At 36.3% G+C, this 120,773-nt stretch overlaps 7 protein-coding genes across 15 annotated transcripts; 2 read left to right on the top strand and 5 right to left on the bottom strand.

The window, feature by feature from the left end:
• Positions 1-2,629: 2,629 nt before the first annotated feature.
• Positions 2,630-6,495, bottom strand: LOC127790266 (cytochrome P450 CYP72A219-like). The gene is made up of 5 exons (XM_052319650.1): positions 6,219-6,495; positions 5,818-6,035; positions 5,473-5,726; positions 4,977-5,367; positions 2,630-3,111 (listed from the first exon to the last, which is right to left on the bottom strand). The coding sequence occupies exons 1-5, from the start codon at positions 6,490-6,492 to the stop codon at positions 2,686-2,688; spliced, it is 1,563 nt and encodes a 520-aa protein (XP_052175610.1). The 5' UTR covers positions 6,493-6,495; the 3' UTR covers positions 2,630-2,685.
• A 3,933-nt stretch (positions 6,496-10,428) lies between these two features.
• Positions 10,429-19,195, top strand: LOC127790292 (uncharacterized). Its single transcript, XM_052319723.1, has 2 exons — positions 10,429-10,652; positions 18,872-19,195. The coding sequence occupies exons 1-2, from the start codon at positions 10,494-10,496 to the stop codon at positions 18,938-18,940; spliced, it is 228 nt and encodes a 75-aa protein (XP_052175683.1). The 5' UTR covers positions 10,429-10,493; the 3' UTR covers positions 18,941-19,195.
• A 10,113-nt stretch (positions 19,196-29,308) lies between these two features.
• Positions 29,309-66,129, bottom strand: LOC127790271 (zinc finger CCCH domain-containing protein ZFN-like). Of its 6 annotated transcripts, none has more exons than XM_052319682.1 (8): positions 65,729-66,129; positions 65,057-65,227; positions 64,755-64,912; positions 63,058-63,120; positions 41,565-41,684; positions 39,422-39,718; positions 32,224-32,552; positions 29,309-29,829 (listed from the first exon to the last, which is right to left on the bottom strand). In XM_052319682.1, the coding sequence occupies exons 2-8, from the start codon at positions 65,082-65,084 to the stop codon at positions 29,517-29,519; spliced, it is 1,308 nt and encodes a 435-aa protein (XP_052175642.1). In that variant the 5' UTR covers positions 65,085-65,227; positions 65,729-66,129; the 3' UTR covers positions 29,309-29,516. The 6 variants fall into 6 exon arrangements, with proteins under 6 accessions (XP_052175642.1, XP_052175658.1, XP_052175635.1 ...); XM_052319698.1 differs by having other exon boundaries at positions 65,133-65,227; XM_052319675.1 differs by having other exon boundaries at positions 65,057-65,213.
• A 2,349-nt stretch (positions 66,130-68,478) lies between these two features.
• LOC127805825 (GDT1-like protein 3) lies at positions 68,479-86,098 on the bottom strand. 2 transcript variants are annotated; one of them, XM_052342621.1, is made up of 10 exons: positions 85,886-86,098; positions 85,681-85,801; positions 85,505-85,573; positions 85,171-85,305; positions 84,864-84,962; positions 84,546-84,618; positions 83,904-83,989; positions 70,794-70,877; positions 70,550-70,609; positions 68,479-68,835 (listed from the first exon to the last, which is right to left on the bottom strand). In XM_052342621.1, the coding sequence occupies exons 2-10, from the start codon at positions 85,780-85,782 to the stop codon at positions 68,647-68,649; spliced, it is 897 nt and encodes a 298-aa protein (XP_052198581.1). In that variant the 5' UTR covers positions 85,783-85,801; positions 85,886-86,098; the 3' UTR covers positions 68,479-68,646. The 2 variants fall into 2 exon arrangements, with proteins under 2 accessions (XP_052198581.1, XP_052198573.1); XM_052342613.1 differs by having other exon boundaries at positions 85,681-86,097.
• Positions 86,099-103,758: 17,660 nt separating this feature from the next.
• On the top strand, positions 103,759-108,872 carry LOC127802754 (probable UDP-arabinopyranose mutase 5). Of its 2 annotated transcripts, XM_052338771.1 has the most exons (4): positions 103,759-104,037; positions 106,979-107,108; positions 107,303-108,360; positions 108,486-108,872. In XM_052338771.1, exons 1-3 carry the CDS (start codon positions 103,921-103,923, stop codon positions 108,355-108,357), a joined length of 1,302 nt encoding a protein of 433 aa, XP_052194731.1. In that variant the 5' UTR covers positions 103,759-103,920; the 3' UTR covers positions 108,358-108,360; positions 108,486-108,872. The 2 variants fall into 2 exon arrangements, with proteins under 2 accessions (XP_052194731.1, XP_052194723.1); XM_052338763.1 differs by lacking the exon at positions 103,759-104,037 and having other exon boundaries at positions 107,180-108,360.
• A 687-nt stretch (positions 108,873-109,559) lies between these two features.
• LOC127802767 (protein TRIGALACTOSYLDIACYLGLYCEROL 3, chloroplastic) lies at positions 109,560-117,705 on the bottom strand. 2 transcript variants are annotated; one of them, XM_052338782.1, is made up of 10 exons: positions 117,274-117,704; positions 115,480-115,608; positions 113,388-113,483; positions 113,188-113,265; positions 113,016-113,077; positions 112,800-112,875; positions 112,123-112,230; positions 110,612-110,787; positions 110,447-110,531; positions 109,560-110,033 (listed from the first exon to the last, which is right to left on the bottom strand). In XM_052338782.1, the coding sequence occupies exons 1-10, from the start codon at positions 117,451-117,453 to the stop codon at positions 109,995-109,997; spliced, it is 1,029 nt and encodes a 342-aa protein (XP_052194742.1). In that variant the 5' UTR covers positions 117,454-117,704; the 3' UTR covers positions 109,560-109,994. The 2 variants fall into 2 exon arrangements, with proteins under 2 accessions (XP_052194742.1, XP_052194752.1); XM_052338792.1 differs by lacking the exon at positions 113,388-113,483 and having other exon boundaries at positions 117,274-117,705.
• A 755-nt stretch (positions 117,706-118,460) lies between these two features.
• Positions 118,461-120,307, bottom strand: LOC127802779 (F-box protein PP2-B10-like). The gene is made up of 3 exons (XM_052338803.1): positions 119,905-120,307; positions 119,217-119,338; positions 118,461-119,097 (listed from the first exon to the last, which is right to left on the bottom strand). The coding sequence occupies exons 1-3, from the start codon at positions 120,199-120,201 to the stop codon at positions 118,683-118,685; spliced, it is 834 nt and encodes a 277-aa protein (XP_052194763.1). The 5' UTR covers positions 120,202-120,307; the 3' UTR covers positions 118,461-118,682.
• Between the last annotated feature and the right edge of the window lie 466 nt (positions 120,308-120,773).

Here is a 120,773-nt window from a genome sequence, read left to right as displayed (position 1 = left end):
ACACATTTATTCTTCCATCCCTATCAATATATGTATATCCATTAAATATTCATATTAAATAAATAATATATTTATTCATTTTTTTTATCTCAAATCTCAATCAAATCTTGGGGTTATTGAGAATTTGAAAAACAATATTTTAAATAAAAAAATACATCATATTGTGGTTAAATATTGATATTTTATTTGATTTAATTAAATTCAATTTTAAACTATTTAAATTCAACAAGAGTGGATAGCCTTAATTAGTACCTTAAATTAGATAAGTTATTTGAAGTTCAGCAACCATACAAGGATGATTTACAAATTATGAATATATTATGTTATCTATATAATCCCATTTTCCTTTTTTACTTGCAAGCAAACTCGACTCAAATAATATAATAAATTTATTATAAATTATTACTCGTACACCCAATTTCGCATACATACAAATTATTTGTGCTTGAGGTTCAAATGAAGAATTATTTTTTTTAAATCATAAAAAAGAATAATAAGATTGTTTAAGATTAATTAGAAACAATTCGTGTAAAAAAAATCAAAAATAGGTACATTGGTTGTTCTTTAGGCATTGTGACACTAAATGAGTAATACAACAATATGTGATTTATTTCTCTAAGATGAGTTTTTTTAACAATTGATTGTTTGTGATTGGTGGTGTGTTCAAAATTCAAAATTTGGTCAATTTAAAGCAAATAAATAAATAAAAAAAATGCAAATATCAAAAGCTTTTTCAAGTTGGACATTGTATAAGAATTTAGCCGGTTGTATTATTATATTATATAGTATACATCGTATCGCATGACTTTCGTGGGCTGCGAACTGCGATTCCGATCCCAGTCCTTAATCTGAACCTAATCGCAGATTATTTGGAACCATGGCGGCGATGTTGACACGTCATGATTCCCATGTTTTCCATTCAACGGTCAAAAAGATTGAATCCATCACCCCAACCTTGAATCTGTGCAGCGGGAAGCTTCCGTACCAAGTTCTTGATGATGATGATGATGAGCAAAGCAAAGCAAAGCAAGACTCGACTGGCCCCATTCCTCTAAAATAGAAATTATTTGTCGCCCGCTGACGTGGCTACAGATCATTGGCGGTGTGGCTTTTCAATTATGATTCATTTGGGTACTATGCCTCTAACTATTTATTGTCACGTCACCATTAAATAACATAATTATTATTATTTAACGTAACGACAGGTCATTTCACTTAATTAATTAGAATATCGCCTTGTATCTAAGTATTTTTTTAAAAATTATATTATGTAAAAATATTAATATTTTATATAATATGAAATGCATCTTGAATATGCTGGATCGCATCATTTTATTTTAAAAAAATATATTTATAAAAAAATAAATCTTATAAGTCACACATATTGACATAATAAAAATTTGAAAAACGTTCAAAATGTTGAGATAAATACATGAATATATACAAAAGGATGAAATTAAAATTAATATCATTTATAACAAAATCAAAGTGATTACGTACTACTAGGATTTGAGTCCTTATAAGTTATTTTAATTTTTTGTAATTCAAATTTAATATCAAAGACAACTTGAGCTATTATTGTTTAATGGTATTGGGGTTTTGAAAAAAAAAAAATAATAAGCCAAATAACCTTTTAAGTAATAAAAATTTCAATTCAAATGATCCATGATACGAAAAGATATGGATAAAAATTATCCTAGAATTTAAATAGCCACCCCATCTAATTATTGTTATCTTCAATAATTAATTTACATTTGACCACGTTTTATAGAGAATATAAATCAACAGTTATTGTGTATATATATATATTACCTCATGTGTGTAGATTCCCCCTTTTGAAATAATATCTAGGGTAGGTGGGAGAGTCAATTCAGCGTTATCCAAACTAAATACAAGTGTCATGATTGAGTAATTAGGTAATTTTATGGCATATGAAAAGAATAATAAATATATTATTTTTAATATTATAAAAAGAAGACAGTAACAATTCTTTTAGACATAATTATAAAAGTTTTTTCTCACTAATAAATTTTAATGTGCTTATCACCTTAATCTCATTATTATAAGACATATAAAATTGTTATATTATACACATCAAATAATATAATAATTATTTGATATAAGTAATTTAAGAGAACAGAGGTGGATCTCGTAGGAGTGGTGGGGCTCACACATCACCTATGTTAGTTCGTGTCGAATAATATAAAATATAACTATCAAATAAATATTATCAATTGTGGTAGTACATAATATCAAGGATTATATTGATTGTCTTTTTTATTTAAGAGGTTTGGGTCATTCTACTATATGCTTTAGTTAAAAAAATAAAAATTATAAAATACAACGACCAATATTATCCCTTTTAATGTGAATATATATAGCAATTTAAAAGTCTTTTATTTTTAAAAAATTATTTAGTAAACAGAACTATATTCCAAAATGATAGCAATATCAAAACAGCTTAGAAATGGTAATTAAGTTTAATGTCCACAAATGAGTATTATGATCAAAATATTTCTCGTTTTTATGCGTATCACGTGCTTTTATGTATCTCATGAGAAATATTTTTGTCATTGATATACTTTTGTATAGTTCAAAGTGTATATAAAGATATATCAATAACATTATTCTATATAGAAAATCCGAACCACCCCGCGCGCGGGGCCGGGGGGAAATCAGCAACGCTTATAGCTTGTGTAGAACCAATTGCGCGCCGTATTGTGGCTGGAGGGTTATAACGGTGGCCGGAGCATGAACGTAAGACGGAGAAAGCTCAAACCAGAAGCGCCGCAAGATCATTGCCATTGCCATTTTCGCTTCCAACAACGCGAAGTTCTGTCCAATGCAAATCCGAGGTCCCCATCCGAAGGGAAAATACGCAACTTGACCATTTGTAGCCTGTGAAGCTCCGTTTTCGAACCTTTCTGGTTTGAACTCGTTTGCATCGTCTCCCCAGATTTCGTTGTCGCGATGAATGAGGATCGCCGGCAGGAAGAGCTTCACGCCGGCTGGTAGTAGTAGTCCTCCGACACTCACATCTTCTGGGACAGATCGAACAAGCGCCACTATCGGAGGGTACAACCTTAAAACCTCCAACAAAATCATATGTACCTGAAATGGTTACCAAATGGCAGATCTTTCTTTAGTAAACTCCATCCTGCAAAATTAACTACTTGTAGAAGAGAGGCACTGAATTTTGAATAACATATCAAATCCAATCTGAATATTGTGAAAACAGGATATATATATATATATATATAATTAAGGTAAGATATAAGTGCTAGCCTCCATTTGATTAGCCACATTTTTCGTAGCCATACCATTTTTTATCCAAATTTTAACTTTTGAGTCGTTTGATTAGTCAAAATTTTCAAACAAATTATTTTTTCATTTTTAATCACGTGATGCAATTTTCTCATCTTTACTGGAAAAGATTTTCTTATGGGAGATAGATTAAATTTTTCAAGAAATTAGAAAATAGTCTCATTCTTCTTAAATTTACAAATCATATTCTAAAATTTTGATAAATAATTATGTATAATGTATTAATATTTAATGATAAAATAATTATGTATAATTTATCAATATAATAATGATAAAATTTTATTAGTTGGACCTCAATATATATATATATATATTGTATTAATATAAAATTTTAATAAATAATTGTATATAATTTATCAAGATGTAATGATAAAATAATTGTGTATAATTTATTAATATAAAATTTAATAAATAAAAAAAGACAAATTTTAAGAGCAAAAAGGTACACTTTTCCATAGAAAAATGGACAATTTTTATGAAAAATAATGATAATCAAACATTAAAAGCTTAAAAAAAATAACTATTTTCATAGAAAATAATGATAATCAAACACCAAAAACTAAAAAAGTATAATAATTTTTAGGTAAAAAATTAAATCAATCAAACACATTCAATTAACAATTTCCATGCAAATAATTTTTAGACAATTCAATTGCCTAAAACTTATTTTCTTTCCATGCAAATTCTATACTTGCAATCAAACGCACTTTTAGAGACTTAATTTTATTAACTAATTAGGATTGTCATATACAAATGGGTTAATCACACAAATAATCGCTTAACTTTGTATTCTGTTACTGTTTGGTCACTGAACTTTGAAATGTTACTTGTTAGTCACTAATATTTCAAAACTGTTACTGCTTAGTCATTAAACTTTACAATGTTACCTACTAATCACTAATATTTTAAAACTATTTCTCATTCGTCACTTGTGAACTTAAAGTTTAATGACTAACGAGTGATGGGTAAGAAACGATTTTGAAATATTAATAACTAACAGATAACATTTTAAAGTTTAATGACTAAGTAGTAATAGTTTTGAAATATTACTGACTAACAAGTAACATTTCAAATTTCAATAATCAAATAGTAACAAAATACAAAATTGAGTGATTATTAGTGTAATTAACCCTATACAAATAGATCATCTATATATAGTTTAGTTCTAAATCGACTACACTATTATTTATGAGATCATGTAGATAGATTATTTTTGTAATTGTATGTTTTAATTGTGCATATCACAATTTGATAACTAAAATGTAGAACATGTATAATTAATTATCTAAATAAGTGAATTATCTCCTTGCCATAGGATTAGGAATATGGATACTAGCCCCACAAACATAGCACGAATGGTTTATAGGGTAAAAGATTGCACCCAAGGATGCACGTTCGAGTCATAACAGTCGCAGTGTGAGAGTTTCATTCTCTTGTGGGATGGTTTCTTGTGAGCACTATGCAATGTACCTTCTACCTTGGGGACTATCGTGTACCATGATTAACCCCTCTCACGTGCGTGGAGCAGTATATGGGGGCGCTTAACGTGAGGGACTACACCTTTTGCACCCAAGGAATATGGATACTAACTTTTCCATGTAACGTGTATGCAATCGGATTGTAACAAATTAAATAGAATAAGAGGGACTTACAACTCTCAAGTGGGTGAGGGCATCGAAGCTTGGCATCACGTCACTGCCAAGTAGTTGGAAAAGCTCTTCCCTGGCTCGCTGTTGCCAATCCTGGTGCCTGCTTAGCAACACCAGTGTCCATCCCAGCAAAGCTGAAGTTGTCTCCTGCCCAGCGAAGTAGAAGAGCTTGCACTCTTCAATGACCTCTTCGATACTCATCCCCAGTTTCCTGTCATTACCTTGCTCTTGAATCTCTTTCAAGTTGGATTCCAATAGAATGCCCAACAAATCATTTCCACAAGAATCTCCTGCATCCATTGCCTTCACTCTCCTGTTGATGATATCCAGCAACAGAGCTTCCACTTCTCTGCAAATCGCCTTCATTCTCTTGTTATTCTTCGTTGGCAACAACCTATAGATAATTAATTATTAATGTTGTTTTCAGGGATGAAAGATAAAGTACTTAATAAGAGGGTTTATGATGAAATCCAACTAGTTTAATTGATTGATTAACCACCTCCAGCCTGGGATGTAGATAGAGCGCATGGACTCGGCTGCAAGAACAGCTTGCTCTTTTTGAAGCTGAAACACTCTTCTTCCTTCTTCGTAGTTGCTGCCGAAAGCTGTTCGAGATATCGCATCGGCCGTCAAAGCCTCCAGATCAGGCCACACATCTATCTCGCACCACCCCATTGAAGAAGGAGACGACACCATCTTCTCCCATTTGCTAATCGTCTCGCCACAACACAAATCGAATGCCTGCAACATGTGCTGCGGGTAGATATGACCATAGAATTAAGGTCATATGGAATGGATACAGTCAACCCCATGTAATAAGATTTGGAAATTACACATTAAGAACCTTGAGCTTGTCGAGACTGAAAGCTGGTCTGATAATTTTCCTATGTTTGACCCATTTTTGACCTTCCAAACTGACTAACCCTGAGATGAGCAGCCTGGCCAGAGGGTTTTGCTTTTGCTTGGGGAATATGACATGCTTTAGCAGTATTTCCTTTATGAGTTGGGGCTCCATAATATTCACCATCGGCGTTGGTCCGGTCCATGTGAAACTTCTCTTACCTGCAAGTTCGTCCAGTAAATATTAGTTCGTCCATTTATCAAGATATTTAATTTTAATTAATTAGGCCCCAATGAAATTGAGTGTTTGAAAAAAAGAGAAAAAAAAAAAATTGGCTGTATAGTTAGTTAATATATATCGTACAAAACTAGTTAATGGTGTCAAAGTTCTCAAATCATAATTACCCCAGTTCTTAACGTAGTGATTAATGAAGGGCGTGACACGTGGCGTAATATCATCCGACAGATTGATCGGCCGGGACCTGGCTTCCTTCATCATGGCGGCGTTCTCCTTGATGTCTCCGAACAGCAGCCTGTACGAGTTTCCACTGAAGCCTTGCGTTCGGAGATGCCTTTCAAGCCGCTTCGGCCTCAGCCATAGCCAATTGAATACAGTCCACGCCAGTACCAGAAAGACGGCAGCTAAAGAGAGTGCAACGCAGCCTTCTAAATTATCCATCTTCTTGAAGAAGAGCACTTTCTCGCTCCCTTTTTCTCAGGAAAGCGGGGATGATGATGATGAGAAGAGAGAATGTTGAAGTATATATGAAGAGGAGATGTGGGCCGCAAATGTTGCATTTATATGTATGTTTTTTTTCTCGTGAAGTATATGCTTCGTGTGAATAAACAATTTGATCAAATGGCGTTTTGTATTGGAACTATCTAATGAGAATTTGGAAGTACTGATGATGTATTCAATTACATCGGAGAGAGAAAATTAAAGGGACAGGCAAATGAACATATATTCAATGCGAATATAGACAATGGTTAGAATTATTTATTTATAAATAAATAAACATATATTTATGAATATTTAATCTTATTAACTAGCGTTTCTTAATTAAGATATGAATTGAAAAAAAATAAAATATAAAAAAATTTCAAACAAAAGTATTTTTTATTATATTTATTAAATTTATTTAAAAAGAAGTCATATGACTTCTTATATTAAATTTATCAAATAAATTTATCTTTTTATTTTTTTCAAATAAATTATCTTGAATCTTATAAATAAATTATTTTGATATTATCTTATTTTATTTATTTTAATAAATGCTACTGCAGGGACATATAATAATTTTTAAAGAAGAGAGAAAAATGATTAAATTATTAGTATTTGAAACCACCAAAACAGAGACATTTATAAAACAAGCATAATTAGTTTGTCTATAGACATGGAGGCAAGCAATTAAGCCACACATTAGTTCCAAAAGAATGTGTATTTGTATTGGATAGCAACTAGCAAGAGCTGGAGAGACGGAGATTTCTGAATCTAGGGGAAAATGATTATCGTGAAAAAAAATGATGAGAAAGGGTTTATTTAATACATGTTGTGTCATAGTCAAAAGAATAAAAATTCCAAAAGTTTAAAATAAATTTTTTTTGGGACTAAAAATGTGTAATTTTTCTTAATTGGGGTCCTGCACACGCAAACTTAATAATTTAGATATCTAAAAATTCTATCGAGAGTTATATAAAGATAATAAATAATATTCATAAAGAATTTTAATTTTAATAAGATATTAAAAAATCAGGATAAATGTTATTTATAAGAATTCTAATTCTAGTGAATTTTAGAATGTCAAAATAGATATTATTTGTAAGAATATTAATTTTAAGGAGTTTATGAAAGTTTCATGTTTCTTTATAAATAAATAAGTACTCATTTTAAAAATATATATTTTTTTATAATTATTAAATGTATTTCTCACACCACTTTTCATGAGCTAGACTCAATTCAGTAGACTGGCCCAACCACTTAAAGCCCAAAAAGCCCAAGTAAGCTCGCTAGGATGAGCTCATACATCACTGAAATTCGAGCTCTGATTGCGGAATCAAACGAGCTCCCAACAAGGTTTCTAGCGAGCTCCCAACGATATATCCAATGAGCTTCCAGCAATGCTCCTAGTTCGTTAGCTTAGTCATTCAGTTCACTGGTCTAAAATCTTTCAGTTCGCATAGACAACAAAACTGCTGGACTGTCGGAGGCATGGGACCCAATCACTTTATCTGAGGTGAGCCATATCCCTCGTATTGAGGATTTCACTCCCGATTTATGCAAATGATAAGGACTATTTGTCCTCTATTATATCATCTTTATATTTTTATATCTTATACAAATTGTAAAGGCCCCTCGTTATAAATAGAGGGCAGAAATATCATCAAAGAGAGACCAACAGGAATAATAAGATACTGTCACTCTGAAAGATACCATGGTAGGTATGGTTTCTTTGTTGTTGTCTGTCGCCAGTCCTTCCCTTTCGTCTTCGTCATCGTCTTTATTGAATCTGAGTTCCGATTTGTCTTCGTCCACGGCAAGATTTCTGACGACCTTCTTTCTAGCTTTCCGTCGATTCCGACTTCCTCTTCTATTCTGGAGGCCTTTGATTCCCTTTCGATTTATACTCACATGACTTTGCCCCTACTAGAGTCACCATTTCCGACTTCTCCCTCATCACCATCAACATCAAACCACCATTTGACACTGCTACAGCTATATATATATATATGTATATATTATAGTCAGTGCCGGCCCTAGGACTAGAAAACCAAAGTGGTCGCCTAGGCCCCTCACCCAGGGCCTATACGATCTGGGCTCATCTCATATTCAACTAATTTTAAGTTGAAAACTTCAAAATAATGGAAAGAAGGTAGGGAGATGGCTTTCATAGGAGAAGAAGTCGCAATTAATGGGCAGTAGAATAGATTTAATGTAACAAGGCAATGCGCTGCCATTTATATATATAATATTATATAACAAAATATATAATAAATGAAAGAAACAGTCGAGGAAACTCCCATATAAAATTTTAGGACCCCACTTATACATATAATATTATAAAATAAAATATATAATATACTCAGATTTTAGGGGCTCCATATAAAATTTTGCTTAAGGCCCCTAAAATCTTAGGGTCTGTCGTGATTGTAGTAATGCAATTGTAATGAGAGAGAAAGTGAGAGAGAGAGAGGGGAATATGTTGGAAAATATACAATTTTCATAGAAAAATGATAATTTTCAAGGAAAATAATAACTATCAAACAATAAGAATCGAAAAAATTGACTATTTTTATGAAAAATAATGACAATCAAATACCAAAAGATGAAAAAGTACAATAATTTATAGGTTAAAAATTAAGTCAATCAAACACCTTTAATTGACATTTTTCTTAAAATTTAATTTTAGGCAATTTAATTATTTAAAAAATATTTTCTTTCCCTACTTGCAATCAGATGCATCCTAAATGACTTGACAATGATATTTTTAATTAATAAATCTATTATTGTATTTGACCAACAACAATATATATATCTTTGAAAAAAAAAAGCTCTAAGAGTATGATTATTCAACCAAATTTAGTCTTAAGTAATAGATTAATTATCTATTAATTTTGCATAAAATCCTTTATTAAGGTTTTTTTTAGTAAAATTAAAGGCCCTCACTCTTGTATTTATGGATCTTATAATTAAGACACCGTAAACTATAAAAAAACAATGAAAGTAGATTTGACCACAATTTTGAAATCGACGATTTCGATTACTTTTTGGTGAAAACAAAACTGAACTATCTATAGATGAAGTTACCTATGTATTCTTTTGAGATTTAAAGGAATCAAATCTCATGTAATTCACTTACCATTTGAGTTTGTAACCCTTTAACTTAATCAAAATTATTTTCAAAAATATTAGTTATTGTGTATTATATTATATATTATATATTTATTTAATTTATTTTTTTTTAAATTTTAAACATGTTTTGGTTCTGACTCTTTATTTTTAGGTTCCAAACCCAAATCGAATCATAAGTTTTCAATTTTAGTTTCAGTTTTTAAATCAAAATCAAAAGAATAATTTTAATTTAATTTTTAAAAGAACAATTTCGATTTAGTTCATGATTCAAATCTAACCGTAGTCTAGCTAAATGAAAGTGATGCTCTCAAGATTCAAACCCTCAGCCTTAAAAGTTTTACCACCCATTATTAAACTTTTACTTTGATAGTGAAAAGATTTATCATATAAAGTATTTACTCATCCTATTTAAAGTGCGTGAGAGGATTTTTCCAATATATATATATATATGACATACAAGCTTAACCTCTTAGATAATTTTTATTTTTATTTTATATACATATAATTTTTCTAGATTTTTGTTTAAAGATACTTTTTAATGTTTAAATATTTTCCTTCCTTCTTACGACCTTTTCAATTGTTCCTCGGATAATGAACATATAAATAAAAACGACTATGGGCCTACAGGTGGTCCAGACCTGACCTGAGCCCAGCTACTCAGCCTCAACCAGGATGGACCGCATACTTCAAAAGGCTCGGCCCATATTTATTGGGCCCAATCCAGCCGAGGAGGATTGAACTGAATTGTTTTGTTCTCACCTTCTTAATTATTTGGTCGCCGAGAAAGTTCTCTGCAATTTGTTTGTAATCTGAGCTGAAACGAAAACGAGATGCCGAGGCGAGTTTCCGGCGGCGGTGGGGGAGGAAAACGGAACGAGTCATTGTTGACTCTGGCCGTCAACTCAGTTTTCTCCTTTGTTCGGATCGCCGAGTTCGAGATCCTCTTCGTCCTCTTCTTCATCATCGCTTTTCTCATCTTCAAAGATCTGGTCTGTCACTCTTATTCTTCATTCGATTTTCCTTTCTCTTATTTTATGTTTGTCAATTCTCTCTGAACAACGAAACGGACAGTTAAACGTTGCGCGAAAATGTCGATTTTTCTCCACGTTGAATCTCCTGGAGTCCTTATGTTGATTATTTTCAGATTTATAGACGAAAACCCTATATATTATACCCTCTGCGCCACAAGGTTCTTAGCTCTTATCTTATGCAATTAAACTGTCAGCCAGCATCAAACTGTTAAACATGGCCGTGTGTGTGTGTGTGTGTAAATCCTATTCGTGGACAACCTACATGACACGGTCGCGCAGGCCTTTTATTATCTGCTTTCAGTTGATCACCAATGCTTTCTTTGAGAAATTTCCTAAGAACAGCAAGCCGATATTTGACGTTTGAGGACTCTAACACGCTGAGGACAATGGTAATTATCAATTTTTAGGACGTTTCTAGGATGCTCTGTTAAGCTCAAGTGAGTGCTTTTGTCATGGCATCTTGAAATATTTCACTCAACTTTTTTTTTTTTTTTTGGGATAAGAAAAGGAGTATAGAAGAAAGTGCCTTATCCCTGCGCTTCCTAAAGTAATATGGTTATTCACTGAGGTTCATGGCTCTTGCAAGAGCACCATTTTAAGACTCGGAATTGTGGTGAACACAGTGGCTTTTTTGTATGTTCTTAATGATGCTTTTCTCTTTTGTGTAACATAAATGAAATTTTGTTAAAAGAGAAAAGTAAAAGCAGAAATAGCAAAATATTTACTTGAAAGGAGGGGAAATGAGCAAGAAAAGGAATGGAATAAGTTAAACGCTCCATGTTGTCAAAGTTAAATTGATAACTAGTTATTACCAAAATAGAAAATAAATTGATAACTGGTTAGTTTGTCTCATATGATTTACAAATTTTAAGGCATTAGGATCGAGCCTATGTATTTGTTGTCTTGATCTTTAAAGAAGCAAGTTTGGCAACTAAAATTACCCTCATCCATTCTTTTATTGCCTACATTTCTATTTATCTCATTTCCTTGTTCAGACTTCCATACGTTTGGCTTACATATTAGATTGCAGTTGGTGTTCCAGTGGTTTGATACATGGATTAGAGGCCAGTTGAATGGAAAAACCATGCTATTTATCTCACTTCGTCATTTAAACTTCTGTGCCTTTGCATTACATATGAGATTGTTGTAGGTGTTCTAGTGGTTTGAGACATGGACTAGAGACTTGTTGAATGGAAACATCATGTCCCCAAAAAGAATGTGGAGTAATTTGGTGCCACTATGATCCAAAGTGAAAATCTTTGCCAAGGTCTCCTAGAAAGCCAAATTTTATTAGCAAATATGTGCCTCTTGACATGAAATGTTGTCACAAGCTGGCTATTGTGATGAGTTGTGTTGTCACGGTAAAGATAGAGTTGTGGAGTCAATTGTATACTTGAGAGTTATCATTAGAAGATGTGTTTCTACCATTGATATTTATCAATCACTATGCTTCGTTTTGCACTTGGTTGTTGAAATTCATGCTATAACTTCAGCTTAAAAAATTTTAGAATTTTCCTTGTGTCTTAGCCCATGTGCAAAGACACCATGGAGTAAATTTTGATTAGAGAATTGGGTGAGTGAATCACTATTGCCAATTGGTTGACAATTATATCATGAGATAGTGAATTATGTCAAGACTCAGTTAAGGTGTGCCAAGTTAAGTGCACTGTTGGTTGGAGATGAACCCAGTAGGGACATGTTTGGGTGGCATGTTGCGATGAAATAAAAAAATTTGCATGGATGAAGGCTGGAGTGGAGGGTCAAGGACTCAGGAGTAGCTTGAATTATATTTTAGAATCTCAAGGAGAAGGGCAAAGGGTTGAGGTTTTGGAATAGCATGTGTTATGCTTTGCCTACTTTGGGTGAAGCTTAGTGAACCAACATATTGGAGTAGCCTGTATTGGCACAAGGGCGTGGATTTGTGTTGTTAGAAGCCATATATGTTTCACAATTTGCCAAAGGAACAATTGAGTTGTAGTCAGTGGGCATTGGCAATGGGTTACAAACTTTGAAAACAGAGTGAAATTATCTATAACAATGGACAGTGTTCATCCAAGATTGTGTTATGTACCGGCAATACTTAGAAGGGTGATTGCGTAAATGTAGAATGCAAGTGGAGAAGTGTTAGGAAGGGAATAAAACAGAAATTAGTTAGGCATGTACTCTGTTGAGCAGGAATTGTTGTAAGTGGGATTGAGGGTATAAATTTACGCCCCGCCCACATTTGAAAGCATCTGAAATATTGAATTGAAATTTCTTCTTACAACTCCCTCTCAATTCTCTCTCTCTCTCAATCACTTTTGCGTTCCCTATTCTTCCCTTTCCTTCTCTGTGTTTCTCTCATTCTCTAGAATTCTTCCCAAGCGATTAGATCTCTTAAGATCTGACAAATTGGTATCAGAGCATCTCTTGGGATGCAGTGGTAATGGCGGATGGTACCAGAATGAAGAGTCTAGAAATGCAAGTACAACAGTTTGGATCCACGGTGAACGATCTTCAGGGCCGAGTGGATCAATTGGAATTGGGATCTAACCGGAATCATGAGGCCATTCTGGCAGTTGATTGGAAATTAGAGGCAGCAGTCACGCAGATCCGTGATGACTTGGGAGTCCAGCTAAGGGAACAAATGCAAACGTTTGTGGTGATGTTTGCTAGGCAGAACTAGATGAATCTCTCACCTGAGTTCCCCCCAAGGGAGAGAATGGAGCCCATATTGCTCGGGTGAGTAGAGCCGATGGCGCAAGGACGGGGTACGAATCATAGGCCACCAGAAACCTCTAAAGGAGACGAGGATAGTACGGAATTGGGGTGGATAAGGCGACCTAAGAATCAGGCTGGTCATAACCAAATAGGTATGCCCCTGCCTCGGTTGGAAATTCCATTGTTTGATGGGCTTAGTCTGCGCTAGTGGGTCGGAAGATGTGAATGAGCGTTTGAGTGGTATGGGGTGGTCGAGAGGCAGAAGGTAACGGTGGCGACAACATATCTTAATGACGCTGGAGACGCATGGTACCAAGGATGGTCTAAAGTCAGAGAAGAGTGCTGATGGGAGGAATTCGCTGAGGAGTTGTGTGAGAGATTTGGGGATCGAGGCCTATCTGATGTGGTAGAGGAGTTCAACAAACTCAAACCACTAGGGACGATGCTGGACTACCAGCTACGTTTTGAGGAACTCAAGGCCTTAATGCTCAACCACAACCCCTACCTGACATAAGCTTACTTCGTTTCAAGCTTCTTAAGCAGTTTGAACGAGGAGCTAAGGCCAATGCTGAAGGTGCTTCGCCCCAGAACTCTGAAACATGTGGCTAATAGCGCTAGGCTCCAGGAGCAGACGGTGGAGGCACTAATGAGGAAACAACGGAATGAACGGATTATGGCGAGAGGAGTGGCTCAGGGAAACCAACCTTCCGGAAGGAACTATGGCAGAGAGGTTGGAAGAGGATCACTAGGGGGAAAGAATGTGGCTCTACCTACTCCTACTAACCAATATGAAAAGACTATGGAGCATAGGAGACAGACCAACCTCTGTTTCAAGTGTGGAGAGAAATATTTCTTGGGTCACCAATGTCGAAAGCAGCTCTTGCAACTGGAAGGGGAAGAAGGGGAAATGGCGGAAGCAGAGGAGGAAGAATCTCAACCGCAAGGAGAAGAGGAGGAAGGGAGCAGAGAGATCTCCCTGCATGCCTTGAAGGGGCTGACAAATAGCAAAATTATAAAGGTGGAGGGAAGACTAGAAGACAGTAGGTTGATGATCCTCATCGACAGTTTCTTGGACGAAGGAACAGCCAAAAAGCTGAAGTGCCCCTTGATCCAGACTCAACCATTATCAGTGACTGTAGCAAATGGCAATAAGGTCATCAGCAAATCAGCATGTGCTGGATTCTGTTAGGAGATGCAAGGAGAAGTGTTTGAAGCTAATTTGAGGCTTCTTAAACTGGGGGGTTGCGATGTAGTATTAGGGGTGGATTGGATGAAGCAGGTTAGCCCGATTTGCTTCGATTTCAACAGGATGGAGGTGAAGTTTGAGAGGGAAGGGAAACTAATGACACTCACGGGAAACAAAGAATGGGGAGTTTGCAAAATGATAATAGGGAGGAGACTACATAAGATGTTAAAACAAAAGATGAATCAGGTAGCCCAACTATTTTCAATCCAAGCTACTGACAGGACAACTGAAGCACTGGAGGCAGAGGGAGAGTTCATGCTGACGGTTAGTACCCTTCCTCAAACTAAGCTAGAGGTACACCAAATTGACCTTCTTAATATACTACTCACTGAGTTTGAGAATCTATTTGTAGAACCGAAATGCCTACCTCCAACTCGACCTGTAGACCACACCATCCACCTAAAACCCCACACCGAACCAATTAATATATGTGCCTACCGATATCCTCCTAACCAAAAAACAATAATAGAAGATCTGGTTAGAGAAATGCTTCAAAAATCCTTCATAAGACCGAGCCATAGCTCCTTTGCTTCACCCGTATTACTTGTAAAAAAAAAGGATGGTACTAGGCAGTTTTGCATTGATTGCCGCCAATTAAATGAAGCTACCATCGAAGGCAAGTTTCCAATTCCCCTCATTGAAGACTTGCTAGATGAATTGAAGCATGCCACCATCTTCACTAAGCTTGACCTAAGATCCGACTACTATCAAATCCGGAATCCCCTTGATATACATAAGACTGCCTTTCGAACCCACCAGGGCCACTACGAATTTTTTGTAATGCTATTCAGACTAACAAACGCCCCAACCACTTTCCAATCACTTATGAACCAGATTTTTGAACCGCACCTACGGAATTTTATTCTCGTTTTCTTTGACAACATTTTGGTGTATAGCCCCATCTTTGACCTTCACCTAAAACACCTAAGGATTACCCTTGAGATTCTCAAATTCAATGGGTTGTATATTAAGAGGTCAAAATGTGCTTTTGCCCAAAATCAAGTGGAATATCTTGTTATATCATATCCGGGCAGGAGGTGAGTACCGACCCCAACAAAGTGGCAGCAATGAATAATTGGCTTAGACCTACTTCCCTCAAGGCCTTGAGGGGATTTCTAGGTCTAACGGGCTACTATCGAAGATTGTAAAAGGGTATGGAGGAATCAGCAAACCTTTGACAGATTTACTTAAAAAAGACAATTTTGTATGGAGTCAGGAGGCTGAGGAGGCGTTTGAGTTGCTGAAGAAGTCAATGAGTGAAGCACCGGTGCTAAGTCTCCCTGATTTTGACAAAATCTTCGTGGTGGAAACTAACGCAAGTGGAGTGGGAATAGGGGTTGTCCTTATGCAGGAAGGGAGGCCTATTGCTTTTATAAGTCAGTCCTCGGCCCCTGGTATGTAGGCCTCAGCATTTACGAAAAGGAGTTGCTGGCAGTGCTATTTATAGTGGATAAGTGGAGGCATTACCTAGAAGGGAAGAGGTTCATCATTAAAACAGACCACGAAAACTTGAAATTTCTATTGCAGCAAAAACTCCACACCCATCTACAAAAGAAAGGGATGACCAAGCTTATGGGGCTAGACTATGTCATTCAATATCGAAAGGGCAAGGAAAATATTGCAACAGATGCGCTATCCCGATGCATGGAGGGTTGGGCAACCTCTATTACTACGGTAATACCTAATTGGTGCGAGGAAATCACGAGGAGTTATGAAGGGGATGCTCGGCTTAGGGGCCTCCTAGAGCAACTGATCGTGACACCAGGGAGTAAATCGGGATATACCTACGAGAATGGGGTGATCAGGTATAAAGGCCGACTTATAATAGGGGATAGTGAGGCGTTGAAGAAGAGGATATTCCAGGCTTTGCATGAATCCCCCATGGGGGGACACTCGGGAGTATAGAATACCTATCACAAGGTAAAACAATTATTTTATTGGCCCAAACTCAAAGAGGAAGTAATGAAGTTTGTTTTGGCATGTGATGTGTGTAAGAAATGCAAACATGAGACGGTAGCCTATCCAGGATTATTACAACCACTTCCCATACCCAACCAAGCTTGGGAGAGTATATCGATGGATTTTATAGAACGGTTGTCCAAGTCGAAAGGTAGAGACTGCATCCTTGTGGTGATGGACAAGTTCACAAAATTTGGCCACTTCCTCAGCCTCACTCATCCCTACACTGCCCAAGAAGTGGCTCGAATCTTATTAGACTAGGTGGTGAAATTGCATGGAGTTCCAAAGACTATAATATCTGACCGGGATAAGATATTTACTAGCCTTCTATGGTAGACCTTGTGGAAATCCTTAGGGGCCAAGTTGAACATCTCCATTGCCTATCATCCTCAAACAGATGGGCAAACGGAAAGGGTCAACCAATGTTTGGAGACCTATCTTAGATGTTTGTGTTTTGTGAATCCAAGAAGCTGGCACAAATGGCTTTCGGTGGCGCAATGGTGGTATAATTCCATCCACCACACTACAACACCATCAAAATGTCCCCTTTTGAGGCTCTTTTTGGATATTGACCATCCTTGTTACCAGCACTACCGGAATCTACTAGCATAGCAGTAGTGGATGAACATATACAACAGAGACAACAGGTCCTACAGCAGCTAAGAAAAGACCTCGCCATGGCCCAAAACCGCATGAAGTAGTTGGCCGACCGAGTAAGGAGTGACAGGGAATTTGAAGTCGAAGAAGAAGTCTACTTGAAATTGAAAGGCCCCCATTTAAAATCCCTAGCTAAAGGACCCATCTCCAAACTGAGCCCAAGGTATTTCGGCCCCTTTCCTATTCTCAGCAAGATTGGCAGAGTGGCCTACAAACTCTAGCTACCTGAGGATACATTGATACACCTGTTTTTCCATGTTTCACTCCTGAAGAAAGCTATAAAGGGGCAGCAGGTGAACCCTCAACTACCTCTGGACGCAGGAGAGCCCAATGCAGCACCTGAACCAGCTGCCATTTTAGAAAAACGAGTGATCTACCGGCATGGAGCACCTATCCCACAAGTTTTGGTGCAGTAGTCCAACAAACATAAGGATGATAGCACTTGAGAGTATCTTCCGGACCTTCTAACGCAGTTTCCAAGAGCAGCCAGCCTCTTAACCATTTCTTGAGGACAAGAAATATCTCAAGGGGAGGGTATTGTTATATACCGGCAATACTTAGAAGGGTGATTGTGTAAATGTGGAAGGAGAAGTGTTAGGAAGGGAATAAAACAGAAATTAGTTAGGCATGTACTCTGTTAAGCGGGAACTGCTGTAAGCGGGATTGAGGGTATAAATTTACACCCCGCCCACATTTGAAAGCATCTGGAATATTGAATTGAAATTTCTTCTTACAACTCCTTCTCAATTCTCTCTCTCTCTCGGAATCACTTCCGCGTTCCCTATTCTTCCCTTTCTTTCTCTGTGTTTCTCTCATTCTCTAGAATTCTTCCTAGAATTCTAGGGATAAACCGATCAGATCTCTTGAGATCTGACAGATTGTTGAAGATAGTTTTTCCTATTGAACAGGGGAACTTGGAGTATTGGACGAGCCGATTGACTTGAGAGCTGCACAAAAAGGGGTACACTCACAATTGTTACTGGGATGCTTGAAACATCAAGCTGCCTTGCTAGCATGATTCAATAATTTCCACAAGAGTTAGTTTCGGTGCCTTTTAAGGGAATGTTAATTGCAAGCTACATTTTGTAAGATGTTGCTATTAGTGAGGTTTGATAATAATTCATATTGATTGCTTGAGTTATGGGAATAGGTGATTTGGACAAAAAGGAGGGCAACTCTAGGTAGGGTGGTTGCCTCTGGTGAAGATTGTCTTTTCTCTTTCTATTGCCTGTAAAAAAGGAGCTAGGTCCATTATCTTTAAGGGCTGTAATTATTACATAGATCATTCTCAAATGTAAAATAAGAAATGGTTACTGGTGCAACAATAGCAGGGATAAGTAGAAACCACTACTAAGGTTGAAAACCATGGCCTTGGAATAGAATACAATAAGAGAAGTGTATGCTTGCTTTTCATAATTGTCCAATCCTTCTTAGAGTTACCTTTACTCTCTTTCTTGGCTTTGGTTTACTTAACTGACAGGCACTGATGAATTTAACTACCATTTGGGTGGCGTAGGATAAAATTGGACTCATTTAACTGGTCTATTGAATGTTCTATTATTTTTTTAAATTTGTCTCAGTTCTAGTTATTTATGAACTCGGAATGAATTTGCAGACAGCAAGGCCGGAATACAATCAGATCCTTGTGAAGAAGCCCGGTGGACCTGATTGGTGGCCCTACTAGAACAAAAAATGCTTGATTTTTCAAAGATGTTTCGCCATTGGTGTTCCGCAAAAATTAAATCCATTACGCACCTGTCTATATAAAAGTTCCAAATGTTCCATAGGAAACATTATCGGGCAAAATGTACAATTTTGCTGTCTGGTGCTGAATCACTGGGTAAGTTCATTGTGTGGCTATGCTGCATACATGTTTTATTACAGTATTCAAACACTTTCAGAAATGATTGATGAGTTATAAATTTTACAGTTGAACTGATATAGAGTGAGATAAAGGCCTAATGTGTTGTTTTTGTGTTTTCAAACATTTATCATGACGCAAGGATAAAGAATAAACAATTTTAATATATTTTTAAGGTGGAGTAGTTGAATTGTGGACGTTATCCATTCCATTAATAGAGAAAAATATATGAATTTCAGAAAATAAAAATCTAACCTAATGTCAAAAACAAGTTACATCATATTGAGGTCCTTTTTATAGAATGATATGGAATATGCATGGATGGAAATGAGACGAATTTTGTTGTAAACTCAAAACAAGTGTTTATACACTTCTACTTTCTATTAGGCCTTCTTTCCTTTTGAAATGTTAGGCAAATGTCAATTTTGACCTCTTTTGAAGCACAGGTCATAAAGTGAGTTCACAAACAATTACTAGATTTGCATCAAAATGCACCCCTTTTTGTAGCTACAACAATACATACAATTTTTTTTTTTTTTATGTTTGACTTTAACTGCAAACACCCAAACAAACTGTTAAACCACCAATGTAGCTTATATATACAAGAAGGTTAAACTAATTACCTACCTATATTAATTAATTCGACAAACAAAAATAAAAGATAAACCCAAGTGATAAAACATCAAAATCCTTAACTGCAGCCAAACATAGAAGCTTGCCCCATTGAATCAACTAGGTGAACAATAACCCCAATGGGATATATTATTTTTGGTGGCACATACATGGCCGACAACCGACTGGGTACCACTAGACAAAAATTGCCAAGATCCTCTATGTGACGGAACAATATCATCAAAGTTCATCACACCTGCACCTGTAAGAACTTTACTGGCCTGGCTCAGCGACATGGTTTACGTCTCAATGTCTAGTGCTCTGTTGAAACCTACAACCACAATATTAAGGAAAAATTTAACCATTTAATTATCAAAATACTTGGTACCAACAATATTAGACATTAAACAATTAAGTACATACAACGAAGGCTAATTTAAGCCTATGTAGTTGATCAAATCGATAAGTTGGCAACTGCAACAAAAGCTACTGCCTATCAAGGCGAGCAAATTCTCATGTCACAATCTAGTACTAAGAATCAATTGCCAGAGTACTGTCACCTCCCTGAAGAACTTTTCCTATGAAAAAATGAATAGACAACAAGATCAATAAATTTCTGAAAATAAAATCAGATGACATTCCTTTTTGTAAGTAACTGGATATAATCTGCATCAAAGGCTACATAAGTATTAAGTAATAACTCATCAAAAACTTTAAGACAGGATTGATCATCCACGGGGATGCAATAAAAGGTAGAAAGGCCTTACCTCATCAGCAATAAGATAGAAAGGTACTGTACTAGGTATTATAATCACGCTCCAGCAGCTGGCAACCATATGAACGAGCACAGAAATATGCATACAATAACAAACATATAGTGGGGCTGGATTCTTATGACATATAATGCTAGTTTACCAATACTATTGATTGTCCATACACAAATATAGGAAAGTCGGAAGGAGGGAGTGTTTACAATAACAAATACTTTCACAACTCCTAAAAAATGCATTGATTTAATGTGTTATCAAACTATGTCAAGTAGGCTTAAGGTTTACTTGAATACGCTACAGTTATAGCCAAAGCATAAGCAATTCATTACAGTGGTCCTTTATGTCACAACCCTAGGGTTAGTTAGGGTTGTGATAAGAATTGATGGAAGAAATCAGAATTGTAGGAAGGGGGAAATCAGTAGAAAGAGGGAGAGATATTAAGAGAAAATGGGAGAAACTTGAGGAAGATTGGAGAGAAATGTTAGAGAGAGAATTAGAGTTTCTTTCATTCAATTCAAGCATGCCCACTCTCTTACAGCAATGGCTTATTTATAGTCTCCAGCCATCATCTGCCCATGTGCAATACAACTATAAGCCTAACAAGTACTATATCCTTATTACAATATTGCCCTTATTCTACTATTAGAGACATGACAATTCCCCCCACCTTGAAACATTTCTTGTCCCCAAGAAATGCTAAACCTCCACAGCTTCTCATATCCTTTTTCCTTCTCTTCCACAGTTTGGATGGAGAAGTTTTGAAAAAATTCTGTATGCATAACAGATTTCCAATGGTTCTCATGTACTTTAATTCTTCATCACTTTTCGCAACAATATCCGCAAACGCCTTAAAATGCAGCAATGTAGAAATGTTGAGTCTAGGAGTTGCTGCAACATTAATTTCCATCATCACCCCATCCGTCATTGCAGTATGCAAAAATGCCAATTGGCCATCTATAGCAATAATGCACAAAGCCGCAACTGCTTTGTTCTCCATGGTTAAGCTTTTGACTGTTGCATCTATCTTCCTTAGCTTTCCTCCTGTTACAGCCATTTGCCAAGACTCCTCATAACTTTGAATCTGCTGCTGATGAGGGAAATGCCTAATAGGGTCATAACTCATAGGAGATTTCCCTTGGCTGGAAGAAAAATCATCTGAAACACCTGTCTTGTTTACCTCTATTCCCTCCAACATAAAAAACTGGTATGCACCTTTTGAATTCTGGTTTACATCTTTGAAAATGACAGCAACATGGTGACACCATTTAAGATCTGCAAAACTTCCTCCTGCTAGTGCTGTCTTCACCCTCTCATTAGCTAAGGAATCCTCAGCATTATCTGAAACCATAGGCAATGGCATAGTATCCTTAGGAGCTCCACCATCAATTCCATTTCTGATAGAATTCTAATTTGGAACACCATCCGATCCTTTCGTCCCTACTCTAATCACCTGAGGTAACATATTGGCTTTAGCTTCCTCAGTCAGTTCCTCAAATGCTGCCCCCGTTTCCTCTCTTAGCCTTTTGGTAGTAGTTTTACTTTTAACTTCTCAACCAATGCAGGAGAATTCCCTTCAACGTTGCGGGTTGTCGATGTTGATTGAGCCTGTGTCTTATTTAGAACAACTGGACCAATTTTAGATTCTGAAGATTTAGAGATGTTTATCTCCAATTCCAAAAATCCCTTGTTGCCTCCTCCTCCTATTGCTTTCTGATTGACTGCATCAATCATTTCTTGTTTTGGGCTTCGTGATTGTCATCTAGTCTTTCTTCACCAAGAATTTCTTTCCCAAAGGAATCAGTACCTGTTGTCCCAACCACCAGATTGTTACAGCTTCCCTCTATGTAATGCTGTTCATCGCCAAAACTACTCCCGACTTTGCAGTCATCCTTCTTGTCATTGCTGCCTAAATTCGAATATTTCTTCTTCTACCCAGAATCTAAAGTAGGCAGTGACTTGGCCTTCCACAAGCTTGACTTCTCCTTAGGCAACTTCATTTTCAGAAACTCATGAGAGAATAAGGATTACTCATAGGATATGACAGCTTCTCTATAATAATTGGATCAGAGTATTCCCTGGAAAGTAGGCAAGTAGGTAATCTAACCTGGTTTTGTCTCGCCCACATTATCATGTATTGGTCCATCATCTATCTTCTGAAGTCATCCCAAATTTCACGGGTGCGACTGAATTCCTCATGCAACATATCGACAATAGTGTCTAGCTTCTTATCCACCACCGATTCTATAGATCCCATACGGTTCAACCTCTTCGTCATCATTGCCGACACTTGCTTCCATTGAGATTCCGTTTGCTTCATCTGAGTTCCATCCGCCATATTTCACTCTAGAGTCTCCTCCTACCGCCCAGGACTTGCTTTGATCAGATCTCCTGTAATTCCACAATTCACTATTCTCTACTTACCTGATCACCTAGATCTAAATTGCCTCCCCAATCCAATCTACTTCGCTGCACTCTATTTTTGACAATCCGATCAATTCTATTGTGGCTTCTTGAAGGTTACCTATTCGCCACTTCCAACGTCAGTAGAATTCCGGCACTGACCGCTCCTGAAATCGCCTATCATAGTCGCAATCAACCGGCTCTGCTTCTCCTTATTCGACTGCAACAATGCTTCTTGTTTTGATTGCCAATTTAAATGCGAATTGCGGAAGTTAGCCTAGCTCGCCTAGATCTACTTTGCCTAACAATCAGCGTATACTCACTTGGAACACAGGGATTGGATTTGCTGGACCTACTCCTGAAGTCGCCCCACTGGATCGCCAATTGCTCTAAGGTCGCCTTCTTGAACCACAACTGCAGCAGTCGAAGTCCGTTGTTCCTATCGTGGCGGAATCGCTTGGGTTGCTTGCCTTCCTTGATCGGTTAAGCCCCTCACCTCCTTCGATCGGCTCTGTTACTCAGTTGGCACCACTCTACATGGTAATTGACTCTAGCGCAACCATCGCTTGCTGAATTTCGCCTTCTCACAGCCTTTTGATTAGGATCAGTTCTTGATTTCAATAGCTGAGACCCATCGAACTTGCTGGAATGCTTGAATTCATCGACTCCGTTGAATTCAATGACTCATCGGAATTTGCTACTCAACCAATTTCACCGAGAGTGTCGAACTTCCAATCAGAGTCGCCTGGCCTGCTCGTTTGCTAATTCTGATAAGTTGAAATTGCTCCAGGAGTTGTTGGAAGCACCGTCGGAACGGCCTGGCTAGGTCATTTTCACACACCTTCACAATCTGGACCTTAATCCAGATCCTCAGCCAAGAATTCCTCCAACAGAATCACTGAAGCTAATTTAACCGACAAAAACTTGAACACATACTACTAGAATTCACAACTTGAATGGACGGCTCTCTTCAAATCGAATCAAATCACAACCAAGGATTGGTTGCTCTGATACCAATTGTCACAACCTTAGGGTTAGTTAGGGTTGTGATAGGAATTAAGGGAAAAAATCAGAATTGTAGGAAAGGGAAAATCAGTAGAAAGAGGGAGAGATATTGAGAGAAAGGGGGAGAAACTTGAGGGAGATTGAAGAGAAATGTTAGAGAGAGAATTAGAGTTTCTTTCATTCAATTCAAGCATGCCCACTCTCTTATAACAATGGCTTATTTATAGTCTCCAGCCATCATCCGCCCATGTGCAATACAACTACAAGCTTAACAAGTACTATATCCTTATTACAATATTGCCCTTATACTACTATTAGGGACATGACACTTTAATGTACATTTCTTAAAAGGCTAAATAGCTTTTGATTGTGCACTTGAAAGTAATTTACCATACATTTAATGTTATCTCTTTGCTCTTGTGATGGATTAAGACACAAAATTGGTACCTTGGTGTATGTTATTTTTAGATTATTGTTGGTGCATAGAAAAATAAGTGTTAAAAATTGAAGGCTGAATTCAAAGGCTTCAAGTTGAATGGGTCAAAAATCAAACATGTGAAATGTAACTTTAGTAAAATTATAGGCGTAGATGATGTTATGGTGAGATTTAGAAGTCCAGTTATTATTAGAAAATATTAGTTTAGATATCTTAGATCAATTGTTGAAAAGAATTAAAGGTTATTAACAATATTACTCACAAAATCAACATATGGTAGTTAAAGAGAACTGTGTCTAAAATTAGCATCCCAACCACAAATATTGAGTTTAATGAATTAGGATCCCAACCACAAAGAAGACATAGAGTTCTTCAATTTTTGAGAACTTCTGACTTGAACAGCCAACCAAAACTACATTATTCCTTGGTGTTGTGTCAAAAAGAGACGACATTTTTTTTCTTTAAGATTATGTAACTTCAAGCATGATGTTATGGAACTTAAAGCATCAGGACAAATTAACTTCACTATAAGCATAGTTTTGAAAGGCGATAGGCCCATCGAGACGCAGAGAGTCTCGGAGCTTGAGGCATGAGGTGCATGAGGCGAGGTACGCCTTTGCAAAGCGAGGCGCACATTTTAGAAAAAAAAACTCAAAATCTTGTAAAATCATAAACAACTATCAAATCATCAATAATAACACATGCATATCATTCATAATTCATCATCTTCAAATTCTAAACTAACAACATCAAAGTTGATTCATTCATCATGCAAATTCTAAACTAGAAATATCATCAAAATTCAAACTCAAAGTCTCAAACTCAAACAAGTATCAATCATCATGCAAAGTTCTAAACAAATACATAAACATTACAAGTCCACAATCAATAAAGAAGTTTTAATCAATCATCATCAAGAAGATCATCAACATCGAGGTTAATATCTTTATCATCCCCTTCAATACCCCTTCATCTTCTTCTTCCTCTCCCAATTCTTCTCCCTCTTCCAAGTCTTTATCATCTTCAGTCTTTATCTCACTTTCATTTTCCTCTTCAATCTCCTGAGTTACTTGTCGCTTTGAAGTCGAAGCCGAAGTTGAACCCGATTGTGATCGAGTTTGTTTAATTCTAAATCGATAACTAGGCTCTCCAACTCCTGCAACCGCAACAACATTACTCCATGTTAACCCATCCCCAACGTCATCTGAGAAAACAGTTTCATCATCTTTATCATTCTCCTCATCAAGCTTTCCAATCAACCATTCATTGCTTTCATCAATGTGGGTCAATATGTTAGGGTCAATAGTATCACGCATTTGATACCGACGTCTCAATGCTCTATTGTATTTCACAAACACCAAATCGTTTAAACGAAATTGATCAAGCATGTTTCTCCATTTAGTATGAAGCTGCAACAATTTATGCAAAAACATACTAAGAATAAGCTACATGAAACAAACTAACTACTAATAAAAATTGTAAGTGTTATACGTATAATGCACTTACATTTTCAAACACACTCCAATTACATTCACACTCAAATGAACTACAAGTCAAGTTAAGAATTTTAATTGCAAAATTTTGCAATGTGGGTGTTGACATTTCATATAAAGCCCACCGTTCAGCTATCCAATAAAATTCATGGCTTAATTATTATCTATTATCTAGAACGATTATATATGTGTGTGTGTGTGTGTGTGTATACCTGGTGATTTCTCAACTCTCTTTCTAATAGCCATATATAGTTTCCAAAGAACCCATCTTCCTTGTTATACATTGAAAGCTCAACATCAATTTGGTTTTGAACTTTTACATCTAGATTTGACTTTCTAATGCATTCATATAAGCTAGTCATGATCTCTGGATCTATACGTCAGTTTTGGAATCTGTCGACGACATTAACTGGACTGCTACAATATAGTTTCAACTTCCACAAAATTCTTCAATCAATAAGAAAACAACAACTGTATAAAGAGAGGCGAGCGTGGCTTGACAGCAACGAGGAGAGGAAGATCAGGCCGATCGACGGCTGGTGCTAGAGAAGATGGCAGTTTCCAGTAGCTGGACAACTTGAGGGAGGGTGTTTTCAGTGGCTAGCTTGAAGGTCAAAAGGAGAGGGAGAAGATGGAAGTGACGAGCCGATCTGCTGACTTGGGTTGTCCAGGTTTTAAATAAAACCTAGGTTTCATGAGAGGCGCCTCACGCCTCGGTGCCTCGCTGTGCAAGGCCAGGGCCTCTCGAAAAACGCGTTGCCTTGGCCCAGTCGAGGCGCCGAATTGGCGCCTTAAGGTGCCTTGTGCCTAGGCACACCTTTAACATCTATGACTATAAGATATTTTATTTAGTAATGAAATTTATGGAGTGTCTTAATATCTGCTTGCAACTCATGTCTACAGACCCATAGAAAATCAAATTAAGGTAGTTAGGTCATAAAAACATTAGCAATTTAGAGTTTTGTAAGAATCTAGCAAAGATAGCTTATCTTAACTGATGTCCTTGAAAGACTTGGACAAGAATTAAAAAATAAAAAAAAAATCCATCGAGAGGGAGGGAGGGAGGGAGAGAGCAAGATAGAATTGATGCACAACATACAGCCACCGAGGGAGTGACAACATGCAAAGTGACTGAAGGAAGGCTTTCAGGCAATCGATTTGTATGAATCAGCACTCCTACAAAACAATGCACAACAGATTAGATTGAGAAAGAAACATCATTTATCATTTAGCTATTTTTTCCCTAACTGTAGAACTGATACCACAATAACAAAATACTGGCACATGACATTGACCAGTTTATTTAATCTATTTTTGGAACATTATAATATTGTGTACTGTGTAGAAATCAAGGGATTCATTATGTGTAAAAGGCGTAAATGCCAGCAACTGAAAAGTTTCCAATAATCACTCAATAAAGTTTGTATTCTTCTTGTTGCTTTACATATCCACCCATTAATTAGTAGATAGATTGTAGAAAGATCTTAATGAATGAGAGATCTCAAATCTACAATTTGCATAGAACAGGAAGACCATCATCTAGAATGGCATATGTATACACATCATATATTGGGTGTGTGTGTGTGTACATTATGATGATAAAAGTTTCAAAAATACTGAAGAATAAAAGGGATTTGTCTTCAAATTGGAGAAGGAATGGGATACTGGCTTCACTTCGTTATTGGCAGCCTTTTAATTATACATCATGGGCTCATAGATCTATAGGCAATGCTTCATTGACAGTTAAGACACTGGGCCCGGCAAATAAAAATATCTAAATAACTATTACACATCATCCAAACCAGAGAAAACCTGGAAAAACCTGCTTGCAATAAAATCCATAGTTTCTTTTTTCATATAATCCAAATAAAGCTTAAGTTTCATGAAAATGTCAAAATGGTGTAGTTCAGATTCAACTTTAACACAATAAAAGGGCTTATGTCTTGTAATTAACTCATAAAATAGACACATAACCCCTTATACTTTGGATTAAAGTGAAACATGAGTGACTCTGTTACAGCTAAGGGCACATGCATTTTATACACCAATTTGACTAGAAAAGTATTTAGACCAACGGGCGTTATCTGTGTCTTACGAAAACTAATAGAGGGGTTATCCTTCAAATCTTTTTCATCTTTTCACCAAATCTGTCTAAGAAATGTTAATGACTGTTGATTTTACCCTTCAGTCTAAAGTATAAGCAGGTTTTGAAGTACATGGGGGGGACTAATTATTTTTGGTCCAAAGTTTAGGGAGTGAGATTAACAAAATAACTGAGTTTTCATGTTCACTTGTACCTGCAACAATTTCTTAATAAAAGTGTGGCAGAAAACTAATGCCGCTAGCCTGCTGCTGTCAAAATTAGCTGCGTATCCACCAACTTCTTCCTACTTTCAAAGCAATCACTTACCACTGCACACCACACAAATTCCCAAATCGCCCAAATAGCTAACTAGCAAGAAATAAAGCTGATATTTTTGTTTTCTTTCTAGAGTCAACAATTATATAACAGATGGCTAATTTTCAGAGAGGTGGTAACAGAATGAGCATTTACAAAGATGTGGAACTAGATCACCATGATGACATACTTATGAGTGGAGTTTCAAAAAGGCAAAAAAAAAAAAAAAAGGGGGGGGGGGGGGGGGATTTGTTTTTTTCACCAAAGAAATAGGAAGGTAGGCCTAATATAGTACAATCATTAACCCAATGATTATTATAGTCCAAGCTAGAAGTTCTGTGGTCAATTATACATTGAACTTTAAGACCCTGCACATAAAATCTATGCAGCAAAGTTTACAACAACTTATTGTATGCTAAAAGAACCTACTTCTCATGTTTCCATGTACCTGCCACATTTCTTCACCTATATATGTTGTAAAAGAGTAATCTGCTGCCAAACTGAGCTGCACATTCCACTTGCAGCCTGATATTTCACAATGCCTCCTGTAAATACAAGTACGTTAATCTTTAGACTTTTGAACATTGCTTCCAAACCAATCACCAGGAACAGCATACTTTCCCAGATTTTGCATCAGCTACTCAGAAATTCCTGTGAAAACCAGCTGACTACAATAAATAAGGATCAGCATTCTGATGTTTAAGAAACCTGGTGAGAACTAGTATGGTTTGACTTCATTCTGCTGTGTCAGATATCTATATTTCTCTGGGTTGACACGGACACTTTGCAGCAAAAATTCCCTTCTTTTCTGCATTCCAGAGGAAGGGGGCAGAAATTACAGTTGAAAATGCATAATGAACTGCTTCCACAAGCATCAGGTCAGAAAAGATGCAGGTTAAGCAGCAACCAGGACATGACAATGACATCAATGACAAGAAGAATATCAAACTTTGAGAGTGCCTGTACATACATGCCGAGCAGAACAAGTTCAAGATAATAAATAAAAGCTGGGAAATCTATACAAGGACAATAGCAACCCTGACCATGAAAAAAGGTTCACAAATGATAAGACAAAAAGATCCAAAAAGATGGGCTTTTTTAAAGGTAAAATGTTGACATTAAGTTACCAAATGCAACAACAATTGCAGATTTATACAACGTAGCAACGAGAAGTTAAGAGGAGTCAAGCCTGTCAACTGAATGCATTTTCAGGATAGCAGCTTTGACTTTAACATAACTCTGTACATCTCCGGCAATGGGAAATGAATTTACAGATAATTGTTGATTATCCTCCCAAAGCTTGTGAGAAGGGAGAAACTGACTCATTTTTGACAAAGCATTCATCCCTCTGGGTCAATGTCATCATCATCAGGAGCAACCTGTCGTGATTCTGATAGTGAAAGCCGCCTAGGCATTGCTGACCCTGTATCAGCAAGCCCTCCTGAGGATGATGCCAACAAACGACGGACAACTGGGGCATCGGCTGAAGATGTTGCAGCAACGTTGTATGAGAAAACTCCCATAGGATGATCAAATTTGCAACTTGGACCAAATTTGCAGATACCATAACGAGAATAAAAAATACATAAGGGCTCTCCCTGTAGGAAATACAACTTTATCAAATCAAAGAAAAACAAAAAGAGAAAAAAAATGAGAGAAAATTTTCTTACATAACAAATTGGTCATTCTTTGATGCACTAATATTATAGTCTACAAAATTAGAAAGGGTGGGGGAAGGGGGGAGAAAAAGAAAGAAAGAAAGAAATAAGTCTTTTTTTGCCAATCAAACAAAGACCAGAAAATGGGTTTAGACTTCTGACAAGATGAACATAACGAGAGCATCTTTTGAATAACCTACATGCCTTCAGAATGCTAGTGCACCGAGTTAAAGCATATGGTGATTGTCAAATGGGGAAAAGCAATGGTTGACATCTATTAAGACCAAAACCAAATTCAAACCATGCTCTCAAGATAAACTAGTGATGATTTCCATGAATGATTCCCTCAGATGTATAAGAATTGGTGTTACACGTGCAAGGAGAATTAAGAGATTATTGATCACTACATTCCTTCATTGTCTACTGACTAGGACGCATGGAGTCTCTTATGGTTTATATTTATGAGGTCTATTGGTTCATGATGCCACTGATGGTGAATCTTATGATTTCCTAGGACCAAAGTTTTTCGAGTCAAATAGACATGAGTGCCCAAAGGATAACTTCTGGCATGATACAGTCTACTTGATGGGTAGGGCTTTAAGGGTGTAAAATTGTTGATTTGGTCAATTAAAATGGAGCAATTTGATTTCCCATTTCGTGTGGCAGAGGAGATTTTTCATTTTTTAATTTTTATTACAGTTTATCATAGATTTTGGATAAATTGTATGTGCCCAGATTCTTTGTATTGGGTTCACCCCTTTAAGATGTTTCTTTTATGACATATTACATTTTTTTTTGCTAGCTGACATATTGCCTTCAAATATTATATGCACACACGCATCATGAAAATCATATTGGAAAAAAATTATAATTTTAACAGAATGTGAGAAAAAGTGTAATCTATTAAAGTCAACTCAAAGTTTGTCAGAATTTTCAATGTTAGCCTCAAACCTTTAATTCTTCTATTAATCCCTCCAACTTTCATATTTTAGTGAATTACAAAGAGCTCTACTATCTCATGATAATTTGCAGCTTGGAGCAGGGGAGTTCATTGGATGCTTCTACTATGACCAAGTTACAACAAAATATGTCTAGAATGACTACAGTAGTGTTCTATTTATTTTAATGATAAATAACAATGATGACATACAAAAAGAAAAGCCTTTTAAGGGGGCAAAACGCATACAAAAGAAGGTAGATAACTGGGGGTTCTCATTATCCATAATCAAGAAACCAGAAGCTCATCTATAAATTGCAAAAAGAAAAGACATACAAAAAGAAGAGTCCACCTTCAACCACAGGACAAGTAATGGAAAATTGTAACCCTTCAAACAAAAGGCAGAACTCACTGTGCCCTTAAAAGCTCTTCTATTTCTGTCAAGCCATATACACCAAAAATAGCCTTAGCAAACAAATGCCCAAAATGTACATTGACTGACCTCTAGGTATGCCCACCTCCTTACTCTCAAGAAATCTGAAACCAAATGTTGCATCATCCACTATGCACCCAAAACTACATCTATAAGACTCCACAACTCTGGCACCAAACAATAAACAAGAAGATGATCCATGTAGATTCACCACTCTCTGTACACATGAAGCACCAATCAACTACTAGATGCATATACTGCCTTAAGTTATCAGAGGTAAGAACGGAATTGGACAATAGTCCAAACAAGAACACAACCTTGGGAGGAACAATTGTGCTTCAGAAGGCTTTCCAGGGAAAAATAACATCCCTTTGTCACAGAGAGAGTAGAAGGAACAAACAGTGAAGATCCTCTCTTTAGTGGGCACTAAACCCATCTGTCCTCCAATTATTTGTTATTTCTAAATCTTCCATTCATCAACACACCTCCCCCCCCCCCCCCCCCCCCCCCCAACGGGGGAACCCCCCAGGCAGCAGCATCACTTCATTGCCTTGAGATTTTAATCTCTAGAATTGGGTAGTTTTTCTAACAGAAGGTTGACTACAATCTAAGGCATTCTCTTATGGAGATATTAAACTGCAAGGCCAGCCAAATCAAAGACCATGTGAAAAGGAAAAGAAAAAAGAAAATGATAAGTGGAAAAAAAGTATAGAAGAATATTACATTATTTCAAGAAAAAAGTCAAATAAAAGGGGAAAAAGTGTGAGACAGGAAAATGTCTTAAACATGTTGTCAAAAAGGAAAAAGTATGTCATATTGAGATATAAATAACTTCTTCATTAAATCATAAAAGAAAATTATCCAGGTTATGAACTAAGACAATTATGTGATATTGAGACTACTTGTGCAGCATGGGTGTTGATCATAAAGTAAGAAATCTAATTGAAAATCATAGACAACTTACTGGACGTAAGGAAGGCCAAGTGGACTCAAGACACAGTCTGGAACCGGAATTAGTCTTTCCCTGGGATGATGAAACTTACAAACCGCACCATACTTGCAATCTCCAGTCTTCATATAAAACTGACATTCAGGTTGGCCAGGTCTCTCAGGAAATACATTCTCCCTCTGTAATGCCAAATATCCTACTGGCACAGAACCCGAGTGATACTGAGAAAGCATCCCTTGAGACCCTACATTTGCTGATTCTTTCTGGTGTGAAGTTCCATAAATCTGGCTGCTTCCTGCTGTTTGCTGCTGGCTCTCAGGAGATGAAACTGAACTCAGCTGACCCTGGAAATGGAGTCTCCAGTAAGAAGATTGCAGTTGGCTCACAAGTTTTACATAATATACTCACCCTTAACTCACATTCAAAGATATTACAGAACATATATTGTTATCAGATTATAAATAAAAAAAAAAAAAAAGGAAGGAGAAGATGTAACAAGATTTAAGATATTTAATAAAAGATCTTAACAATGATTTCAGGTGATGTTTTGATGAAGCCATGATCAGATGATAGAAGACAACCTTCACTCCGTGAGCGATGCAGGACAGTTCTGGTATTGCTAGAATACCAAGTAATTGGAGGTGTATTTAAGGTTAAAAAGCAAGGGGAAATTGTTGGCAAGGCTAGGGTTTAGGTATGTAACAAGTTGATAGGCAGTTTAGAGGTAAAATGTGTCAAAAAAGATAAAATTTGAGGGGCTGAAATTAGGAGTGGAAATAGGGTTGAGAAATTAAGAATCTGAAACTGAAATATTAGAGAGGGGGGGGGGGGGGGGGGGGGGTTCTTCTAGGTATCACATCAAGGGTTAGGATTGCATCACACAATTCAAAGAAAGCATAACATGCTTACAGAAAATTGTAGGTAATTGTTCTATTCACCAAGGAAAAAGGAGAGGTTACAATGATATTTATAGAGTTATAGTAATCCTATTCCTACCAGGATTAGGAAATCCTTTTCCAATTAGAAAGCAAAAACACAACGTATCCACTAGTGGGATTGGCTAAGCAAAAACTAAAACTATTACTAGTGAGACTAGAAAAGACCATAAATAAAACCCCAACACATAACCAGACATACCAAAACACCCTAGGAAACATTCATAGAATAACAAATATAGCATCAAAATTAAGCATAGCAAAGCTCCCAGGAGAGACTTTCATCCAAAACTTCCCAAATTAATGCTTGGGCCTTAGAAACATATTTCTAGAGGTCGTTGCCAACATCCTCCATCAATGAGCTCTACTAATTTATCAGTAATGCAACAAGTACAACAAGGATTTTACACGTCCACACAAAGGTGAATGTCCAAATGTGCAGAAACATCACCATAATGATATTTATAGCAATACTTACTGGAAAAAAATGATGTTATAGCAATATAAATTGTTCAGTATATAGAAGAATATATTATGGGGTAAAATTAATAAATAGTCACTAAACTTTAAAGTTGTAATTATTTGCTCACTCAACTTTACTTATCGTTAACCATCTATCACTCGTTATAACTCCGTTAAATATTATAAACGGAAAATACTAACGGAATCTGACGTGGCTAACGGAATCTAACGTGACAAAAGTAAATTTAACAAACACTCACTGAACTTTAAAAATATAACTAATTACTCACTGAATTTTGCTCAGCGTTAATCACCTATCACCCCGTTACATCACCGTTTGATCTTGAAACATATTAAAAACTTTTTATATGCTTTTAAGATCACTTACTTTTCAAACCAAAAGTTAAAATTAAATTAATAATTTAAATTAAAAAAATTACTGATGCAAATCAAAAGTAAACAAAAAATCAATTTAATTTTTTTTATCTTCATTACGAACAACGAAATTCACAAAAAAAAGTATTCAATAATGAGACCAAGAGCCAAAAACTAATTACAAAAATCGTATTTGTAAGAAAATGATATCATATGCATTTTTTTATATAGAAGAAATACGATTTTTATAATTAATTTTTGGCTCTTGGTCTCATTATTGAATACTTTTTTTTGTGAATTTCGTTATTCGTAATGGAGGTAAGAAAATTTAAATAGATTTTTTTTTTTTACTTTTGATTTGCTTCAATAATTTTTTAAATTTAAATTATTAGTTTAGTTTTTGACTTTTGGTTTGAAAAGTAAGTGATCTTAAATGCATATAAAAAGTTTTTAATATGTTTCAAGATCAAACGATCATGTAACCGGTGTTTTTCAAGATCAAACGGTGATGTAACGGAGTGATAGATGGTTAACGTTGAGCAAAATTCAGTGAGTAATTAGTTACATTTTTAAAGTTCAGTGAGTGTTTGTTAAATTTACTTTTGCCACGTCAGATTCCGTTAGTATTTTCCGTTTATAATATTTAACGGAGTTATAACGAGTGATGGATGGTTAATGATAAGTAAAGTTAAGTGAGTAAATGGTTACAATTTAAAGTTAAGTGAGCAAATAATTACAACTTTAAAGTTCAGTGACTATTTATTAATTTTATCCATATATTATGTGTAGCAGGTCAAACTTTGGAGAATCTATTGATTATTTCAGGTTTTGTTCATTCATTCTTATGTATGGGGTCTGAGTCATGTCAATTCCGTTTTGGTTATTCATTGATCATTATTCTCATTGTACTTGGTTATTCTAAACGAAACATCATCATAAAAAGTTAGGTTAAGTGTCTTCAGTTCAATCATTCTGGAAAAAGTGCACTTGAGTTCTTCATGTCATGTGCATATCATCTCCAAGCCTACTTCTGAATGTTAATTTCTTCATATTTGGCTAAGGAGGAGTTGAATGTGATTGTCAAAATTTTAGGTTGTAAGTTGGGTTCCTTGCTGTCTAATTATCTACAGATACTTTTAGGCCTAGATTCATATCTAAGGCAGAGTGTGATAGCGTTATTGAGAAGTACAGGAAAAACTTGCCTCTTTGAAGTATCTCTCAGGAGGTTGGTTAACCCTAATAAGTATTCTTTTTCCCTTTTTTTGCTAGGTCTAATAAAGAATATTCTATTTGGTATTGCAACTAGTTTAATGTCCATTTTTGTTGGATCTGGTTTTGGTTACTGGGAGGGTAGAGAGGTCCTAGAGGAACTTTCTTTTGCGTGTTTTTTGTGCATGTGAGGTGGGGGAGGGGGAGAATAGGAGATGCATTTAAGTCAGTGTCATGACCCAAGGAGCATTAAAGGGATAATATGGTAATAGGCTTATGATAATTGTTAGGAGATATTTAGCAATTGGTTAGGAGCACATGGGTGAGTTGGGATGCTGTTATGAGTCTGATATGCCTATATAAGGCTATTGTAAATAGATGGGATGGCTCATGCTTGAATGAAAAATGAATATTCTCATTTCTCTCTAGAATTCTCTCAAAATCTCCCTCACGTTTCTCTCTTGTTTCTTCCCCCTTTCTCTCAATATCTCTCCCTCAATTCTATGTGTTATCTTCCCAATTTCTGTCCAAATTCCCCTATAAACATTATGTTCTTAATCCTGAGCCTCTCGGATCCTTCCGAATTCCAATCTAATCCTAGTTAAACCCTAGGTACATGACAAACTGGTATCAGAGCGGTCAATCCTTGCCTGTGGTTCCAATTCATTTGAAGACTAGTGAAATCAATTTCAATAATTAAAGCCCAGGCTCCGGTGATTCAACGGACTTGGCGAGTTCAAGCATTCTAGCGAGTTTGGGTGGGTCTCTCGGCTGGGGATTAATTTTCGGCCATTGATGCTCGAAATTAGATTCCGATGCATGGAGGTGATTGATGGCCGCTGTACTTGATTCTCGAAATTTGAAGACGATTACGGTTGGTATTAGTAGGTGAGTTTAGGCGACAATCAATGTTGAGCATCGGGAACTATTTGTGTAGAGGCGATCTACAATTAAGCGATCGAGCAATGAGTTGTCCACGTTCCAAATCTGAGTCGGAAGGGAACAAGGAGTGAGCGAAACCGAGAGGGCGCAAGCAGATCTTGGTTTGAACTTGTAGGTGGAGTCCATTGTGAGAGGCGGATTCCTCCGATTCCTTTGCTCGTTGATTTTCGAACCTTAGGCGGTAGAAATCGATCAATTGTTAGGCAATCCTTAGTGATTAGGATTGAGAATCCTTAGGTTGTGGTTTCAATACAGTTTCTTGGCCTATTGCTTTTCTAGCCAATGAGATTTTGTCCAGAAGGAGTAGTGTACGAAAGAGACCAATGGAGTCTGAATTGCAGCAGAGGGATGCTGCATTTTTAGTAGGGTGTCCTGCTGGTGAAGCCAGGGGAGGCAGTGCACCCATGAGGCAATTAGAGCCTCAATGGCAGCAAGAGAACGCTGAATATTCAGTTGGCAGCAACAGGAATCATGAACATTTTAGCCAAAAGAATCAAACAAGGGAAATGGTGAATAATGAGTCTAGTCGAATTCACAAGAAACCCAACAACAAGATACATGAGTGCAAGCAATTCGGACGTATGTTACATGACCAGTTGCAAGAGTTTGCAATGATACTTACTAAGAAGTATCATTACAGCTTTCTCGCTGAATTCTTCGAAGATTATCGCGAAAGTTTTAACAAAGAGGAATTTCTGAAAATGGACCAGCCAAAGGAGAAGTCAAGATGGCGGGAAGGGGATTCATTGCTTACCTCCAATGTGGAGTGGAAGAAGGATACTGGTTTCGGCGAAATTGACAAGGAAGGTGGCTGTTAGGACAGTGCTGGCAGCAACAACAGAAATTCCGAGGGTTTGGTCCAGGGTGTTTGGACAAAAAGAGAATTAAAGGAATACTCTAATTCCTTTGGAAAGGAGGTTGTTGATGAGGATGATCAAGATGATAATCTTGGAAGTCCAAAACAAAAGATGCTTGAGGCATTCAATCAGTTGATAGGAATGACAAGAGACACCAAGGAATTTCTGGAATTGAAGAGGGATTCAACTGCAGTGATTGAGAAGTTAAAAGAAGAAATAATACCCCAAGATGCACCTACTGAAAGGCTGCAAGGAAATAATAGGGAAGCAATTGATGAAGTGATAGAGGAAGCCAAGGCTAACTCATTAGTGCATGGGCAGAAGGATTTGGTGGTGTTCCAGATCAAAAGTTTGTGGGAAATAGAATATCATTGGATCAGGAAAATCCGATTGAAGGACCATCAATCTATATAGATATTGGTGCTAAAATCCTTCCTCTGATTCTGGACCTATCGAAAGCTAAGAATGGGAATACCTGCAACATTTATCCTAGGCTGGGTCAAGATTGTGATGGACCACATGCAGTTAAAGAAGGCCCTAAGTATATTGCTCCTTTGTCTTTGGATCTGAAGAAGGCTAAGTCATCCTTGGTTGGGGTTAAAATAGGTATCACACAACCCTTTGGCAAGAAGGCTAAGGGAGATAGCTGAGGAAGTCGAAGGTTTTGCCGAAGGAAACAAAACTCCTGCTACTGTGTTGTTTTTTACTCTTACTAGAAAATCCGAGTTGCTATCTACTGCATGGTGGGATGAACCAATGGCTAATTGTGTTCTTAAAATGGAGACCAATCTGATTTGAACAAGGAAGAAGAAGAGGCCTAGAAGGAGAAAGAAAGATAAATTAGATAGAGAAGGCATGAATTGGATGAAACAATGGCTACTTGCTGCAAGTTCTTGGGGACAAGAACTCTCAATAATGGGGGAATTGTCATGACCCAAGGAGCATTAAAGGGGTAATATAGTAATAGGCTTATGATAATTGTTAGGAGATATTTTAGCAATTGGTTAAGAGCACATGGGTGAGTTGGGATGCTGTTAGTTGTCCGATATGCCTATATAAGGCTATTGTAAACAGATGGGATGGCTCATGCTTGAATGAAAAATGAATATTCTCATCTCTCTAGAATTCTCTCCCAATCTCCCTCACGTTTCTCTTTTGTTTCTCCCCCCTTTCTCTCAATATCTCTCCCTCAATTCTATATGTTATCTTCCTTATTTCTATCCAAATTGCCCTCTAAACATTCTGTTCTTAATCCTAAGACTCTCGGATCCTTCTGAATTCCAATCTAATCCTAACTAAACCCTAGGTACATGATAGTCAGTTAGTAAGGAAAAAATTGCAAGCCTCTTTTGGAAAGTGATCTAGGCATTAGGAAACTTGGGCTTTGTACAAACCATTACAATGAAAATGGTTTGGGAGATTTGTTCTTGAACTCAATAGTTTTTGTATGAGAGGAAAAATATGGGTTTGCATGGGGAAATTGGCAAATGGGCTGCCTTCTTTGAATGCAATCTCCAAGAATGAAAAATGGACTCAACTAATGCCTTACTGGATGACAAATAAATAAATTTTCATTGACATATTGGGTTTAGGATTGAGGATTATATGTAAATGCAAATACAACAGGATAAAGTGAACCAGACTTGTTTGGACATCCTTGTTGGTTGTATGTCTAACTAGATATGTTGAACAAATAACCAACACACCAACGCAAATGTCTAGTATTCTGAAATGGGCACTTCACAGATTTGCAAATGACTACGTAATATGGATATTGATACGTCATCTTCAAAATGCTTGTAACAGCAAAGGAAATATCAGCCAAAGAATTTTCAGAGGCACAATTCACGCTGAAAGGACATCTCCTTTGAATAGATGCATAAAAAATTTATTGAATGGATATAGTAGCAAACAAACAGACAGAAGATGCATGCTTCATTGAAAAAACCAACAACATATCCAGCCTTTATCCCACTATCATTGAAAAAACCAACATTTAAATAAAATTCAAATCATTACTTAGAAAGAAAAAAACATGTGACTGCCACAATGTTACTTAGACAAAAGGAAAAATCTGATATGCCTCAGGCATAGTTGGGGCATTACTATTTCAGTAAGTTTTATTTGTGTGTGTGTTGGGGAGGGGGGGCAGGGGCGGGGAGCAAACTTTGTAAATATCTAAGAGAATTATGGTATGGCATTACTACCAACCAGGGCAAAAATCTTTTCATTCTTTTTTATTTTCTCTTTGTCATGTTTTTCCCTGAAGCCTCCGTACATTACAAGTAAGCAGATCAACAGTCTAGCCATTCTTAATTAAACTTCCTCCCATGGACACCCAAGTATTTTATAGGAGGAAGTCTATTCTGTCCATGTAGAAAGCAGTGTAGTAAAATTCATAGAATTTACGAAGTCAAAGGATCAAAAGCTTACACCATAGGCATTCCAGCCTGGGACTGATACCACACCCTGAGGCAGTATCAAAGGAGCATAACTTGAAGGGCCTTGCCAGCGTGGATTGGGAATAAAAGAAGCTCTTGACAAGGGCCAGTTTGTCATTCCTCCTGGATATGATTGCTGAGTAGGAGTTGTTGGAGAATGGACTGGAGGATAGACAGAAGAACCATGTAAAGAGACCATCATATTAGATGGCTGAGGATGGTGGAACTTACAAGTGTTCCCAAACTTGCATTGCCCAGTTCTTAAATAATATGCACACTCAGTTTCATTCTGCAAGCAAATACAAAGAGCAAATTAAAAAAGGAATGACATTTCAACCAATCCAAAAGCACAAAATATTTACCTCAAGTAAAAAGCTTATGAAAATTTAAACCGATTTGATATAAGAGATGGGGAAAGGTGTATGTGTGTATAAATTGACCAAAGCAAGAGAATGAAAAAAACAAGGGATTTGAGCCATGTAAAATGCATAGAACGCGAAAGCCAAAAAGCACTAGTAAACGAGGAGTGATCAAGGAGAGATGAAAGAAGTATTTCTCAAAGTTAATTAATGTAGGTTGATAAACAAGTATTATTCTAAGGCATCTTAGTAACTCTTAAAAAGATAGAAATTATATGTTTTATAGGTATATATGTCCAAATGAAAAAAGAAAAAAGAAAAAGTGAGCATTGAAAAAGAAGAAGAACAGTAAAGTAGTGGGAACAAATAATATACCAATAGAAGAATAGAAATACACAAGAGAAGAGAGCATTTTTTGTTGGTGAAATCGTATAATGCGATTCTTAAATTAGAAAAGATGCTAGACAAATGGTAGAAGAGCACTTTAGTGCCTATTTACAAGAATAAAGGAAATGTTCAAAATTGTGGAAATTACAGAGGCATCAAGCTCATGAGCCACACTATGAAACTTTGGGAGAGAGTTATTGAGCAAAGATTAAGAAAAGAAACCAAGGTGTCCAAAAACAAATTTGGTTTCATGCGTAAGTCAACAACGGAAGTTGTATACTTGCTAAGGTGCCTAATGAAAAGGTATAGAGGAACAAAAAGATTTATATATAATATTTATAGATTTAGAAAAAATTATGACAAAGTTCTTAAAACAGGTTATTAAAAATCATGTATCGTGGAGCAGAAACATGGGCCAAAACATATGGAGGAGATATTGAAGTTTTCCCAATTAAAATAAGAATACATCAAGCATCTACTTTAAGCCTTAACTTGTTAACCTTAGTAATGGATAAACTCACTAAACATATCCAAACAAATGTGCCTTGGTATATGTTGTTTGTACACAACATGGTGATAGTGGATGAGACAAAAGAAAGTGTGAATACATAAAAATATGGAGGAACACTTTAGAATCTAAAGATTTTAAATTAGCATATTGAAAATTGAATATATGAATTGTAAGTATAGTAAAAATATACGCATAGATGATGTTATGGCAAAACTAGAAAATCAAGTCATGCCAAGAAATGAGGATGTTAACTGAGGAGTTAAGGCTAGACTGAAAAAAAATGTATCCATTGCTTTATATGATAGTAAGATTCAGTTTAAGTTAAAATAAAAGTTTTATTAGACCACCTTTGTTGTATGACACAGAACATTGGGCAATAAAGCACCAACATCTGCAAAATATGAGCATCATGGAGATGAGGATGTTAAGATAGATGTGCGACAATATGAGCATCGTGGAGATGAAGATGGATGAGCAAAATATGAGCATCTCCATTTGCGTATTATAGTTAGACTTTTCAGAACATAATACTACAAGATATAAAAAGTTTGAGCTTCAATTTTGGTTAAAAATGCTTCTCCCCTCTAATAATATGACCATATTGGCAAAATTGCAGACTAATTAATTGCCATTTCATACAAAGTCCTTGCTCTATCAAAATTCATAAATTTGGCAAGTACAAATTGGATATGTCTTGTATCTGTGTTCATGCAATGAAGTATCCCACCAATATACTACATATTAGCTATAAATGAGAAAGGAATGAATAAAGAAATCAGAATTTTAATTGTCTGTGCCACAGGTTGATGAACAGCTATTACCAGAAAATAGGACATAAATTTAGTGAAACAAGAGAGAGGAAACTAGTTAATGCAAACCGGTCGAAGTGGAAAGCCTAAAACATTTAAGGTAACTCTTCCAGCAATTCCAGCCTTGTCTCTAGGATGATGGAATTTGCATGTGGCTCCAAACTTACAAGTTCCTGTCTTCAAGTAGTACTGGGGAAAAAATTGAAAAAAAAAAAAGAATAAAAATTGAACTTAGAATTAAAAAAAAAAAATTTAAATGATAAACTGAGCTCTATTATTATATAAGGGAGAAAAGAAGATTCATAACCTTAACATGATACTTCACAACTACATTCAAGGAATGGAATCTGAATTAAGCTCTAATAGAGACAAAGTTAACAATCAACTGGGGCATGCATATATTTAAGTGTATGACAAAAATTAACAAATAACATGTGTGATACTTTGAGTAATTGGCAATGTTAACTGGCATAATGGAGACAAAGTTATTGACATAACACAGTTAAATACTGGAAATATGGGTTCTAAATTAAGGAAGAAACATGTACAGTTTCACTTTGCAGTAAAATCACTACCTCTTTTTGTCAAGTCTCAGGTGGACAAGAGACAAACAAAAGAAACTAGACCATATTCATCTTTGGATACAGTCAAATTCTAAATGAATCCTCTTCCCCTTCTGCAATCTCTTCATTGCATGGATTGGGATGACAAATAGTTGCAGGATGCTACAGGAGTGTTAGGACCCTAGTCCTAACTAAGGTTTTCTTTGAAGATAGAATTGAAAGAAAGGGAAAAACATACATAAATGAGGGGAGAAACAGACAGAATAATAAAGGGAAGCCGAGAAATGAGGGAAAAATTAGGGGATTGTTCTCTTCATGTTTCAGTTTTAAGTTTTGAATTTTGAATTCATTTTCAATTTTGTGTTTTGAGTGTATGTTTTGAGATTGTTGAAAACGTGTTCTTTTTGTCTGTAGCATTTTTCGCATTTTAAAAATTTTGAGCGTGTTTCTGATGAAAACAACTCCGCTTAGGGATATTATTCACTGTTAGTCCCAACCTCGAATAAAAGAGGAGGGTTGTGTTAGGTAGCTGACAGCTAACGTAAAACCTAGTCAGATCTAAAACATGAACTCTAGACAAACTATGAAAAATCGTTGGGGCGTAACCCTTTATAGCAACACGCTACACTGCTCATGTGTAGTGTCAGGTGAGTTAGGGCCACTGTATCGGTGCTCGGATGTAGTGACAAATGAGCAAAGGTCCTCGCATTTGCTTAGACGGATGCGGGTAAAGAAGCTAGTCCAAAATCAAATTCAAAGTCAAAGCCAAAATCAAAATCATGGATTAAGGATTGGGTCATAGAAAATAGGAACATTAATAGGCAAAACTATGAAGTGGTAGATGTGATGATTATGAGAAAGATTAATATTATGCGCCTTCAAGAGACGAAATGGATAGGAAAAAAAGCAAAAATTTTATCAGAAACTGAATATAAAATATGGTACACAAAAAATGATCGAGCGAAAAATGGAGTAAGGATTATTATGGATAAAAGCTTAGTAGATGAGGTAGTGGATGTATAGAGAATAGGGGATAGGATTATTGTGGTGAAGATTGGTCTAGAAAGAATGACTATGAATATCTTTAGTACATATGCATCACAAGCGGAGTTAGATGAAGAGATAAAAGTAAAATTCTGGGAGGACCTAGAGGGACTCATACAAATGATACCAAAAGGAGAGAGAGTGATTATAGGAGGTGACTTAAATGGTCACGTGGGTAGAGACAAAAATGGCTATAGAGGGGCACATAGAGAGTATGGATTCAGGAAAATTAATAATGAGGGTAAGTATATTCTAGATTTTGCTATGGCATATGGGCTCATCATAACCAATACTAGGTTCAAAAAACGGGACGAACACTTAATCACATATAAAAATGTCACATCAAACACCCAAATAGATTACTTCATCGTGAGATAAGAGGATCGGTTATGTTGTAGGGATTGTAAGGTGATACCGAGGGAGTGTTTGACTACTCAACATAGACTTTTGGTACTTGATGTCCAAGTAACAAATTGGAAGAGAAAAAATCACATAAAACAAAATCCAAGAATTAGGTGGTGGGATTTAAAAGGAGAGAAACAATTAATCTTCAAAGAAAAATTAAGGGGTAGAAGGGAATGGAATGGAGAAGGACAGGCAAACCAAATGTGGAGGGAAATGGTTACTGTCCTAAGAAGCACAACAAAGGTAGTCCTTGGAGAGACAAATGGTAGAGCCCCAAACCTTAAGGAGTTTTGGTGGTGGAATGAAGAGGTACAATTGAAAATTAGAAATAAGAAAACTTGCTATAAGGCTGTATATCAATGCAGTAATGAAGAAAACCTAAAAAATTATAAAGAAGCGAAAAATGACACAAAAAGAGTTGTTAGTGAAGCAAGGTCAAAAGCATATGAGAATCTATATAAACGACTTGATACAAAAGATAGAGAAAGGGATATATATAAATTAGCTAAAGCAAGAGAAAGAAAAACAAGGGATCTAAACCAAGTGAAATGTATAAAAGATGAAAACCAAAATGTATTAGTGAATGAGGGAGCGATTAAGGAGAGATGGAAGAAGTATTTCACAAATTATTCAATGATGGTGGGGACACAAGAGTTAAGTTGGGACATCTTAGTAACTCCGAAGGGAATGTGAGCTATACATTTTATCGAAGCATAAATTCAAAAGAAATAAGGCAAGCATTAAAAAAGATGAAAAATCATAAGACGGTGGAACCGGATAATATACCAATAGAAACATGAAAATGCATGGGAGAAGAGGGCATCTCCTAGCTAACAAAATTATTTAACGCGATCCTTAAATCAAAAAAGATGCCAGATGAGTGGGGGAAGAGTACTTTGGTTCCTATATACAAGAACAAATGAGATGTTCAAAACTGTGAAAATTACAAAGGAATTAAGTTAATAAGCCATACCATGAAACACTGGGAGAGAGTAATAGAGCAGAGGCTCAGAAAAGAAGCAGACTTCTCGGAAAATCAGTTTGGTTTCATGCCTAGTAGGTCAACAATGGAAGCTATATACCTACTGAAGTGCCTAATGGAAAGGTATCGGGATCATCAGAAAGACCTGCATATGGTGTTTATAGATCTAGAAAAGGAACGGACGTCTCGAAAATCAATTTGGTTTCATGCCTGGTAGGTCAACAATGGAATCTATATACCTACTGAAGTGCCTAATGGAAAGGTATCGGGATCATCAGAAAGACCTACATATGGTGCTTATAGATCTAGAAAAGGCCTATGATAGGGTCCCTAGAGAAATATTTGGAGAGTTTTAGAGAAGAAATGAGTCCGAATAGCTTATATACAAGCCCTTAAGGACCATGGTGCAGAGACAAGGGTCAGAACATGCGGAGGGGATACTGAAACGTTTAAAATTAAAATGGGATTGCATCAAGGTTCTGCACTAAGTCCATACTTATTTACTTTAGTAATGGATGAACTCACTAAATACATTCAGACAGAGGTGCCATGGTGTATGCTATTTGCAGATGACATAGTGTTGGTGGATGAAACAAAAGAGGGAGTAAACACTAAGCTTGAGTTGTGGAGAAACAATTTAGAATCCAAGAGATTTAAATTAAGTAGAAGGAAAACAAATATATGGAATGTAAATTTAGTAAGAATGCTAGAGTGGATGATGTTATAATAAAATTGGGAGACCAAATCATACAAAGAAAAGACTAATTTCGATATTTGGGATCAGTGATTCAAGAAGATGGAGAAAGTCACGAGGATATCATGCATAGAATTAAGGCAGGTTGGCTAAAATGCAGAAATGCATCGGGGGTGTTATGTGATGGTAAAATCCTATTAAAACTGAAAGGAAAATTCTATAGAACAGCTATAAGACCAGTTTTGTTGTATGGCTCAGAATGTTGGGTAGTCAAATACCAACATGAGCAAAAGACGAGCGTAGTGGAGATGAGGATGCTAAGATAGATGTGCAGCCATACAATATAAGATAAAATTAGAAATGACATTATTCGTAATAAGGTAGGAGTAGTGCCAACCGAGGAGAAGATGAGAGAGACTAGACTAAGATAGTTTGGTCATGTGAGAAGAAGACCAAGAGACACTCCTGTGATGAGAGTTGATGAAATGAAACAATTAGTTAAAAAAAGAGCTAGAGGCAAACCTAATAAGACTTTGGGAGAGACAATAAAGTTTGATATGAAGTGTATGGGCTTAAATGAAGATATGACAAAAGACAAAAATACATGGAAGTCTAGAATTTATGTAGCCGACCCCACATAGTGGGATAAAGGCTAGATATGTTGTTGTTTCTGATGAAAACAACCAAAATAACTTTTTGTTATTTTGAGTTTTCTTTACAAAATTTTTCCTTATTTTTTAAAATATGAAAGTAAACACGTTTTCACTATTTTGGAACAGCCTAAAAATAGCAAAGAGAACAAGGTCTAGAATTCTGATATATATTCTTCAATTCTGATGATTCCTGAAACTGTGCATAATCTTATATATCAAGTTATCTAGCAGTTACTTAGTAGCAATTACCACTACAGCACTACTTTCCCATTACTCTATAACTGTAAATTAATTGTAAATAAGACCCAAATACTCCTAAAACATAATTGTAAAAAGCAACTAAATAAATATATAGTAACATAACTACCTAATTCACTTGGGCTCGTGACATTCCCTCTTCCTTAAAGGATTTCTTGTCCCCAAGAAATCATAGCAATGGCCATTGTTCTTCATCCAATCATAGCTTTCACTATCTGCTTTATCCTTCTTAGACCGTTCTTTCTAGTGATTTTGCTGGAAATGCCTAAAAGATCAACAAAGTCTGTTACTAGTCGAGGGTGAATTTTAACTCTTTTTCCCTCCTCTTTGCTGGCTCTATCTAGTAAATCCCCAATTACTAGCTTTGCATTGACATCAGGTATTGGAGTGGTACCTATTCTTTCCAAAATAGCAGGTGTTATCCTAGGATTACTTAAATATGAATCTTTAGCCGAAAACACACCTATCACATACACAATCATTCACGGTTTGAATGATATTCAATCAGAACAGAAAACACAAATAAATTAAAAGCCAACAATATATACAAAATGAATAGAAACAGAAACAGAATTGAAAGAAGAAGAACACGCAAACCAAACATCCACAAGAACACCGAGATTATCCTAGTTCAGATTGTCCTTTAGAACAACCCCACATCCAGCCTAAGAACCCTCCAACAGCAGCCTTTTTTGATTCAAAAAACAATAACCAGTACAACTAGTTGCACCCCACGATTACAAGCCTTCTCTCAAGATTACAAAAAGCTATTCTAAAATCACAAACTTTCCTCTCTTAAAGCTTTCTCGTGAAACAATAATATCATGCATTAATGATGCCTAGCCCCCCTTGCCCTATTTATAGAATATTAGGACGATAACTCCTAGGCTATTACAAAACTGGGTATTGATATTACCAGATTACCCCAACTTAACAACTAATTACAAGTAAGGCCACTGCCTATCTCTACCTTCTAAAACCACATAATAAACCTGTGCAAAGACACTGCTATCATTGCCCTCAATACTGTAGACAACTCTAATAAATCTCCACCATCATCTTAGAGTATGATCCATTCCATTCTTCATCCATCAAAACCTTAGCCTGCTCTTCCTTTGGTTCCAACATGATATACCTGATCATCAACACAAACAAACATTAAGAATTTCCAAACGATGCTGTAAATTTTGACAATGGAACAACCTTGGATAACATATCAATTGCATTATCTATACCTGCAACTTTTATTAGAATTAATTCCTCCTTCTCAAGGATTTCCCTAATGAAATTATTCCTAACATTAATATGACTTGTTTTCTTCATGGTGGGATTGATTCTTAACCAAGAGATTGTACACATCTCAACTCAACCTTAACATTCTTTCTAAGAGTTTTGCTGCATAATCAGCAGCCAATCCAAGGTTCTTCTTCTAGACTTGCTCCACCATAAACCAAATCCATATCTAATGTTAATTTTACATACCCAAGAGTCCAATTTCACAACATCCTAGTGAACCCTACCCGGATTGGCCTTAAATCCGCTAGACTTACTCATAGCATGCCAGCTCCGACCTTTAGGCTTTACCACTGCATTTGAGTAGGAAACTTACTCATTTCTCTTATGCTTGCTTCCTTATTAGAGGATTGCTCATCTCTCTTAACTTCTTTACCATCTTACAAAAGTATGTCTATTTTTGGATAAACTGGCTGCCTAAGCTGTCCTTTCTCTTACTTCTATGCCTAATATTTTCCCAGCTTCTCCTAGATCCTATACTTCAACTGCTGACCTAAATCTCAGCTTTTAACGTGAGGATCTCTATGGCTGATTACCAGAGATGATGCATTTACATCTCTGTAGGCATATCTTTGAAATAATTCACAGCTACCAAATGCACTCATTTTAAACCCTTGGACTATCATAAGAGAATCACATTTCTTATACCAATGCCTTGGGGATTGACTTAATTCATAGAGAGACCTTCTAAGCAAATATACTTGCTCACCTTTCCCTCTATCCTGAAATCCCTTGGGCTACTCTATAAGAATACTTCCTCTCAAACCTTCATGGAGAAAGGCTGTTAGTGACACTATTTAAACAAGAATTAAGTCTTAAAGTGTTGTCCTAGCTTAATAGCCACTAGCCTAGTCTTTACCTAGCCTTTTCTCATTTCCAGCACCTACCTTAATCTCAAATAGTCACTCACAGCTCACCACCCCTTTATCCTAAGGGTTCATCCACTAAAGTCCAAAGCAACTCCATGTCACGAACCTAGAGTTCGTGATAGGTTAAAGAGGAATTGGCGAAGAAAATCAGATTGTAGGAGGGAGAAATCAGTAGTTAGAGGGAGAGATATTAAGGGAAAGAGAGGGAGAAATAGAGAACAGAAAAGAGAGGAAGAAGAACGAGAGAGGAAGAATGGTAGAGGAAATAAAATGGAATTTCAATTCAATAATTTTCAGCATACCATCCCCTCCATTTACATCAGTTAGTGACACTGTTTATATAGGCATATTTGTCCCCTAACAGCCTTGCACATGCAGCCATGTGCACCTAACTAATTACTAAAATATCCCTAACAAACTATTCTACTCTATTACAATAATACCCTTTTATTACTCATAGGGTCATGACAATTCCCCCCTCCTTAAGAGAGTTCTTGTCCCCAAGAACTTGCCTCAAGTAGCCATTGCTCTCTATCCAATTCCAACCTTCTCTATGCGGATAATCCTCCTTTCTTTCTTTCTACTTCTAGGTCTCTTCTTCTTCATTCTTAGGTTTTCAAGATCAATTCCAAGTATGAATTGGCCCAGAATTTCAATAGAGAAAACTTCATTACCATCCAAAACAAGTAAGAAGGGCAGATCTTCAGCCATTGTTGCTGTTACTCTATCCCCATTCAACCCACAGCCATGTTTTGCTCCAGAAATATCAATAGCAGCCTCAAAATGCAGCAATGGAGGTTTGTATTCTTTCCTTGAATACTCATACCAAGGCTGTTTGTGAGCATTAACATTAGGAGATGCTGCAACTTCACTTCCAGCCAACAATTGCTCAATAATTGACACCTGGCCAAGTGTTTCAGCACTAGTAAGAGTGCTTGAGAGGCTGTCAATTGATTGAGTGTCATCCTCCAATCCCTTTTCCTCACTTTTTTCTTCCTCCTCCTCTTCCCCTTCTTCCTTAAAGTTGGACTGCTCTTGTTGCAGAATCCCAAAAACATCACCATCGAGAACTTCTTTTCCAAAGGAATCGGTGTGTTCCTTTAATTCTCCTTTTGCCCACACACCTTGTACCGAACCCCTGCAAAGTCTGCTATTGCTGCCAGCATTGTCATTATCGTCACCTTTCTTGTCCATTCCACCTAGGCCGATATACTTCTTCCACTCCGTATTGGAGGTAGGCAGTGAATCTGCTTCTTACCTCCTAAATTTCTCCTTCAACTGCTCCATTTTAAGAAACTCTTCCTTATTAAAACTTCCATGATAGTCATCAAAGTATTCAGCGGGAAAACTGTAATGATACTCCTTAGATAGTATCATTGCAAATTCTTGTAACTTCTGGCGAAACATTCGACCGACTTCCTTGCACTCTTCATCAAAACCCCTGCTGGTTCCTTTGTCCAATTGGCTGATCCCCTTCTTATGTTCCTTGTTGCTGCCAACTAAAGATGCAACCTTCTTTGGCTGCCATTGAAGCTCCATTCCAGCTGAAAATGAAGTATTCATCTGCGGCAATTGAGGCTCCAATGGTCTCATATATGCACTGCTACCCATGGCCGAATTTTCACCAACAACATACTTCAACGGCCAAGGAATGGGAGTTCTATACATGCTTCTAGTTTGCCTTTTCACTTTGACCCAAGTTAGCCAAAAATTTACAGCCAAAATCTACCTCTTGTTTCCTCTGCTCACAGCCTCAACGCAATTTAATAGCCAAGGCAATTCGAAAGAGGTTAACAGTAATTCACAGCCGAAATTTGCCTCTTGTCTCCCCTTACTTACAGCTTAGATTTTTTTATTGGAATTTCCGCTTGCAGAATACCTCTTCATTGATTCGCTGATCAATCCCTTCGCCAGAGCCATGGACAAGTCGCCTTAAGCCTTACTCGCAGCTTCCAAAGTCACCAGCGCTTCAACACTGACTTCCGTTTCTATAAACGCCTACCACAAAGCGTTCAGCTTCTACTTTTCCTCCACAATCTGAACCGAGACTCCTCTGACTTGATCTGTCTCCTCTTCTCTTAAATTGAATTGACCCACAACCGAGGCTCAAGGATCTGCTAATGGAACTGGAATTCGTGACCGAGAGTCATGGCGGACTCGTCTTCAATATTCCAACTCAAATCTACTGCAATCACGAAGGCCAAGAATTAATCCTCCATCGAGAGCCCACCTAGACTCACTGGAATGCTAGAACTCGCTGATTCCGTTGAAATTGCTGCTCGATCAATCCAAGTCTAATTCCTCCTTGCACTGGTCACCACCCAATCACCGACCAAAAGCTCCAATCGTGAATCCTCCTGGCTTGCTCGCCTTCAATTCTGGACAAGATTGGAGTCTTAGCCGTGAGCCATCAGCCTCTTGCAGTGATCGCTCTCCACACAAGATTACAGCGGATTCAAGATTGCCCAAGCTCTGTGTGCGTTTGTTGAGATTCAATTACTATCCCCACTCGCTTCCACTTCGCGCCTTCCTTTCTCGCCAGAATCAGCTCCTTTGTCTCACCCAACCGTCTTTGACGGACTCCCACACCAATCGTAATGACTGGTCGAGGATGGTAAGGCTCTGCTCACGATTGCTATGGATTCACAATTGCCTCCCGCTGACTCCTTCTTCTCACCCAATCACCGACCACAGGCTGGAGGACCACCGCCCTCCTTGAGTTCACCTTGATCGACAAGTCCTCGAGATCCAATTACAATCGCGGTAGGCTCCGATCGCACTACTGAAATGGTTCGACTCCGTCGCGGCTCTCCTTCAAATCTGAGTTGACACTCACCTGCTGCGCCTTCCAATTTTGAACTGAGGGGGCTTGCTGGCTTAGAGATTAACACCTTCCAACACCTAATCACCTTCCAGATCTCCAGAGTCGCTGGAACACCGCCCAGCCAAGTCGCCTCCAAATCACCAACGAAAATCACTTGCTCGTTGCTTCAGTCGCTGGTTATGGGCTCGATTCTCTCTGGGTTAATTCTTCTATAATGGTCAGAATCCCCTTCCAAACAAGGTGGGCAGCTTGCCTCACCCGAACGGTCAGAATTGCTTCTCGATCCAAAAATTGCAGCACCACCGTGCCTTTCGATCTAGCGGCCACACCCACAGAATTCCGAACGGAGTTCCTGATCAAAATTGCCACAGCCACACCTATAGGAAGCTTACCGATCTGGGTCGTAATGGTCTGGGCTGTCGATATCCGTCTAGCCTTAATCAGTAACGAAATTTGCTGAGGAACGATGCTCTGATACCATTTGTCACGAACCTAGGGTTCGTGATAGGTTAAAGAGGAATTGGCGAAGAAAATCAAATTGTAGGAGGGAGAAATCAGTAGTTAGAGGGAGAGATATTAAGGGAAATAGAGGGAGAAATAGAGAACAAAAAAGAGAGGAAGAAGAACGAGAGAGGAAGAATGGTAGAGGAAAGAAAATGGAATTTCAATTCAATAATTTTCAGCATACCATCCCCTCCATTTACATCAGCCTTATATAGGCATATTTGTCCCCTAACAGCCTTGCACATGCAGCCATGTGCACCTAACTAATTGCTAAAATATCTCTAATAAACTATTCTATCCTATTACAATAATACCCTTTTATTACTCATAGGGTCATGACACTCCACTTCTCATTTCATGGCACCCTACCATTTGATGGAGTTTTTTAGTGCATCTCCTCTTCATAGAAAAAGAGGTTCCTTACCAGCCTCTTCTATAGCACTTAACAGTGCATAGGAGTCTAAAACCGAAAAATTCCATACCTCACTGGTGGTCTTATGTTCCTTCTTTTACCTATCCTAGGTAACATAACATTATACCTTTCATTTCCTTGCTTACTGCCTATTCTAGATGATCCTCCTTCCCTTTCCCTTTTCTAACCTAGATTTTGATCAATGGAGCTGTCTACATCATTTTCCAGATTATCTACTTCTAAGTCCTGGTTCATGGGGCTATTTAAGACATTTTCAAGAAGTTCTACTTGCTGTTTATATTACACAGCCTTCTAGATTACCTTCCTTGACATTAGTTTTATCTAATTTTATGTCTTTCATGGTGGAATTTCTATCATAGGTAAGTTCCTTAGCTATAAAAGACATAGGCACACCTAACTCCAAACTCCACTGCTCATAACCCTTCACACCAGAGGCAACCTTCCAGCAAGCTCATGTTTGCTTGTGATTTCTTAGGGAAACTTCATCTAATAGACACAAATAACCTAGCTCCACCATGAGACAAGGTTTGGATAGGGCCCCATAGATCTTAATGGATGACCTCTAATGGGGCTATAGACGAATTCAAGGCCTTTTTGGAGAATTTAACTTTGGTAGCTTTACCAAATCCACATGATTCACTCTTTTCCACATCTGCAACTTTTCCCTCTCCTAATATCCCTTTCTTAGATACCTCCTTTTGTCCTTACTCACTATTGTGAGCCATCCTCAAATGCCATGGCCTATACTTATCATAGGCTTTTTCTTTAGTGGCAGCAACTTCTCCACACAAAGTGCAAGCTTGCATCACATAAATACCATTGTTGAGGACTGCTTTCATCACTATTAGTGATCCTTTAGCAACTTTTAGGACTCCATTATCTCCTTTATAGGAGAAACCAATTCTATCTAACTCACCTACAGAAATTAGATTTCTTTTCAAACTTGGGACATATCTTACAGATTTTAAGATTTTAGCCGATCCATCATGCAACTTTAATCTTACATCTCCAATATCCTTCATCCTATACTCTTGGTTGTTGCCTAATAACACCTTACCACCTACCAATTCTCTATAGTTCACAAAACATTTCCTATGTGGGGACATATGGAAAGAACACCCCAAATCTAGTATCCATGCTTCTCCATCAGTATTTTCAGATACTACTTGAACATTGGCATTGTCATAGTTGTACTCACATAGAGATGAGGTGATTTCAGAATTATTTTTCTCTAGGTACTCTTTCTTTCTCTTAGGGCAATTCTTCTTGATATGCCCTTCCTCATAGGAGTAATAGCATTTTATTATTCTCCTTCCATTCTTAGATTTTGAACTAGAACTACCTCTTTGCCCAGGATCATTCCTATCTGGTCTAGATCCAACCAAGAGAGCATCACTAACCGAGTTCTTATCTTCTACCTTTTGCTGCAATTCTTTTGAATTTAAAGCCCCTTCTACATCATCCAAAGACAATTTATCCCTACCATGTTTCAAGATATCTACAAAGGTCTCATATGATTTAGGTAGTGAGTGCAATAAGGCTAAGGCCTTATTCTCATCATCATTTTTAATGTCAATACAACTTATTGAAGCTGTCAATGTGATCTCATAGCTTTTGACCCTCACCCATCTTGAAAGAAAAGAACTTGGTTTTTAAGTATAACCTGGTAGAAAGAGTCTTGGTCATATAAAGGGTTTCTAACATTTTCCAAAGACCTTCTGCGGTGGTTATTTTAGACACCTCCCATAATACTTTGTCCCCTAGGCTTAATATCAGTGTATTGAATGCTTTTTTATCGATTTCTTTCTTTTGTTTATTTATTTCATTTTTTTGTTCAGTATTATAGGTTTCGGGTATTTCCTTCTTGGCCTCCAAGGCTTCTTTTAATCCTAGATTCCCTAGCAATGCCTTCATTTTCATTTTCCAAAAGCTGAAATCATTCTGGCCATCAAACTTGTCTCTGTCATACCTAGTTGCAACCATTCTTGACACAATTCTATGACAGAGAATTGAAACCAATGAAATCTTGACAAATTTTGATCCTAGGGATAAGCTCCGACACCAATTTGTTATCCTAGGGTTACTTAAATATGAATCTTTAGCCAAAAACACCCCTCTCACATACACAATCATTCACGGTTTGAATGATATCAATCAAAATAGAAAACACAAATAAATTAAAATCCAACAGTAAATACAAAATGAATAAAAACAGAAACGGAATTGAAAGAATAAGAATGCGTAAACCAAACATCCACAAGAACACCGAGATTATCCTAATTCGGATTGTCCTTTAGGACAACCCTACATCCAGCCTAAGAACCCTCCAACAGTCTTCTTTGATTCAAAGAACAATGACTAGTAGAGCTGGTTGCACCCCACGATTACAAGCCTTCTCTCAAGATTACAAAAGCTATTCTAAAATCACAGCCTTTTGTAAGGCCCAATTTTTGGCCTTATATTGAGAGGGCCCAAGGAGGGCCAGCCAGGCCCATGTAGCCATATAAAAGCCTTAGGGCTCCAGCTTCTTTCTCCCCCATCTTCTTCTCGTTCTGCCATTACAATCTCTCTCTCTCTCTCTCTCTCTCATTTTCTCTTCCAACCGATTTTGCGCAATCTAACCGTCCTATCTTAGATCCAATCACATTTTCACTGTGAAAGAAACCCCGATCTACAAGAAGATCAATTCTTTAGCTTCATCAGCCTTATATTTAGCATAAAATCGTGATATATATATATATATGAATATACTCGCAAGTTAGGTTGGCCGAGACTTTGAACTTAGATCTACAAAGATCTAGCTGTCGGATCTTGTTGGTTTTTGGGTATGTTAGTCAATAGGGTTAAGGGTGTTGAATGGTCACCTCGGATCGCCTGGAAAGCGTCGGCCGCAATGGCCAGCAGTGACTGACAGTGAGCTTTTAAAATTTGGCCAAAAATTAAAAATTAGATCTACAAAAATCTAGCCATTAGATTTAGCCCATTTTTAGATATATTAACCCCCTTGGTTAGGCGTTTCAAATGGTGGGTTCTGATCGTCCAAATCTTGGGCCAGCGATGGTCGGCGGCGGCAGTGTGGCTGGTTAGGCTATTTTATTTTTGGGGTTTTGGGCCCGTTGTGGCAGCCCATGGATCGGTCCAAATGTTGAGTGACTTGATGTTTATATTTATTTAATTTTTATGTAATTTAATGATTTTGTTATGTGACATTGGCGTGCCCCAGTCGAGAGACGTTTGAGGGAATCCTGCATCTTCCATAACACAATGAGTGGGTAAATCGTATTATGGTGGTATTTGTTGCATTCATATCTCTTGTTATTCTAGTATTCTATATATACGATTCATGATTTCATTCGTAAATTGCATACGGGGAAATTGGATCCATATTGATTGTTTTGCACATATTGACACCTGTGATTGATTACATTCCTATTAATGTGGATTGTGATTGGTGATACTTGTATGTGATATATTACATGTGGCATTGATAATACTAAATGTTAGTATGAAATGTGCGTTAAATTGAGTAACAGTTAGAACCCTGTATTGCTAACCACAGTAAGAGTTAGCCGTTGGTGCACCACATATACGTTAGGGTGTGAAATAATCCACCCTAGATGGGCGTGAGATAGTCCACCATCCATGTTTATATCCGGCATGAGATAGTCCGCCGAAGCAGATCTTGGTGGCGTAGAGATAGTCCGCACCAAGGGAAAGAAAAGTGTGAATTTTAGTTCTAAATGATTTACTCCCAATGTGCATATTTATTCATCATATCTTAATCGATATTTTACATTACTTGATTGTCATGGCATGATGATCTATATTGTTGCAATAATTCTATATTTCCCCCCATTATAATGCTTTTCACGCCTCGCTAAACCAGTGTCAGGCTTACCCCTTAATGTTTCAAATTTTGTAGGTTGGCATACATTTTGACGGTAAGAGTCATGGTATATGATTCCATTGTATATACCCTAGCCACGCTTCGATACAGCATATACACGTCATTTCACAGGGTTGTGCACGGGAAGGTCTATGTTCTTCTTATTGCGAAATGGTAACTTGTGATTCTTTTGTAAGTAAATGCTTAATTTTGGGTCGATGGCACCTTAATTTCTATATATAAATGACGATAGTATTTCTGTAAATGAATTGAATATTTATATGTGGAATATGTGTATTGCAAGCTTGCTATCCCCTATTGGAGTCTTCGACTTCTTAAGGGGTAGTGCCGGTCATGGCTGTCGGATTTTGGGTCGTGACACCTTTCCTCTCTTAAAGCTTTCTCGTGAAACAATAATATAATGTGTTAATGTTGCCTAGCCCCCCTTGCCCTATTTATAGAATATTAGGGTGATAACTCCTAGGCTATTACAAAATTGGGTATTGATATTACTAGATTACCGCCAACTTAACAGCTAATTACAAGTGAGGCCACCGCCTATCTCTACCCTCTAAAACCGCATAATAACTTGTGCAAAGACACTGCTATCACTGTCATTAATACTCTAGACAAACTCTAACAGCAGGCTTGAAATCTTCAAAATTCAAAGTTGGTGTAATAGTAACCTTCTCCAACTTCACAACGTCTTTTGCTTCCTAATCCAGTGTAGGTAGTTCGTCAGCTTCTTACAGACTAGACGTCTTAGGTAGGATTTAAGCTCTTGCTAGAATCAGTTCCGCAATAGATTTTAAATAAAGATCCACTGGTATACTAACTTGAAACTTGTTTGGAATCAAATCCAGTAAGTCATCCAGTTTTTTATTGAATTCTTCCTTAAATATTTTCTCCAGCAATTGCATTCTCTCAAGAGTTCCTTCGGCCATCATTTCCTCAGTTAAATTCTTCTGACTTCACTCTAAACACCAATTGGAACTGCTTCCAATAATTGGTAATTGCCTCTGTTACTGCTTCCAAAAATCGTCTTGTACTACTCACCTTCAAAATTTGATCGGAAACACCTAGATCTAGCCAAGAATCAGACTACTCTGATACCAAATGTCAGGGCCCTAGTCTTAATTAAGGTTCTCTTTGAAGATAGAGTTGGAAGAGAGGGAAAAATAGACAGAAATGAGGGGAGAAACAGACAAAATAATAGAAGAAAGCAGAGAAATGAGGGAAAAACTATAATTCTGATATATATTCTTTAATTCTGATGATTCCAAGTGTCAAGAAGACTAAAAAAATAGATCTTATTAATCTCAATGAAATGCCAAGACATATATACACATACGCCTATTCTGAATAGGCAAGATCCTAAGGCTAATTAGGAAGGATTCTTAATTAATAATTGCATAATCTAGCTTAGGAAATATTTACAGAAAGAAAACAAATCATACAGCTACTAATACAATCAAATCAGTTTAGAATACAAAGAATATATGATACAAACACTTTTGGGAAACCAATCATAATTCGGAAATCTCCATATTAGGAAAGCATAGAACTTCTGGCCTTCTAACACTCCCCCTCAAGATGGAGTGTGTATATCATGCATGCCCATCTTGCTCAAGAACCTGTGATATACATTACCCAGGAGACCCTTAGTCAAGATATCTGCCAACTATTCTCCTGTAGGAACAAAGGGTGTGCAGATCAACCCACTCTCTAGTTTTTCTTTAATAAAGTGTCTATCAACCTCAACATGCTTAGTCCTATCATGTTGGACTGGGTTGTGAGCAATGTTGATGGATGATTTATTGTCATAATAAAGCCTCATTGGAGCTGACCAACTCACCTTTAAGTCCTCCAACAGAATTTTCATCCACAATAACTCATAAATACCTAGAGCCATGGATCTAAATTCAACTTCAGCACTTGACCTATCCACTACATTCTGTTTTTTACTTCTCCAAGTGACAAGATTTCTACCAAGAAAAATGCAATAACCCGAAGTAGATCTCTTGTCAACAATAGAGCCAGCATAATTTGCATCTGTATATGCTTCCAAAGTCAATTCTCCTCCCTTTTTAAACAAAATGCCCTTATCATGAGTCCCTTTAAGATAGTAAATAATCCTATGCACTGCTTTTAGATGACTCTTATTAGGACAATGCATTAATTGGCTACCACACTTACCGCATACGCAATGTTTGGTTGAGAGTGAAATAAATAAATAAGTCTTCCTACCAACCTTTGATAGGATTCCTTATCTATTGTACCTTTTTTCGAATCAGCACCAAGTCTATGATTTGGCTCAATAGGTGTATCAACAGTCCTGCCACCAAGCATACCAACATCTGTCAAAAGATCTAGCACATATTTATGTTGAGAAATAAATATTCCTTCCTTAGATCGAGCAACTTCGATACCTAGAAAATATTTTAATTTCCCCAACTTTTTTATCTCAAATTCTTTAATCAAACACACTTTCAAGAGCTCCATTCCTTCTTTATCATCCCCGGTAACAATAATATCGTCAACATAGACTAGCAAGGCAGTAAGTTTCTACTTTTTTGAATAATGTATAAAGAGAGTGTGATCGGCTTGGCTCTGCTTGTACCCTAAACCAATCATAACCCGTGCAAACCACCCAAACCAAGCTCTTGGTGACTGTTTCAGTCCATAGAGAGCATTTTTTAAACGGCACACTACATTTTCTCCTTGAGTTTGAACTCCAAAACCAGGAGGCACTTCCATATAAATCTCTTCTTCTAAGTCCCCATGCAAAAAGGCATTTTTTTACATCAAATTGTAGAAGAGGCCCGTCAAAGTTAGTTGCTAATGATAGTAAAACTCTCAATGTGTTCATCTTTGCTACCGAGACAAAAGTTTCAAGATAATCCACCCCATATGTTTGAGTATACCCTTTAGCTACTAGCCGAGCTTTATACCTTGTTAGAGATCCATCAGATTTATATTTCACTGTAAAAACCCATCCACACCCCACTGGCTTCTTCCCTTTTGGTAACTTAGTTAACTCCCAAGTCTAATTTTTTTCAAGAGCTACCATCTCAACTTTCATGGCATCCTTCCAATTTTTATTGCTTAATGCTTCAGATAAGGTTTTTAGAATGGGGATAGAATGTAGGTTTGTCAGAAAAGCTTTATGAGCTGGAGATAAGTGGGAGTAAGTCAAGAATAGGTGCAAGAGATGCCTAGTACAGGTTCGAGTTCCCTTCCTTAGGGAAATTGGAATGTCAAGATCATCAAAATTAGGTTTAGATTCTTAATGGGTAGAGGAATTTGGTTCTGATGTGTTAGAATCAGGGTAACACATAGGCTAGGGTTTTGAATCAGGGCTCGGATGAGAATCTAAACTTAGTGCGAGTAATTCAGCATGCTTAGGTTCAGGATTTGAGACTTTTCTCCTTGAATAGACCTTTAGTGGACTAGTATAAACTTGTTCCCCATGCATCATATTTACAGAATCCTGTGGGATATTCTTGAGATGACAAGAAGAAGAAGGAGCAAATGAAGAAGGTAGAGTAGGAAAGAACAATTCCCTATCACTATCTTCCAAGAATGCAGTCTCCCCCTGAGGATAGGACTTGTTGAAATATGAACTTTCCTCCACAAAAGTCACATCGGCTGAGACAAAGAACCGTTTTGATGGAGGATGGAAACACTTGTACCCCCTTTTGAGTGGAAGAATACCCAACAAAAACACATTTCAAAGCTCTCGGATCCAATTTACCTCTATTAGGTAAATGGTTATGAACAAAGGCCAGACATCCAAACACTTTAGGATAAAGACCATGCGAGGGACTAAAGTCAGGAAAAAACTCAGAAAGCAACTGAATGGGGCTATGTGAGTCAAGACTTTTAGATGGCAACCGATTAATGAGAAAGGTTGATGTTAAGGCAGCTTCTCCCCAATAGTTTTTAGGAACATTATTATGAAACAGCAAGGCTCTTGTAACAGTAAGCAAATGGCAATTTTTTCTCTCAACTACCCCATTTTGCTGAGGAGTGTAGACACAAGAAGACTCATGGATTATCCCCTTTAATTTGAAAAAATTGGACAACGTTAGATTGAAGAAGTCTTTGGCATTATCTGTCTAAACTCTTTTAATCTCAACCCCAAACTGATTTTTAATCATAGTGCGGAAGTTTTGAAAGATAGTGCATACTTCTGATTTAGCTTTTAGTAGATATAACCACACCACTCGTGTGCAATCATCTATAAAAAGCACAAACCATTGTGCACCTGTGAGATTAGAAACGAGAGAAGGACCTCATATATCACTATGAATGAGAGCAAAAGGAGAAGAACTTCTATTATTATTGAAGGGAAAAGAAGCTCTCTTATGTTTAGCAAATTGACAAACATCACACTGAAATTCTCTAATATCTAATCCCTCGAACAAAGAGGGAAACATAAATTGAAGAACACTAAAGGATGGATGGCTGAGGCGAAAATGATGAAGCCAAAGCACATCCTTATTGGATTTCACTAAGAATGATGCAGGAGAAACCCTTTTAGTAATCTGTTCACTAAGACTTTCAAGATGATAAAGCCCCTCCTTCACTTTAGTATGCCCAATCACCTTCCTCAAGTCCTTTTCCTGAAACTCACAGAAGGTAAGGTAGAAGATAACACGACAATTAGCATCATGGGTCAATTTTTTAATGGAAACAAGGTTGGTGAACAATTTAGGCACATGGAGAACATCTTTCAGGGTTAGGTTTTCATTTATCAGGACATCTCCTTGTCCAGCCACTGTTGCTAAAGACCCATCTACTAGAATGATTTTCTTTGTACTAGGACAGAGTTTATAGGACAAGAATTCATGAGAAAAAGGAGTCATATGGTCTGTGGCACCGGAGTCAAGGATCCAAGTAGTTTTAAGGCTTAAATCTGAAGCATGAAAAGCAATAGAAGTGGAAGTTATACCTGTGAAGGCTAGATTAGAGTTCCTACTGCACTTGTTGTCCCTGATTCTTTTTCAAGCAGTCCTAGCAGATTCCTCAGCCTCTCAATTTCCTCCTGCTCTAGCTCCATCAACCCAGTCTGTTCGAAACTTTTTGTCTCAATAATCTATTGATTATTGGCAATGTAAGCCTGCCCCTTTGATGGACCTCCTTTAGTTGGTTTCCCATGTAATTTCCAGCACTTCTCAATCGTATGCCAAGGCTTTTGACAATAGGTACACCACAAATCATCCTTGTTTGTGGTCTTGAATGGCTCCATAGCCTTCCTATCTCCTCTTGGCAGCCTCTGTTGACCACACCCTTTCAAACTAAGCAGGGCTGAATTTTCCATATGACCAGTCTCCAACATCACCCCTCTTCTGCTCATACTATCGATATTGCCTCATTTAATGAAGGCAGTTCCATTTTGCCAAGAATTTACACTCAGACTGCATCATATTCTGCATTTAATCCTGCTAGAAAGTCGTAGGTTCTCTCTTTCTCTACTGAATTCTTGAAAACAACAGCATCCTCACTACATATCATTTGGATGCACTGATAGTGATCCAGCTCCTGCCACAAGGTCTGCAGCAAATTAGCATACTCGATTATAGACTGAGTTCCCTGCTTAGTAGCTGCAACCTTGGTCTGAATCTCATAAATCTATGCAGCATCATTCACCTTTGAATATGTGGTCTTCATGACTTCCCAGATTTCTCTAGCAGTTTTGTAGAACATCACAGTGTCACTAATTTCTGGAACCATAGAGTTCCAAAGCCAGGACATCACGAGTGAATCTTCTTCATCCCATGCAGCGTGTGTAGGATCCGTCTCCTTGGGATCGATTCACTCTAAGTGGCTCAACTTTCCCTTACCTTTCAGGAAAGTCCTAATCAATTGAGACCACTTAAGATAATTTTTTCCATTCAGCCTGTAGGCTGCTTGGATATTTTGTAACTCCCCACCTGAAGTTAGGCCACTGCCAGAACTGCCCGTGAAAGGAACCTCAGTCGTGCTGCCGGATTCCACGGAGTCGGTCATGGTTCCTAGGTTGGGGAAGAAAAAGAAAGGTGAATGGAAATATGGCAATAATAGCTAGAAGCAGTCAAAGTGAAAGGGTGAAGAATGACACTGAAGGCCAGAGAGTGGGCTGAAATTGGAACACGGAAAAAGAAAAACACTCGAGGCCAGAAATCAGAGGGCAATCTGAAATGGCTCTGATACCATGTCAAAAAGACTGAAAAAACAGATCTTATTAATCTCAATGAAATGCCAAGACATATATACACATATGCCTATCCTGAATAGGCAAGATCCTAAGGCTAATTAAGAAGGATTCTTAATTAATAGTTGCATAATCTATATGATACAAACACTTTTAGGAAACCAATCATAATTCAGAAATCTCTATATTAGGAAAGCATAGAACTTCTGGCCTTCTAACACCAGGAACTGTGCATAGCCTTATATATAAAGCTATCTGGCAATTACTTAGTAGCAGTTACCACTACTTCCCCATTACTCCATAATTGTAAATTAATTGTAAATAATACCAAAATACTCCTAAAACATACTTGTAAATAACAACAAAATAAATATATAACAGCATAACTGCCTAATTCACTTGGGGTCGTGACGAGGAGTAGGAAAGATTATCATTTGGTACTTGAGTTGTGGTAATATGTTGTTGTGCTTCCAAATTGATTCTTGCAACTGGATGGATTTTAGATAGTTCCCAGGTTTTATCTACCCACCTCTTATGCCAAAAAGTTTAGTCCATATAACAGGTTCAGTGAAGCCATGATGGGGCATGAACATATTAAAGATGTGTGTGCCAGACGTGACTAAAGTGCTAGGAAACCAATTACAGTAACTTCCAACATTCAACAGTTAACAATTAAGTACACACAAAAATGGCATTTTGGTACACACGAAGAAGAAGATGAAGAAAAGTAGTGGCTAACTTCCACCATTCATAAGTACACCCCAGAAATGATATTTTGGTATTATGAGTTCATGTATCTTCCACTTTAAGGCAAACAGATAGGTGAGCCAGTTCATGTTAAAATTTAAAATGGATAGGCTGCAGCAAATAATAACTCTGAGAACAATTCTTAAAATAAGTTCAGCACAAAAACAAATAAAAAAAATGAGAAAGGAGAAGAGTGAAGATGAATGCATACCTGACATTCAGGTTGTCCTATTCTTTCTGGATATTCACCCTTCATCCTTGCAGTGGCAATAGCCTGGAATTCAGAGAAAAAAAAAATGGTTGAACCACTAATTAAGAAAAGTTGTATGAACTTACCAAATGGATCTTGAAGGCAGATGAGACTTAAAGAAATGAAAAGTACTGAAGGGGGGGAAAAATGAACCATCTCCAAGTAATTAGGATAAGCTTTTGGTGAGTTGCTTTCATCAAAGGAGAGATCCCTATTCCCTTCCCCCAAGGCCCTGCAGGTTCTCTCAAAATACTCTTAACCTCTATTCCTTGTCTGATTTCATTGGTCTAAGTACTATGAAACATACTAAATTAGATGTTTAAACTTATTTTCAAAATAAGTTTAATTTTAATGAAAAAATTAAAATATTATAATCAAAAAGTCAACAATGTATAATTGATATCCTCCTCTTCCTACTACAAACCCATTACCAACTGTCATGCAATTGAAATCCCCCCTCACAGCCACTTCCATTATCACCTACCACCTCTAACACACACCGTCATGAACAGCCCAACTCCTATCTTATCTGTCTCTTCGTGCATTTTGATTTTGAAACCCTGCCCACACAACCCCCCACCCCCCAGGAAAGAAACGAACCTCAATGCCTCTACAACTTATTAATTATTGAGCCCAACACTACCACTGAGGCCTAGTCAATGATCCAATTATTTCGTGCATTTATATGTAGATTATATACATATATACGGTGTTTTTTATTACAGATTGCAGCGTGATGTGGTATGAGAAATGCAGTAAAAGAAAGAAAAGAAAATCATACACCAGTAGTACGAGAGAACATAGCAGCAATAGAATGTAACAATCACAAGAGGACGTACACAAAAGTCGAAAGATAACAGACCCATTTGGTAGAGCTTTTCAATTTTTAGTTTTTAATTTCTGTTTTCAGAACTTTGGAAATGAAAATAAAAAATGTTGTTTGGTTGTCTGTTTTTGTTTTTTGAAAAAGTCAAAACATTTTTGGATTAAAAAAAAAAACACCCCCAAAGGGTGTTGTAATTTTCCCACTTCATTTCCTTTCCCCTACCCGCACCCGCACCTAACATATTTGTTTCAGCTCCCCCAGCCTTGCACCATTCCTTTAACCTGTCTCCCTCCCTCTCCATGGTAAATGAACCCCCTACAGCCAACAACCATCTCCCCTTTATTCTTCTTTCTTTCTTCTTTTTTCTCTGGCCACACCAGATCTGGATGGCAAACCCAAATCTAGTATATGTTCTTTGCAAAGTTCGTCTACGGTTCGTGAAATCAAATTCTGATTTCGGTTTCTTTATAAACCCATATCTGATATGGGTGTGCAGTGAACCCATAACTGATATGGGTGTGCAGTGAACCCATATGGATCTGCGTTTGCCACCAAGGTGCAGATCTAGGTTGGTGAACCCGTTTTATATGTCAAAGGACCAGATTTCTGTAAATATTTTTAAGAACCAGATTTCAGTAGATTTGATAAATCATGAATATCACCTTGCAACCATATGTGCGTCAACAATTCAATTAATTTAAGAACTTGCACCATAATAAAGGTAATGCTACAAAATATAAACATCTAAGAACCTGGTTGATAGTGTGATAAACTACGTAACTGTATAATAACAGACATCCTTAAGGTAGTCCATTCTGGATGCGACTCTTACCAGTTTCCTATTAGGAGGATGGTTAAATCGGCAAGTTGCCCCAAATCTGCAAAGGCCTGTCCTGATATAATAAGAACAGTCTGGTTCTCCTTCACGCACAGGATAAGTTCCAGAATCCATTCTTTCACTAGGCCTTAAGCTCAATTGCCACAATGTATCTGAAATATTAATAAGGTCGCCAGTTTAAGCATGTGAGCAAAATAATTCAAGTACCAAGCTTTCACTTTCTATAAGAACAAAGGAAAATGCCAGTCAAACAACTAAAATCATGAAGCAAAATCTAAACAGTAATAGGTCAATACCCACAAAAACACATATTCCAGAGAACATGACATAAAACAGGGAAGAAAGAAAGTCCACGCATATGAATGGGGTCACCGTTCATATTTCTTGAAGCATAATGACCACCATCTTCTCTGAAGCTCCAAAATTACCAAGGCCACATCATTGTTATCCATCCTGCGTGTGTGGCTCTATGCAAAATTTTGTGAGGCAAAAAAATAATAATAATAAAAATAAGGGAATAACAAAAATTTACCCGCTTGAAATAAATCTATAAATTTGAAACAGAACAGTCGGTCACCAGAGGAAATCTAATCGAATGCTTATGCTATTGCGTGGATGCGATGCAATAACCGAAGTGGTAAATAAAAAAAGAACAAACAGAACCCAAGATTCAAAAGCATCAATAATTTTAACCTTTAAGGTAAACTGCTAAGAGCATTGGAACAAAAGGAGAAGGAATGCAAATTCAGTCACTAATATCACAATTTAGTCCACGGAATCCAAGCGCGATCAGATCCACGAGTGATCGAACGAAACCTAAATTTCACCATAACAATTCAAAGCTAGAAAAGCTCCTAACGAATTCAAACAAAATTCCAGTCGGTGACTCCCACATTAGGAGAAGAAGACAAAAACAAATAGTTCAATAGAATAATAATAATATCGAAAAAGGAGAGCCAAAAAGCGACCTTCATCCAAGGAAGACGGTCCCTGGACAACACTCGGTCGGGCCATCGGAATTCCAGCTTCGAATTCCATCAGGGGAACGCACCTCCATAGAGCGATTAATCTCACCACTGTGACTCCGCCATCGCCGCCGCCGGCGGAATCCCCTGCCTCTGCCTCTGCCGCCGCTGCTGACGTCCCTCCGGTTCTCTGTCGTCGGCGGCGGCGATCAAATCCTCCCGAGACGCAACAAAACAAAGACAGTTATCAACAAATACAAACCGACGCGAACTTTTAGAGAGAGAAAGAGAGAGAAAGCAGGAGCAGTGAAAGGTGGAAGGCACTCAAAGCAGCGTTCTCTCCTCTCCACAAACAGAAGAGAGAGAGAGAGAGAGAGAGAGAGAGAGAGAAAAAATGAATGAGAAAATGAATGAGAGAGAGAGAGAAAGAGAGAGAGAGGGAGAGAACGAAAATCAACCAACCATCCCACCCACGTAAGCCTTCCCTAAATGAAACAAGTCCATCTGTACGCTCACTCGCGGCGGGTATGGAACTCGACTCCACTCGCGCTGTAGGCCCAACACGTTGCCCCTTTCAGTCCTTAATGCGATTTATAATAATCCTAGTCCATGGTTCATAGGTTTGACCCCCAAATCCAATTTTTATCTTTAATTAATCCCAACAAATTCTATAATAATAATAATAATCTTATTAAGGCTTAACTAAGAAGAATCTCGTGGCTTTCCCCACCCACTTTTCCTCCCCACTTTGTCCTCTTTTGCTAATTGCATGTCCTTTTAGCCAAGATATTCTAAAATTAATATATTATTTTTTATTATTATTCTAATTGAATCATTTTTATTCAAAAAGTGTCCTTACAAAGCATGTGATATCTGACATTTTAAATTGCACGTCACCTGGAATACATGGTAGTAGTCGACTTTTTTTTTTTTTTTTCCTTTCCTAAATTAATATAATTAAATAGATTTAATTTAAATATTTTTCAATTTAATTTCATTAAGTTAAATAATTGAAAATAAGACCCAACTCAAATAAATAATATAAAAGTCTTATTGTTTATTAATATTTTAGCATTTCACAAGTTTTAATTATAAAATTGTCACATCCGACTATAATAGATTAAATTGGTCCTATTTTACCTTATAACTGAGTTAATTTGAATCCATAATTAATTAAAATTTATATTTATATTAAACTCAAGCTTACTTAACCAACAGTAACGAGCAGGAGCAGAGACCTATTTCAACCAACTTTTCTGTTATTTTTAGTTATCTTTAGTGACAATATATGATCTTATATATGTTAAATAAATAAACGTAAAATTATTATTAAAGATAATTGATTTAAGGAAGCAAAGACTGCCTTACAAAAAAAATTTAAAATATATTATTCTAATTTCTTTAAAGAATAATAATAATAGAAATAATAATAGTTGATATAATCTTAGAAATAATGGTTTCTAATCGGAATTTCCAGATTTGTCCCTTTCATTTTTTGTTAAGCTTAACCCGGAAGTAACACTTGTTTATGACTAAATAACGCTTGGGACCCTTGCCAATAATAATAATAATAGAGCTTGGGACTCGTTCTTATTAATTACTGATATAACGTTCATATCGCAACGTATTAATTTAAGAGTTTGTTACGGAAGAAAAATCCAAATCTAGTTCTCTTCATTGAAAGCACTTTACCTTGGATTGGATGCAAACGTTCAATTCTATGTTTCCAATTTTTGTCAATGTTCGATTTTCAAAAATTCATATTGCACGTGTGTCTTATCGCGGATGTTAAGTTAATTATTATTATTATGATAAAAAGCAATACCCCACTGTTAAAAATCTTAAACATAATAATAATATTATTCAATTTGCGATGAATTATTTGTAATAAAAGATAATATCCAGCACGATCAGTTCAGTTACGCCATGGACTACTTAGTCTAAGTTAACGAGTTAACTTAATTAACATCTATATATTAAGTGTAGCCCATTTTAACTAATATACTAATAATATATGTAAATGAAGAGAATTCAAATGAGTAAGACATTCATCATCCATTCAGCAACTGAGCGTTCACTTGGTTACGTCAGGTGTGACAATCCATGGCAAAGTCTACTTAAAATCTTGTCTCAATTTTCAATCGGAAAGATCCTTTCATAACTAATTTCAAGCCTTGTATTATGTACTTAAACATGATCGTTTGTTCTTTCTTTTCTCTGTGTCAACTCCCATAAAGATACTGTGACCTGTTAATGGAAGCACTTGTGTCTTTTCTTGCCCACACACAGCCTATGCACAACAACCAGACGACAAATGGGGTTTCACAAGAATTTTAATTTTAAAAGGCATCATGATGATACCCCACCCCACCCCCCCACCCAAAAAAAAAAAAAAAAAAGATTGAAAAAGTATAATCGATGTACAACTCCTCTTAATAAGATTAAAACTTAAATGTATTGTTTTGATAAGAGTAACATCTAATTCATTTACAAAAACAAACACCTAATTCTCCTCTCCACAAAACAATGCAACCAAATGCAAAGATAAAAGGCCGATCTTTCTAGTGCTTTCTCACTCCCCAATGTCTACTCCAGTAGTAATTTCACTTCTGAAAACTTTTCCACCATTGACAAATAGAATTCATCAGTTGTAATCATGGGAGAATAATTTGGTGCAAACCAGATTTGGCAGGGAACTAGAAATTGCGTATGATTTCACATAAATCTTAATCTACATTTGAAGGTAACAAAAATTTGGAATAAATTCAAAATAAATGATAAGAGGTTGGCAATAACAAATATTGCCTAGCCATTAACATATTTTCAAATGCTAATGAACACGAATAAGCAGAGTAGTAAAAAAAATTGAAACTAGGAGCAGTAGCACGCCTAAGCATCAGGTTAGCACACAGCTTGGTGGGTTACAAGGGAGGATAAAAATAAGACGATAAGGAAAAGCCAAGGAAAAGCAAGCCACCTATTGTAGCAACCGTTCTTTGGGAGATCTTGGATGCGAGCATGCTTCCTCCCACCACTGCTAGCGATGTACAAATGGTGTGCCCCACGGTAGCACCCACAGCGACACCAACTGCATTTTTGTGTGTAGCCAGCTGCAGAATCACAAAAGAAAATTCATCTCGTATAATAGACGAGAAATCTAACAATGACTGCAGCATTTAAATATGCAATGCTTGACGGGTAGAAACCAAAACATGGAATAAGTAAATGGTTCACTATTTCAAAGTGCATCAAGTATTAACCAAAATAAATTGGTCTAGAACTTGAATAATGACTTCTGTACATCCGCTTCAAAAGCAAAAACTCAATAAAGCTTATTGGACAGAAATACAGGTTTCTGCATCAAGACAAATGGTGCATGCCACAATGGCCACAAGACCAGACGGACATGCTATCATATCCTGGGGGAACAAACGTGCTTCTCAACTAAAACCACCCAAGAAGATAAAAATGCGGCTCTTTGTCTTCTCAACATTTTATTTCTTAAAAAAAACATACCTAACAATAAATCCAACACAAATAGAAGATCAAAAGCAGATATCACATCCCATAGGCCACATGTACCGGTAATATTGATTCTGATCCCAATTAAATTGCCATGGACATCAATAAATAGGTCGTTTTCAGTCAGAAATATTGTCCATGAAAGGACTTCTTGTATCCATTATCCACTATAGAAGTTTGCCTGGGCAACCATAAATAAAAGACAAGGGATTGTGTAGTTGTATAGAACATTTTCCAATTTTGCTCCCACTTTCTCATTTCATCTTTGTTATCCTTTTTCACAGAAAAAATAAATTCAATTGTAGAATATATAAAACTGTTCTTTTATCTTACAAACTAAAAAATATGTTCAAAATGGTTATATAAAACATGTGTTCGATTGCTATCTAATACAATAACATATTAATAATATTATAATACTAAAAAATTAATATTAATGGTGTTATTGTTATAAAATTAATGCTATTAATATTGTATTCAAGGTATTACTAAATATTATACTTTCAATAATTTATTATTATTATTATAAAAAATGTGAATAAAATAGATTGATATTCTTATAAAAAATTAATTTAGCAATACAATATTTATAACATTGCTTATATTATAACATTAATATTAAAACAACATATCAGACCTTAATCCCACTAGGTGGGGTCAACTATATGAACTCTAGCTTGTAAATCTCTAGATTCGTACCAGTCTTTCATTTTCTTCTTTTGGTCTTTTCCCTGATTACTTGTTTTGGGTCATAATCTTTAAGCCTTCTTGCCCTTGTACAAAGTCCAGCCCAATTTTATTGGTTCTCTTTTACAATTATTTAATCTATCAAAAAAGGATCTCTCCCACGCATGAAGCTACCTCCTTTGCAAAGGTCGGGGGTAGGGTCATTTTTGTATGCAAGCTTAACCTTGCCTTGCAAAGAGGCTGACTTCACAACTAGAACATGTGACATTGCAACCTTATTATTCTTACCCATCAAAGAAGGAAGAAGGTTCTGAGGTAGACGATAAAAGTTTTTGCATTAGATGTAATAGGTCTATCTTCTAAGTTCCAACTTGTAATTAATTCCCAAGATATTTAAAAACCAAAAGAAGCAGACGACAATAGCATTATGCATATTGAAATGCACAAATTCAACTCAGACGGTAGTCCTGGTAATAACAGAACTGTGGTGTGCTCTCTTTCTCCATTCAGTATTTGCATATGGGACTTTGCTTCATAGCTTTTAAATAGGATATACACATACATGGATGTATAGGTATAGCTAAAGAAGGTTCATGGAAGAGGAGATTATCTTACAGCAATTGTTGCAATCTGGCTCCGATCTCCCCACTCAGCTAGAAATGTTAAAATAAATGACTGCAAACCAAGTCACAAAGTGAGAGGACATAAATATTAATCATAATGATGTGAGAATCCACCAGGCACATTTGAAGTTGGTTATCAGAAATTCTTTAAAAGTAGCTGAAAGAACTCACTAGAAGAAAGATTCAAAGAAGACATAACTGCAAAATAGCACTTAAACAAGCTTTTACAAAGATACCTCCAAGAAAATGGGGGTACAAAATCTAGAAAAGAACCGGCGGGCTGCTGTTTTCCCTTGTCCAGATTCAAGCTTCTCTTCTACCTGAATGCATGTAATCAGAATCGATTTGAATATTAAAGAGAATTATAATTTGATAAAAATAAAGATTTTTTTTCTTTGACTGGGCAGGGTGGTAAGGAGCAAAAGGCACAAACAAAGAATAAAAACCGAAAAAAGGATAAACAGTGAAACTCATTCTCTACAAACTTTTGAAAAACCACATAACCAAACAGTAGAATTCTAAACCTCAATAAGCAGCCAGCAACCAGCAAATCCACATGACGGGTTAGATAGGGCCACAGCAGCGGGGGCGTGGGGGGAGGTGTTGTTCTGAGTCACACTCTACCGTAATATCCCCAAATATATACCGTAATTTCCCTGTCTCAGTTACACTCTTATTTCACAGGAAGCAGGTAATGAGCCATTATATTTGTTATACTCGAAGGAAGTTTAATTGGTCTTACCATCAATGCTAAGATTCTCTCATTTACTTATTTCTTTCTACAACTTCCTCCCATAATGTCTGTCTATCTAACAAACTTTATGTCCATAAGATGTCACACCTTTGTTAGACCAAATGCCAGACACCCCAGGCTCATTTCCCTCATGAGGTGAAGACCAAAATGCAAAAACTAATAGGTCATACTACTCACAAGTGAATGCAAAAAGACCTCCACAAAATGCACTAACCAACACATCCCAAACTCAGCACTACAAACAGCCTTAGTTCTTTCTTCTTCCCTGTTGTATACCGATGTTCACAATCCAATCATTTCAGGAAGTTCCATAGATATTTATTCTAGTATTATAAACAAATACGATATGGTTGCACATTGAATAAAAGGGAAAATTCAGGCAGTGAATGAAAATGTTGAAACAAACAGCTTTTATCTCCTTGAAATAATGAATAACCCAATAAATATATCATGAGATACAACTAAAAAATCTAGTCATACCAGATGGATATAATATGGAACTGCCCATATCTTGTTACTTTTTTCTACAAGTCTCTCAGTACATAGGATATAATAGCGTTAAAGAGGTTATGACCATGGATAGAGCTGATTGGAGATCGAGAATTCAGTTGTGGCCAATCCACCAAACGAGATTAAGGCTTATGATTGTTGTTGTAGTCTCTCATTACAATTTGGGGGGTTGTATAAACACATTGTGTGCCCAAACATGGAGAAAAGGGAGGAGGGCCTCAAACTGAAGCAATAGTGATCAGGCATCACTACATTATTGATGCCCTCGGGAGATGGTTCTAAGAAACCAGTTGCAGGCAATCATTTTCAACCTTCATCAGCAAATTCATCACTGAATATGCATAGCAGGGACTTGTCATTTCCTTATGATGCGGTAACTGATCAAGGCCCAAGGCCTACCCAACCCAAACTGAGCAGCCCAGAACCAGCCCAAACAGTAGCGTCGGAACAGTAGCAAAACTTCATAAGTTTTAGAATTCTACTTGTTTTAGGATTTTATTTCATGTTTGATTAGGATTTTATTTCTATTAAATTTTAGTTAGATTTTGTTTAGAAGTATTAGAAGGATTAGCTAAACTCTATAAATATACCTAGAAACTAAGAGTTGTAATCAGTTTTTTTATTCAATAAATTCAAGCAAACTAGTTCGGTTTTTTTCCAGCAAGCAGCTTCAGTTCTTGTGCCTAGTTGAGAGTCCAGCTTTGGTCGTTGAAGTTTATTCTCTCAAGGATACTTGAAACTTATTGTTTTAAGGGTTTCTTTGTGTGTTTTCTTTACACACGCATTAGCGTCAGGTGGTATCAGAGCGGTTAATCAACCAATCAGATGGCCAATTTCGAAAGTAATGGTAGCAACCAATCTCATGACGATGATCAGGGGTTGTCCGCGGTTTGGAAAGTAATCGAGAACAACAGGAAGTAACTCATACCATCCAACAACAATTGAAGCAAATCAGCAACCAATAGGGTGCCTTACTACGAGGTGATGATGACAGAAGCCTAAATAATGGGATGAATCAAGCCGAAGCGGGAAGACCACCCATTAATCACGTCCTTATTAATCCTAGAAGACCAATGATTGAAGATAGCGATGAAAAGGATGATCTTGGTCGAGCAATAGCTAACCTTGATGATAGAAGGGTTAGAAAGAATGCACATCAGCACAACCATTGGGGCAACAATGAGTATAAAGTAAAGGTTGATATTCCTACTTTAGTGGAGATCTTGATATTGATCCTAGATTGAATCACTAAGGTTGACCGATTTTTCGAATACATAGAGATCCCAGACGAGCGACAAGTTAAGTTAGTGGATTATAAATTGAAGGGTGGCGCATCTATTTGGTGGGAGTGATTGAGAGAGACGAGATTAAGGGAAGGCCGACACCCAGTTCAGACATGGAGATGAATGAAGCAGTTGTTAAGAGGTAGGTTTTTATCTTCTGATTATGAACAATGCATGTTTGAATCCTATCAAAGATGTGAACAGGGAATGAAGAGTGTGAATGAATATACCTCTGAATTTTTAAGATTGGCGGAGAGAAACTAATTGTCAGAAAGTGACAATCAACAAGTAGCTTGTTACTTGAATGGATTGAAACCTGCTATTCGTGATAAAATTGAGGTTCAGATTATTCTGAGTGTGCAAGAAACAAGGAACTTAGAAAGGCTGAGTTAATGTTGAGTGAGAGAGCCCGTGTCGGTATAGCAAGAATGAAAATAAACAAGTAGCTTTTGATAGAGGCAAGTTGGTTCAAGGAATGCAACCTTTCAATCCACCTAATACAATCAACCCTACTAAGGATACAACCCGGGGGGGGGAACACTCAAGGTATTACTTCTAATCTTTCAAAATCCAACAACCCTTATGCAACGCTTGTTCTCTTAAATGTTTCAAGTGTAATGAGGTCGGACACTAGTCTAGTGATTGCCCAAGGAGAAAATTAGTTAATATTATAGAAAGGGAGGAGAAAGATGTTGCTGAAGAGGAAGTATATTGCGAGCCTGATAGGGAGAATGATGAAGAAGAGTATGGACATGGAGAGTATACAGGTGCAATGAGGAAGTTAATACTATCTCAAAAGAATGAAGATACTACTCAACGGCCTAAACTTTATCGCACAAGGTGTACGATGAAAGGAAAAATCTTTGACCTAATTATTGATAGTGGAAGTCAAGAGAACATCATAGAAAGAGACATGGTAGCGAAGATGTAGCTAACTCCTGAAAAACATCCAAGTCCTTACATGATTGGATGGATCAAAGAAGTTGGTGGCATACATGTGGATGAACGCTGCAAGGTGCCTTTCTCTATTGGTAAGTACTCTAACGAAGTCTATTGTGATATTGTTGATATAGATGCTTTCCATATTTTATTTAGGAAGCCTTGGCAATTTGGCGTGGATGCTAAGCACTCGAGTAGGAGGAACACATATCAGCTTAAAAAATAGAGTGTGTATTATACTTTGTTACCTAAAGTAGAAAAGAACCAAACTGTCACAACCCTAGAATTTGATTAAGGTTAGAGAGGGAAGTGAGGAGAGTTCACGAGAGAGAGCCGAATTCTGAGGGAGAGATTGAATAGAATTAGGGAGAGAAGGGATGGGATATTGGAGAACGATTGAGAGAGAAAGGAAGGGAAAGAGAGAGAAATTGGAATTTCAATTATCAATTCAAGCATATCATCTCCTCTTACAATGGGCCTTTTTATAGGCATAGTAGCTAGTTGCTTAACTAATTTTTAACAGTATCCTAACAGCACCCATGTGATTCTTACAACATGTAAAAATATCCTAACAAACCATTGCAACCCTATTACAATGATGCCCTTCTATTATTCCTTGGGTCATGACAATTCCCCCCTCCTTGAGAGAGTTCTTGTCCTCAACAACTTGCAGCAACTATTCATTGCTTTTCATCCAATACCCGCTTTCTCAATCCGTTTCATTCTTCTTTTTTGCTTGCGTCTTTTAGGCCTCTTCTACTTTGTTTTTAGGTTTCCAAGATCCATCCCAAGCATGCTTTGGCCTAGAACTTCAATTGAAAAAATCTGATCGAGTTCAAGTTCAATGCCCCCACCTTCTGCAATAGCTGGCCAACCAAAATCAGTCTCCCTGTCCAATACAAGGATGGATAACTGATCTACAACAATAGTTGCCTTTAATGTATTCCCACTCAACCCATGGCCAAGTTCTGTTGCAAAAATATCAACAACATCCTAGAAATATAGCGACGAAGAGTTGTAGACTTTCCTTGGGTGCTCAGACCAATGCTGTCTGTGAGCATTGGAATTAGGGGCTGCTGTGATTTCAATCCCAGCCACTAGCTCCTCAGTGGCAAGGCCTTCATCCCGGCCTTCTTTCCCTACCTGATTTGCAGCCCAATTATCTAATGAAACAATATCCCTGCCCGGACTATCAAATGTATGGAAGCCATCTATGTAGTAGTTCTTACCTCCAATTTGTTGTATAGACTGATTAGCACCCAATTTATTAGCTTCCAACTCTTGTAAAGTGTGATCTATACAGATCTCCTCATCTAATCTACTTTCATGTTCTGAATCCTGAGTTACTACTGATAAATTAGCTTTGATTCTAGCAACAACTTCCTTAATATTAACTGATTTTTCAATTGGTTCTTCTTGATTCCATGCAAGTAATCCAGTAGCTTCTTTTTCCCTGTATTTGTCGAGATATTTCTCTACATGCACTTCTCCTTCAAAAAGATCCGTGGGCTCCTTTTGATCTATTGTCTTATCAACCTGATCAACATAATTTTCCTTGAGATTATGCTTTCACCACCAAAATTACTCCCAATATTGCAACCATCCTTCTGCTCATTGCTGCCTCCATCAGAATGCTTCTTTTCCTGCCCAAAGTCTGGAGTAGGCAGTGAATCGATCATCCGTAATCTTGTCTCCTCCTTCAGCTGCTCCACTCCAAGGAATTCCTCCTTGTTAAAACTTCTGTGATAATCATCAAAGTATTTCACCGAAAAGTTGTAATGATACTTCTTAATAAGTATCATCGCAAACTCTTGTAGCTTCTCGCGTATCATAAGGCCAAATTCCTTGCTCGTATCATGTACCCCACTACTTGCTCCCTTGTCCCATTGGTTGATCTCATTCTCAAACTTCTTTTCCTCTGTTTGATGCTTCTGGCCAACTAAAAATGCAGCACTCTTCTACGGCAGTTGAGGCTTCACTTGTTTCATGTGTGCACCGCTTCCCATGGTCGATTCCTCACGAACAAGACACTATGAAGATCAAGGAGTAGGAGTTCTACACATACTGGATCCCACACTTCCTTGAGCTACTCGACCCTACATTAGAATCCCTCAATGTAATTCAATAGCCTAAAAGCACCTGCTCCTCTTCGTCTTACCAATTCAAACAAGTTAACCAGATTTTCAAAGCCGAAATTTAGAGTTGCTCACTGCAATGGTCTATTGTACCGCTTCTAACTTAGCAATTGGCTGCTTGAATCCGATTGTTGTGCTGATTGACGAACCGCGAAATATACCAGATCTGTTTTTCCTATCCACAAATTTGAACCGAGAGTCGTCGAGAAGTATCAGCCTATGAACAACCAGAAATTAACTATTAAGGAGTGTCAGAACCCCTTTCCGATCAATGTGGGCAGCTCGCTTCACCCGTACGGTCATAATTGCTTCTCGACCCAAAAATCACAACACCACCGTGCCTTCCGATCCAAAATGGAATTCCTGATCAAAACTACAACACCACAGTCGCACCTGTAGGAAGCTTATCGGTATGGATCGAAATGGACTTCTGGTCTGGTCGCAACTCTCTGGGTCATCCGCTTCACCTCTAGTCACCCACTCCAATCACGACCTTCTAGGTCGAGGACCACTAGCAGATAGCTACTTGAATTTGCTTGGGTTGCCGAGAATCGTGCATGGTCGTATCTCACCTCCTCTATCATGATCAGATCTGAAAATTCACTAACCTGACCATCCTTCAAAGTCGCCTCCAGAAGTCGGCAACACGCTTGAGTTTCACAACCGAGCGTCACTGCCAGCTTTGCCTCCAAAAATCGACAACACTTCCAATTTGAAATCCCCTGGCCTTGAGTCTGCTTCGGCGTTTGGAAGAGCCAGTCGCAATGGATTCTACAGCTGGAAATCTTCTAGTTTGATTCGACTATAATTTTTGATCAACCTGAAGAATCGACTCCTTACTCACTGCAATCTTAACGACTAGCCGAGGACCATCGGTAAATGGTAGCTCCTTGAACCAGCCTGGGTCACAAAAGATCGCAGCCTAGATCGTCGAAAATCAATCACCGAGAAGTCGTCGATAGCCGTCGGACATTAACAGCCTAGGAACGATACTCTGATACCAATTGTCACAACCCTAGGATTTGTTTAAGGTTAGAAAGGGAAATGAGAAGAGTTCACGGGAGAGAGTCGAATTCTGAGGGAGAGATTGAATAGAATTAGGGAGAGAAGGTATGGAACACTGGAGAACGATTGAGAGAGAGAGGAAGGGAAAGAGAGAGAAATTGGAATTTCAATTATCAATTCAAGCATATCCTCTCCTCTTACAATGGGCATTTTTCTAGGCATAGTAACTAGTTGCTTAACTAATTTCTAACAGCATCCTCACAGCACCCATGTGCTTCTAACAACTTGTAAAAATATCCTAACAAACCATTGCAACCCTATTACAATGATGCCCTTCTATTATTCATTAGGTCATGACACAAACCAAAGCTTCTAAAGTGGGGGAAGGAATTTTCTTACCATTACACATAAACACTCTGAGTTTGTAAAGGACTGTAAAGATACCCGAGAGGTTCACCTGTTGGTTGTAAAGGGGTTTGAGTGTTTAAAAGAATTATATGTTACGGATGATGATTTCAAGCACGTGTGGGAACAATGCATGTCTCAGCAACCATCAAGAGATTTCTATGTGCATGATGGGTTTCTCATGAAGGGAAATCAGCTATGCATCCCTTGCACATCCCTTCGTGAGAAAATTATTCGAGATTTGCATGGTGGTGGCTTAGTAAGTCATCTTGGCAGGGACAAGACTATTGAAGCTGTTATGGAAAGGTATTATTGGTCAAGAGCAAGGAGAGAGGTTTTTATTATTGTGGCCAGGTGTTATGTATGTCAAATAGCTAAGGGGCAATCTTCTAACGTCGGTCTCCACCTGCCATTGCCTGTTCCCAATGCTATTTGGGAAGATTTGTATATGGACTTCGTGTTGGGTCTACCGTAAACCCAACGAGGTATGAATTATATTTTTGTAGTGGTTGACAAGTTTTCCAAAATGGCGCATTTTCTTCCATGCAAAAAGACAACAAATGTACGAGCTACAGCCAAACTATTTTTCAGGGAGATTGTTAGACTACATGGAATCCCTAAAACTATTACTTTGGATCGTGATACAAGGTTCTTGAGTCACTTCTGGATTACCTAGTGGAGGATGTTTGATTCATCTTTGAATTTCAACAGCACGACCCACCCTAGACTGATGGACAAACAGAGGTGATGAATCTGTCACGACCCCAAGGAACCCCAAGGATATATTAGTAATACATGTTATGTATTTTCCTTATTAGTTACATTTTCTATTGTTGTTGTTAGCATCTTCAATTGTAAGCCTATAAATAGGCTTGAGTAGTTAGAGAAAGGAAGCTTAATGAATTATTTGAATATCAATTCCCTCTCTCAATACTCTCCCATGGCTTTTCTCTCTCTCCCTCAATTCTATTTTGTTCTTCCTTGCCCTCTTCTCTGTTCTATTTGCCTCAAACTCTTATCCTAATTTCTTCCTAGACCCTAGCTAAACCCTAGGGTCACGACAATTGGTATTAGAGCTGGTCGTCATCGGTTGTGATTCCGACGTTAGGTGGTGCGTTGATTGTTGAATCACTTCGAGTCCTATGACGATTTGAAATCGAACGTTGTTGTTCCAATGATTCAGAAATTGAATCGAACGTTGTTGTTCGGACGATACAGAAATTGAAGCGTACTGGAGGGACTCTTGACCAACAAGGAACGTGACTGGAAGAGACATGGCGTGGAAGCAGACCAGGCGAGTCCTTCGATTAACTTTTGGTGGACTTGAAGGTGCGGAATAGGTCTAAGCGAGCGCGGAACCCCAACAATTTCGATTGAGATTTCGGTGAGTAAGGAAGGCAGTCGATTATAGATCAGCTGCAAGTGACAAAGCTGAGCAAAGCAATTTCGGCTCGAAATTGGAGACGAAGCGGCTAGGTGAGTTCCGATAGTGACTCTAAGAGAATCTAAAGGTAGTTCAGGGTGGTGTGGTTGGAAGTAGATCGTGAGTGATCGCTGAACATCAACAAGTGCGACTCAGTAAGGCAATCTCGACAGAGGCTGAAACGGAGTCAAGATTATTGAAGTCTGATTCGTGACACGAGCAAGCAACTCTCGATTGTTAAAGTGTGATTGAGTTGTAGCAAGAAGGCGAGTGCTGGAAGCTAATAGCCAAGCATCACTAGGCTATCCTCAGAAGCTGATTGAAGGTGATCTTCCAGAAGCTGCAGTGGAGAAGATCAATTGTAGGAGGTGCTACCAGAGTCGAGCTTGCTTCAGGAGGCTGTGTTGTCCATATCGCGATCAACAGCTCTTATCGGTAATTCAGTTGAGGGATAGAGGCATGAGATTTAGGTGAATTCCAACAATCAGAGGTCAATGATTGGGTGGAGAAGAAGGCGTTGGCCGGGGCGATCAGTGAATCCGCAAAACCTTGGGTAGATGGCGAGCAGTTGCAAGCAAGTCCGATAATCGGCAATTCAATTGTAGAGCAAAGGTATTGAATTCGGGAGAATCGGAAGCATAGCCTTGAGCGAGGTGAAAAGGCAAATCACTACATGTGACTTCGACTATTGTCCAAGGCAATTGGATCTAGGTCACTGCATGTGACCGAGTTGTGAAGGAAGGAGCGATCAGAAACGGTCTAGAGGAGAATTTCGCAAGCAATTTTATGGGCTACAGCATAATCGACCAGCATAGGAGGCAAATTTGTAACTGAACTAGGTTCAGAAATAGTAGGCAAAGCAAATTATTAGAAGGCGGAATTGTAGCATATGATTCTCAACCACTGTATCGTTACTCAAGCGTCGCGGCTCAGAATTGGGATGGTCAAACCACCGCAGGTGACGATATGGATTGGGATTCTTGAAATTCCGACAAATTCAAGAAGTTCAACGAAGAAGAATCAGGCCTGAAGATTGTTCTTGGTGGCGATTAAGGTGGTTATTAGCATTGTACGATTCAATTTTTTAAGGAGACTCTAAAAGCCAATCGATTCTTGATTGTTGCATTTCAGATCAAATGATTATCAAAGGCAACAGCAACAGCTGAATTTTGGAGGTTGTGTCTGAATCAAAGATTAAGGAAGATTGTACAAAACAACAACCTATGGAAAATCAATTTTATGAGGTTGTTGATCATTTTAAGAGGTGGAATTCTGAAGCTAGGGAATCTAAGGTAAAGCATAAGGCAATGACCCACAACTAGGAGGATAATGTGGCCAGCAAAGCAAACATGTGTTTGTGACTAGCTGCCTCTCAAGAAAGAGTGCAAAGAGACTTGGAGAGGCATCAGAAGATGAGGGAGCAACATGGTCAACGGATCAACAGCATGTTCAACATGCAGTCACCAGATTTTCCTCCCCGAGCAGTTGCTGATCCAATTCTGCCCAAACATGGCACCCTTCCTATGACCTATGGCTTGCAAGAGGCAGAGGAACTACCGGCCTTGAAACCGGAAATTCAGGTAAGATGTTCATCTTCTCACACTTCCAATCATACTCCAATGTCTAGGGAAGGGGAGATCAGGTGGACTGATCTTCCTGGAAATTTACATGACCTATTTGGGAAGAAGAAGAACATGATTAAGGTGACTGAGGAGTTAAACAAATTAAGTCAGGAGGGATTGGTGACAAATTATTATGATAGATTTGAGGAGTTAAGGTCCCTATTGTAGAGTGATCTGTCAGCTTTGACAAAGCATTAATTTGTATCAAGATTTGTTAGTGGTTTGAAAGACCAACTGAGGTCAATGGTCAGGATGATGATGCCGACAACTGTAAAAGAGGCAGCCGAGAGAGGAAGGCTGCAGGAACTCGCCTTGGAAGCCATTTTTAGAAAGTAAGAGTTGCAGCCTAACAATTACATTAAGGGCAGCCAACTGATTGAGGGAGCTTCTAAGGCTGCAAATCATGCCAAGCATGAATCGGAGGAAAAATTGGAGTTGGACCGGCCAATTTTAACTAAAGACTTCAGCAAGGAAGAGAGATTGGACAAGGCTATCGGTGGGGATCACTGTTCATATCAGTTGGAGGTTGATGTATCAACACTGGAAGTGAAGGATGGCGATGGTGATAGTGTCCTTGCATCTGATGAAAAGTATGAGACTGATAAAGACCTAAGGGTAAGGATGGTAGCTGCAAAGAATGAGGAAAAACCTGAATTGGATCAAGCAATTCAGGCTGCCAAGGAAGTAATGGTAATTGTTGAAGAAGCTATCAAGGTTCCACTGACACAAAAATCTGCTGGAAGAGGGTTTTTAGTGTACACCAGTAATCAGGAAGTTAAAGATACCCCAATTGAGGATACCTCTACTAAAGAGAAAGAAGACATTGGGAAGATGGTGGGAAAATTCTTTGTGGAAGGAAATGAGACTTTTGCTGCTTTGATAGTTCTTCTTTCCATTGGAAAGCAGCAGCATCGAACCAAATTTATGCTTGTAAAGCAGTTTGACTTACTCTCTACAGTTAGAGAGATTATGGTGGAAGGCGTGATAGGTCAAGTGGAATTAATTTTGAGAGCAACAAGGAATGAATGGATGGTTGAAACAAATGTTGCAGCAAATCATGATACTGTTGTTTTAGGAGGAAAAGACACGGAAGGACCAAAAAAAAGAAAAGTAAGAGATAAGAACAAGAAAAGGCGAAGAAGAAACCAAATTATTAATGCTGGAATTGGCTAAATAATAGGGTCAACAGCAGTCAATTCTTAGGGACAAGAATTGTTTGAAGGGGTGGGGATTGTCATATTAGTAATACATGTCATGTATTTTCCTTATTAGTTGCATTTTCTGATGTTGTTGTTAGCATCTTCAATTGTAAGCCTATAAATAGGCTTAAGTAGTTAGAGGAAGGAAGCTTAATGAATAATTTGAATCTCAATTCCCTCTCTCAATACTCTCCCACAGCTCTCTCTCCCTCAATTCTGTTATGTTCTTCCTTGCCCTCTTCTTTGCTCTATCTGCCTCAAACTCTTATCTTAATTCCTTCTTTGACCCTAGCTAAACCCTAGGGTCATGACAGAATCGTACCTTGGAAAATTTGATTCACAGTGTTTGCAAAGACAAGCCAAAAAAATGGGAGCTAGTCATGGTTCAAGCAAAATTTGCCTACAACACCACCGTGCATAACTCAACAGGAAGATCGCCATTTTCCATCGTATACATAAAAGTTCCTAATCATGCATTGGATTTGGTAAAGTTGCTAAAGGTACCAGGTTTCAATGTTGCAGTTAGTGACTTAGCCGAGCAAATTCAAGCGGTTCAAGAAGATATCAAGCAAAAGTTGCACAAAGCGAATGAGAAGTACAAGGCAAGAGCTAACAAGCATAGGAAGCACAAAGTATTTGAGATTGGAGATAAAGTCGTGATATTCTTGAAGAAGGAACAGATTCTAGTAGGAAAGCAAAATAAGCTCAAGCCAAAAAAGTATAGTCCTTACAAGATTACAAAGAAGGTCAATGACAATGCTTATGTTGTGAATTTGCCTAATCATATGGATATTTTCAAAACATTCAATGTTGCTAATCTATCTTTGTATTTGCCAGATGTTAAGTTGTCATACTCTAATCATAATTCGAGGGCAAATTCTTCTCGAGTGGAGGTGAATGATACGGTCATCAATCAAGGCTCAAGGCCGACCCGACCCAAATAGTAGTAGCGGAACAATAGTGAAACTTCATAAGTTTTAGGATTCTACTTGTTTTAGGATTCAACTTCATGTTTTATTAGGGTTTTATTTCTATTAGGATTCTAGTTGGATTTTGTTTACAACTATTAGATGGATTAGCCAAATTATATAAATATACCTAAAAGTTAGGGGTTATAATCAGTTTTTTTATTGAATAAATTCCAGCAAACCAGTTCAGTTTTTTTCCAGCAAGCAATTTCGGCTCTTGCACCTTGTTGAGAGACCAGCTTTGGTCGTTGAAGTTTGTTCTCTCAAGGGTACTTGAAACTTATAGTTCCAAGGATTTCTTTTTGTGTTTTCTTTACATACACGCTGCGTCACCTAGACTAACACCACATTCATACAGGGCCTGCAGCATAATTTTGAACCTTGAAAGCTGGTTTTTCTTCAACTTGTATTTTCATTTCCAGAAGCATATAGCTTCTTCAACCTGGCATGCTTGCCTGATACACATATGATTTTAGTTTAACTATATCTACCCAAGTTTTCTGGTCATGCTAGAGTTGATTTTTACACTTGTCAATCCATGGTTCCACTTCTCATGTCACTTGGCCATGAAATCAGCATATTCCTTGTGTATTTTTCAAGCCTAGGCATCAAGGGTGACATTTGAATTGGAAAAACCCAATATGCATTGATTGAGACCAACACATGTGATGCCTTAAACTCAAGTCAGGGCACCCAGAGCAATACCTTGGAAACACAACCACCTTCTTGGATTCCCTCCATGATAAAGTTAGTGCCTAACCTGAACGTGAACATCTGTTATTTGGGTCACTTCATAGATTTTCTTTGAGGCTTACTACTCACCAATAAGCTGTTCCTAGTCTCGTCCCGCATCACCTTTTTCCTTATATATAAAATTTATGCTTGATTTGTTAGTTTTGACATGGATAAAGTTATCCAGGACTAAGTCAGGTTTGGTTTTATGTTAACATATTATAAATAACTTCTCCATGACATGGATTTTTCTAATAAATCCAATATGTTTTTTGCATCACAAATTCATCATAGAAACTGCTATGAAGCACAGATAGGATATGTTTTCATGTCATAGAGAAATGATAGCATATTGAGTAAGAATAACATACTTCCTCCATTTCCTTTTTCTGGGATGCTTTGGGACCTGATCTCCATGCTATATAGAGTAACCGCAGGCCAAAAAAGGCATAAAGAACTGCATAAAAAAATGTTGCTCCTTACATGCATTACTATCACAAAAGATATAAAATGACAAAAATAGATTATCAAAACCTTCAACAGAAGCAAAGAAAAAATCTAATATTAACAAACATTTGAACAAACAAAAATTAACTCTAATAATAAACATTTGAACATACAATATTAACTCTAATTGCTGTATCATTTTCCTGGGAAAGAAAGTCTCACTGTTAAATAGCTTTTGGAATTAAGCAAAATATCAACTCACCAGAGAGCCATATAAGTACAAAGGAGAGACATTAAAGGAAATGAGAACAAAACTATGAGCCATGAGGAAACCCTTATTAGCAACTGGTAATAACTTAATTTTATCAATCCAATTGTAGCTCAACCTAAAACAAGAATAGAGAAGCAGAAGCCAATGCTAGTGTGTTGCAAGCATAATGGCATCAAGTCGCATGCCTCCTAGAAATGTACAACACCAGAACATGAAGTCGGCCAAAATATAGTGTTCTTTGTAGAGACCATTTCATTTTCACATAAAAAATTAAAAAAAAAAACAGAATATAAACCTGTAGCAGCATTGTTTGTGTGCTTTCTTGATATCAAATTCGGCACAATCCTTCCAAGACCCGTGGAAAGGACCTACCAAATGAAAAAGAACTTCTGACATAAATAAATAACTAAACAAATAGAGATATAACAAATAAACAAACAAAAAACTATAACGTATTGCTCTATACTTGCTAGAACCATGTAATAAATAAAAGCCAACAAAGGTTTAGTAACTTGACAATAGGGCATTGCACATGCATCAAGGTGTCAAAAGTGTAAAATGCAAATACATAATTAACTTTGGCTAAATAAGACCCAAAAAATAGTTAACTTACTGTCATTACAAACAGGGCACTGAGAGCACCAGACAGAACAATTGCTTTAGGGTGACGCATAGCCATAAGAGCTGCTATTATGAAAGTCTCGTCACCAATCTGCAATAAATGGGTTAAATACACGAATTAATTAAACAATACTCTAAAAAGATCCAATAAAAGACCCCAGAAAAAAACATGAAAATTTGTTGACCAACAGACATGAACCAAATGTTCATTCCCATGAAAGTTTATGAAAATCTTTAACAGGGTACCACAAGTATACATATTTAATAGGCAACAGAAAAACAACTTGGGCTGCACCAACCTCACTGACAAGAATCATGGACAGACTTGCAAAGAGCGCATCAAAGATTCCGGGTCCAGTGGAATCTAAATCGAGACCAAGGGATCTGGGATCGCCGCTGTAGCTTGTGGAATCGCCAAGTTTCCCGAGAATAATCTGCCCCCAACAGTGAAAAATAGGGTTTGCATAAGAATCGTAGAAGAACAAGCACACAACATCAATCGTATGATGTTCAGAATTAACGCGAGAAATCAGATAACTAAACAGAATAATCTCATATTCGGATCCAACTTTTCCCCTCTCATTCCTTCCAAAAAGGCCAATAAAAAGAGGAACGAGCAAAGGAGAAACTCACTTTGCTACGCCGGCCGAGATCTTTAACGGGTCCGTTCAACTCGTCATTGTTGGTCTTATCCAGGGAGTCCTTCGAAACCAGAAATCACAACATCGGAATGTACACGTGAATATGCGTGTGTGCGTGTGTGTGTATGTGTGTACACGCAAACAAAGATAGAGAAACTAAGGAATTACCAGAGCATAACCGGAAGGAACAACCAGTAGAAGAACAAAGAATGAGAGAGCAACGAGGTAGCGAGCGCACCAACCAACCCGAGGGTTTGAGAGCAAACCCATGGTTTTCGAATCCGAACCTCTGAAAATTCCGATTCAAATCTCAATATACAACAACAAACAGCAGAGGAAGCCCCAGTAATCAATCAACAAGCCCTCGGAAAACCTTGCAAGAGAGGACGGATCTCAGAGATTGAGATCGGATCTCGTTTCTTCACTTCCGTTAATCAAATAAAGTTGAAGATTGAGAGCCCGAAACTATACAAGCTAATCGCATTCTTCTTCAGTGCGAGGCCATCCACCGATCCGTCCAATTCCGCGTAAAAGAGAGGCACCGGCGCAAGATCTCGTGTGGAGACGACTTTCGCAGTTCTTAGTTTTGAGTACTAAGGAAAATTTGTTTTTCTAATTAAAATAAAAGAAAAATAGGCTAATTAATAACACAACAAAAAATTGAATCAATCGAATTTTAATTTTTTAATAGTAATATCTTATTTTTATTTGATTTCATTTCATTTACAGATTCACATCTACTCCGGTAGATATTTATTGTTAAAATATGATGTAATAATATACTTATTATATGTTTTGAGTTAGATAATGATATGGTAAAATTATTCAACTCATTATACGCAATATAAATGTTTATGAATTTAAATAAATTTAAAAATTAAACTGAATCAGACAATATTCAATTTTGTTTAAAATTTTCAGTATATTAATTTAGTTTTAAATCCAATAAAACTAGACCCAATTGAGATCTATTTCAATTTTGGATCCAACACATGGAGAGTACGGATAAAATTGAATTGATTAATATAAAAAATAAATAAAACATATAATATAAAATACAAATACAATAAACAATAATATAAATATATAATACATATGTTTAATAAATATATACTATGCATGTGCCACAAAAATAATCAAACACAACAGATTTAATCCGTTAGTTGCGTTTGATACTGACATAGTACCATCATGTCAAGAGATGGGCGAAATGGAAAAAGGGGAGAGACCCAATTGTCCCATGAAAAATTTTATTTACAATTATAAGTTTTGCTTTTCATAATTTTTAATGTAAAATATTAAATTTTATTATTTGTAACCACATTTATTATTTTGTCCAATCATTTTTATACCAAATATATCATCCAAACATTTATCCCTCAAAAAACACACCTCACGCACATCCAAGCTGTTATTCTTGGCATTAATCCTGGTTTTTTTTATGTTCTTCTTCTTTGTGCATCAAACCCTATTATTTTTCTTCAAACCATTCTCACAGACTATTGCCGACCTCTCGTCGTTGCCCATTTTGCTTATCTCACCCATCTTCTTCATTGGAATTCCCCAGAATCGCAAAATTAGGTAATGCCCCTCCCCCCCCCCCCCCCGAACCTCGCTATCATAGGGATAAAGGCTTCCTTGAACCCCGCGGTTTGGGGAACCCTCACCCCCCAAACAGCGAGATTCAGAGGGTAAGAGGTTCCCCGAACCACGAGGTACAAAATTGAAATCGAACTTAGCTTTAATACCAATGTTAGAAAATATGAAAGCAACCATAACTTAATTGATACCAATGTTATAAAATATGAAAGCAAATGATGTGCAAAATTGAAACTGAACTTACCAAATTTCGCAAAGTGGAATTTGGATTGGATTAGATTGAGTTATTGGTACCAAAAATTAAAATTAACTAAAAAAATAAAATAAAAGCAACATTAATTCAAAAAAAATAAATATAATATTAATCCAAAGATTAGAGACACGATGATTCAAAATAATTTATATACAAAATTATTATATATATGTATATAATTATAATATATATGTACATAATAGTATACATATAATAGTATCCATCCTCGTGAACCCATGGGTTCTAGAGAATGGATACTATCGAATTCTATATACATAGTATATATTATAACATTATATAATATGTTATATAATTAAATTCGGGAGAATGCAATTCTCTTAAACTCGTGGGTTTAGGAGAATTGCATTCTCCCGAATTCATGGATTTGGGAAAAAATTATTTTTCCCGAAATCATGGGTTCGGGAGAATTAATTTTTCTCAAATTCATGGATTCAGGGTGCTTACTGAATTCTGAGATTTGGGGTTCGGCTTTCAAGACAATGTATTTTTTTATTTTTTCAATTAATCTTATTTTTTTAATTCATTCGTCGTGTATGTATATGCATATGCAAATTATGTGACTGAATTAGTGATAGATGTTGTAACTTGTGTTTTTTCTTGTTGAAACAAGAATACTCGTTATCTTCTTTATCAAACTCTACGTAAATATTTGTGGATAATAATCATCCATCGCTGATAGTAGTTGTTGATAGTAATTGGTAATTGACTATGGTGAGGAGAATTAAGCTTAGCAATGTTTGGTATTGAATAATAGTGACTACGTAATGCTCGGTATTAAATAATAGTAGTTGTGCGATGTTTAGTTGTAGGTGAGAAAGTGGTTGTGGTGATGGTAGTCGAGAAAGTGAGTGCACGCGCTTAAAGAGTAATGATGGGTGATTGAGGGTCAAATATTTAAATGAAAGATAAATATGAATTTTCATCTTAGGATACTTTAGAAATATTAAAATTGAGTTACAGCGAACAAAAGGTATGATTGCAAATAGAATTTATCTTATCCCATCTCTCATTTCACCCACCCTTTTCGTTGTTACCACTGTGACATAATAACGTAAAGTCAATATCAAGTAATATAATTATTGCTAAAACAAGCAACAACTCACATCTTTTAACACAAAATAACAAAGGCACAATCCTCCAAACAATTTGTATTTATTGATATTACTTATTTTTAGGCTTCAAGCATGGCATGTATAGTTTCATATTTCACTGTCAAATGTAAATAACAAATTATTTGTTGAGTGTTAATTGTTAATATTTGTTATAGAACTAACATAATAAAGTTTTAAACTAATAAATTATTATATGTAATTGAAATTAAGAATTAGTTCTTTAATTTTTATTGGGTTAGGCTGGTTTGGGTTTATATAGTAATTAATTTGATTTTTTTCTCTAATTTTATGAATTCTATCAACATTTTAAATCTTAATTAATATGAAATTTGAACCATCTCGTGAACACTCATAATATATAATGTCAAAATTAATCAAAAACTAAAAATAACTTAAAAAAATATAATGAAAAAATAAAATTTTACAACCTCATAATCCACCCCACGATATACCAATTTTTTTTAAAAATTAATATCAAAATATTAATAAAAGATAAATTAGCAGAACTATCTAATTTAAGTATATTAATATCAAAACTCCCATTCTACAAAAATTTTAAACTAAAAAATATATTCTCCTTTATTTACAGAAAAAAAATAAAAAATGTATTTTTCAAATATTTAGTTATAATGAGTAGAAAGTCAAATTAATAAAACTATCTTATTCAAGTAAATTAATATCAAAATTCCCGTCACATTCTTTTTTTTTTTCAAATTAAAAAATAATTTGTAGATTTTTCTTAGTTAAAATTTTTATTCTATTTTTTTTGTTATTCAATGTTTTTTTACAGCTTCGAAGAATAGTAGAACATGAATGTGTTAACCTTATAGTATTTATAAAATTTATTTATTTAAAATATTTATAATTATTTGATATATATATGCCTCAACAATAATATAAAGTGCTCTGTTAAATAACACTATAATTTATATACTCAAGCATTTTTCACATTTTATATTTATTTTTAAGAAATAGATTTTCCCATTTATATTTATCTAAATATTTCAATTTTAAATGTCAAATTTCAAATGAAATAATTTAAAAAATGTGAGTATTTTAGATTTAAAATTTTATTCAATATACTTAAATAGGAGAATTTCAAAGAATATTATTTTAAAATTGAATAAATATATGTATTTAATATTGAATTTTAATTAAAAATAAAATATATGAATATTATATTAATATTATTTAAAAACATATACCTAATAAAAAAAATTCTAATGATATCATTTGAAATTTATAATTTAAAAATGTTGTCATTTAAAATTCTCATCTTTAAATTTCAATTGATTGGATACATAATTAAATATAAAAATAAAATAATTTCAAATCAAATTATGAACTCAAAGTTCAATTTTTTGCAACTATCTAAAAATCGACCATTGGATTATGGCCTATTTGGTCTCCTTCGGCACTGAGCGAACTAATCGATACCGGGCAGCACCTAGTCAGTTAAGACGGCCGCCTAGTCACATGAATCGCTTAGGTCGATTATGGCCTAATTAGTTGCTTGGGCAACATGAATCGCCTGGGCTGCCTAATCTATTTTGTATAAATTGATAGTTAGGGTTTTTATTTTCCCTTACCCCTTTTCTTTTTCGTCATTTTCCCATGTTCTCTCTCGCTCACCACCGCCAATCTTATCTTGTCGAATCGCTGTCGTCGCTTGCCTTTTCTGTCTCAGTCTCTCTTGTCGCACACCGTCGTTGTCTCTTACGATGTCGCCATTTTCCATTTCTATCTTAGCCTCTTTCGTCACACACCCACGCCGTCGCTATTGTCGTTGCCGCCATCGCTGCCAACCGTCGTTCCACCCTGGTTTTCGGTTCTCTCTCTCATCTTCCTCAACCTTTAGTAAGCAATACTTGCAGTTGCCTTTGTTTTTGTTATTTAATTTATGTTAATATTTGTTATTTGTTAATGTGTGCCTTTGTTATTTAAATATTTGTTAATGTTTTCAATATTTTAATATTTGTAAGCAAGTAACAAACAAAGCCAACAAGTAGCAATCATTTGTCCTTATTGTTGTAGTAATTGCTTGTTGTTGCTGCTTCTTCTTGTTGTTGGCTACTTAGTTTTGTTTGTTAGATAGTTGTTTATTTTAATTTAATGTCAATTTACTTAGAAAAAGAAAAAGAAAAAATACAGTCATGTCGGATGGAATTGGGAGTACGGGAGCATCATCTAATACCATCTCAGCTCTTAAAAGGAAGTTAATTGATATCAGATGAGAGTATGGAATGTTAATTGATCCAAAAAATATGAATAAAGTTAAATGTAAGTTGTGTGCAGTGGTGAAGTCAAAAAATTTTATCAAGGTGGGCAAAAATTAAATAGCAAAAGAAAATTTGAAATAATATAATACTAAAAAATATATATGATAAATTATTACAATTATTTTCGACACATTTTTATATTTTGATAACGTCGCATAATGACATCATTATCAATTTCACAAAATATATCATTTTCAATATGCACAGCTAAACTGTCATTCAACTATTGATCTCCAATTCAATTGCGTAGTCGGGTCTTGACAATCTTCATGACAGAAAATACTCTTTCTACTATAGCAATAGCAACAGGAAGAATTAATCCTAGTGTCATAAGTCTGTAAAGTAATGGATACACATAACTTTTCTTCGTTGTTACCAATTTCTATGCAAGATCACTAAGGCCCCATAATCCTTCAAAATTCTTGTCGGTACACATATCAATAATGTATGTTTCAAATATATCATCAAGAGCCAAGAGATCTATTGGTGAAAAATCTTCAGGATAATACTTATCAAGTCAAATTAATTTGTTCTTGTTAAACGTAGAAAATGAATCATCTGGACACAAGCATGTTACACAAATGCACAAGTCACTATTTACTTTAGAAAAACAATCATTCAATTCTTAAAGTCGCATATCAATAACTGCATAAAAGAAATTCACCCGAAAGTGATGTAAATTTGTCATTTCTAGAGTATTACGTTGTGAATAACCTGGAGGTATATACATATCATCCATGTTAGGAACATTAATACTGTATTTCTGACAAAAAGAATAAATTATTTTCAAAAAAAAATCACATCCATTGTCCTTCATTGCTTGAAACTGTTCTTTACAAATTTTCACCAATCTCATGGCATTGACAATATCTTGATCTTTCTTTTGTAGTGCATTTGACATTCCTAAAATCTTTTTCATAAGATGTAGACTAAATGCAAAGTTAAATGTTATTATCAAACTCAACAAATTACGTGCTTCACCTCTTTTTTCAGAACTTGGAACATCATTAGCAATCATTTCAAGGACATCAATTGTAGGTGAAAACATGTGAATCAAGTTCAATAAAGAACTATAGTGAGAGCCCCAATCTGTATCACCAGATTGCTTAAGAATAATTTGTTGATTAAGGCTCCGTCCACTTGATATTTCACCATGATTGAGTGCTTCAAGAATTTAGAGCCTTTGTTTTTCTCTAAGAAGATCACACCGTTTAACTGATCCTCCAACAATATTTATAACCCTATCAACTAAATCAAAGAATACTTCAATCTCTATATGCTTGTTTGCCTCAGCTACAAGAGCTAGTTGAAGTTGATAAGCAAAACAATGAATATAAAAGTACTTGGGTTCTCCTTTAAAATAAGTGCTTTGAGACCATTAAACTCACCTTGCATATTACTAGCCCCATCATAACCTTTACCTCTTAAACTAGATGTACTCAATTTGTATCTAAAGAACAAATGATCAATAGCATCCTTAAGTGAGAGAGCTATGGTACTTGAAACATGCTTGATACCTACAAAATGTTAAACTACACATCCCTTCTTGTTCACAAACAATAGACATTTGTTCCTTAATTGAGATATCACGAGATTCATCAACTAGAATATAAAATAACCCATCACCAATCTCGTTAATAATTGCATTTATTGTTTCAAAAGTAACAACACTTACAATATCTTTTTGAATATCATGTGATGTTAGTTTAAGATTTTCAGGAGCATTCTTGAAAGTAATAGCCTTAATCTCATCATTATGATATGCCAAAAAGTGCAACAATTCGAGAAAATTCCCTTGATTATTTGAATCTTCAAATTTATCATGTCCACGAAATGCAAGTCTCTGTCATAAAAGAAATCAAACACAATCTATTGATGCACCCAAACGAATTCGATAGTCATTTTGTGTTTGATGTGATTGCTTCAAGAAAATTGTCCAAATATTTTTCTCTTGATTCCTAAAGACTTAAAATTTAATTTGAGCTTTATTGTGTGGACTATTGTGACTTCCAACGTGCTCCTAAAGTTTTTCTTTCATTTTTCAATTTGAAAACCCCTTCTCAACAAAAGTGTCACTACCTCCTCGTTCCACGCTTGGTTGAAAAAGATAACAATAGAAACAAAATACTGAATCTTTCTTTTTGTTATATTCTGACCAAGAAGGAAATTCATTAAACCAAGAAGCTTGGAAACGTCACAATGATGATTTTTCAATTTTTGTCTATGGAAATTTATGCTTACGAGGTTGACAAGGACCCAATTTTATGTATGATCTTCGAATTTCATCTCGGACTTTAACATCATATTCCATAATTAAAATTCGTAGTCCAGGATTTGTAGGAAGTTGAGTAATATCAATTTTATTTTGAATATTTTCATCCTGAACATCCATTTCAATCTGAATATCTCCTTCATCATCAATTTCACTTTGATCCCGAGTAACATTATTTTTCATGCAAATATCATTTTTTTGTCGAACAACATCAATTTCATTTTGATTCCGAACAACATAAGATTTCTTTCTATTAATATTTTGTTCTTCAATGGAAAATGGAGTTGTCCTTTTGAAATATCTTTCCTAATTGTTGACATTAAATTTAAATAAAAAATTAACATAGTTTCAAAAATCAATTCCAATTAACAATTCATTTATATCAAATAGGAGTAAGCAAAGAAAAACAAATAGAAGTTTGAAGAGGTCTCAAGTAACTCTTATACTCAAGACTCAAGTAAATTGATTAAAAAACAATCTAACAAATTGTAGTAATGAACACAGAAAAACACAAGTTAGCAGGAGTTTGACGAAACATTCTATATGCATACAATTATGTGTCTATAATAGATTATAAACAGTTATAGTCATACCTGGTGGCAATGGTGGTGGCTAATGATGCGAAATGACTGAATTAGAGAATCGCCTAAAAAATGTAAGAAACTAATTAGAACCACACGAGTTTTAAGTAAAACGCACACAAACACAATGACTATACCAGATAACTCAAAGCTGTAGTCATACTTGCTGATTTTTTAATTTTTGTTTAAATTTTTAAGTATTTTTTTCTTACAGTATATTAAAAAAATACTGGCTTACAGGCTGATTTACTGATCTGGTCCAACGACATTTTATCAATGCTTAATAACTATACAAAAATATACATATATATTAAAAAAAAAACTGGCTTACAGGCTGGTATGGTCCAACACAACATTTTATCAATGCTTAATAACTATACAAATATATATATATATATTATTTATAATAAATCATTATCTAACCTTTGAAACAGTAGTGGGCGACTGATGAGAAAATCAGTTGGAATGGAGCATTCGGGTGTTGTTACTGTCTAAAACGAAGAAGAAGCAAGAAGTGCTGCGTTGAGACAAATGAAGAAGATGAAGAAGAAGCAAGATTCAATAAGGACGGCAACTGCAAGCAACAACCACCCCATCCCATCTCTGCCAATTTAACTTTCTTTCTCTCAAAATTTTTCATGGGAACATGTTTCTGCTTTTTCTCTTTATAAAATGTCAGACTAAAGCTTCTGTGAGAAGCTTCTTTAGCATATTATATATATAATATATATATATATGAGACTTTTAAATAATTATTAGTATATTTTTAAATTTTTAATAATTAATTTTTAATTAATTAAAATAAAAAAATAAGAATCTAGGGTGGGCTATTGCCCACCCTTAACTGTATGTGGTTTCTCCACTGGTTGTGTGGTAAAGTTATGTATAGAGTAGTTTACAGAGTAAAAGAACACATCGGCCACATTTCCATAAATGTTTCTATATGTCCAAAATCTTCTCCGGATGATAAAACCAAATGCAAGAATGCTATTATTGAGGCAAAGAGTATGAAGAAGATTGAGAAGAAGGAAGATTCGATGAGATCCTCTGTTAATATTTCTGAAATAAAGGAAGGGTGATGATAAAGATAAATTGCATGAATTAGGGAGCAAAAAATCGCCTTGTACTCTTGGCTCTATAAATAAGTTTGCAAACTCCATCAGTTCTAAAATTTGTTTGAGTGCGAGAATGACGCAAAGACATCAAAATATTAGTGAAGCACTATTTAAAGAGAGAACACAGACTATACAGGGATATTGTGCTAGATAGATGTACGAAACTAGTATACCTTTCAATGCTATTGATCATGATAACTTCAAATTGTTTGTTGAGGCGGTTGGTCAAGTTGGGTCAGGGTTCAAACCTTCCAGTCAATACCAGTTAAGGGAACCGTTATTAAATAAAGAAGTTGACAGAATGAAAGAGTTATTAAAAAAGCATGAAGAAGATTGGGCACAAAATAGATGCTCCATTATAATAGATGCTTGGACAAACAGTAAAAAAAATAATATCATGAATGTAATATCCCAGATTTTCAAAATGGCTCAAGACAAATTTTAACTTGGGTCATAGGTGAAATTATAAAAAGATTAAGGATTTAAGAATAATTTCTTACAGTTATGAGATATCGAATCAACTGTAGGGAGTACTCAAGAGCCGAGATGTTTAAGGAAAATGATATGGTATTAATGAGCATATCAAGACATGATCTATGGCATCGAAAGAAATCGGGTCAGAGATAGTTTTCGATACAGTTATGATTAGGTTGAAAAATCAAATCATCATAGGAGATTTCCTAAAAATAAACGGAACCTTCAGGGGGCTCCGATTTTATGTAAAGATTAACCTTTCAGTAGTTTTGGAATGAATCAAGAGTGTTTCACAATCAAAGCATAATTTTGGACCTAAGTGTAATTTTTGAAAATTCCTGAGGAAGGTTGAAACGATATTATTTTTGAAACTTCGGGGGTCAAACGAGAAGTTTAGAATGTGAGGGTTTCAACAGAAATTTTGGAAAACTCAGAGACTTTGTGGAAAGGGCAAAAAATGCATTTTAAAAGTTAGGGTGAAACTGTAATTTAAAAAAAAAAAACCTCTAACAGCCATGGCCGACCAACCCATCCCATCGTTGAATTCAACCATGAGAGACCCGAAGAAGTGGTGGGGGGCCTCGGGGCAAGGCTTGGACAAGGTTCTTGGCCGACAATCAGCCTTATCACCGTAAAAAATGACCAACTTTCGGCTTAAAGTTTGGCCACTGTAATGGAAGATTTAGGGCCACTTTCGGAAAGTTTTGGAAGGATCTAGGGAAAGGAAAGGTATTAGTGGCCTTGGGTTGTGCGAAATTGATCGTTTTGTGGCTCGATTTGGAGTATAAAAGGAGAACCAAAATGGCCGATTTTCTTTAACTCTGAAGCTCAAAATCAAGCACGATAGAGGATGAATCATGTAGCAAGGATAAAGGGATTTTGATCCTTGGAGGTAGTAGATCAATTCTGGATAATTTGGTGAGCAAGTGAGTAGAATCGAGTTTGTTTCGAAGCTCACCGAAAAAAGGAGGCGGATGGTCTGGCCGAGAGTTTAAGCATCTGGTTGAGGCATCTCCAGACCTCTTTTCGAGCATCCAAAGTAGCCATTGGGATCGACTTGCAAGAAGCTTCAAGGTGGTGTGTCCGGTTTCATCGCCGGTGATCACTGGCGGTTGAGAAGACGACCGGTATGTAAAGCTCACGTGCAGCCACTCGCCTTGTAATTCTAATTTTTTTTTAATATTTTTCAAATTTTATTTTAGAAATTATTGTGGAAAAATATTCAAGTAGGTATTTATTTTGGAATATTAGTGAAGAAAAGTTGGAGAAAAATAAAGAAAATTAGAAATAATTGAGGAAAAATAGGGTTTAATATTTATTTGGATAAATATGATGCTTTGTGGCTCAAATTAAGTGACTGCATGACTTCTGAGGTTTAGAACGCAAATCAAGGTAGTACACGTGTTTCGAGGGTAAAGCTCGCATACTGAGAAAGTCTGTGAGGTTAAGTTAAGGTGAGTAAAATTTTTTAAAGAATTTCAGGAAATCATAAATGTTATTTTATGAATTGTTATAGTAAAATATTTGAGAAATATTTAATTTGGATTTATTGAGGAAAAATATGAAGAAATAGAGGAAAATTATGAGAAATTTAGAAAAAATAAGATATTGATATCCTTGAATAAATATAATGGTCAAGGTATGTTGAGGATCCGAATTGAGTACATTAGAAGCCTGGCACAAAAATCAAAATGTTATGAGATACGTATGAGGTAAGTGGTTCGACCCCAAAACCCGATTTTAAGTATATGGTTTATCATGTTGTCATGTCTTAATATGAGGATGTTATATAGATTGCATCTACATGTATTAATGATGAAATATGCATATGTGCACAATGATATTATTGATCATGCATTCGCATAAGGGTTTGAGAGTATGGGCCGAGACCACTACTCTTCTAAGGGTGCACACATACACCTTGGCTTGATAAGAAGGCTGTAAAAATGGGGAGTAGCATTAAGGTACGGTCGGCTCAAACCGAAATGAAATGGAAAAGAACACTTTGCATCCATGCACGAAATATGTTTATTGTTCCGTTACTTAGATTATTCATCATCTAACCTGGACTTTGCCCCTGGAATATTCAAATGTTCCAGATGGAGATTATAGCATAAACGAGAATGAATGGGGCATGAAATGACACTTAACAAAGTGCATGATGAGTTGAATGTATGTTATGTAGCCCATGTATTTAAGTTTTGCTATTTTGAATTCTGAATGTTTTGAGGAATGATGATATATAGTCTTATTTATGGTTAATGATGATATATAACCTTATTTGTGATTAATGTTAAGATGTTAGGTTTGATTCTAGTTTCCGCAATTGATGTTTATGATAATTCTCTTTCGAGATAAATATATGAAAATTTTGGGATGTATATGAGGAATAATATGGTTTAACATTAGTTTTGAAATAAAATTTTATTATCTTATAATTGTCTCGATTTATAACACGCCCGAAAAAGTGGGGTGTTACAATGAACCTATGTGTTAATTCTAACATGGGTATTGTTTTTCTTTCTTCAAAAGAATCATCAGATGAATCACATACAAGTGAACTCATCGTTGAGTATGTGGACAAGTGCATTGAGCAAGTTGAGCCACAAAATGTCTTCCAAGTAGTAATCGACAATACTACCAACAATATGAGAGCGGTAAAATTACTGAAGCTAAAGAGGCCAAATATCTTTTGGACATCATGTGCTACTCACACAATCAATTTGATGCTTAAAAGTATTGGAAAGAGTTTAACAATCTTCATTAATGCACACCATAAGATCTTGTTCTTAATGAGGTCATTTACAAAGAAGAGGGATATAGTGAGATGGAGAGTCACTATATTTGCTTCTTCTTTCCTTACTTTGTAGAGTTTGATGAAGATAAATGCTTAATTGAGGACAATATTTACCAGCTCTAAATAAGAGGAGTGTAAATGGCCAAAGACTATTAAAGGGAAAGCAGCTTATGCTACTATGACAAGCATTGCTTTCTAGAATAGTGTAACTTTATGCCTTAAATTTTTTGCAGATAGAAAGCCTATTATGGGCTTTTTATATAGAAAGATCAAGTAGACAAATAAAGATATTAAAGAGGTCTTAAATAATCTTGAGAATAACTATCAGCCTGTTATAAAAATTATTAAAGCAAGGGTGAAAGGATAGACTAGATAGTCCATTGCATTTGACGGCCTACCTTTTAAATCTCTACTACATTTTTAAGAATAAGAATATACATTTTGATAATGAAGTGATGGATGGACTTTTTAATTATGTGGAGATGTTTTATCATGGTGATGATCATTGTGAATTGTAAGATCATGTTATAAATGTTGAGTTGTCAAAGTATACTCTTAAAGAGATAATTTTTGGAAAAGTGTGGGCAGGTCAAGAGTGTGCAAAAAATGATGACAATTATAATGTAAATATAAAATTCCTTTAATCATTTTCTTAGTTCTTATTGTGTATTAGTGTATAAATTTGTTTACTTTATATTTGTTAACCTATGTAGTTACATGGTGGATGACTTATGAAAATCAAACTCCAAACTTGCAATGAATGGCAACAAGGATCCTCTCGTTAACCAGTAGTTCATCTAGTCGTGAAAGAAATTAAAACACTTTTGAAGAGGTTAGTGTATATTTTAAAACGGTTTTAATATTTTAATTTCATTATCTATATGAAAGTATGAACTATTTTAATATCAATTAGTTATCTATAATTTAAATTGGTATACTTTTATTTGATTTATGTAAATACATACGAAGAAAAGAAATAGACTGGATGTGCATCGATTGAATAATCTTGTCGATGTCCAATTTAATGTGAAATTGATGAACAAGCAAAAAATGGAGAAAAAAAAGAATGTTGATGTGTTACTAGCTAGTAATGCCAGTAATGGACAATTCTGGATTGTTGATGGAAGAGATGATGAAGAAGTTGAGCTTGGTATGGGGCTTATTTGGGAAATGATTAGTGAAGCATCCGAAGCAGACGAGATGCTTCAACCTCGAAGAAGTTTTAGGATGAGAATGTTGTTTAACTTTTGTATATCAGTTTTGATGATGAAAAACATCTATTGTTTTAATTCCTAAGTCACGAGTTAAGGTTATGGTTTTTAACATATATCAATTTCAATATTAAGTATTATTTTGTTCAAATGAAAACTAAATTAATTTCATTCTTATACGTATGGAGATTTGCAAAAACAAGTATTAAGATTTAAAAGAATCTCCTAAAGTGTTTTTCAAAATTAGCCTTGAAATCGTTGGTCAAAATAAAGCTAAAATTGTTCTAAGGCAAAAGACCAACTAGAACATATTTTTGAAAATATTTTCATTTTGAAAAACTATTTCCCGATATTTTGATAGCTAATATCTATTGGTGATAAAATGATTTTTAATGAATTTTTCAAGAAATAGAAAGTATGTATTTTAAATGTGGTAAAATTGTTAAATGCTAGGTTTGTACTAAAATCAAAATTTTATACTTTCTAATTGTTATGGACTTTGATTTTCTAGACATTTCTATTGAAACCAAATAGGGGATACTTTCTTATTTACATTTATATATTAAAGTAAATGAAAGATAAAATATAAATAAAATATAATGTGGACATTTACTTAAACTAAAAAAATATAAATATGTTGTAATGTATCATCAAGCTAATCAAATTTTTTCCAAGTTGTCGAACCGATGCTTATGTATCTATCGACTAGCAGAATGTTTGTCTTTGAAATGACATCCATCTGTCAATCGATATCCATCCATCTGTCGACCACCCAAAACCATCTGTCGACTGGATTTTAAATTTTTAATCATATATCAACCGGTGCCTTGCATCTATCGACCGTTTATGTCGCATAAACCCCCAACAACTAGTTTTTTCACTCACCCCAAAGTGACTTTTCCACTACCAATGATAAGATTCGTGAATAAGCTATAAAGACACTATAAATACAAGTCAAATGAGTGATTCAAACCAACCAAGAGATATCATTATAAGCTTACAAGTGTTTATTCTTTAAGTGCTTCATTATTTTATTTGTTCTTCATTTTTCTCTCTAAAGGCTTTGATTATCATTTGTATTATTCGGTTCAAGCCTTGTATTTATATTGAGAGATCTTGTAACTAAAGGTGTCTACTCTTAGATCTTATCTTTTTGTATTATTCTTGATTTTCCCAAGCTTGGTACTAGAGGAATTGCTTGTTTAATCAAAAGGTTGTGATACCTACCTCGGTGTTAGAGGGCTTGCTTATCTAAGCAAGATGTTGTAAATTCCTAACTTGTTGCTAGAGGGTCTATCCGGAGATATATGAAATTTTTAGTGGATTGGTTGAAGAATCCTTAATGAGGAGTTAAGGTAGTGGATTAGGGTTGGTTTAAGTCAAACAACTATATATCGTTGTGTATCTTCTTTACTTGTGTTTTTTCTTTCATTTATTGTTTCAAGCATTTCAATAATTATCACTTACACTAAAATCTTAGGTTACATTATCTTTACTGTTTTCAAGTCATTTTTTGTTTTTAATTTTCTAAACTAATGAAAACAAGTTCTCTTTACTGTTTTTAAAAATGTATTTTTAAAAATAAAAAAAATTATAAAAAAACTCAAAATAACAAAAAGTTATTTTGAGTGTTTTCATCCAAAACAAACTCTAAACTACAAACACATTTATTTATTTATTCATATTTTATTATTGTAATGGAAAAAATATTATAAAATTCATTAATTTTAAAATGTAGATATTTTTTTAATAATATATTAACATTAAATATTTATAATTTATTGAATAATCAAATTTATTGAATAAAATATTATTAAAAAATTATTTTTGAAGAGAACCCGTTTTCTAATTTTCTATTTTAAAAAATAGTTTTTCAAAATGACAAAGAGAATGTGTTTTCAATTTTTAAAAAATAGACTACTAAAATAGAAAACTGAAAATGAATTCAAAACTCAAAACTGAAAATTGAAAAGCAAAAAGAACGCAGCCTCATTTTTTATTAAAATGATTTTCAAGTTCAATCAATTTTTTAAAACAATCCAATTCACCCCCTCTTGGGTATTATTGCCATTGTTATAGAAATCTAATAGAGAGAGTTTAATGAAGATGATTTTCAATCAGAAAAAGAAGATAAACAAGAAATCAATGAATTTAATTTTGAGTCCAATCAATATCGTGTTCTAGAAGAATATGGAGAGGAAGAAATTCAATTAGATAGTTATTAGTTGAATTCTTTAGATATGGTTTATATTGCATTATTGTTGTTTTTGTCTTCTTAAACTCAGAACTGATCTATAAAAATTTATTTTCTCAAATTTAATTCTATTATTTCACTTGTTGTTCCAATTTTAATTTACTTGAAAATAACATCAAATTACATCAAAATGTTTAAAAAAAAATATTTCCTAGGCCCTGCCTTTTTAAACACTGATTATTTGTTTTTAAAAATAAAAATTATTTCTTTGTGAAGGCCCAATTTGAAATTTGAAAGGGAGGATTTTTCAAAAACTAAATTGTTTTCCTAGTATTTTGATAATTAAAAGTCTAATAAATTCTTTTGAAATTTGAAATAAATATAACTTACTGATCAGACAATAGTTGTAAATAGAAATAAAAATATTTGTCATAATGATAAAAATATAATTTATCAATAAAGTTAAAAATCACAAAAGCCTAGTTCAAATTTTAAAAAAATAAAAAAACATAACTAAAATAAATTATTTTTTATTAGTTTTGTAAAAAATAATAAAAAATAGAGAAATTGAGAAATGAATAGGGGAGTGTTATGTGATGGTAAATCCCATTAAAACTGAAAGAAAAATTATATAAGACATATATAAGACTAGTTTTGTTGTATGGCTCAGAATGTTGGGCAATCAAGTACCAACATGAGTAAAAGACGAACGTAACGGAGATAAGAATGCTAAGATGGATGTGTGACCATCCAAGAAAATATAAAATTAGAAATGAGCTTATTCGTAATAAGATAGGAGTAGTACCAATCGAGAAGAAAATGAGAGTGACTTGTTATGGGTATTTTCTAGATCACTTCTTATATGCTGGACTCGACCCAACAGACTGTCCCAACCTCCCGAAGTCCAATGGGCCCAAGGCCGAGGTTGTCAGAGTAAAGTCGCATGACACCGAAACTCGAGCTTAGACCGCGAAATCTAGCGAGCTCACAGTGACGCTTTTAGCTAACTGGTTGAACTGTTCAGCTAGCATAGCAAAAAGATCGTGGAAAAATCAGAGACGATGTCCACATGTCTTATCTGAGGCATACCAAATATCTGATAATGCGGAATCCGTTCCCAATTTTATAGAGCTGATAAGAACATATTGTCTGCATAATATTATTCTCTCATTTTAGATTTTATGAAAATTGTAAATACCCCACACTATAAATAGAGGTTAAAAACCATTGTAAATGGGGGATAAAAAAAATAATATATTGTTATTCTACAGGAATAACTAGAGAACAGTCGTGGACTATGCATCATTCTGGCCGAATTACGTAAAAACTTTCATGTGTGCGATTTACTACTTATTTTATTTGTTTTTCCTCTTTGTATTGGTGTTTATTCTCTTATTGCAGGCCGACAAACCACGATCGACCAACTCTGAACTTTGACAAGACTAAACTAAAATGGTTTGATCATGTGAGAAGAAGACCAAGAGACGTTCTTACGAGGAGAGTTGATAAAATGAAACAATTAGTAAAAAAAAAAAAGGGTAGAGACAGACGCAAGAAGACTTTGGGAGAGACATTAAAATTTGATATGAAATGTATGTATCTAAATAAAGATATGACAAAAGATAGAAATATATGAAAGTCTAGAATTCATATAGCCGACCCCACATAGTGGGATAAATGCTAGATATGTTGTTGCTGCTATTGTTGTATTATTTTTGTAAAAAAAAATACAAGGTACAAAATTGTGTTTATTTGTATTTATAATTAAAAATAGAGTAAATTCAAATATTAAAAATGCGTGGATGTTTTCAAATTAATTAATAAAATTATGGATGTAAATAAAAAATTAAAAAAATAAAAATATTGACCACAGTAAATTATTTAAAATATTTTAAAAATTTAAAAATTATATATCTATCAAAAAATTATGTAGGGTTAGATAAAAAAAATTCAAAAAATTAAATTTATTGATAAAATTAGAAGTGCAAATAAAAAATCAGAACTAAAAGTTTGAAAAAAAATAAATGATAATTATTGATGGATATAATAAATAAATAATTAAAAAAATTATAAAATTGATATAATTTTAAAAGCTAGATGATAGAATAGGGGTGACATTTTATATTTGATTAATCAACAATTTTATATAAAACCTCAAAATATAAAATAACCAAATTATGTACACCTCCTCCACGTATTTTCACCGGGCGAAAGAGGTATTTTTATAAAAAAGAAGGGGGCAAAATACCAAAAGTGTTGGGTCAAAGGGCTAGTAGATAATATTCAATAGCCGGAGGGTTCCTGTGCAATAATTAACCCCAGAAAATTGGGACGGAGAAATCACAGAGCCGGAGCATTTGTTTTGACCTCGAGGAATGTTCTTGGGCTTCAACGTCGTGGCGAAGTCGGAGAGATAATCGGCAACGATTATTCTACAGAGAGAGAGTGTGTGCGTGTGCCGGCTAAAGTGCGCCGCTTGGAGAGAGAATGAAACGAGTGAATGACAAATCCCCCGCCTTCCCTTCTTTCTCTCGCAATTGACTCTGCCCTCCTTAACCTATCGAGCATTTCCGATCTCTCCCCCATTCCCGAACACATCCTCGTCGATCTCTTCGCGGTAATCTCTCTCTCTCTCTTCCTCTTCGCATCTTGCATATACGTGTGCCTGATCACTAATTGCTCTACCTCTGGTTCGATCTATCTGGTATTGTGTGGTAGTGGCCAATTCTCCGATCAGTTTGTTGTTTGATGCCTTTATCGACTGTTGGGATCACTGTGCTTCTGGATCGGTGCCTTATAGATGTTATTAGTGTTTATTGCTATTACTTTGGCAATTCCTGGTAGGCGTGATGAGTTGATCAAGTTTAATCGGCTTATTATCAACTAATGGCCTGAATGCCGAAACACATGTTTGTAGGGAGTTGTATAAGTAAAGTGGTGTGACACCTTAATTCAGTTTTCTTGCTTACTTTTGTATTAGGTATTGATCTTTGCTGAAGCAATACCATCTGTGTCCTTTATGGATTTAAGGGTTGTTTGTCTCATTTGAATTTTGATTAAACTCACGTTCCTGGATTGCAATTAGCTACTCTGGGGTGAAATGGTTGAGGCCTACAGAATATATGGTCATAGATCAAGCGAGCAGGAAATGAATTCATGTAGTGAACCCACCTAGTGAGATTAATGCTTGGTGTATTGTTGTCTATTCTCCTGTTTAGAGGCATTAACTTTTGCTTTTCTTTCATGTTGCATTATTAAAGCGCATCTCCAGTGCAATTGGCTCCTATTTAGAGGGATTAACTTTTGCTCTTCTTTCATGTTGCATTATAGAAGCGCATCTCCAGTGCAGTTGGCTCCTATTTAGAGGCGTTAACTTTTGCTCTTCTTTCATGTTGCAAGGATTGGAAGGTGGTCATATTTGTACACAATCTTATCCTTGCTTTCCAAAGAGTTTAATAAAAAATAATAAAAAAAACATGTATCATCATAAACAACACACAACAACATGAATAATCTGTTCATGATATTTGATCTGACGTGTTGGAACACAAATAGGTCCATCTAGACAAATGGAAAAGGATTTAGATGCATAAAAAATGGGTCCATGGGTAGTTGTAGATGTGCAAAAATGAAAAACATAACTTTGCTTTTTGTTAACAATTTTCTATTAGAAATGGGCTGTCAGGATTAGACATTGCTGAGTATATACTGGTGTATGGTGGAGGATTTTAAGGTTCAAATACATCATCGACAGTTGGACTATTTAATTTCCATCCAAAAAACTAATCAGATTATATTATTTTTTGGGTGCAATTTCTTACTGTATGGATACCATAATTAAGTGTGTAGTAACTCAGCAGTCTTGATCTACTTTCTTATTCAGTTGAATCCTATTTGCTAAATGGGTTTAGAAATTCGCAATGATGTCGTATGAAAATGGGATCGAAGTTTTAGCATATATGTGATGTAGCAGTTTGTCTACTTGTGATACGTGGTACAGAGCTTTTGGTTTATGCAAGGACTTAAGCATTGGACCACTATTGTCCTTGAAGCAGTTATAAGCTTCCATCTAGTGGAAGAACTTGATGTGTTGTTAACTTTATTATCACAGCTTTGATTTTCATCTTGCAGTTACTGTCTTTCTGGTTCTCTTAACTCTTGTACTGCAATTGGGTCATTGTTTTGAAAATGACATGAAGTCCTGTCTGTTTCTGAGCAGAAACATGAAATTGTTTTGATGTACCAAAATAAGGAACCATTGCTAAATTAGAACATTGAGGGACAATAAATATGTGGACTATAACTTTATTGAAAAGAATACTAGGAATACAGGGGTACTCTTATTAAAGCCAAGAATTGCCAAGAAGTTTACGGTTTTGTTACTTTGGCATAATCCTTTGCAAGGATAAGATATTGGTGTTGATTTGATCTATAGAATTATGACAGTATGAAAAAAAGAGGTTATGCTCCAGGGGATATTTATACCCATGTGATTGAAAAAGGAAACTTTGTAGGGTAGTTATAAGACTAGTTATGCTTTATGGTAAGAATTGTTGGTCAATTGATAAATATGTGTTAGCATAATGCATGTAGTAAAGTGAGAATATTAAGGTACATATTTTGATAAAACTAAGAGATTGAGTGAGGATTGCATTAATCTGCATGATGAGAAAAGTATAGCATATGTTGAATTGAAGAGAAGATGAGAATAACAATCAAGATAGCTTAGGTGCACAGCTAAGGCAGGTAAACATTCTAATCATAAAAAGAAACTATCCGCATAAGAGTGATATTAGCGAATGCTGAAGTGAACTTGGTTGAGACATCAAGATAAGATTCATTATGCAATTAGTAATGTTGGAAGGTATGGGAGTGCCTTTATGAACTAGGGAATAATGTATCTAGTAACACACCCTTACATTTTGCCCTACCTTCCCTTTCAAACATGTAGTAAAAAAAACAGTCCATTTGTTTGCCTTATCACACTAATGGCACTTCCTCATTGACAGCAACACTGTCCTTGCAGCATCCTGACAAAAGGTATATATTTTATTCCTTTTCTTGTACAGTAAAAGGATCACCCTATGATTGCCATGACTTGATGAGTGGAATAGTGGGAGGGAATCCATGTATCCACATAGACATTGCTCTTGATGTTTCCTTCTTTGTTTTTGTTGTTTTGAGTGGGAGGGGCTCATTTGGCTCATTGGTTTTTGTTGCAATGACCTGATCTACTGGCAAGAACAGCCCCAGCTTGTTTGTAGATTCCATGTATAACTAGTTTGTATCTTAAATCTAAATTTTCTTTAAGAATATGAAAAAAGGCCAGGTGCTGGAGCCACCATCATTTCCTCATGAAATATGCTTTTCATGCGCTTGTGCTTTACTCATATGCTGCCAGATGATTGCTGTTAATTCTTCTTGCACCTTTTCTCGTATATATACATGTGTTGTATATATATGTCATTAATGTATTCTATTTGCACACAGAATTTTCCTCTAGGGCATTTAAATTTTTGCTATTTGTCTTGGTAATAGAGTTATTTGCTCTAATGCAGAGAACTCTGAGAGCTGGGAAGTTGACTGAGAAGATTTTGAAACTATTTATTGCTACGAACAAAGAAGAAATCCTTTCTCTTGTTGAGGCTCTTAATATCCAGCATGTCATCACCCCTGTTCTTCCGACCAGTAAGTCATTATTGAGAATATCTATCTTTAGTGAATCTGGAAGAGAAATTATCTGACTCAAATTTTTGCAGGATGCTCTGAGAAATTTTAATATTGATTGAGATCAAGCAAGCCAACCTTGATATTTATCAGCCATCAGCTACTTCAGCTCACTTGCAAACCAACCCGCAAAAAATCTTTGACAATGTCTCCAGTAAGCATTGATGATAATGAGGTTGATATTGTGATCGGTGCCGTCAACTCTGATCTTACACCTTTCATGGAAAAGTGGAGACCTGTATTCTCACGGTTTCATCTAATAATTGTCAAAGATCCTGATCTCAATGAGGAGCTCAAAGTATCAGGTGGCTTTGATCTTGATGTTTATACGGTAGCTGATATGAAACAAGTTGTGGGTTCTTTATATGATACTAATCTCTTTTCTGGTTATTCTTGCCGCTACTTTGGTTATATAATGTCGCGGAAAAAGTACATTATCTCGATTGATGATGACTGCATCCCTGCCAGGGACAACAAGGGTGACTTGGTTGATGCTGTGGACCAGCATCTTACCAATCTTGCAACTCCAGCTACACCTTTTTTCTTTAACACACTTTATGATCCTTTCTGTAAGGGAGTAGATTTTGTTCGTGGTTACCCATTTAGCTTACGGAGTGGGGTGAAATGTGCCATGTCATGTGGTTCAGTGCTTAATTTACCTGACTATGATGCGCCTACACAAGCCCTCAAGCCTTCGCAGAGGAATACTCGATATGTTGATGCTGTTCTGACTGTTCCCGCAAGGACGATGATGCCAATAAACGGAATAAACATAGGTTTTGATCGTGAATTGCTAGGTCCTGCTTTGTTGCCAGCCTTGAGGTTGGCTGGAGAAGGGAAGTTTAGGTGGGAAACGATGGAAGACATATGGTGTGGAATGTGTGTGAAAGTGGTATGTGACCACATTGGGTTCGGTGTCAAAACTGGGCTTCCATATGTATGGAGAAACGAAAGGGGTAATGTTGTGGAGAGCTTGAAGAAAGAGTGGGAAGGGGTGAAGCTGATGGAGGATGTGGTCCCTTTCTTTCAGTCAGTCATGTTGTCTAAGGAAGCAGTTTCTGCTGAGGATTGTGTAGCTGAGATTGCTGCAGCAGTGAAGAAGCAGTTGGGACCATTAAATCCGGTGTATTCTCGTGCCGCTGATGCCATGATGGCTTGGATCAAGTTATGGAAGAAGGCTGGAGTTGGATCACTATCCCCAGTTGCATGAGGGGTACTAACTGTTTATTTTTACTCATAAGGCTTCTGACTTTCTTTTCGTCCGTCACATATTCAAAATATTGTCTTGTTTATTTTTTCTTGTTTTTGCTAACTTTTGGAAGTTGACCGTGGAAACAGGAATTCAGAGCATGATCCTTACTCTTTGGTCCATGGGAAGCTCTCCACACTGATCTAACTTTATTTCCTGCTAAATTCCTAGTGGATAAGCTTTGCTGCAGCAGAGGTACAAACCAGTGGTTTCAAATAATGAAGTCGAGTCCATAATTTGGTGTTCCAGTTAGTTGTTAGTTAATTGCATCCTTAGACTCTCTACCTGGCCCGCCATATGATGTGATTTGTTCCAACTCAATTAGGGGCTTGGTTTTTTGGCATATGGTTGCGTACCAAAGGACTTTAAAGCCTATGGATATTAGACTTCTTATTTACTGTCTCCACTGATGATGGTTCTTGTTAAGGGTGAAAATATTACTGTTTATTTTTATTATTATTATTATTATTTATGTTTTTTTTTTTGCAGTTGCATCTCCTCTTTATCCCTGATTGCATTGTTACTGGGGTTTCCATTCATTTAACCTCTTTCTTTTTTGGTTTTTTCATTTTACTTTATTTTTACGAGAAGAGATTCATCATGACATGTTTACTTATTTGGTGGCAAAATTCAAAATTTCAAATGGTAAGCCAAAAAGGAAATATTGGAGGATATAAGTTTCTTTTACTATAAGTTTCTATTTTGCGCTGTGAAGTTTGGATAAATGAGTTTCATTTTACAATCTGTCCAAGCTCGGACTGAAGGTTAGATCAGGGGAATGGCCAAGAACCATTAATTGTTTAATCTTTGATTATAAATTTAAGAAAATGATTAACGAGTTAAAATTTATATAATTATTATATATAATTGATCACCCCATAAAATTAATGATGATGCTAAGAATAGAATATTTAAGATAATTGAGATCATCAGCAGGTTTGCCCATAGGAAAATAAGTCCCCGCAAATTGAGAGGGGATGTTCAGACAGCAAGGCTATTCTTTTCCCCCAAAAGGAGGAGAACAAGTAGATGGTTCATAGGCTAAGCTAAATGAAATTCAAGTTTAATTGTTGCAGAGAAGACTATGAAAAACATGTCTATGCTAATCTTAAGAGGTGACGGATGCAGTTTAATCTGACATTGACTAAACCAAACCCCACATAGCTGGATAAAGAGTTGATAGTTCATTTCTAATTCAATTCTTTCCAATACAACTCAAGCATATGAAACGTTAATCAGGAGGAAATAAACACTGCAGCAATGAGTTAGTTATACAAGATTACAATTGAAAATGCTTTTTTCTCATGTAATGGGGGGCTGAGCAGAGGCCCCAATGACATTACCATTACATGGCTAACTAACTATAAGGATTACTGGCTATGGGAAAAGGGCGAGATGTATTTGCCTGCAGTTATGCCCCATGAAAGAATTGGCAGCTGCAATGTCAAAGCAATGCTGCAGTCTCTTTGGGACCAAGATGTTTATCCATCATCTTCAAGATCGGTCAGTTAACACGGGAAAGACCAAGTTTCATGGTTTAACTGGCTGGTTTGGAAAATATTCAGCGAGTCAAAAATGCCATGGGAGTAGTATATATGCTAATATTTGATTGGTCCATCCAAGCTGCCAGAAGCAAACTGCCAGAAACACAAAGAAATTGTAGTTGAACAATGAGTACATGGATCAAAGAAAGTTTAAACAATCTTGCTTATCTTTAAACAAATGAAGATAAAAATAACCCAACAATGGCTACTCAAAGCAATCCTGCCTATTTATAAATTTCCAAAAACTAAATGAGCATAAAGAACTTTCAGAATTTACATAAACATTTGGAGGAATATCTTGAGATTAAACACAGGACGTGTCGAAATTTTCTCCCAATAATATTGGAAAACAGAACATTAAGCACTGGTCCAAGACAAAGAGATATCGGCACCTCTAGTGTAGGAAAAATCGTTTTGAATTCTGGTTTCTATTTTGAAGTTGTGTGGGCTGGTGCACCTTGACTTATTGGATCCAAATTTCTATGTTCAGGAAATATATCAATTACCTGCCGAACTATTGGATTTGTTGATGAGGTGAACTCATGGGTCATTCCCTGCCATACAACCTTTCCGTCGTGAAGAAATAACAACCTAGACACATCAAGGTAAAGTTTTATTAGGTTCATCATAAAGTGGCAGTAGGAGTGTCAAGTTCTAAAGGTTTGAAATACCTGTCAACAGCTCTTCTAATCGTACTATGCTGGTGAGTCACAACAACATACGATGCAACATTTCCAGACTTCCCACTTGCATCTTCACCTTTCAAATGAACAGAACGGATGAGATCTTCAACTACAGTCGATGCAATTGGATCAAGTCCTGCTGTCGGTTCATCGTACAACAGAACCTGTTTGGGAGTGCAAAGCTGTCAGGCAAACGGTTTACACATGCATATAAGCATATGCATTGTTGCGCTACCAGGACTAAACAAACAATCATTCTTTGACAACACATTACTTATTAGATCTTTTAGCACAATAAATTACTTGGAAGATAGCAAATCATTTTATTATTAATTAGTCTTATGATCTGTAGATGAGTAATCAGGAACATGTGGCGCCTTGGCTTCTATCACTCATCAGGCTGTAGCAAACCTTCCATCGGTGGTGGACAGTTGCAAATCTTTAGTCAGTCTATGCCTTTATAAAGAAGACATACCTTTGTCTACTGCTCCTTGAAGCTTGTACCATCTGCACATTGACTAATGCTAAATGGTTCATCACAGAAGAATCATAGTTGAAGGGTGAAATGATGAAGCCTAAAGGAAGGAAATTGGTCAGCTTTTTGGGCGATTGTTCAACACCTCAACTTCCTTCTCACTTGATTTTGGCGCAAATAACTTGCTACTACATTTCTAAAATGTGTAAATCATAACATTAGTGAAGCCTAATCATGTTTATTTGAATTAATATTGAAACCAATTTTTGATAAGACAAACAAATATTACGACGTCCTAGTAAAGATGGACAGAAGCCTATTACTCTCTCCAGGTCTACATATCCCACAAAGTTATTCACAAGAAAGATGGGAGTGGAGGAAAAATACTCAAACTGAATGACGGCCAACAAAATGCACACTTCAATTGAAACAAATAGAATGTCTAACTACAAGGACCAAACTAGAAGTATCTCTAGAATATGCACAACCTAAATTGCTAATGAGGATGGAAGAAAAACCAGATCCAGGTGCACCAGGAGCAATGTTGAAAGTATTTTTAAATATTCTAGTTTGGCCTTGGAAACCAAGGTGAAAATATCAATAGCAAAAAGTTCTTTCCCAGGAACAAAAAAAATTTAAAGAGATTAACTTTTTGGCGTTTGTATTTTTAGGGAACAACATTGACTGCTCCCCCCTCTTCCACCCAAACACAACAACAATCACAAGCCTTAATCCCATGGCTGCATGAATTTTAGTTCTCCAACCAGCTCTACTGGAGGCTATATGACCTCAAGAAAATGACAAAACAAAAAGGAAAACTCTTTCATAGAAATTAAAAAAAATAAAAAATTACAACACTAAATAGAAGTGCTTCCAAATTAATTAATACAATTTATGAACTTCCTCAAAAATGTGAACTGATAGAGTTTTCACAGTTTCAAAGCATAACATAGAAAAGACTACTTTTCAATATCGATTATCTTCAAAATAACAAAATAAAGAGACTTGCAGGTAGAACATATACCTCTGGCTCAATCGCATCCTTTGTGGTGTCAAATATTATGGATCGAGCTAATGCAACTCTTTTTTTCATTCCTCCTGACAACTCAGAAGGTAGTCTATCCTCAACTCCCTGCACAAAGCATTAGTCAAGTTTCAAGGCATTGTAAGTAACAATAAATGATAGGTCACTGCATAAATATGCTATTTTTTCTTTATGCCTTTTTTTTTTTTCCCTTCTCCTTTGTTTGAATTGTTTATGCACTCCCCTCCTTTCTCTTTGAGGGAGATTTGAAGTGAGGCTCGCAGTTTTTAGTATTTGAAGGAGACAAAGGTGCTTGACCTTAATAAGGGCAATACGTTGGCCCACATGCACTCAGTTATACAATCTTCTTTAACGAATATAAACTGGATTGCAATTATCAGCACAAATCATTCAGCAGCATTAGACTATCCTATTAATTAAATTTTAATAGATAAACAATTGAACGCTAGCTACATCAAAAATATTTTACCTACACTTTCTATAAGTTATGCTGTAAAGTGATGTTCAGGGATGATAATTATGTACTTTTTTCTAAATCAAGTCATCTTTGAGAGCTATGGTACTGTGAATTTAGATGCCATTAACTAGGCATAGGTAAGATATTGGACAAAGATGTAAAGTCACAAATCTTGCAGTTATCTCAATAGAAACTGTACCTTCAATCCAACAGCAGCCAAAGTGTCAGTCACTCGGGAATCAATTTGATCTTCAGACATGCTAGAGTTCTCATACCTGGGGCAAAGAAGATTTGGGATAAAGGGTTTGGTAACAATCATTTTGCAGGGAGAATATTAAACAAAAATTCTAGAGGTTAAGGAAGAATACTATTAAGTTTGAATGACTCAAAATTTTATAAACGAACAGACTCTTACAAGTTGAAACCAACATTCTCACGAACAGTTAAAGAATCAAAAAGTGCTGCACTCTGGAACACCTGTAGCTCAAAAGAGAACAAAAATAAAAATTACAATAGTGAAAAATATGAGTTTGCAATCAGTATGGTAAACCAATAAAATTAAAACGTGCAAGTCAATGACAACTTACCAAGCCAATTCGAAGGCCCGATATTTCCTCATCACTGATTAAACCCTGTCTCCTCCTTCCTCGGATGAAAACTTCCCCCTGCTCAATAGAAAACACTGAACATAAGAAAATCTGAAAGGTGCTCCGTTAAGCTACAGCAGTAAGACTCGAACAATATATGAGACATAAGGGCAACATGAAAAGTGTGTGCAACTAAATACCTTGTCTGGCGCAAGAAGGCCAGCCATAATTTTCAAAATAGTGGATTTCCCAGTGCCAGAAGGCCCAATTATTCCAACAGCTTCCCCATGCCTAATCTGTACAAGGGGAAACAAATCAGAAATTAACCTAAAAATGTGAAACATTTTTCTAAAATTCCAAAAAGAAAAAAAACCTAATGTACACAGAGAACACAGGTAGATTGCTGCCAGTTCATAAAGAAAGTTGCAACTTTAGCCTAATATTCGCCTTGTCCCAATGTTTTGTCCACTGCAAGATACCTTCTTTGAGGGGAACAAGCATTGAATGTGTTGATGTCACACCCATAATTCTCTCTGTAACATATTTCCCTTTGTTTATTCCTTGTAATAACTACTAATTGGATTAAGTTACCATATGGCAAATTGCCCGCCCCTATTCAAATTTAAGAATCCAAGTATGAATAACCTGGTAATAAACTAAGATGATAAGTAGAAAAATAAAACTGCAGAAGGTTTGTTGCCAGTGTTAAGGTTTATTAATGAGCTTGAGAAACCCATAAAAGGCCTACAGACAATGGGTATGGCTCATTGAAGGAAGACACAATTCAACCACACACACACACGCAGGCAGTTAGGGTACAGACTTCATGGGGTTAAAGATAGTCTGTTAGGCATATAGACAGGGTTATCCGAGATATTCAGAGATATAATATAGATCTTATCACAGATAAACTGATAGGGAGAATTTCTTAAAAGATTTGACAGACTATCTTCTATTTGTTATTACTTGTCATCCTGATTCTATTAGTCTAGATTTTTGTCAAGCCCTCAGATTGTGGGCTGGACAATTGAGGGAATTCAAATGGAATTCCAGAAAGAAGAATTGAGTTTTAGGAAGAAAATAGATAGACTGAAGAAGGGAGAAAGGAAGAAAGGGAGAGAATGAGAAAGAGAGAAAGATAGACGAGAGAGAGATAGAACATCGGAAAGATACTTCTGTATTATTCGATGCCCTCCTCTCACAGAAGCAGGTCTCTTTATATAAAGCCCACATCCGTAACTAACGTACAGCTTGTTGTACAGTTTTCCTAACCCTCTAACCACTTAACCCCCCAGCTGATTAACCACTAACGGTTACTACAGTTGTCCTACCGGTACATTTACTGACTTACCCCTGGAGTCATGACAATTTTATGCAAGTGGTTTAAGTGCTCAAAGAGCATATTTACTAAAACAAAAATATGATTCCATCAAATAAGATGCCCTTATCAAAGGTTATGTGGGAGTTTTAATGTCAACACAGAAAGTCCCTTTGTGATTAATAATGAAATGTCAATGTGTGATACTGCTATAACACCAAGGGCTATATTATTTAAAGAGCAACACAAGGGCAATGTCCTCAAAGTGAAGGTAAGGGCTATGTGCTCAAGTCAAGCCATTTGTTAATTGGTGGCAAATTTGGCACAGAGTTAAGGTTGTCACTGAATGAAACCAAAATCATAAATCATGTTCAAGAATTAAAAAAGTGAGTAGAAATAATAAAAAAAAGATCAAGGAAGACTGACTAGTCACTTATGTGAAAGAATTTTTAGTCAAGTGCTACTTCTAGGATATTGCTCTCCATATCAACTGCAAAAGTACTCTTAACTGCATCAAGTGCCTATCACTTTGTCAATTCTCCAGAATTGAAAAGGGCCTGATTTGGTATATTCAGGCTTAGAGAAGAGTTTAGGAGGAGAGAGAGAGAGAGAGAGAGATGAAGAGAGAGAATAACAGAATAGAGAGAGAAAAAGAGAATATTCATTCATCACATGCTCTCCAATCTGTGGCTGTGGCCATATATACAGCTCACAGCTGTCTGGGGGAAAACTAACTGGGAATGTACCCCCGGTGAAGCATGGCTGCTCATAACCGACTAAGTACAACCCTCATAGCATAAGGAGGGAAATTATATTGACTATCCTACCCTTAGGAATGTGACACACTTTTACTCACTATCTCAAATAAAAGAATTTTTCTAACAAAGTTCACAGAAGTAGTCTATTTTTTTTTTCCAGATCATCATAAGCTAAGTATTCAAGCAAATAAATAAACAAAAATAAAAAGAATTTACCTTGAAGCTCACACCTCTGAGAATGTGCTTCTCCCCAAATGATTTGTAGACATCTCTACATTCAATTAGGACATCAGATTCATCCCCAATTTCCTGAACTGTATTCACATTCTCCAGATTACATGAATCCTGGTAGCAATAGACAAGCAAAAATGACTATCAACATTCTGAGTTATATTGCGATTTTTTGATTATTTATTCTTTACTTATCTATGTATTTTCTTAGTAAGATTGTGTGCTGTTAAGGACAAATAACAAATATAAAAGAACAAGGTTATTCCCTCTGAAACAAAAGCATATAAGCACAAAAGCCATACACCTGAAAGGAAAGAAAGAAATTTCCAGTACCACCAGCAAAACACTACCAATTTAACAAGTTTCCCAAAGATGAAATGATAAGCCAATAGCAATTAATTGTAAAAATCCCACCAAATGATTCAAGAAGAAAAGAATAATATAAAAAAGCACAGAAAGAAAAAGTGAACTCAGAATTTATGCTAATATTTTATATTTATATCCAAAGACAAAAAAAAGGTTCAGGATACTGAAAAATTGAAATAAAAATCAAATTCAGCATATAAAAGCAAAATGAAGCTAAGTTATAATGGAAAATGACCATTGAAGAATAACTTAGTGAAATTGTCAGGAAAAAGATTTCATTCTCACGCATATAGGCATTCAAACAGAGACTGAACTTTTTATGCTGTTACTAATACTGTACCCGAGCTAAAATACCAACTAAAACTATTACATATACTGAGTCTGATTACTACAAATAATAAAAACTAAAATTTGAAGACCATGAATAAAGAAGCCATACGAGAGAGGGGCGTAAACATTTTACACAGTTCTTACAATGAATATCACTGTGTTATGACCCCAAGGGCATTAGTAGTAATTGTTCTTTTGCATGTATTTTCCCTTAGTTGTATCCTAGGCTGTTGTAGTATTGTAATTTAGTTTGTTAATAAATGATAGGATGTAACAGCCTATAAATAGGCTAAAAGAGTAGAGAATAGGCAGCTGATGAATACATTTGAATTCTGTTTCTCTCTCTTAATTCTCCTAATTCTCCCTCCATTCTTCTAATTCCCCCTCCTCCTGCTTTCTCCCTCTCTGTCTATGCTCTCACTCCCGATTTCTTCCTTAATTCCCTTTCACAACCCTGGAAAACCCTAGAATGTGACACACTGTTGCAACACCAAAAATAATAACAATAATTATAAATAAAAACAACAAACAAATTCTCTCCAAGTAGAGTATACTATCAGAAACTGGAAAGAACCTTTAAATTGATAGTGAAACTGTAACTAATGAAAACAGGACAAAGAATTAAGTCAACAAATTTATTTCAATGCAAAGGGTTAGTGAAAGCAAAGCACAAAGCAGGTATGCTATGTCATTCTAGGAGAATTGAATTCATTAATGTCATGCAAATCTAGGCAAACCAAAAACATGAAAAGGATATCACAGCCAAAGGGCAAGCTAAGGATCACAAAACTAATAATTTAAACAACTTAGATGCATAAACGAGGGGAGGCAAAAGTGATAATTCCAACCAACAGATTACAAGAAGCATTTCAAATTATTATTTTGCGAGATATTTACCATCAAACTGCCATACCCAGATGAGCAAATTCAGAAGATTGCCTACAAATCCTAAGAAATGGAACAATAATTTGAGGGAAGAGATACAAAATTAGGGAGCAAAACCAAGGAGCTGAAAACAGTACAAAATATTGAATGAATTGAGTGAAGAAATCACATGAAAAAAGGGAAAATAAAATGGCTTACATTGAATTTGGAGGATGAAAATGCGTCGGCCTCCCTCAAGTTCCGGGGCGGCGCCACACAAGCACAAACGATCATATTCCTAGTTCGGATCCTTCTATCGCAAACTAAGAATCTAGAAGACCGATGAGAATTTTTCCACACATTCAGCGGGAACAACACCGAACCCATCAAAGAAACCATGCCTTTCCCGAATTCGCCTGTTGGGCGGTCAAAATGTTCGATTTTGAGGGCGACCCAGGTCGATTGGGGAGTTGGGAACCATAAACACGAACTAAAAAATGTCAGCGGCGAAGGGGAAATTGGAATTCAAACTGGGTGTCCTGGATACGAAACCCCCCCCCCCTCTTGCGCATAATAGAATGAAATATAGAGGTGAAAAAGGCTTCCAGTCCACCACAATAGTGCACGAGGCGGACGGAAACAGAGAAAAGCAAAAGAAAAATATGTATATATAGATATATGTATATGTACATATATCGCTACTGTTTACGATTAGCAGTCACGTCTACCATTCAACTTGTTGATTTGTATTTCAAATCGGCTAATGTTTGGAATTCTTTCAAATTTTAAATATATTGATACATATATATTGAAAATTATGGGTGTAGTTTCTTCTTTCTCATAAATTAAATTAAATGAATACCTAAAATTTTATACACGTATAATAATCTTTAGAAGTTTTAAATTTTGATCGTAAATAGAATCATTATAAATTGTTAACTTATTACATGGTACCAATACCTTTGAGAGTTTAAGAAAGATATCTTCCTTGTTTTAAATGAGCCAAGGTAGGAGTAGGAGTGTAAAGACAAAGTTGTTTTTCCTATTGAGTGTTCATTGGCGTCCTTGCATTGAAGTTTCAAACTTGAATAACGCGTACAACATCATAATTATATAATCAATGGTTGGCTTGTATATTCTACATACTTCCATGGAGTTAAGCACGTGTACCTCCACTTAGTTGTGGGCATAAAACGTGCAAGTTTTGGTAGAAAATTATTGGTGGAGAAAAAGGTCTAAGTTTAAAGATTTTATAACAAAAATGTCTTTATATTAGTTAATGTAAATCAGAGATCATCAAGGTTGATGTTTCATATATCCTCCATTTTTGTTTTAGAAAGAGTCCTTTTTTGTAGTGGGAATTTCAGTTTTGAGTGATAAACAGCAAGCAAGCAGGAGAATAATCATTCAAGTAACACAAACTCTTCCAATAGATCACTAGTGAGGAGAGTCATTCAGATAAGTCTTGTATAGGAGATACCTATAAATTAATGCAACTGAATTAACCACATAGCCTGATATGATCACTAGCTCAAAGGTAGTTTCCAGCTCCTACAACTCCCCATAGTTGAAGCAAACAAGATAGCAAGACATCTGCTTGAGTAGATATTTTGTAATTCTTCTATCATTTATTTATCAACCTTTGGTCTGATATCAATCCCTTGAATAATGAGGCCAGTCTTCGAATATAAGTCTTTCACCTCCTTCACACTCATCTCTAGCTCTCTTTCTTCACCTTCCTCGTTCAAGTATTCACCCAACTCAATCTCCATCCACCCATCTCCTCTTACCTTTGGCCTTGGTACGGTCTGACATCGGTGCCTCCGCCCTCGCCTACGATCTAAATAAACAGTTTGAGTTTCGAGCTCATACCCACTAATTCCAATGGCTGCCTCTGCAGGCGGTTCAAATCCATAGGCTCCTGCTGTTAACCTGAAGACGAGGAATGCGACATAGGTTGTGTTTGGGGACAGCATGCTAGTGCTTATTTTACCACGAATTTCAAGCCAGCACACGTGCACAAGCTCAGCCGCTTCTGCGAACCTGTAGTCATGCATGATTAATTATAAAAGCCACAAATGTGTTTAGTGTGACACAATTAAGTCTTTCAAATTAAAATTTGAAACAAAAATATGAAATGAAAACCGACTTTGGAGACTGACCTACAGTCAGGTAGAGCAGCAGTCCATCTCCAATATCTAGGTGTATCACCCCATGCAATTGACAGGCCCCTTGCAGCCAACATGTAACATTTCCTTCCGCTTGATTTCTCCAGTGAGAAGCTCTGTCAATGCCAACAAGAAGCAGATTAGGCATGCCTGCTTACCGTTGTCCCGTCCCAATTTAGGATGTGCTCTTTAACTAATAGAAAGAAGGAAACATGATAAACAGATGCAGCAAAACGCCCTGCCTCGCAACTTTATTCAATTTTGAAAAATGTGTGTGTGTGAGATGTAATTTGGGGACTTGGCCATTTGGTTTGCACTTGTTTGGCGTTTTACTGCCTAATATTCCCTACTTTCGTCATTTTTTTTATATACATTTAAGAAATTTAAGAACCAAAGCCAGCATACAAAATCGACTCTCAAGAATGGAACTCAACAGTTTGGACATTATTCAATCATCAGGAGACAACCTGATTTCAAGGAAAAACATTACTGAACTACGAAGCAAATCCAACTTTCTTAGGACGGACATTTCAAGCCAAATCATAAGCGGGCCAAAATAAAAAAAGAAAAAGAAAAAGAAATCTAGAGAATCAAGTCAACCAAGGAGGAATAGAGGTACTTAATTACATGAAACTCATAATATTGCGATCAGGAGGTGAATTGAATGATAGTCACAGTATACCTTGGTGCCACGGTCGATGAGAAGCGGATGATCGGAGAGCCAGAGATAGAGGTGTTTCTTGGAAGCCGGGAGCGTAAACGGATCAGCAAGAGCGAGAATGTCCTCGTAATCCGGCGGAAGAAACCTCTCCCAAACGGCATCAGAATCGGCGGCGGATTTGAAGGTCAACGCCACCAGCGAAAGCCTGCAAGCGTCCTGCGGACTCGTCAGCGCCACCACCTCGGCTACGCAGCCCTCCGGCAGTTTGAAGCCGAATTCGCCTCTAAGTCTTCCTCCATCGCCACCGCAACTCGTCATCGGCAGTTCCACTGGTGAAACCCTGCAAGCATCCAGTAAAAGCGGCGTGGTATAAAAGTCAAGTCGTCGGGGCAACGCTATTTGCACAATTATCTTGACAATTGATTTGATAACGAGAAATTCCATTTGCGGTCATTAAAAATTCATCTTTCTTTTTATCTTTTGCAACCACATTAATAATTCTTCACAACTAAATTTTTTAAAAAATACACTCTTCTATCACCATTACACATAATCAGAGTCATCCACACACAATCATCTTTAAACGCGTCCTCAAACCCCAACAACTCAAATTCTTGACCGATATTTATCGACCAGTTATGTAGGTGTTGGTGTGAGTCGTCTCTACAAAATCAAAAGCGACATCGCGACCATCACCATTAAGGTAAATACACAAACACACACACACACAAAGACATTGGGCATGGTGACCATACTCGTCAGCGGTATTCCATGCATGGCCCCTCGAATCCCAGGGTTCGAAAGCGCTTGAAAGGCCTTGAACCCTAGGGGTTTAGGGGCCTCTTTTTGGGAGGCCATGGAAGCGGTCTCAGTTAACAGGTTTGGCCATC

The sequence above is a fragment of the Diospyros lotus genome, chromosome 1, assembly GCF_014633365.1.
Source record: "Diospyros lotus cultivar Yz01 chromosome 1, ASM1463336v1, whole genome shotgun sequence".
NCBI lineage: Eukaryota > Viridiplantae > Streptophyta > Magnoliopsida > Ericales > Ebenaceae > Diospyros > Diospyros lotus.
Note: the sequence above shows the minus strand (reverse complement) of the source record. Positions and strands in the feature narration are given on the sequence as shown.

Coding starts and splice junctions, on each gene's coding strand:
- LOC127790292 (XM_052319723.1), top strand. CDS start 10,494: ATGCCGAGGCGAGTTTCCGGCGGCGGTGGGGGAGGAAAACGGAACGAG. Junction 10,653..18,871: donor TTCTCATCTTCAAAGATCTG/GTCTGTCACTCT, acceptor ATGAATTTGCAG/ACAGCAAGGCCGGAATACAA.
- LOC127802767 (XM_052338782.1), bottom strand. CDS start 117,453: ATGGTTTCTTTGATGGGTTCGGTGTTGTTCCCGCTGAATGTGTGGAAA. Junction 115,609..117,273: donor TTTCATCCTCCAAATTCAAT/GTAAGCCATTTT, acceptor TATTGCTACCAG/GATTCATGTAATCTGGAGAA. Junction 113,078..113,187: donor CGGGCCTTCGAATTGGCTTG/GTAAGTTGTCAT, acceptor TTTGAGCTACAG/GTGTTCCAGAGTGCAGCACT.
- LOC127790271 (XM_052319665.1), bottom strand. CDS start 65,798: ATGGAATTCGAAGCTGGAATTCCGATGGCCCGACCGAGTGTTGTCCAG. Junction 63,121..64,754: donor ATCCTCCTAATAGGAAACTG/GTAAGAGTCGCA, acceptor TCTGAATTCCAG/GCTATTGCCACTGCAAGGAT. Junction 41,685..63,057: donor TAGGACAACCTGAATGTCAG/GTATGCATTCAT, acceptor TTTTTTCCCCAG/TACTACTTGAAGACAGGAAC.
- LOC127805825 (XM_052342621.1), bottom strand. CDS start 85,782: ATGGGTTTGCTCTCAAACCCTCGGGTTGGTTGGTGCGCTCGCTACCTC. Junction 84,963..85,170: donor CCATGATTCTTGTCAGTGAG/GTTGGTGCAGCC, acceptor CATTTATTGCAG/ATTGGTGACGAGACTTTCAT. Junction 70,878..83,903: donor AGAAAAAGGAAATGGAGGAA/GTATGTTATTCT, acceptor ACATGCATTCAG/GTAGAAGAGAAGCTTGAATC.
- LOC127802779 (XM_052338803.1), bottom strand. CDS start 120,201: ATGACGAGTTGCGGTGGCGATGGAGGAAGACTTAGAGGCGAATTCGGC. Junction 119,339..119,904: donor TCATCGACCGTGGCACCAAG/GTATACTGTGAC, acceptor TGGCATTGACAG/AGCTTCTCACTGGAGAAATC. Junction 119,098..119,216: donor GCTGCTCTACCTGACTGTAG/GTCAGTCTCCAA, acceptor GCATGACTACAG/GTTCGCAGAAGCGGCTGAGC.
- LOC127802754 (XM_052338771.1), top strand. CDS start 103,921: ATGACAAATCCCCCGCCTTCCCTTCTTTCTCTCGCAATTGACTCTGCC. Junction 104,038..106,978: donor TCCTCGTCGATCTCTTCGCG/GTAATCTCTCTC, acceptor GCTCTAATGCAG/AGAACTCTGAGAGCTGGGAA. Junction 107,109..107,302: donor CACCCCTGTTCTTCCGACCA/GTAAGTCATTAT, acceptor CAATGTCTCCAG/TAAGCATTGATGATAATGAG.
- LOC127790266 (XM_052319650.1), bottom strand. CDS start 6,492: ATGGATAATTTAGAAGGCTGCGTTGCACTCTCTTTAGCTGCCGTCTTT. Junction 5,727..5,817: donor TCAGTCTCGACAAGCTCAAG/GTTCTTAATGTG, acceptor ATCTACCCGCAG/CACATGTTGCAGGCATTCGA. Junction 5,368..5,472: donor ATCTACATCCCAGGCTGGAG/GTGGTTAATCAA, acceptor AATTATCTATAG/GTTGTTGCCAACGAAGAATA.